This window comes from Sinohyriopsis cumingii, chromosome 19 (genome assembly GCF_028554795.1).
Source record: "Sinohyriopsis cumingii isolate HCF-2022 chromosome 19, ASM2855479v2, whole genome shotgun sequence".
Taxonomy (NCBI): domain Eukaryota; kingdom Metazoa; phylum Mollusca; class Bivalvia; order Unionida; family Unionidae; genus Sinohyriopsis; species Sinohyriopsis cumingii.
The window spans coordinates 20,388,880-20,533,058 of NC_142979.1; the positions used below are offsets into that span (position 1 = coordinate 20,388,880).

The 144,179-nt window shown below is 37.4% G+C and overlaps 2 protein-coding genes across 3 annotated transcripts in view; one reads left to right on the forward strand and one right to left on the reverse strand.

The window, feature by feature from the left end:
• Nucleotides 1–36,990: 36,990 nt before the first annotated feature.
• On the reverse strand, nt 36,991–107,858 carry LOC149775243 (uncharacterized). 2 transcript variants are annotated; one of them, XM_089943397.1, is made up of 8 exons: nt 107,713–107,858; nt 82,875–83,053; nt 80,385–82,227; nt 78,374–78,415; nt 56,016–56,069; nt 49,030–49,083; nt 48,355–48,393; nt 36,991–42,582 (listed from the first exon to the last, which is right to left on the reverse strand). In XM_089943397.1, the coding sequence occupies exons 3-8, from the start codon at nt 81,988–81,990 to the stop codon at nt 37,403–37,405; spliced, it is 6,975 nt and encodes a 2,324-aa protein (XP_089799523.1). In that variant the 5' UTR covers nt 81,991–82,227; nt 82,875–83,053; nt 107,713–107,858; the 3' UTR covers nt 36,991–37,402. The 2 variants fall into 2 exon arrangements, with proteins under 2 accessions (XP_089799523.1, XP_089799525.1); XM_089943399.1 differs by lacking the exon at nt 82,875–83,053.
• Nucleotides 107,859–137,703: 29,845 nt separating this feature from the next.
• The window catches only part of LOC149775244 (uncharacterized), an 8,393-nt gene continuing 1,917 nt past the window's right edge, over nt 137,704–144,179 (forward strand). The window contains exons 1-4 of the mRNA XM_089943599.1: nt 137,704–138,015; nt 141,109–141,136; nt 142,622–142,765; nt 143,637–143,885. Of these exons, the coding sequence (XP_089799725.1) occupies nt 138,013–138,015; nt 141,109–141,136; nt 142,622–142,765; nt 143,637–143,885 (424 nt within the window). The 5' untranslated portion in view covers nt 137,704–138,012. The remainder of the gene's footprint in view (nt 138,016–141,108; nt 141,137–142,621; nt 142,766–143,636; nt 143,886–144,179) is intronic.

The window sequence follows — 144,179 nt, forward strand, 5'->3', positions numbered from 1 at the left end:
AGAGCTTCGATACGATGGATCTCTTGAGTGGTTAATGGTGGACAAGAATGTTCACGCAAGTCTTTATACCACTGATGCAACACGACTTCGTCCGAGATGAGACTCCAAGCTTCGTCCAGATACTGGTCCAATTTTTCTTCTTGACTCAACATCAGGCATTTATCGTGTTGAATTTTACTGGGGTGATCGTTTTGACATCCATAGCAATCTTTTTTGATCAATTCCGTCATTCTTTCGACCAAGTGTTTGGCAAAACAGGAGACTAAATGGGCTTCTTGTTCTGGCCATCTTGACTTCATCATGACAACTTCTTCGTCTTTGTCTTGGGATACTTCTTCCACGATCTCCTCACATTCCATCTCCAAAGTTTCTCCACTTTGTAAAGAGGGATAACAGTCTTCCATGGCTTCTAATAATCTAGAATGACTTCTCTCAAACTGTTGATTTCTATGGTATTATCGAATTCTGCATACAGGATGACGTTCACCGTTTCATCAGGGTCTCGTTTTGCAAACTGAATTTCCACTCGAATCTGGCCGGATTTTATAGGGTGGAAATGTCCCTCGTCGCTGCCTTGGTCTGGAGTGAAATCAAAAGCCCACAAAGCATAGCCTCCTGCATAATCTTCGTACGATATGCCATGACTGGTGTTGGTTCCTAACTGGCCGGTAGCTTCGTACAAGGACAAGTACGACCTCAAGTAATTCTTCTTGTCAAAGTCGGGTTCGAAAGGTCGGGTACACAAGGTTTTGCCATCGCGACTGACTTCGATCGTGGACACGCCAAAGTGTTGAAAGTAGAAAGGATTTTTATCGGCAGCTCCGTTGAAGGCTGTATTCTCGACGATACCAACGATCAAACGTTTGGGTAACTGTCCTTGGAACAGATGATCTTCGATCATGGATCGCTGTCCCTTGGGAATGGTGAAGGTTTTCACTTCCACGCATCGTATGGGATACTTGGCGGTCGTTCTGCTCAACGTCTGACTGATGTCGTTTCCCACTTTAGGTAACACTTCCACACGGCTTACGTAGAGTCTGGCTTCTTGGATTTTGGTTTTGTAATCGTCAGCACCAGCCATTAAATGGAAAGCGCTACTGCTACGATTCAGTCTCAGGCGGACATCCACCCCGTTCAGCAAATACTTTTCTTGCAACCACATGTTCAAATGCAAACGATCCATCAGTTCTAAACTCTTTCCATCTTTGATTTTGTTTCTTCGTTCTACAAATCCCTCATTGGGGTCTTTCTTTGTATCAGTTTCCAATATTTCAAACTGGTCTGCATCGTCAGCTTCCCATACCACACAGGCATTGAGATGAGTGTTCTTGGCGTCTATTCCGTACGTCAAGAGATTTTCCAGGTAGGCACGATAAGGGTAAGTATCCATGCTGCTACTGACTAGTTTGTTATTCAAGTACAAGTCCACTCCACTAAACAAGGAATGCATGAAATTGTTGACGGGAGCTACTGCTTCAGTGTCTATATCACCTCCTGTCTTATCTAGAACTTTGACTTTCAGGTACAAGTAACTGCTATTCAGATCGATGTAATCTTCGGGCTGTCATTTGATTTCAAACTCGATGGGAGCGGAATCGGTCAATGAGGAGACGGGATGAAATTCCACCCATTGGGATTCTTGCATGGTCATCATGGTGGGTGGCATGGCGAACAGATCCAGTTCCGACTTGGAACAGGCGTAAGACTCTCGGTGCATCATTTTATTCTCTTTCTCAATAATCGAAAACGTCTACGTCTCGAACGGTTCTTCTTTTCTTTGTCTTTCTAGCTTTAGACGTGTGAAGTCTGTTGAAAGGGTGTTTTCTTCGTCGTCTCTTTCTGCCTTGTCCTTGCTGAATGCCTGACTCGGTAGCGTGCAGGGCATTTATAGGTGTTTCTCGTCGGCCTAAAATGTCTCTGCCCGTTTGCAGCAAGACATTTTTGCCTGCCCTCATGAAGGCTTCTTTAGGGTTTTGTTTGTCGATGATGACATTTTGGAGAAATTCTTTGCCTTGCGTCAATGCCGCATCTTTCAAGGCGTGCAATCCGCGTGTCACCATCGGTTTCAAGACGGGAGCCACCGAACGAAAGGCCGATTTTAGCATATCTCCTAAACCGTGTCCTCGCTGTCGAGCAACCCCTCGGTACACTGGATGCATGACTTACGAGTCGTGAGAGAACCGTTTTCGAAAATGGAGTTTCACCGTGACTTTTCGTTTGGTGAATGGAATATTTTGTCCCAGATCTCCTTTTATAGCAATGTTGACCGTGTCCAAATAAGACTTACTGACGGGCAAATAGTGAGGATTTACAAATTCGCGGTGGACGTGATGAGTGTTCCTACCTTCCTGGTCATTGGTCGTGGCAGAATCCACTGTGAAAGGAATGACACGCAGTAACGGCACGGAGGTGTGACCCACCACGTTATACTCCACCTCATCGGAATACACAAATATCAAATTCAGTCCTTGGTTCAGTTCTACAGGGAATCGAAAAAACTTGTAAAATTCCATATTGCTGTCGATCTTCGGTTTAAAATTTGGAGCCATGTTTGTGTCTCCACCTAAAATATCAAACAAGTCACGATTAAAACTGATGGACAACGTTTGGGTATCCTGAAATTTCATCAGTAAGCGACGAGTCACTTTATGGTACTCCAGGGTGACACTTTTTTTGATTCTGTTCAGGGCTTTGCCAAAGGCTACGTCGAACCTGGAAGCAATGGTATCCGCCAAATGTTGGCCACTAAAATAAAACCCTGCCGGAATTTTCAAGATGTAGATAGTGAAGAGTGGATTGTTGGCTGGTTTTACGTCACCTGAAAACCCGATTTCATTCATGGTTTCTTGCAATTGTTGGTTCAGGATTTCGACCTCAAAAGTGTTTTGCTTTTCAGTGATGTTTTGGATTTGTGTAGGGTGAATCATTTCTACCAAAGCCACTTCCCAATGGGCTTCGTGATCTAATGGGATGGCTTGAGGTAATTTGGCCGTGTAACAGCACAACGTGTTGTGGGGAAACACCTCCATGGAACTGTCACTGGGTAAGGTTAAGTAAAATTGGTTTTGGTGACTCATAATTCCAGAGTTCTGTGGCTGTCTGAGGGGTTACTGGACGTCAGAGGCGTGTCTCTGCCCAAAATGGGGTTCTGGTTGTGGTTGTTGCTGGAGTGGTGACTGGCACTGGTACTGGACACAAGGTTTCCGTGGTTCCCGTTCGAGGAGAATTTCAGGGAGGGATTGGGAAGCAGGTAACCGATGCAACTGCTCAATAAAATGGTCCACAATTGTTTGTCTCCTTGTTGCAAACTCAAATTGGCAATGGCTGCCCCGATGACACAATACACCACGAAGATTTGGCAGAAAAAGACGATTTGCGTTTTAGGCACACGTTCTCCACACCACACCCACAAAGGTTGTTTTTGTAAATCTTGCAGAGAAGAACTGGGTGAAGGAGTGGTCGACGTAGCTGCGTCTGTGTGAAAGGGCATGATGGTCACTTCTTTTTATAGTCAATGACTTGCGAAGCGTCGGTCCAAGAATCAAAACTGGGTGGATATCCTTTAAAACGTACTCTGACTTCTTTGACACGTTGTTTGCCCACTTTACGGGTTCTGCGTTCGAGAATGCTTTTGATGTCGTACACGTCGTCTTCTTTTTTGGTGACACGTTGTAACTCGGGCAAATAAAACGTTCCTTTGAGCACTTCTCCGTTCATGTCTTCCAATTTATAGACGGCAGGATGACGGCCATGCACTCGTCCAGTGACACGAAACAATTCGGTCGTCCAGTTAGGTAAGTAACCTTTGTCAAAAGTGCGTTTGGTTTTGCCAATGCGCACCCAATCTCCTACGGCCAGCACTCCACTTTTCTTGGGGACAGCCCTCGTCGGGGACGTACCAATCAGGCGCTCAAACACCAGCACTTCGTTGTCGGGAGTCACTTCTTGCGGGGCACGTCCAATGCTTCGATGGTAAGATTGGTTGTACGCTTGCACCAGGTGCGGTAAGATGTCGATGTACTTCAGAGTGTGGTGATACGTAAAATATTCCACATGCGTTCTTTCAAAGTGCGTTGAAAACGTTCCACGATGCTGGCTTTGGTGTCGGGATTCTCGGTGGTAAAAAAATGAATGTCACGTTTCTTTAATTCTTTTTGGAAAGCTTGGTTCAGAAATTCGGTACCTTTGTCCGTTTGCCATCGAAGAGGGTGACGACCGCTTTGTTTCAACACTCGTTGCAGGGCTCGCACTAACTCGTTGCTGGATTTGGAAGTCAAGGGCACGACCCAGGCAAATTTGGAAAAGACGTCGATGACACAAAACAAATATTTGTAGCCACGATTGTAGCTGGCCAAATGAGAGTCATCGGCTAAATCGGCTTGCCATTGATGATCGATGCCTTCCACTCGGGTGCGACTTCTGGAAAACTTGCGTCGAATGGGTTTGTGTAAAGTGTAGGTAGCTTGTTCTTGTAACCATCGTTGCACTTGAGGTAAACGGAGACTTTTCAGTCGAGTTTTGGCAGCACGATACAATTTTTGAACTCCTGCGTAACCTGCAGGATGGGAGGGATCGTAGTAAATGCTGGCTAAGACTTTTTCCATTTTTGTGTTTGTTTGTGTGTTAATAAGTCACCCACTCTTCGGTGATGCTACTTTGGGTGGGTCGAAAGGGTGGTTTAGAAACGGATTTACGTGTCCGATGGGCTACGGGAGTAGAAGTCGAAGGTAGTGGTGGTGGAGGTGGCAATGGAATGGCTTTGGTCTTCTTTTCTTTATTTACTTCTGGTTTCCCTTCTTTCTTTTTCACTTCTGTCGAAGGAGGAGAGGACATCATCTTTTTAACCCAAGCTTTCATTTCTTCTCGTTGGGGTGTGGGGGACGGGGTCAACACGGATGCTGCAATCTTACTTGAAATGGAAGCTGCTGACGGTGTTTGAAACACTTCTCGCATCTCTTCTTCCTCGGGTCTTCGTGGGGTAGCATCTCTGGTGACCCCTGGGGATGGTATTAGTGGTGGTGGTGGTGGTGGTGGTAGTGATGATGGTGCTGGACTTTTCATCAAGGTCTTAAAATCTTTCAAAGTGGGTAGAGCTGTTTCGTCTAAAGCTTTCTGGTGAAAGAGTTGCAGTCATTGCAAGAGTTGACCGTACTTTTGCGATTTTTCTGTTTCGGACAAATCTTGGCGATCCATCAAGGACTGCAATTCGTGTTGTAACTGGGACATCTCGCTTAAATTGGGATTGGGAGCTAAATGCGGGATGCGTTGTTCTTGCCAACGATGGTATTTCATCCATCGTTTGTAAGGCACTAAAGCTAGTTTTCGTGCTTCCATGGGGTTGTCAGGGGTCGATTCTGAGATCTTGGGACTTCAGAGGGCCTTTTTATCTTGCTCCCACCAGTCCTCCCAACATGGTTCCCAAGACCCCTTTCAGTAAGGGGCCTAACAAGAGGGGTAAAATGCCTCCACGTTGGACCAACATCTTCTTCTTTTGACGAATGGGAATTTTCTTTTGAACCATTTGGCGAAGAACGTGACGATGTTTGCCTAAGCATTGTTTTTGGTGTTTGGACAAAGGGAGCGTGCCTTTCAAGACCTTCAAACAGCATTCGCACACGGTATCGATGACCTCTTTGGAGGCTGATGGAATGAGTTTTTTTTTCGTAGAGGTGGAGAAGCTTTGGACAGGACAGATAACATGTTCCCATGTTTGACTAAACGAGGAGGCAGTCCTTTTCTTTTCTTTCCTTGGGGCTGTTTAGAAGAGGGATGTTTTCTGGAGGGTGACATCTTTGAGTCTTCAGCACCAGAAACACTGATACCCCGAGTTGGTCACAGGCCTTTTTTATGCTGGAACGCGTCGCCACTGGTTGTCTTTACGTCGTATCAACTTCAGGACAGGCATGACACGTCGTGCAAGGGTACTAAATCGAGCCAGTTCTTGCTTGGACAAATCCAGTAAACTTTGTAACATGCCCGATCTTTCTTGGACTTTGATTTTGGGAGAAGGTTTTTTGTGTGAAGCAGCCACTGCCACTAAATTGGAGGGTCCTGCCACTGGGGAAGTTCTTGGGGTCATCAACGGAGAAGTTCTTGGTGTGATCAACGTCTCCAAGTACTCATCAGTTCTTGGTGTCATCAACGGAGAAGTGGATGAACGTGAGGCTGCCGGAGACGCAGTCACCGCCTTTGCAGGTCGTGGTTTGCGTGTGTAAGGTTGCGTCCTGGCCGAAGTGCCTCTCTTGCGACTAGTTTTCTTCTGTGGACTTTTGTTTTTCTGGGGACTTTTTCTCTGTTTCTTTTTCTGGGGACTTCTTTTCTTTTTCCGGGGTGGTGTCTGGTAAGAGGAAGGTCCTGCCACTGGAGAAGTTCTCCTTGGGGACCTGGTCTTTTTCTTTTTCTTGGAGCTTCGTTTGACTTTTTTCTTGGGGAGAAGTTTGGGGGCATTAGGATCCCATCTTAAGAGAGAGCGAATGATGACCCCTCCTAGAGTACCGCTCCCTCCAGGTTTCAAAATGATTTGTTTTTTGGTTTGAGTGTCGATGCGGGGATCGGCCAGTTGGGTCAAAACGACTTTGTTTCGATCAAAAAAGCGTTTGGTTTGATGAGGAATCTGAATGATCCCTTGGAGTAATTGACGTGCCGTCACCGTGAACCATCGTAAGACTTCTTTGAGACTAGCTTCTAAGACACGAGCTCGTGTTTGTGGATTTTTTTCTCGACTGATGCCATACAAGGCACGAATCAATTTGACGGGAAGATGCGACTGAAGGGACGTCATGTTCAAAATGTGTGTGAGACAGACGAAAAGTGTCTGAGGTTTTTATAGATGTTTTATTTTTGTGGAATGAAGTTAAGTCGAGGACGGAGACGTGTACAGGACAGGCCCTCCGACTTGGCACCAGTGGTGAAACAAGTGGGTACGAAATCGCAAATCATCGGGGGTCGTAGGTTTCAAATCGACGAGTAAATAGGCGTGTGGCGTGTGAGTGGCATCGTCGTACGCCTGAGTCAGCCAAGGCGTTACTAACTGTTTGGCTAAGACTTGCACTTGCGATTTATCTCGAGGGCTTTTAAAGAAGACCACGTAATGCGCATTGAGACTGATGGTGCGATGGGCTTTACTTTGTTGAAACACATTTTGGGTGATGTAAACGACACTGGCATTACGGTGATGCCATTTGCGCGTGAACCACAGTTTAATTTCTTCTTCGTCTTCTCCTAACATGTCGTCAAAAATGACCAAATGGGTTTGACGGGAGTCAGAGACGATGCCGTCGTCTTCTTTAGGAATGCCTTCCACAAACACGATGGAATCGCCTTGACTTTCTCGCAAGAGGCTGTACGCCGATTGCCACTCTTTGTAACACCACACGATCCGCTGAGGTGGTCGATCGATCAAATGATGTTCATGTTCGATCAAACGTTTGACGAATTCGGTTTTGCCTGAACCGCTAGGTCCAGCAATGAGCATGTTAAAGGGATGGCGAAGATACAAAGCCTCCCAACTGGCACGATCTAAGTGTTCGTCGATGACTTTGAAAGTGGAGAAAGAGGGAGCAGAGACAGCAGAAGTAGCCAAAGTGTCAGGAATGTCACTTGTGACACGAAAACAAACAAGACGAGAGTTTATATACTTTTTCAGAACATGTTTATTGAATGTTTTAAACATGAATACGAAAGACAAAAATACATAAAAGCCAAAGGCTTAAGTACAACGATAAAAGGCACATGAAAATCATTAACGTGGAATAAACACAAGTGTCTGTACAACATGTTTTGGGTAAAGTTCTGACCAGTTCTATAGGGGATAAGGTCACACAAGTGTCCTCCCGAAAGGGTCTTTCAGGGATGTCCACGACAGTCCTGTCCTGGGTGACGGGTTCTTCTGGCACCGTCACTAACACAGGCTGAAAAGTAACTTTTTTCTTTGGACGTTGAAAGGAACGATCACAACTCTCGAGCATACTGGGCCACTTCTTGGGTCCAAACCTCAAAATCCCATTTTTTCCAGGCACGGAATCTGTCCAATGGGGGTGTAAGTCACAAGCTACACACACATCGTCATACACGTGTTGGGTAGCTAAAAGTTGACGAATCTTTTTTTCCCGTAGAGGTCGAGAAGTATCCAGATGAAAACGTAAGGCTTTGAGCAAAAGGAGTCTCTCGTGAACATTTAAAGGCACCACTTTCATGTTGAATGGGGTGGTAAATACTGTTCGTAAAGAGTCCACAAGGAATCGGCTGGTAAACGAAATCCCAGAAAACAAGTCACTAAGACACACACCACTTGTCGACCCAAATTGAATGGATACAGTTCTTGTAATAATCGATGGTAATGATCCACGGTTTGAATATGGTTATTGAGTTCCTTCCACGGAATCTGTTCAATTACATGCGACATAAGTCGTGGCATGGCAGCCTGTTTTTATAGTCTCTTTGTTTCGGAAACAATACACGTACTTTCTAACCAGAGATCTTCGTTCTCCAGTGGGGAATCTAAATCTTGCATACTGTAACCTAAACGTCAGAGTTTGTTTAGGAGTTTCCTCTTCCACTAAGTAGATTCCACGTAAAATATGTTGGTAATCCTTTAACTTGTCTTCCTCAATGCGTTGCACTAGGTGAATCTCGAAGTAACCAAAATGATCAACACGTAGATCATCGGGGCCCTGGAAGTATTGAACAAGGTCTGACCACTGAAACAATTTCTGACGAATCAGTTCTCTTTTACCATTCAGGTACCAGTGGTTCAAACACCGGTGACGTAACGGATGCAACTGTTCCTTACGTTTCACTTGTATTTTGACCAGCACTCGGAAATGCGTTCTCTCAACTCCACAGGCAAAGCACGAATGTTCTCTTGTAAAGTACCCATGAATAGGTCAGTCCGTACAATTCACAATCTTCTCCTAGAGCAAAAGTAATCCACATAGTGAGTAATTTCTGACCACTGCCATTCAGGGTAACGTCCAAGAATGTCACTGAACTCTTTTGATGTAAACGGTCTAGAGTAATACAATAGGACGAATGCACACTTGACCCAAAGAAATCTAACACACTGGTTGACTTTTTTCACTTTCCTCTTGTGAATTTCTCGGCACAAACGTTCTACAGTCACCCATTGAGATTTCACTCTGGCAAACCCCTGCCAAACTTCCTTGTAAATCTTCTCTTGCAGTTCTTTAGGTAATGATTCAATATCGTTTTTAAAATGAAGTTTGAATACTGGTCTCGGTGATGTCCAACATTTGACTCCTAGCCAAACTGGTATCTTCTTCGTCAACGACATGGTAAGTTACTTTAATGTCTCGGTCCCACTAAGGGTAAGTAATGACAATTCGGTGACCATGGAGCATGTTCTACGTAGGCCGAATCTTGCGGTTCCCAGTGGTGAAGTGACACACCGCAACTGAAGCACTTGACTTTATCTCCTTCGCCCAAAAATCCGGCTCTGGCTAATTCTTCGGGGGTCGGGCCTCCCAGATACTTAGGCCATTTTCCTTTGAACGATTGAAGACGATTTTCAAAGTCGCAGTATTCCGACAAACGCACAGAAAACGAATATTCGTCTTTCACAGGTTCGTTTCGATGAGGGTTGGTTGACATGGACAGGAGTTTGCTCAGAGCTGGATGACATCCGTAGGGGGGTAGACGTGAAGGTGAACATCCACCTTTAAAACGAAACCCAGTAAAATGTCCATGAGGACGAGCGGCATCGCTTTCGCATCCCTCAGGTTTGACAAGCACAGCATCACTTTCCTTGATAGGGGTAGTGAGAACAAAGTTCCCATGATGCTTTACGGCATCGCTAAGGTCACAACGTACAGCATCGTACCCATCGCAAGGCTCACAATCTCATTCCACTTCCGAAGCCCCACACTTGAATTGTGCCTTTCTAAATTTGTTTTGTTTTTCTCTGAAAGTATTCATCTTGTTCGCTTGGTCTTGGTAGTCACAATGAACTATCGATCTTGCCTAGGGTTCCTTTTTATATACAGATCAATACCGACGTGTCCATACGGTAAGGTGAAATGATTGGGAAGTCGCACTCGCTTCTGGTACACGATTTGATAGACTTTTTCCAAGGGTCGACTGACGATGTGGTGAGTGGGTAAACGTACAATCTTGTGGGGTTGATAGGTGGTCACTTTAAAGTGTTCATCCTCTCCAGATTGCAAGGCTTCTTTCAATACCCCAAAGTTGACCACACGACTGGTACGATAATTCAGAGTCAATCCTTTCACTTTACACGTCGTGTGCACTTCTCCTTGTGGGTCCCGGTATTTGTGGGACCGCCACTGACGAAACTTAGAATCTTGTCGTCGGGATGCTCGTCTGTCCAGGCTCCTAAACGGTCTCCTTCGATGTCAGGGTGCTGTTGACTCGGGTGATGGATGTAAATTCAACTGTCCGTGTCAAAGTACAGGACGCGTTCCCCTAACAGTTCTAAAGCTTCGTACAATTTTAAGCGAGCATGAGCTGTCACGTAAGCCGCAATGATGACATTTCCAAAAGGATCGTCTTGTACAAAGTCCAGATCTTCTTCGTAATTGACCAAGATCAAATCCTCGCGAACGACGTCCACGTGTTTCATGTATTTGGTTTTGTCGTGAATCATCTGGAAGTAGCGGGAAGGTTCTGTCAAATACTCCGTCTTGGATAAACACGGTCGTTGTGCCATTTTACCCCACAAGCAATTTAACATCACTTTGGCAAATGATCGCCTGCCTTCGTTTTTCTCGATGTGTTCTAAAGAGATGCCTTCTTATTCATAATATTTCTCTTTGAATGTCTTTTGGTCTTCGGGAGTGTGACACCAGGAAGGATAGCCGCTGGCTTCTTGTTTCAGTTTCAAAAAGGCATCCACGTAGTCGGCGAAAATGCCTTTCTGACTGGGGTCACCCTTGTGGTATTGTTCTGTGTTGGGAAAGTGACAAAGTGCGTACACTTCTAACAGAGCTTTGAACAATTCTGCGCTGACCCAGGTTCCCGTCAAAGCCCGTCCTTCCTGAGTGTTCTGACAAGGCTGATCTTGGTTGCACGTTTCGGCACAAGTACGGCACAAAGGAAACATCAGTTTGCCTTGGCAATGGTGAGGTAAGACGAGATGGTACAAGTCCGTGGGAGGCAAAACTTTACACTTGATCAAGCCTTCGTATTGTCGAATGTTTTTCAGGTCGATGTATTCCGTCAACAATTGTGGGTGCCCTACAGGAAAGCGACAATATTTGCACACGTAGGGAAACAGCGAACACACGTCCAAGTATTTGATTTCTTCTCCTTTCTCTTCGTCGGCTTGGTACGGCAAACAGGTGGCATTGGTTCATCCTCCGTACAAACTATCCCTCGGGTTCAGCGGGTCCATGAACTGGTAACTTTCCACGAGGCGTTTAAACTCAATCGGTTTTCAAACGGTGATCGTACTCGTGTTCCCACATTTCCAGCACTTGGTATCCTTCCTGTTCTAACTTTAGGCGTCGCTGACAAGTGGCCTGGTACAAGTCTTCCATGGTTCGTTGCAAAATCTGATTTTTAGTGCTACGATCAGGGTAGCAGACGGGACATCCGTGAAATAAGCAACCGTTAAACTCGTACACGATCTTGGGGTTTTCTAAGTCCCAACCATCGACCGAATGCGTTCCGATGGTCTTTTCACCTTCTCCGTTGCGGGCATGCTGAATCCATTTGTCTTCCTTGTCGCACAAGTAATGTAAACAGCGTAGGGCTTTGATCGAGTATTGACGTTTGACATAGTTGGTCGTTTGAGGACTGATGACAGCCACGGTGTTTTCAGGCATGAATCGTTGCCGGTACACTAAGGAACACGCTTTGGCAATGGTGCAAGCTTCTTTCAAAGGATCGACCCCTCCGTTTTCCATGAACAGTTCTCGAAATTTTCCACAGCATCGCCGTAAAATGTCCACGTCGGAACGACAATACTTTAACATTTCTTCCTGAAAGTCGAAAGGGTCGGAGGCGTGAGCCTGGTACCAAGCGTAGAAAGCTTCTCGTTGTTCGGTACGCATGTTGTCGGGGTCGTAATAGTGAGCCTCAGGTAAATGGGGTAGAACGGCGTGTTGATTGGCTTCCGTATTGAAAAAGTGTGGAAAGTACCCTTTAGCCATTTCTGTCATTCCAAACGTTTTAGGCATTCGACTCAAAGGCATGGCCAAGTAACTCATCGAATCTTTAAACTGTACTTGTCCCACTTGCATGAAAATGATTTTGGCTCCGTTCAAAGTGACTTTAGGACGTTCGGTGCCTTGTTCCGTATAGTATCTCAAAAGAAACTGTCCATCGTATCCGGAGAAATTGTGAGCCATCACTGTGGCATGACGATGACAATCTCCGTAACGTTCGATGTCCTCTTGGCTCCACGTCTTGTCGATGGGGTCTAAGACCCATCGGGCGAAATCGGATAGCGTGTTCGGCCCTCGAAAGATTTTTTCACGTCCTCCAGGAATCTTACTGCAGTGAGGGCAATGACTGAAGATAGGTTCTTGAATGCACTTCTCGCACGCTCGATGAGCCACGCAGAAATTAGGAATGTGAATACCGGTCTCTTGCATGCATTCGAAATCGGAAAAGATGAAATTGCCTTTCTTCTTCTTCTTGTAACCATCCTCTTTCTCTGGTGGGGGTTGGTATTTTTGCACGTAGCACTGGTGTTCCAAGTCCACGATGTGATGACAAATATGACATTTTTCTTTCCTCGACATACGTGTGCCTTGACAGTATTGGTACATATGCCTTGTCCACAGGTAGGGCACAATCTCAGGAGTTGACAAGCACATTTCTGCTGTGAACCTTGCGTCTTCAGATGTTGTTGGTAACAGGCAGGGCTGACAAACGTGCGCAGACAAGCAGGACAATGTACTCTTTCTTGTCCTTTGTTCAGACAGGGTGGAGAAACCAAACATCCTGAGCATTTCAATCCGCAATGTTTGTGTTGCTCTCGATTATTATAACCATGGTCACATTTCTCACAGTAATAACCGTATCCCAGGAATGCAGTGATACTGGCAATGGTATCGAAATGTTCATCGTGATAATGGACATGAATGTATTTTCCGTCCTTAAAGTCTTGGCCTCGAAACAACAGAGGCCCACGCACTTCTTGAGGGTGCACTTTCAAGGTGTATCGTGAGCTAGGACATCTTGCAATTTTTGCATTTCAGGAATGCCGCAGGGTGTGTCTTTGGATAGGTCAGCTTGTTGCAACAGGAGTTCTGCTTCGTTTCGTTGTTTGGCTCGGTCCGATTGTTGAATAGTTTTCCAGGCTCTTTTCCATTCTGTCGTGTCGTTCTTGTTGGCATAGGTTCGTCCCACCACGATGGCTCGGGCTAAACACATCTGGTCTTGAGAAATGTGAATTTGGACGAGACTCCTTTTGGTGCTGCGAAGGTCGTTCACCAGTAACACCTTACTGCGTTGTCCGGTCCCTTGAGGAGGAGAGACGTGGGTCATGTCCAGTGTGGCTTTTCCATCGGTGGTGTCAAACTGGTCATTAGATTGTTGCACGTGTTGAATCTTGTCCATGACTTTGGAAGCAGTTAGTTCTGCGGGTCTGCTAAACTCGATCCAAACAGGGGATTTCACATCGTCGTGTTGTATGGAAAGTCTCAAGCGATCGTCTTCTTTGGGTTGACATTGTCGCTTGAGTGCGGTGAGCAAAGAATCCCACACCCCAGTGATGAACCCTTCTGCTTTCTCTAACGGTACTTCAGCCTTGAAATCTTTAAACTTCACTGTGTATTTGTAAGCCGTGGTTCTAAATTTTCTCCTCTTTTCCGTCTCTCGAATGGAATAGTACTTTTCAGGGTTGACTAAGGGTGGTGAACTTTGTTTAGAGGGTTCGGATTCTGGTTCACTCATGTCCTCTTCAAAATCACTGGCATGAATTTGTACCGAGACTTCTTCATCCCTGGTACGAGGAGATAGATCACGTTTCTGCCTCTTACTTTCTTCTTCTTTCTTCTCGAATGAATAGGATCGTTTCATCTTGAGTGCAAAACGTTAAATGACTAAAGTTGAAACACCATGGGCTAATTTATAGTCATGGCAGACCAGCGTATATAAAAGGGTGTATGTCTTGTCCTTTCACTATTCATTTCACTCTCTAACCGAGCACAACGATGGAGGAGACTAGCCAAATCGAACGTTTCATCAGAGCTTTGCGAGGGGTCATTAGAAAATTCTCTTCAGACCAGCCGACGGACTACTCTCCTTCCTTTCGAGATAAAAGTCAAGATACTTGCTGTATCTGTCAGAAGAAAGGGCATTGGTCTTCAGAGTGTCCAGACCGTCAAAAAAGAAAAAAAGGGGCTAGAAAAGACAAAAGTCAAGACACCTTTTATTATTGTCAAGAAAAAGGACATTGGTCTCCAGATTGCCCAAAAAAGAAACAAGAGGAGTCAGAAGAAAAGAGGGATTCTTCAGAAGAAGAGAGGGATTCTTCAGAGGAAGAAAGCAGCCAGGTAAAGAAAAAGAAACAGGAGAAGAAAAGAAGAAGGGAAGAAAGTGAAGAGGAAGAGGAGGAAAAGAATGTGACGGTGAAGAGATTTAAAAAACAGAGAGACTAAACAATGAGACAGAAGGAGTGTAAGAACTTTTTAAAGAGCTCTGTTGTGAATTGTGAATTGGATTATAAATATTGATAAAAGAATAAATTAGGTATAAAAAGGTAAGTGTCTTTGGGTTTTGATTTTAAAATAAGAACCTACACTCACACACTCATACACAGACACGTACTATAAGGGTAAAATGGTTCTTTTTCTTTTTTTTTTTGAGTTATCGGCAATTGAAAGTCGATCTCTTTTCGAGAGACGTGGGTGGCCCTGAAAAGGGCCTTTTTGGTGTAGGGGTGAGTTTAAGCAATCAACTTTAACTGCCTTAAGCCTTTGCCACGGCCAATGCCTACTTCTGGACTGCGTAGTGTTGATGATGATGATTTGGTTGAAATCACTAAGGGTGGTACGGTAGGCTTAGTCACAGGGTTGACGTGTTTAGCTCGGGAAGGTCGTATTCTCTTCAGTCGTAATAAAGAAGTCTGATACATTTGTTTCAGACTCCTTAACTCCGCTAAAATGTCCAACAGTACCGTGACCGTTTGATTTTCACCCTCTTGTTTCTTTGCTGCTACTTCATGTTGTTGTTGTTTTTTTCTTACCTCTTCTTCTTGCTGCTGTTGCTGTAGGAGAAAAGCTTGTTCGGCTTCCTTTTGTCGTTGTATAAATTTCTCCAATTCTTCTTTCTGTCTCTGTCTAAAATTGTCCAATTGCGGTAATGAAGAAGGTGACGAAGGTTCCGGAACAAATTCTTGCGAGGTAAGAAAATCCACAAAATCCCAATTTACCTCTTCTGAAAGTAAGTCCGGGTTCCCTTGGGCGGTCTCCACTGCTGGTGCACCCCAATTGATCGTTTTCTGAGTTTCCGTCATGTTGAATCACTGTCGCATAGATTGACTGCACACAGGCGCTAGCGAATCTATATAGACCACGTGACGTCACAGACTGCTCTCTTCGGATTGGATGCGGGCTGACTGAATTTTGTAACGCGTGTTTGGATTGGTCAACAAACTCAATCCTTTTCAATCCTACCTCTACCTACAAATAAGTGCAGTTCACTGCATTGATTCACCTGTTCTCGGTGTCTCAAGATGTGGACCGATGTGCAATCTTCTACGCTTGTGTCTTCAATGATGTTCCAGACGGACATACCCATGTATATCCGATCCAAGTGGACAGTTGTCCACAGGACAGACACCAGTCTCTGGATTCGTAGGATCTACGTAGAAAGACAAGGATGCCTCAAAAGAGTCCTGATTTACGGTCCTACAGTGAGACGCAGCCTAAGGACAAGAAGAAGACCAATGCGGTGCCCTTTATGTTAATGGATACATTAACATAAACCCAAAGGCCCTTTTCATGGCCACTCATAGGTCTCGAAAAGAGATTGACTTTCAATTGCCTACCCTTTTTTATTTTTATTTTTTTATTTTTATTTTTTTTAAAAAATCCCATTTTAAATTTCCCTTGACGCTATACAGTCCCACCCTGTTTAAATTCCCTTGACGCTATACAGTCCCATATTCCCATGTTCAATTCCCCTTGACGCTCAACAGTCCCAAAATCTATTTCCCATGTTAATTTCCCTTGACGCTAAACAGTCCCAGGGGTTTTTGTCCATGTTAAATTTACATAGACGCTAAACAGTCCCAGGGTGGTTAATGTTAAATTTCCATTGACGCTAAACAGTCCCAGGGGGGTCTGTAATGCTAATTCCCATTGACGCTGAATCGTCCCTATTCACTACTGTTGCGTTAGAAATCGGGGTGGATTTAGAGTATGGTCAAAGCAAGCTCTGTTACAAACCGGGTAAGGAATTAAAGTATGATCAAAGCAAGTTGCGTTACAAATATTGACGGAATTAGAGTATAACAAAGGAAGCTGCGTTACAAAACTAATCGGGTAAGGAATTGGAGTACGATAAAAGAAAGCTGTGTTACAAACCGGGTAAGGAATTAGAGCATGATCAAAGAAAGCTGTGTTACAAAACGGGTAAGGAATTAGAGTATGATCAAAGAAAGCTGTGTTACAAAACGGGTAAGGAATTGGAGTACGATAAAAGAAAGCTGTGTCACAAACCGGATAAGGAATTAGAGCATGATCAAAGCAAGCTTGTTACAAACCGGGTAAGGAATTAGAGTATGATCAAAGAAAGCTGTGTTACAAAACGGGTAAGGAATTAGAGTATGATCAAAGCAAGCTGTGTTACAAACCGGGTAAGGAATCAGAGTGTGATCAAAGCAAGCTGTGTTACAAACCGGGTAAGGAATTATAGTATGATCAAAGAAAGCCCTGCTACAAATCGGGATGGAATTAGAGTATGATCCAAGCAAGCTGTGTTATAAACCGGGTAACTAATTATAGTATGATCAATACAAGCTGTGTTACAAACCGGGTAAGGAATTAGAGTACGATCAAAGCAAGCTGGGTTATAAATTGGGGTGGAATTAGAGCATAATCAAACAAAGCTGTGTCATAAATCAGGATGGAATTATAATATGTTCATAGCAAGCTGCGATATAGAAATCGGGTAAGAAATTAAAGTATAGTCAAAGCAAGTTGCGTTATAAATCGGGATAAAATTAATGAACAATGCAAGCTGTGTTGCAAATCGGGTAAGGAATTAAAGTATGATTAAAGCAAGCTGTGTTACAAATCGGGATGGAATTAGAGTACGATCAAAGAATGCTGTGTTACAAATCGAGATGGAATTAGAGTATGATCAAAGAAAGCTGTGTTACAAATCGAGATGGAAAAAGAGTATGATCACAGAAAACTGTTTTACAAATGGGGGTGGAATTATAATCAGAGCAAGTTGCGTTACAAATTGGGAAGGAATAACTGTATGACCAAAGGAAGGTGAGTTACAAATCGGGATGGAATCAGAGTATAAACAAAGGAATCTGTCTTACAAAACGAATCGTGTAAGGAATTAGGGTATGATCAAAGCAAGCTGTGTTACAAATCGGGATGGATTTAGAGTACTATCAAAGAAAGCTGTGTTATAAACCGGTTAAGGAATTAGAGTATCATCAAAGCAAGCTGTGTTACAAATCGGGATGAAATTAGAATATGATCAAAGCAAGTTGCGTTACAAACCGGGTAAGGAATTATAGTATGATCAAAGAAAGCTGCTTTAGAAATCAGGTATGGAATTAAAGTATGATCAAAGCAAGTTATGTTATAAAATTAATGATCGATGCAAGCTGTGTTGCAAATCGGGTAAGGAATTAAAGTATGATCAAAGCAAGCTGTGTTACAAATCGGGAAGGAATTAGAGAATGATCAAAGCATGCTGTGTTACAAATCGTGATGGAATTATAGAATGATCAAAGGAAGTTGCGTTATATATCGGTATAGAATTAGTGTATGATCAAAGAAAACTGTGTTACAAATAGGGATGGAATTATAATATGATGAAAGCAAGCTGCGTTACAAATCGGGAAGGAATAAGAGTATCACCAAAGTAATCGGTCCTACAAAACAAACCGGGTAAGGAATTAGGGTATGATGAAAGCAAGATGTGTTACAAATCGGTTAAGGAATTGAATTATGTTCAAATCAAGCTGTGTTACAAATTAAAGTAAGTATAATACAAATGTTTGATTGGTTGATTTGAAACATAACAATATCGTTATATTCTTTAGAGATGATGCTGATTGATGGATTATTTTTAATGATGGATGATGAATGCATTGAGGTAACATTATCAGCCATCATAACAAGCTGGTAAAAGTAGCGCAGAATAATTAAGGAATAAATTATGTATTTCATATGAGTAGATAGACAAATCTGTATTCGTCCGAATTGAAAATAAAGTGCGATAAATTGTTATTATTAAGATTTGTTAACTCTGGAGCCAACGGGCATTCTTTGAAATAGTCATGCCAGTGTAATAGGATTTTCGTTTTCTCCCTGATTCCTCCTCTTAAATATGAACAGTGGCATAATCATCAGAGAAATACGATAATCTTTTTTGCATTGTTCATCACTGACCATAATCACGCTTTTATCGGCATGAATTGACTTATTGACATGATTTGTGGCCTTAAGCATATAATGGACGACGTGAGCGTTAAATACTCATCATAACTTTGATCGGACAGTAGTATATGGGGACACCCTAGGGACAATGGGACTTACCATTAAAAAACACCTTGGGACACTCTGGGGACAATGGAAATATAACATGGGAGAAATTGCTGGGACACTCTAGGGACAAGGGGAATTAACATGGGAATCTATTTTGGGTCAGACTATGGACAAGGGAAATTTAACATGGAGTAAACCCCTGGGACTGTATAGGGACAAGGGGAATTAACATTAGGGAATAGTTCGTGGGACTGTTTAGGGACAAGGGGAATTGAACATGGGGAATAGAGTTTGGGTCTGTCTAGGGACAAGGGGAATTGAACATGGGGAATAGAGTTTGGGTCTGTCTAGGGACAAGGGGAATTTAACATGGGAATAAATCGTGGGACTGTCGAGCGTCAAGGGGAATTTAACATATGGAAATTGAACATGGTGGGTCTGTATAGCGTCAAAGGGAATTGAACATGGTGGGATTGTCTAGGGACAATGATGGTAGAGGGTCAAACACAACAGAGACAGAGACATACATACACTAGTACAAGCGTGAGATTTATATATAAAGCATTACCAAGACCTGAAATCTTGCTGGGGTGTTCAAAAATTTGCATAATTGTAATGATGCTATAAATAGCTATAATCAAGGAAATGCACAACGACAAAATGGATGTGACTAAAAGTAACGCTAAAATGACGAAATTGTCCCAGAATTTAAAGGAAAATAAACATATCCCCGAAAATTAAGTTACAATGGTTTAGACTAAAATGGATAAAATTAGTAACTACTTACAATATCAACTTGTGTGACGATCGTGGATAAACACCCATGTATCTATTTATAGCTATAATCAGCTAAAATTCCTATGAAATCCCACTATCTATATATACTACAACTTGTGGGTTATTCCTTTGGAAAACCCCACTTTCTTTTTATAGCCTCAGCTTGAGTGACGTTCCTGTTTATGAACTCTAGTAGATGTGTATAGCTACAACCTGTGGAAATCCCCAAGTCCATATTTATAGTATCAAAATTTCCAGCGTCAGTGACGTAACTGTACTGAACACTAGGGGATAAATGTCAACAGTGTTGCAACTGGCTGACCTGAATACACGCTACTGCAGGTAGGTAGGTAGAGTGTATCTGATAGGGATAAAGTGAGTTTTATAGGGACAAACAGAGACCAATACGCACACACACACACACAACGTACTCGCGCAGACATACGCGCGCGCGCGCGCGCACACACACACACACACACACACAGAGGGAAGAGGAAAAAACAAACCCCAAATATACTATCAACACAGAAGGAAGATGATACAAACCCCAAATAAACTATCCACACAAACGTACGCGAACGCATACAAACCCCAAATATACTATCCACACAAACGTACGCAAACGCATACAAACCCCAAAATATACTATCCATACAAATGTAGGCGAACGCATACAAACCCCAAATATACTATCCATACAAACGTACGCGAACGCGTACAAACCCCAAATATACTATCCACACAACGTCGCTAACGCATAAAAACCCCAAATATACTATCCACACTCGGGAGGAAGAAAAAAAACAACCAAATATACGATCTACACAACGTACGCGAACACACACACACACACACACACACACACACACACACACACACACACACAAACACACACACACACACACCACAGAGGGAAGAAGAAGAAAACCATTATACACTATCCACACGGAGTGAAGAAATAACCCTTTATATATGCTATCAACAGAGAGTGAAGAAAATAACCCATTATATTCCATCAACACAGAGTGAAGAAGAAAAGGTTTTTTGAAAGCACCTAAGCCCTCACCTGCAATGATCAACTCTGCCAAACACCTACACCCCCGCAACCCCCAACACTTCAAAACCCATTTAACCCGTTATCTTATGGCATCAGTGTGTGATTTAGGAAACATCAAGACACAAAATGATGGATGAATAGACTGACTATTGTTTACCGACTTGCATGCCTAAAGAGCGTGCGTGAAGGAAAACATCCTTCCATTTCAATTCTAACTAAAACATGATCCAGAGGGATAGAGAGAGGTGAAAGAGCACAATTTCATAAAGTGTGAGTAAAAACAAAACACGCCATCCTTATTATACAATGTCATGACCAAGAGATACTTACGTGTTCTTTCTGGTCTATTCTCTTTTAGAAGGTAGTATGAAATTTCACATTAGGTCCAACGCATCGGCTCACATTGTCAATTTTTCCATTTCCATGTTTTCACTGGCACAAGTTTTTCCTCATCTTCAATTTCTTCTTCTTCTGAATCCCTCTTCTCTTTTTCGTCTTGTTTCTGTTTCTTCTCTTTTCTCTTAGGGCACTCGGAATCCCAGTGTCCTTTCTCCTGACAACGATATTAGGTATCTTGACTTTTGTCTCTCTTTCTTAGACGAAGCAGGTATTCTGGAGACAAATACCCATTTACCTTTGCAGATATAGCAAACTTCATCAGCACTTACACACTTTCGTATGACTCTCATCAAATCAACGACCAAAAGAGTAAGTTTGTTTGCCACTTTCGCCTGTGAATTATGCTTTCGTATGACTTTTAGCATATATTTGACCAGCAGGTCGATCTGTGCTGACTCTTCCATCTTCTTGATCATTTGAGAGTGGAATGAACACTCTGACGCTAAGACACTCTCCTTATATACAGGGACCTGCTGCGTATGAAACCTAGTCAAATGTAATTTTGCAATAAGATGAAACGATTTCATTGAGAAAGTAAAAGGCAATGACGTGCCGTGTCGTCTCACACAAGACCTGAAGTGTTAGCTCAGATCCGTGTCAGCGATTTCGAAGACGACATAACTGAGCTTTAATCAATGCTCTCCAGTTATGCCAGAAAACCACGAGTCCTGATTCACGCCAAAAGAAATTTCGTTCGGTCCATAAAAAATAGTATCACATCTGAGAAACGCAAAAACGAACTTCCAGAAAACTGAGAACGACGGCTTACACCTACAACGTGAAATGTATGATAATAACTTGTGATACTTCACATTTTCTAAAATGGAAATCTTTACAAGCCGTACAAAATACAAAACTTATATAACTTTGGCTTTTGACACTTGCACAGACTCTTCACTTTATAAGTGTCACTAGAAAATTGTATATCCAGTTTTTACCATTTTCCAAAACACGCACACACTTGCAGCTTGACCAGAAATATGTACATCATGTTTTGTGGATAAGTCACAGACAAGTCCAAACATATATAGGTGATTATGAACATTAGGAATATCCCCTCATTTTTTTTTTCAGAAATATCAAAGCTTTTATGCGCATTTTCCCTTTTGCACTCTATATTAGTGCTTAGATTTGTTCCAAAAAAGAAAAAAGAAACGAAACAAATTTGAAAAAAACAACTGAATTTTGAATTTCGATTTCTCTCTGTTTATAATTTTTTTCAAGTTGATGGTGCATGACAGATTACATTCGCCTACCTTTCGAAAGTGAGAGACATTTCTTCACATGTCATTGCCTTTGTTAAATTCGGTTTCATTGGTTAGCTATCGTTAATCTTTAATTTTTTGATGCATTTCTTTTTGATAGAAGATTTAAGGCTTTCTAGTGTTGTAACGGTATTTATGTTGTTTAGTCTGTTGATGAAATTATCTGTAGCAAAGTGCTTAAGATTTTTCAGTTTTTTTTTTATTTAAAGCCCTACAAAAGGAGACCAAGTTTGTCTTGAAAGAGGATTGAAACTCTAAATTACACGGGCGTGAAGGAAAACATCGTTATGTTCATTCTAATCATGCTTGCCGTATCTCTTTGTGTTTTAGAGGTCATATTTCTTCTTAAGTAAATACACGCATCAATAGACAGACAGATTGGGTCATCATCCTTGAGGTTCACTGTACTTTCGGTTCTTTACTTCATACAAACCCCAAATTTATTAGTTTGAAGAAGAAAAAAAAAGATAACATGCCCCTCAATACTGTAACACGTCTGTTCTGACTCTACCGATGTGAATGTGAGTGTTTATGTGAAAATGTTTAAGTAAGATATAAAAAAATGGTCAGCTTGAAAACGCAAACCAATACTGTGACGCTCAGTATTTTGATGTGGTAAGAAGAAGCGGTACAATACACAAAGAGGGCTTGTAAGTTCACATTCCAGTCTGTCTGCACTGTAATGGTAACAACGCAAGAGCGTAGGGATTATTATGCCACACAGTCCTAGAACAAAACAATGCATCACCCGTTGTAAGCCATTTCATTGGCTATACTTATTTTCTTACCGCGTTCACTTCGAATTGACTTGAGTAGCTATTCACACAGTGACGAGAATGGCCATGCTTTACTGGCTCTATCCTATAGGCGATTTATATAAAAAAAATATTTACAAAAATTAAACTAATGCACGAACAATGGTATCATGGGCGATCCCATGGAAATTGTGTCCGTCTTATTGCAAAATACATCAACATTTAATTTAACCGTGCAGATCGCTAGAACAAACCTCTAATAATGCACATTTTGAAAAGTGTTGTGTGACACTGATCGCCATTGTCGCTTGGTGTCTGCTTTCTTCTTCAAAAAGAGATCGTTTCGTCTTGACTATAAAAATTTAATTTGACTAAGTTTTACGCACTACTTGAACTCATACATTTCACGTTGTAGGTGTAAGCCGTCGTTCTCAGTTTTTTGGAAGTTCGTTTTTGCGTTTCTCAGATGTAATACTATTTTTTATGGACCGAACGAAATTTCTTTTGGCGTGAATCAGGACTCGTGGTTTTCTGGCATAACTGGAGAGCATTGATTAAAGCTCAGTTATGTCGTCTTCGAAATCGCTGACACGGATCTGAGCTAACACTTCAGGTCTTGTGTGAGACGACACGGCACGTCATTGCCTTTTACTTTCTCAATGAAATCGTTTCATCTTATTGCAAAATTACATTTGACTAGGTTTCATACGCAGCAGGTCCCTGTATATAAGAAGAGTGTCTTAGCGTCAGAGTGTTCATTCCACTCTCAAACGATCAAGAAGATGGAAGAGTCAGCACAGATCGACCTGCTGGTCAAATATATGCTAAAAGTCATACGAAAGCATAATTCACAGGCGAAAGTGGCAAACAAACTTACTCTTTTGGTCGTTGATTTGATGAGAGTCATACGAAAGTGTGTAAGTGCTGATGAAGTTTGCTATATCTGCAAAGGTAAATGGGTATTTGTCTCCAGAATACCTGCTTCGTCTAAGAAAGAGTGACAAAAGTCAGGATACCTAATATCGTTGTCAGGAGAAAGGACACTGGGATTCCGAGTGCCCTAAGAGAAAAGAGAAGAAACAGAAACAAGACGAAAAAAAGAAGAGGGATTCAGAAGAAGAAGAAATTGAAGATGAGGAAAAACTTGTGCCAGTGAAGACATGGAAATGGAAAAATTGACAATGTGAGCCGATGCGTTGGACCTAATGTGAAATTTCATACTACCTTCTAAAAGAGAATAGACCAGAAAGAAAACGTAAGTATCTCTTGGTCTTGACATTGTATAATAAGGATGGCGTGTTTTGTTTTTACTCACACTTTATGAAATTGTGCTCTTTCACCTCTCTCTATCCCTCTGGATCATGTTTTAGTTAGAATTGAAATGGAAGGATGTTTTCCTTCACGCACGCTCTTTAGGCATGCAAGTCGGTAAACAATAGTCAGTCTATTCATCCATCATTTTGTGTCTTGATGTTTTCTAAATCACACACTGATGCCATAAGATAACGGGTTAAATGGGTTTTGAAGTGTTGGGGGTTGCGGGGGTGTAGGTGTTTGGCAGAGTTGATCATTGCAGGTGAGGGCTTAGGTGCTTTCAAAAAACCTTTTCTTCTTCACTCTGTGTTGATGGAATATAATGGGTTATTTTCTTCACTCTCTGTTGATAGCATATATAAAGGGTTATTTCTTCACTCCGTGTGGATAGTGTATAATGGTTTTCTTCTTCTTCCCTCTGTGGTGTGTGTGTGTGTGTGTGTTTGTGTGTGTGTGTGTTCGCGTACGTTGTGTAGATCGTATATTTGGTTGTTTTTTTTCTTCCTCCCGAGTGTGGATAGTATATTTGGGGTTTTTATGCGTTAGCGACGTTGTGTGGATAGTATATTTGGGGTTTTTATGCGTTAGCGACGTTGTGTGGATAGTATATTTGGGGTTTGTACGCGTTCGCGTACGTTTGTATGGATAGTATATTTGGGGTTTGTATGCGTTCGCCTACGTTTGTATGGATAGTATATTTTGGGGTTTGTATGCGTTCGCCTACGTTTGTATGGATAGTATATTAGGGGTTTGCATGCGTTCGCGTCCGTTTGTGTGAATGGTATATTTGGGGTTTGTACGTGTTAGCGATGTTGTGTGGATAGTATATTTGGGGTTTTTATGCGTTAGCGACGTTGTGTGGATAGTATATTTGGGGTTAGTACGCGTTCGCGTACGTTTGTATGGATAGTATATTTTGGGGTTTGTATGCGTTTGCGTACGTTTGTGTGGATAGTATATTTGGGGTTTGTATGCGTTCGCCTACGTTTGTATGGATAGTATATTTTGGGGTTTGTATGCGTTTGCGTACGTTTGTATGGATAGTATATTTGGGGTTTGTATGCGTTCGCGTCCGTTTGTGTGGATAGTATATTTGGGATTTGTACGCGGTAGCGACGTTGTGTGGATAGTATATTTGGGGTTTGTATGCGTTCGCGTACGTTTGTATGGATAGTATATTTTGGGGTTTGTATGCGTTTGCGTACGTTTGTGTGGATAGTATATTTGGGGTTTGTATGCGTTTGCGTACGTTTGTATGGATAGTATATTTGGGGTTGTATGCGTTTGCGTACGTTTGTGTGGATAGTATATTTGGGGTTTGTATGCGTTTGCGTACGTTTGTATGGATAGTATATTTTGGGGTTTGTATGCGTTTGCGTACGTTTGTGTGGATAGTATATTTGGGGTTTGCATGCGTTTGCGTACGTTTGTGTGGATAGTTTATTTGGGGTTTGTATTATCTCCCTTCTGTGTTGATAGTATATTTGGGGTTTGTTTTTTCCTCTTCCCTGTGTGTGTGTGTGTGTGTGTGTGTTAGTGTGTGCGTATGTCTGCGCGCGTACGTTGTGTGTGTGTGTGTGTGTATTTTTCTCTGTTTGTCCCTATAAAACTCACTTTATCCCTATCAGACACACTCTACCTACCTACCTGCAGTAGCGTGTATTCAGGTCAGCCAGTTGCAACACTGGTGACATTTATCCCCTAGTGTTCAGTACAGTTACGTCACTGACGCTGGAAATTTCGAGACTATAAATATGGACTTGGGGATTTCCACAGGTTGTAGCTATACATATTTACTAGAGTTCATAAGCAGGAACGTCACTCAAGCTGAGGCTATAAAAAGAAAGTGGGGTTTTCCAAAGGAATAACCCATAAGTTGTAGTATAAATAGATAGTGGGATTTCATAGGAATTTTAGCTGATTATAGCTATAAATAGATACATGGGTGTTTATCCACGATCGTCACACAAGTTGATATTGTAAGTAGTTACTAATTTTATCCATTTTAGTCTAAACCATTGTAACTTAATTTTCGGGGATATGTTTATTTTCCTTTAAATTCTGGGACAATTTCGTCATTTTAGCGTTACTTTTAGTCACATCCATTTTGTCGTTGAGCATTTCCTTGATTATAGCTATTTAGAGCATCATTACAATTATGCAAATTTTTGAACACCCCAGCAAGATTTCAGGTCTTGGTAATGCTTTATATATAAATCTCACGCTTGTACTAGTGTATGTATGTCTCTGTCTCTGTTGTGTTTGACCCTCTACCATCATTGTCCCTAGACAATCCCACCATGTTCAATTCCCTTTGACGCTATACAGACCCACCATGTTCAATTTCCATATGTTAAATTCCCCTTGACGCTCGACAGTCCCACGATTTATTCCCATGTTAAATTCCCCTTGTCCCTAGACAGACCCAGACTCTAATCCCCATGTTCAATTCCCCTTGTCCCTAAACAGTCCCACGAACTATTCCCTAATGTTCATTCCCCTTGTCCCTATACAGTCCCAGGGGTTTTCTCCATGTTAAATTTACATAGTCCCTATATCGTCCCAGGGGTGTCTGTAATGCTAATTCCCATTGTCCCTGAATCGTCCCACGTTTCTCGCATGTTAAATTTCCCTTGTCCCTAGACTGACCCAAAATAGATTCCTATGTTAATTCTCCTTGTCCCTAGGGTAAGTCCCATTGTCTCTAGGGTGTCCCCGTATACTACTTCTGACCATCTTTGTCCATTTGATGCTAGTCTTTACTACAGGGTAGCTAATGAGCACTCAATGATCAGAACCGTGTCATAGTTTTTAGTCATAGTATTTAGTCATAGTATTTAGTCATAGCATTTAGTCATAGTAGTTCGACACCCAAATTGGCATCATGTACTGGTTTGGGTGCACTATAAGCTGAACTGGGTCCAGTTTGTAGCTTTTCACAGACATGTCTAAAATCCTCAAACATGTCAGATAATGTCACACCCTTTGTTTACTTAAAAGTCCTTTAATTTGTTTGAAGGTTCAACATGATCATTTTTCATCAGCATCTTGATGAATAAATGACAGTTTATAAACGAGAAATTATGTATACTTTCAATATTTAAAACTTTAAATTTACCTTTCTCTCACAGCTATAACATATGCTTGTTGAATTCCAATGTTTCTTATCTTCCTCAGCGAACACCATGTATTTTGCATCTTACGGTCTTCATACAGCTTGTACTAATTTGCAGTCTTTCACAATGCATCTTAAAATACCTTAATACAATTTGTAACTCTGTAAACGATTGGGTTAATTTACAAGTGGGTTGATTTGGAGTACAAATAGAGCATTTGCGGAATGTATTTAGCACTTGTAATTACCCATAATTGTACAGGAGACCGTGTAAGTGCTTCGCACCTGTAGTACACAACACCTCTGCACAGAAATGGGTTACGCTGTTTACTAATTTTACATTCAAGGAACGAAATATGCTTTGAAATAACACAAAAACAGCAATCTTGTCATTGATATTAACATTTTACAACTGAACACACTGCAGGCATTATATCTCTCGAGTTACCAGCAAATGTTTTTGTCTTCAAATAATTATTCTGGTGTATTAAAATGGATATGTATTTTTTATGGAAAAGTATTTGTTTTTTTTATCGTATCTGTTCATCTGTGACGATGCTAGATTTAAAAAACTATTTTATTCCAACCTAATAGTACCATTCATCTTTGGATCCCTTAGGACTACACTACTGAAACATGTTTAATGTAGACATGTTTTTTTAAAATATCTATTTCACTTCCAATATTTCACACTCATGGGCGGATATAAAAAATGCATGTTCATTTTGTTAAAATCTCTCCAATTATTACCGTACATAGTTTGAATCAATGACTGTATCTATATAAATTTTATTTTGATGGTTTGTCTACTTGATCATCAGGTTTATATAATACAGATTCCACAGCATACATAAAACAACACCGCTCCTCATTTTGGCATTGCTGCATTCATTTTTAACCTATACAGAAAAAAAATCTATCCGTGTACTTCCTATTTAGCTATGTTCAATGTTAAATATTCATTCCTGTCAAATATAAATTTTGTACTTTCGTTTATTTTCTGTCCACGATTGGATTGAACTATATAAATAAGCATACAAAAATAGTGTAAATGTTATAAGTATTCATAATATATTTAGAAATCCTGGTGTTTCATAAACAGTTATGTACTCAGCTAGCTGTTCTCGCTGGTTTGGTCGTTTTCTAAGAGTGAACATTAAGTACAATTGACTTTAACAGAGTCAATTTGCCTTTTTTTTAAAACAATGTTTTCAAATTCAGTTTAATGGCATTGAAACACGAACACACACAAACATGCAAAAGCGCGACCGCGCCTGCGCTTTATTTTATGTACTACAGAACCAGCCTATGTGCGGAGGTATATTAAATACTGTGTTTAAGATAGTGTATGTATAAAATTACCAGAAAATTATTTTTCAAAAGAAACCTGCGGATAGGTAAGTTGTATGCAATAGTGGTTTTGAACCAACAACCATGTCTATTTTACTGATGTAGCCTCACGGGTTCTGCTGGATGTACACGGGCAGATCTCAGTGGGCTTCATTTTTATAATGGGTATCGACATGAGATTTATTTTGTTAAAAACAAGGCGATCCGTGTATCATTTTCATTCTTCATTGGTCATTCATAAGATGTAATCATGCTTTGCCGATCTTACCACAAAAGTATACTAATTTAGCCTACTGTTCTCTCTCTCTTTCTCTCTCTCTCTCTCTCTCTCTATGTATATATATATATATATATATATATATATATATATATATATATATATATATATATATATATATATATTATTTTCATAATATGGTTTTCTTAGTCATTTAGTTAATGACATTTTAATGTTGGTATTCTCACATAATATAATGCACTTTAAGGTGAGATTACCCCATGTATATAGTGCATACTATAAGTCAGTTTTAAGATTTAAAATTCGAATGTAGTAACATCATCAGGCGGTTCAATAAAGCCACGAGTGACGTGAATGGAGGTCACGCTTGTTTTCCAAAAAAAAAAAAGACTCTTGACCCATTTCTCTATTGGTAAGTTGGCGTCGGCTGACTTGTTAACAATTTAAAAATAAAACACATGATTAATTCTGGAAACTCCAATTAGTGTTTTTCGTCAGAGTATTTAGCGATTATATAGAGAGATAATTAGGTAGCGTTGTTCGTTCTTAAGGGCCGATATCAGTATCGTGAGAGGTACTTTGAGAAGCTTGATTTATTTATTCGTTGTTCGTTAGAATAACAGAGCTTGAAACATTTATTTTTAATAGACAATAATATATACTGGATTATTGTGAAATTATTCAAAGATTTGGATATCCTAATATCTTTGGATTTACTGTGAAACATTCAAGGACATTATTGGTTGTTAATATTCTTTAGATTTACCCTGAATGAAAGTAACGACGTTTGGATATTAAAACAGTGATTTTTGTGTGGTGTTAGCTCAAAATCACAGATAATTTTAATTCGAAATACCTCCAGGTTTTCTAGCAGATAGAACTGATAGAACATTTTAGGGATTTTTGGAATTCATGTAATAAAATTGTTTTTAATTCTGCCACTTTCTATTTTAGGAAATCATAGATTTTGCTCTTTCTTGTTATGTAGTCTTTGTTTCTAGAGATCGTAGAACTTAAGTTACGTTACGGTCTATCGAAATGTCTGTGTCAATATATGTGTTTAAACTTCATTATTTTATAAGCTGGTTAGAGATATAACTAAATGCTGTGTACTGTGACGTAGGAAGCTAGTAGAAATCATATTATTTTAATTAAAAGATTAGCATTACATTACTGTTTCTGTGTACTATGCCGTAAAAGGCATGCCGAAATCTTATGACATTTTGGATGAGTAAGACTGTTCTTGAAGAAAAGTATATTATTATCAATGAACTGTGACACAACAATAACACGCTGAATAATAGTAATTTGCACTATTGTCAGTCATATTCATGATCTATTTGCTTCTTATGACCAGGTGTGCCCCATAAACACGTGTCTGTTGTAAATAGGTGTTCCATCTAAACAGGTGCTAATTATGAACAAATGTCTTTTATTAGCAGGTGATCGGGTATTCATGTCTCTAGCTGCAATGACATAACGACCCCATAAATTAAAATTCATTAGATTTAGTTTGTGTTAATATTAAGCTTTCAATAATTCACTTCAAAACCTTGACTCTTTATTATACACGTTGGGGAGAGAATGTTCACCTTGAATAGGGGAGAAAACTCTAGTGAAAGGCATACAACTTAAGGCATTTCTGGCCAGGGAATTTCCACTTGATGTGTGTAGACAAAGCTGATGTCGTCAGCTATGTAGGAAATATATGCCCATGCATTTCATGTTGCTTCTTAACCCTTCATTTTGCACAAATAAACATAAAAATACAATGTACGTTTGCGTATACTGTAATAAACCTATGGTATGTACTATATGTATTTACTTATTTTTTTTAAAATGGTAATAGTTATTTTCTCATAGCTTCCTGTCTAGCTTGAGGACGATGTGTATTAATTTGTCGGACTTGGACTTGCTGAGTTGTAAATGTGACTATACTTCAACCTTCTGTCTTTATTTTAACATTATTAGACACTTTCATTACGTTATTTACACACATACAATTTACAGTCAAAAGAGAAAAAAATCCTATTGAATTGCATTTAATGTATTTCACTGTTTTTGCATCTTTTTAGGCTTTTTCCGCAAACTTCGAACATATCTCGGCACGTTCATACCATACCATATTGTGTGAAATTTTTAATTTTCACAGTTTTCAGTGGATTGAATATGCAAATAGTTTGCAAACTGGCCTGATAAAATATGAAGTTCTCTTGTGACTTTTCATGCAGATACCTCGTTACCACACCGAATCTGTATTTATCTTAAATCATCACCTAGCAACCATGCCAACTATGATCCTCACCTTTGTTACCAAGCTCAAAATAAATATTGATCTGAATCAGTACAGGTGTCTGGTTGGAGCTTAGGATATAATTGATACCAGACCTACTCGCAGAAGGATGATTAGATACGATTAACCAATTTGTATTTTACTAACATACTTTTAACATAGAATAGTGGTTCCGAACGTGTGGACCGCAAGGTTCTTCCAAGAGAGCCTAAAAGTACAAATATTATCATGTGGGGGGTACCCGAAGGGGTACATATACTAGAAGAGGTTGGGAACCACTCTCATAGAGGATAGCTGCTTTTCATATATGTTGCCAAATTTAACAAATATTTATGCTATGGGCAAACTTGTCTACAAAAGACAACGTAAGGTATCTGTAGAAACTTACCGTCATGATCATCAATATAGCTTTTCTGACTTGTGTACAAGCAAGAATTAAGGGGATTGTCACCTTTTGTTCGCATATTGTCCTTACTTGCTAATGATATTGAAACTCACCCGGGTCCATTCATGGACCCTAATTCGTACATAGTCTGGGACCAGATATAGAATATTTCATACTATATCTAGGTCTGTCAGAAGGTTAAATTATTCTCTTTGAAGTAACCACATTCGCCTTTGACTCCTTTTAATCTTCAGGTATCCAATCAATAAATTATTCTAGAATTTTAGATCTTTTACTGTCCTATTTCTTTTTAAAACCTAATTTTTTTTCTCTCTTTTCTCTCGTTTTGATTCTGGTCCGGAAATGTCAAAATATTTCTTTTATGGCATTTTTACGTGGGTTATTTCATAACAGGGACTCTTGTGTATTTCAGTAAGCCTACATGAATACACTTATTAAATATCCAGATCACTAGGTAATATTGGTCATAAACATCTGTGCATATTAGGCAATATAAGCTGATATAGTGATAACCTGTCTAAACTACCGGTAGTATTTATAAAACACAAAACAATTAAAGAACGTTCTCTGTAGATAAATCCCACCAATCTTTTCTACTAGTTACTTGCTACCTCTTTCGATCTATCGTGCAGTCTATTTCGATTGTTCTTCTAAAATACCATTTGAAAACATAGTATTCTACCAGTGGCACTTTTGTGTGTCTTAATTCTAGTGATGAATAATCTCTCTCTTTCTCGAATGAAAAACTCTAATAATGGAAAGATAGGTCAAGTTATCTAAAACTGCACATATCGTAAAATACTGCACGATTCTGACAATTTGAAATTAACGGGAAAATAAAATAAACATATAATAACACTATATATATCCTACGATCTCAGACTCAGATCTTTGACTTCAGGTTTTTCCGGTAAGAGGAATGTAATTAATTATAGCTAGAGTTGTTTTCTCTGTATCGAGCAGTAATATATATTTTCAAGTATAGTGTGTCTTGGAGTGTTTAAATTTATTTAGATTTTGTGTTTATTGAGAATATTAAGTTTGGTTTTTGTTGAAATGGTTTGCTACCAACTTCATGCTTCAAAATAATTTATGTAGAAAAAAATATCTTCGAAATTACAGGAAATACTATTCCAGTCTAGAATTAAGATTTAATAAAATACACAGATTAAAAATAATTTGGTATTAGTTTGTAATATTTTATTCTTGAGCATTTTTGCACTACTGGCAATTTATTTGGCTTTTAATTCTGAAATATGGAAATGATAGAACTGTGTGAAGTTGGTTAGCTCTAATTAAATGCAACATTTTTATTGTATTGTATTGCAAATGACTTGTTTAAATTCATCTACTATATCTAGTGTAGTTTGGTTTAATTTTAATAAAGAATTGCTGCCGTAGACTTAGATCCTTGACTTCCTGTTTTCCAGTTCGATCCCAGTACTTCTTCGCACATATTAGCGATGTAACCCTTAATATCGCTAGAGTGACACCGCCACCTAAATGAGGCCAGAATCACACCACCATCATCATCTCTCTCGATCTGAGAGTCGTTTCATCTTTAAATTGGGAAATGATGAACGGACTTATGTTCAGTAAACTGACCTTCACAAAATGGGTTAAATTACCTATTAACTATGGGGAAAAAGTATTAAAATATCCGTTATCGTGTAATAATGATATATTTGTTTTGAAAACGGTGTTTTGGGGAATATGTTCATTTCCTGATCTTTTTAACTGATACTTGATCGATTTTTTAAATTTCGACCTAAAGGGGGAACATCTCAAAATTTTTATGTAGAATATAATCGAGCACGGTGATCCTAAAATTTCGACCTAATAGCTTAAGTCTCCAAAATTTTAGAATAATTCAAGCTTGGTCGTCCGAAAAGTTCGACCTAACAGCTTAAATATCCAAAATTTTAGAATACATCAAGCTTGGTGGTCCTAAAATTTCGACCCTGTGACATTTCAAACACATGGATATCTCGTTATCACCAAATAATGTTCTTTATAGATCATGCAGGATATTGTTCATATTTACTATGTATGACGATACACACAGTGTATAGATATAAGAACGAGAAATGAGGTTTGGCTATATTTATTTGGTATTATCAAGAAATTTTCAAAAATGATAAAATGAATAAAATTTGACAAACATTAATCAGTATTGTATGCAATAAAAATCTGTTGTGAAATTGTAATAAATCCAATAATTCTATTGACATTTATACAAACAGGTATTTCTATATTTCTTATGATAATTCAATCAAATCATACATTAATTACCGACTTAACAGGCAATAATTTCTGAATCATTTAACAAAACGTATATTCCTTTCACATCTACATAAATATAGATTTCAAACACGATTTTATAGTAATTAAAATACAGTGTAAAATATAGTGTGAAAATAATTCTTCACAGTGCAACATATTTCACACCAGAGACGGGTATCAATAAATTCATTAGCAGATAGTGTATCTAGATGCATAGACTCAATATTTATATATGTAATCAAAGAATAACTGTACTAACACTATATGGACATACACAAAACTAATTGTCTGATATGATTCATATAAAACATGCCAAAGATACGAAAGAATACACACACACACACACACACACACATATATATATATATATATATATATATATATATATATATATATATATATATATATATATATATATATATATATATTATATACATAATTTTCATAACAATTATGATGATTTTATTACCGTTTGAGTCATTAGAACACATTTATTTCATTTATGAATTTTTGGACTTTCACATGCTGCATATGATCACATATTACACCCTCCTTCACCACTCCCCGTTACTATAGTATAATTTAGTAATATGAAATCACTGTCTTTGTGTAACCATCCAAAATAGTAAACTGTCCCATCCCGTGGCTCATGGTTTATATTTGCTCATAATAGGACTTGGCCAATTTCGATAACTAGATTTTGCTCGTTAATATATAGACAGCATTGTACCTATATGTTTGAAACGCTATATTACATGTTAAAAACAATGAACCATTTCCAGATGAATAAAAGCACACGCACGTATGTATATATATATATATATATATATATATATATATATATATATATATATATATATATATATATATATATATATATATATATATATATATATATATATATATATATATATATATATATATATATATATATATATATATACATATATACGAGTACATTAATTTAGAAAATATGCTGAAAGTTAAGTCCACTGTTACGCCAGCAGTGTGAAACAGACGTTACCAATGACACATGTTCATTCATATTGCGCCTTGCACCTACACACTCACCGTGAAAATCATGAAAATCACATTATTATGCAGGTATTTGGGTGATATATTTTACATCTGCATTTGTATCGTTGTAAATTTATATAAGATAAATCACAACATAGTTAAAATACAATTTATAAATATGATTTATACAAGGACTGAGGTAAAATACTTAGCTTTTGTAATGATAATATTTCAGGTGTTCAAGTCTAGATGAATTTAGAGGTTTTGTAAAATTTTTTTTTTTTTACAAATTTAAACAATAAAGCTAGAAATACATTTGTACATTTTAAAAAGCGATGCAATGATCATGAAGGTATTCATATAAACAATATCATTAAAGGGCAATACATATATGGCTCAAAATTAACGCTAATCCTCTATCCCGTGGTTGGTAATTTGCTGACAGATCACATAATCCCAGTTGTCACTAATACTCTGGACGAGTAAAACTACCACAGTTAAGAAGTTTCGTGAGTCGTTTGCCTTTCTTCCTTGTAATGTTATTTTTTATTTATAAACATGTACTTATTGTATGAACTGAGTACCTAGTAATGTTTTGCACGTGACGAAGTACATTAAATGCTCATGGCGGAAATGTAAATTACAGGGCTTACTGTCCAACCAGTTTTGAAGCACGCTGAATTAGCCTGGTGTACTGCCACCAAGCGTTGGCGGATATTATCCCATAACCCCCGCCTTTTTACGTGAAATGTTTGAGAATAGAATATCAGCCAATGTCATGTATGCAAAGGAATGAACTATGCTATCTGAAACGAATTCGCTTCAAAGAAATTACAAACTATGCAAATATATAGAAGTGCAAAAACAACCTTTCCTTTTAGAAAGTTAAATAGTAAAAGATGCAATTAGATATATATTTGTAAATAGTTTCTTCCTTTCCATTAATCAGGTTTATATGCAGTAAACATTCGTTGTGAAATTGTAATAAATCCAGTAATGTTACTGACATTTACACGAACATGTATTTCCAAATTTCTTATGTATAATTCAATCAAGTCATACATTAATACCCGACTTAACAGGCAACAATTTCTGGATTACTTAACGACACCTATATTCCTTTCACATCTACATAAATATAGATTTCAAACACGATTTTATAATAATTAAAATACAATGTAAAATATAGTTTGAAAATAATTCTTCACAGTGCAACATATTTCACACCAGAGACGGGTATCAATAAATTCATTAGCGGATAGTGTATCTAGATGCAACGACTCAAGATTTATATATGTAATCAAAGAATAATTGTAGTAACACTATATGGACATACGCAAAACTAATTGTCTGATATGATTCATATTAAAATATGCCAAAGATACGATAGAAAACACACATACACATTATATATATTACATACACAATTTTCATAAAACAGACAAGATGATTTTATTACCGTTTGAGTCATTAGAATTTTTTTTTATATTTCATTCATGGATTTGTAAGCTGTACTTTCACATGCTGCATATGATCACATACAACACCCACACCCCGCTTCACCACTCTCCGTCCCTATATTATTATTTAGTAATATGAAATCACTGTCTTTGAGTAAACCATCGTAAAATACTGAACTGTCCCATCCGGAATCTCATGGTGTATATTTACTCTTAGTAGAATTTGGATAATTTTGATTACTTGATTTTGCTCGTTAATATATAGACAGGATTGTTTCTATGTGTTTGAAACGCTATATATATATATATATATATATATATATATATATATATATATATATATATATATATATATATATATATATACACGACTTGGTATATGCCATGATATATCCCATCTGAACTGGTTTTGAAGGCAGACAGGCAGGTAGGTTATTAAGCATTATCTCGCTTACTTTTAAAAGTGTGCATACATAGGAGAAAGTAAACAATATATATATATATATATATATATATATATATATATATATATATATATATATATATATATATACATACAAGTACATTAATTTAGAAAATATGTTGAAAGTTAAGTCCACTGTTACGCCAGCAGTGTGAAACAGACGTTAACAATGATACTTGTTCGTTCAGATTGCGTCTAGTACCTATGGTCATGGAAAGGTTCACACTCACCGTGAAAATCATGAAAATCATTTATTATGCAGGTGTCTGGGTGATAAGTTTTACATCTGCATTTGTATCATTGTATCTTAAGATAAAAGAAATCACAACATAGTTAAAATACAATACATACATATGATTTATAAAAGGACTGAGGTAAAATACTTAGCGTTTCTAATGATAATATTTCAGGTGTTCACACTTAGATGAAAATGTAGAGGTTTTGTTAAAGAAATAATTTACAAAGTTAAACAATAAAGACAAAGACACATTTTTACATTTTCAGGAGTGAATGCAATGATCATGAAGGTAATCATATAAACAATATCATTAAAGGGGAACAAATATATGGTTCAAAATTAACGCTAATCCGTGTGATGCATTATTAGTTCTGGCTGTGAGTTTTAATCCTGCCTGTATCAGGGTCTCAAATACCAGGACACTACCACCAACAGCTGCATGATGTATTGCTGTCCATCCATTCATGTCAGTCTCTGGTATTAATATGGGATGGGTCTCGATCAAATATTTAACTATGTTTAGGTTATCATTCCCTGCTGCAATGTGTAGTACATTATAATCTTCTTTGGTTCTGTCTGTGATTTTTAATCCGGCCTGAATCAGGGTCTCAATTACTGGGACACTACCACCGGCAGCTGCATGATGTATTGCTGTCCATCGATTCATATCAGTCTCTGGTATTAACATGGGATGAGTTTCGATCAAATATTGAACTATTGTTAGGTTATCTTTCCCTGCTGCGATGTGTAGTACATTTGAATCTTCTTTGGCCCTGTCTGTGATTTTTATTCCTGCCTGTATCAGGGTTTCAATTATAGGCACACTACCAAAGGCAGCTGCATAATGTATTGCTGTCCCTCCATTCATATCGGTCTCTGGTATTAACATGGTATGGGTTTCGATCAAATATTTAACTATATTTAGGTTATCATTCCCTGCTGCGATGTGTAGTACATTCGAATCTTCTTTGCTTCTGTCTGTGATTTTTAATCCTGCCTGTATCAGGGTCTCAATTACCGGGACACTTCCACCGGCAGCTGCATAATGTATTGCTGTCCATACATTCATATCAGTCTCTGGTATTAACATGGGATGCGTTTCAATCAGATATTTAACAATTGTTAGGTTATCTTTCCCTGCTGCAGTGTGTAGTACATTCGAATTTTTGTTGGTTCTCTCTGTGATTTTTAATCCTGCCTGTATCAGGGTCTCAATTACCGGGACACTACCACCGGCAGCTGCATAATGTATTGCTGTCAATCCATTCATATCAGTCTGTGGCATTAATATGGGATGAGATTCGATGAAATAATTAACTATTGTTAGGTTATCATTCCTTGCTGCAATGTGTAGTACATTCGAATCTTCTTTGGCTCTGTCTGTGACTTTTAATCCTGCCTGTATCAGGGTCTCAATTACCGGGACACTACCACCGGTAGCTGCATAATGTATTGCTGTCCCTCCATTCATATCGGTCTCTGGTATTAACATGGGATGAGTTTCGATCAAATATTTAACTATTGTTAGATTATCTTTAGCTGCTGCGATGTGTAGTACATTCGAATCTTCGTTGGTTCTGTCTGTAATGTTTAATCCTGCCTGTATCAGGGTCTCAATTATCTGAACACTACCACTGGCAGCTGCATAATGTATTGCTGTCTCTCCATTCATATCAGTCTCTGGTATTAATATGGGATGAGATTCGATCAAATATTTAACTATTGTTAGGTTATCTTTAGCTGCTGCAATGTGTAGTACATGCGTATCTTTGGTGGTTCTGTCTGTGATTTTTAATCCTGCCTGTATCAGGGTCTCAATTACCGGGACACTTCCACCGGCAGCTGCATGATGTATTGCTGTCCATCCATTCATATCAGTCTCTGGTATTAACATGGGATTAGTTTCGATCAGATATTTAACTATTGGTAGGTTATCTTTCCAAGCTGCAATGTGTAGTACATGCGCATCTTTGTTGGTTCTGTCTGTAAGTTGTAATCCTGCCTGTATCAGGGTCTCAATTACCGGGACACTTCCACCGGCAGCTGCATGATGTATTGCTGTCCCTCCATTTATATCAATCTCTGGTATTAACATGGGATGGGTTTCGATCAGATATTTAACTATTATTAGGTTATCAGTCCCTGCTGCAATGTGTAGAACACTGAAATCGTCATTGGTTCTGTCTGTGATTTTCAATCCTGCCTGTATCAGGGTCTCAATTACCGGGACACTACCAAAGGCAGCTGCATAATGTATTGCTGTCCATCCATTCATATCAATCTTTGGTATTAACATGGGATGACTTTCGATCAAATATTTAACTATTGTAAGGTTATTTGTCCCTGCTGCAATGTGTAGCACATTCGAATCTTCGTTGGTTGTGTATCTGATTTGTAATCCTGCCTGTATCAGGGTCTCAATTACCGGGACACTACCACCGGCAGCTGCATGATATATTGCTGTCCTTCCAGTCATATCAGTCTCTGGTATTAATGCGGGAAGGGTTTCGATCAAATATTTAACTATTTTTAGGTTATCATTCAATGCTGCAATGTGTAGTACATTCGAATCTTGGGTGGTTCTGTCTATAATTTTTAATCCTGCCTGTATCAGGGTCTCTATTACCGGGACACTTCCACCGGCAGCTGCATGATGCATTGCTGTCCATCCATTCAGATCAGTCTCTGGTATTAACGTGGAATGGATTTCAGTTAGATATTTAACTAGTGTTAGGTTATCATTCCTTGCTGCAATGTGTAGTACATTCGAATCTTCGTTGGCCCTGTCTGTGATTTTTAATCCTGCCTGTATCAGGGTCTCAATTACCGGGACACTACCACCGGCAGCTGCATGATGTATTGCTGTCCTTCCAAACATATCAGTCTCTGGTATTAACATGGGCTGAGTTTCGATCAAATATGTAACTATTTTTAGGTTATCATTCCCTGCTGAAATGTGAAGTACATTCGAATCTTTGTTGGTTCTGTCTGTAATTTGTAATCCTGCCTGTATCAGGGTCTCAATTACCAGGACACTACCACCGGCAGCTGCATGATGTATTGCGGTCCATCCATTCATATCAGTCTCTGGTATTAACATGGGATGGGTTTCGATCAGATATTTAACTACTTTTAGGTTATCATTCCCTGCTGCAATGTGTAGTACATTCGAATCTTCTTTTGCTCTGTCTGTGAGTTTTAATCCTGCCTGTATCAGGGTCTCAATTACCTGGACAGTTCCACCGGCAGCTGCATGATGTATTGCTGTCCATTCATTCATATCAGTCTCTAGCATTAACATGGGGTGGGTTTCGATCAGATATTTAACTATTGTTAGGTTGTCGTTAGCTGCTGCAATGTCTAATACATGCGCATCTTTGTTGGTTCTGTCTGTGATTTTTAATCCGGCCTGTATCAGGGTCTCAATTACCAGGACACTACCACCGGCAGCTGCATAATGTATTGCTGTCCATCCATTCATATCAGTCTCTGGCATTAACATGGGCTGAGTTTCGATCAAATATTTTACTAATGTCAGGTTACCTTGTTTTGCTGCAATGTGTAGTACATTCATGCCTTTATTAGTTTTTGCCGTGATGTCGAATGCTTCTTGTATCCCGGCTTGCATTGCGCGGTCGCTATGTACTTCGCTATCGCAATGTTCTACTTGTTGTGCAGTAAGAAATTTCATAAGTTCTACATTTTCTGAAAGTGCTGCAAAATGAATTGGGGTGTGTCCTGAATTACTTACTCTCTGTACTAACTTTGGGTAGTTTGTCATGAGATATTGCACCATATCGGTTCTTCCACTACTACATGCAATATGAAATATGGTAATATTAATACTACTTGAGGAATCTTCTGGACATGATACGCAGTTTTTGATACGACTGAAAATATCAGTTTTCTTTTCAATATTCATTGTAGCATTTATATTTCCTCCTCGAAGTACAAGCATTTTTATGACTGAAACATTTCCCGTTGATGCGGCAGCAAGCATAGCAAAGTCGTCAACCTTTTTCCGAAATTGGATTATTGTGTTCAGCAGATCCCTCTCTTCTGAAAGGCATGCGTTTGTGGTTGCGAGTAGTAGTTGTCTAGCAACAAGTTCATCATCTTGTATATCGCAGTGGGCAATATTTCTAATAATTCTTTCGACAACTAATGTGTTTTTGGCATAAATGAAATGGATCAGTAGACTATGTCCATCGGAATCTGTTTTGGACAAAAGACTGTGCAAATCATTTGCGGACGTCATTTTATTTGAGAAATAACCCACAAAACGCAGGTTTTTCCAGACGAGTGCTTCTGAAATGTATTTAAATGACTCTTTTTCGCCTGATTCTAGGCCTTTGTTGATTCTTTCAAGCATGACTGCAAAATCATCATCATCTATCGTTAACTTGAAGTTTAGAAAGTCTTCGTCATCAAAGCAGCGAAATTTATTTGCTACGCAACACATTTTTGACAGCTGTTTGAAAGAACAATGTCTAAGGGTTACATCTGGGTAGTATTTCCCGAAAGAAATAAACACAGCTGTTTCGATGCAATCATGTTGAAAGCTGAATTTTTTTTCTTCTTTGCTGTATTCTACCAGTGTGCCACAAAGTGACTGACCGATATCTCTGATTTGACTAATATTCAAAGTCTTCTTGAGTTTACAGTAGTCAGATATAATTTTGATTTTATTATTCAGTTCCTCACTTTTAGTTTCAAAATGCAAAGATCCGCCAGATAACATGAGCAGCACAAGAAACGAATAGATTTCGAGATTTGTCCTTGAAATATCGAGGATCTCTTCAATAAGAAATACATTTCTTTCGAATACGTCTTTCAGATCTATTGCTTCATTTTGTCTGGATCTAAATATTTTGCAGTTCTGAGGGAAACCGATTAAGCTTTTCATTTCCAAGATATTTTCAATTGTAAATTTGTCGTTTTTATTCATATAATTTGGAGCATATTTCATCAACATTTGTGCCCTTTCTTCTTTTGTCAAACTGTATTTCGCATTACTAATATCTACGACATCGGAATTAAACAGCAATGAAAAGGCATTGTTTCTCGAAAGAGCTAATTTGATAGCCGATACAATTTGGCTCCTAATACAAACAATTAGGAAAATAGAACTGCAGCTGAGATTTGGGTGAATTAGTTCTGAAATCTTTTTCCACAGGTCAAGATCTAATTCAGAGATTCCGTATTTTCCAAGGACATCATCCAGAAAGACAACTAACGGTTGCCTTATATCAACCATTTCCTCCCACTCATTTGCATTATATATCTGTACAGGTTGTATTTCTTTGTTTGTTTGTATAAGATCTGAAATAAGAGACATAGCTAAATAAGTCTTTCCTTCTCCCGCTTTTCCCTGAACGACGAGATGTTTATATTCAAACAGATTGCGGCTGGCGTGGTCAAAAGCTCTGGTTCTGACGTGGACATCTGTATTGTCGCTTTTATGTCTTTCTATTCTTCCTCTCGTTATATCTGTGTGATTAATTAAAAGTATCATAGTGCAATTGTAAATAATAACAGTAATAATAATAATAATAATAATAATAATAATAATATTAATGATAAATGGTCATCTCTATTATAGTGGAGGAGGAGGGTGGGTCTAAGGCGCTCGCCTTTGCTGATCACCGACATCTCAACTTTGGTAATCATGGGGTTGAGTCTCGTGCTCAGCCAGCCTGGGTAACTGAGAAGCTTCTTGTAACTTTCTGTTGGTTAGTGGTTATTCCCATGATTTTTCAGGGGTTCTTGCTCACACAGATATACTGGCCGCCGTGTATACCCTATCATGTATTGAAAAAAATGGCGTTAAATCCACAACAACATCATTATCATAGTCACAGTCGTTACTGATGCTTTGAGCAATGTTTGTTATGTTAGTCTTACACTGAACAGGCAGAAAAAGGGGAGGTATAAAGACGTTACAGCATGCCAAACAAAAGAACCAGTCCGGTCAAGGTTATGTGTAAATAATTTAAATTTATTTAATAAATGTATTTTGAAAAATATTTACAATGATTTCCGCAACCTTTGTTATACTCTTTGTTCATTTCGCTTTATTTTCTGCATTTTTTCCAGTATGTTGGCATGTTACAGTATGCCAGCAACGTTTGCTTCCAATATATCCACGCATTCCATTATGTATGCAACATTTTGTTTCCGTAAGGCCGCACATTCCATCATATCTGCATTGTTTCGATTCAATACATCCTGAAGTTTAATTATGCCAGAAACTTTATTGTTTCAATTTATCGGCAACTTTGTTTTAAAGTTTTGATATTCTGTTTCATACTTCATAAATATGAGCAAAATATCGTGATATGCTAAAATTGTATCGCGATAATATGCAACAGATGCTTATCGCGATATATAGTTGCAGCCTTACAAAATGTATTGCTTTGCATGGGATTTCATTGTCCTGCCTACAAACATGAGGACGTTATGTTCTTGGGCTAGGGCAAATAATAAGAATCATCAACCGCATGGTATTACAAATGAAGCGTTAAACATGCAGCCAGCATATCTAACCCAACATATGTAAAGCGGCTGCGTGTCATCCACAGGATAAAGATAAATAAAATTGCATGTGAGAAAGAAACTCTCTACGAATGAACTACATTTGGACCCGTTAAGCTCTTGCATCCATTCTGAGTCCACTTTTCCAGCCACATATTATCTCAAACGATATTGTTGTAGCTAGTAAACCGGTTGCATTTCCATTTAGTCCCTTGTGTTCAAATGCTAAATCGGGTCCTACAATGTCGTCTTTGTGCACGCCCAGTTGGATCATATATTTATAACCTTATTAAAGATGTTTTCAGTGACACTGACAAAACGTTTAGTATTAAACATCATTTGTCCCGAATTTGTATTGAAGTTAGCTAGAAAATGTTATATCTCTGTCACATTATACTCTCAACTCCTTTATCAGCTGACTTTCATACATTCCAGCACACATGAACGTTGCCATACCTTTTGCATCCGAGTTTGAAACATTATTGTATTAACGTTTATCTTTGTAATCAAGAATGATCTTTGACTAAAAAACATCACGAAAAAGTGTCAGTAGGATAACAGATTATATTGACTATTGATAAACTGCATGGTTGAGCTTTTCTTAAAAGTAATAGTTCATTTCAGCATGATAATTTTAGTAATATGGACCTTGACATATCTGGAACTTTTGGATAACACAGAACGCTTGTTAAAATTATGAATAATGAATGGGAAAAATAGAACAGTACAATGTAATGAATTAAGAATTTTTATAACTGTAATTTTGCTTTTAGACAAATGTTATGAACACCTGCATGTTTATTACTGTTATGTATATTTAATTTAATTGTTTGTTTATTAATTTAATTGTTTAATTTCATTATATGCTATGTAATGTAACACTGTACGCTGGACTTGACATTGTCCATAACTGAGTTCATTTCTGCTTGACCTAACTGACGTTTTTTAGAATTTCATTTATGTAAACAACTAATAATAGCTTAATATTTCTCTATGTGTATAAGCTTATTATCAGGATTAAAATTTAGGTAAACAAGAAGTGGTAAATATGTTGATTTGGGTCAGGGTTGTGGAGATTCCTAAGTGAATTTTATAGGTTATTATGTTGTAAATAAGCAAGGCTCATTAGATCATTCTAGCAGGCTAATTTCCATTTGGTAATGGTTGTTTTTAGAAAAGGCTAATTGTGACCTTAGGTCAAGCAGATAACTGTATTATCTTGTGAATGTGAGGATTTTACCAGTCGTGCTTTAACATCTTGTACCTTCAAGTTGTATTATGTTGAACAGTTTGGGCTGAATTTTATTTTCTTCAAATTATTTAATTCAAGTGATTATTTTATCTGGAAATACAAAAGTCTCTGATAAAATTCTTGCATAAAACCAGTCATTTTAATTTATATATGAATTCAAACCTGATATAATATTTCTGCGATTCAACAAGAGAATGTTGACACATCAGCACTCTATGGGCTTTAACATACAATTCATCGCTTTCAGTTTTGGATCTCTTCTAGACTTTTACTGAATTTATTTCAGGACTTTAAATTACCAGGACTTGTGTCTTCAATTCTTTGATTATTTTGGGATTTAATTCGTAATACTGTAAGTTCTTTTTTCTCATTTTCACTTTGTGTTTTTGGGAAATGAATTATTTGTTAAATTTTACAACGTTTATTGTCTTTCACTCTTTTCTGTTACTTATTTTAAGAGCACTGACTCGTAAAATTTCAAATACTTGACCAAATCGCTTTTATGCAAATATACCCACACCAAGAAAGAATTGCATGTAAAAAAGAGCCAATGTGGATTAGACCCCTTGCCGGATTCCTCTATAGGTACTTAATATTAAGGCATTTACAACACCAAAGACTTACAAGCTCTCTAAAAAGAGGTCTTAAATGAGATAGCTAACCTAGATGACAGCTGCCTAAAAGCTGAATACACAAACACGTGACTAAGAAATCTGAGTCAGTATGATGATTTGTGTACAAAATTTGTCTCAGCGTACAGATGGGGACACACCACCCCTTATGTTGTCCAGTACCTTCCTGACTCCTTCAAAACCACTGACAGAGCTTCCGAGCCTGCCAAATTGGAGAGAAAGTTGAGATCTGGGCATGAATCAGCCCACTAAATGACCCTTCTTGAGCGTCTAAGAAAAAAGACCGCACTCCTTTCTCTTTGACACCACACCCTGACCGGCAACATCAGTTCTGCTATGAGGATAAAGCCTGGACATCCATGGCACCATTAATGGAAAGAACAGGTCTTTTCCCTGAAATTGGTACCCTGATATCCATCCCATAGTTTTACAAGATATCTCAGGGAAGGGAGATACACTGTTTATGCAGACTTCCTGTCCCATTTCTGCAAACGTTTTGACTGGCAGCATAGTAACAGGAGGAGTTATAAAGATCTCTGCTCTCCCTTTCAGGGTAGCCCAATCAGCTCATTGCCTTCAATGGGATAAGGGCTTGACAGGGTGCTGCTCCTCACTGAGCCAGGTCCGTTAGGGCCTTATAATGCTCCTAAGAGGATCAACCCATACACCCTTGATATCAGTGAGTTATGCTCTTAGTCCTACAGGAACTAGATAAGAATCGCATGCCATTCTGGGATTAAGGACTTCTCCTCTCTAGTGGAAAGGTCTTTTGTATTTGATCCGCTAAGGAGCCGGAGAAGAAAGAAATGAGAGAGAGAGAGAGAGAGAGAGAGAATCTCAATAGCAACAGGGTACTTTGTCTTTATTTCATTCTTAAGCTTTCTTTGATACGAGTTTTAAGATAAGTGTTTCAGTTGATTTGTCTTAAGTGATATATGAATTGTGTATGCTTAGAATTGATTATATTTAGGTTTGTGTGATAGTTTGTGCTGATGAACTGTTAGTTATCAATATGTAGTATAAGCTAATAAGTGAATTTTTAAAATCTATTTGTTTAACTATGATGTGACCATTTATCCTATGAATTGTTTTGATTAACATTTGAGCATTGTTGTGGGCTTCACTGTATTTCCTGATCAGCTGTATGTGTGCCTGTGTTAGACATTTAGTTCGAGATAGTGATTAATAGTTCATAATATAGGGTTTAATTGTCATTATGCCAGGACAGACTATGCTAGTCATCAATTGACAATGACAACTAACTCTATTGGATAGTAACAATACATTTTTAGTACAATATTGTTAATTGTCTCATTAAAAAGAGAAACACGAGTGCATGCAGACAAATACGGCATCTGTATTGAATGCAAGGTTCTGACCTGAAGCAAATTGTCAGTACAATGTCTCTTGTGAAAGTGAGAAAGGCCATTCTGATTGTACATGAGAGTGGAATGTATATTCAGTTCATGAATAAGTACTATACAAAGAATTAGGAACTCTTATATATATATATATATATATATATATATATATATATGTGTGTGTGTGTGTGTGTGTGTGTGTGTATATGTGTGTGTATATGTGTGTGTGTAATACTGATTTTTATGATATCATTGAATCCACATCTGAAGCTCATTCTTTGATGAATTATTATCCATAAATGAAAACAAAGTCATATGGACAGCGTTCTTTTGCATACCAGGGCCCAGCAACGTGGAATAAATAGCCCACTGAACTGAGACACAAAGACACAGTGATCCCTTTCAAGAGTGTTCTTAAAACTCACTTATTCCGACTGCAAGAACAAACTTAAACACCTAATAATGTTTCCTAACTTAAATATTCTCCGCATGTTTGTTATGTTTTCTAATTTCATGGTGTTTGTTTTTGTAATCATATCATTATATATGATTTTTATGTTATATGTGTTGTCTAATGTTGTAAAGCTCTTAGAGCTTCTAACGATTAGGCGCTATACCAAGTCCTCATTATTATTATTATTATTATTATTATTATATCTAAAACAAATTCCAACATTTGCTTTGTGAATGTGAAAAGTTTCATTATATATATAATCAAAGTACTTGATAAAAGTGGCAAAAATTGAACTATATTATTTATGAGTGTACAAGAAACTTTCTAAATTTTAGTAATGTTTGTCCAGTTCACGGATGACCTACACTCATAGAACGGTAGCATCCGTAGTTGATATGGCTTTACCTTGAATTTCTAAGATATCGGCATTTGAACGTAATCTAGGTTTGTGATAGCATTATTATTATTATTATTATTATATCTAAAACAAATTCCGAAATTTGCTTTGTGAATGTGAAAAGTTTCATTATATATAAAATCAAAGTACGTCATAAAAGTGGAAAAAAATTAGACTGTATTATTTATGAGTGTACAAGAAACTTTCTAAATTTTAGTAATGTTTGTCCAGTTCACGGATGACCTAGACTCATAGAACGGTAGCATCCATAATTGATATGGCTTTACCTTGAATTTCTAAGATATCGGCATTTGAACTTAATCTAAGTGTTTGATAGCATTATTTTGTTATCATTCTACTCCATGGTAAGCAAGCATTCTTGATACATAGACACAGTTACATTCTCACATTTTATCTTGATATAAAATGATACAATTATATAATGGGAGTTTTAAAAAAAATATTGTTTCTGTTGGTCAAGAAGGAAATTCTTATATGACGTTTTACAGGAAGAAAGGAAATATGAATTACATTCAGGTCAATAATTTTACAACTCGATGCAAAAGAAATGTTAAGTAACACCATCTATTTCCATAACAAATACACAATTTAAATCATGGTTTTGTACTTACCAATTCTTTTATCCAATTTAGTTCTATTCACATTCGGATCTGAAATTATGGGACAAATTCTGAAATGATATGTTTTCATATAAAAGTACGTTTGCTAAGTTAGGGTACACCAAAATGTCAAAATATTATTTGTCCTTCCACCAAAGATGCTTGGCTTACGAATTGATTCACAGATACTCAGTGGGTTTTGAGCAGTTAATAAGAAAAATATATTTAGTAATGGTGTTTTAATCGGCAATAAAGTTGTATTGCATTTAAAACACAAGATGAATATGCTCATCAAATAGAAGTCACCGTCACTCTCTGAGGCACAAGTCTGACGCAAAGAAAATCAGATTTCAGTGCAACATAAATCGTTCAACATAGTTATATGAAACCCTCTAAGATACCCATACCAATGTAAGCATTCAGGTAGATCTGAGTTTTTATCCGTCTTTACTTCTTTGTGAAAAAATGTGTTGTTTTGCTAAAGCCAGGACAGTTTCAAAACTATTCCTCCACTCAGCAATTCTTAAGACATGGTGAAAACGGCAATATATAAGGCAGTCATACTTTTATAATTCACGGACCATTGTTTTAAGCTCCAATGTTTCTATCAAGTTGTTCCTACATAAGAATGAATATAGGCCCTGGACAGATAGATTATTATAAATTTATGCAATGGTGCATACTTACGTGAGATAATTTTTTCAATGCAAATCATTCTTGTCTCCAGTTTTTTCATCCCTTCTGAAAGAAAATGGTGCAAAGATCTGCAATGACTACACAAGGCTGAATTATTAAGGATATTATATATGCTCCCTATACTGCTATGCTAATTAGAAGTAAGGATGACATGGAAGTACGCTATACTACTATGATAATTAGTAATAAGGATGACATGGAAGTACGCTATATTATAATGATAATTAGTAATAAGGATGACATGGAATTATGCTATATTACAATGACAATTAGTAATGAGGATGACATGGAAGTATGCCATATTACAATGATAATTAGTAATAAGGATGACATGGAATTATGCTATATTACAATGACAATTAGTAATAAGGATGACATGGAAGTATGCCATATTACAATGATAATTAGTAATAAGGATGACATGGAATTATGCTATATTACAATGACAATTAGTAATAAGGATGACATGGAAGTATGCCATATTACAATGATAATTAGTAATAAGGATGACATGGAATTATGCTATATTACAATGACAATTAGTAATAAGGATGACATGGAAGTATGCCATATTACAATGATAATTAGTAATAAGGATGACATGGAATTATGCTATATTACAATGACAATTAGTAATAAGGATGACATGGAAGTATGCCATATTACAATGATAATTAGTAATAAGGATGACATGGAATTATGCTATATTACAATGACAATTAGTAATAAGGATGACATGGAAGTATGCCATATTACAATGATAATTAGTAATAAGGATGACATGGAATTATGCTATATTACAATGACAATTAGTAATAAGGATGACATGGAAGTATGCTATATTACAATGATAATTAGTAATAAGGATGACATGGAAGCACAACATATTACAATGATAATTAGTAAAAAGGATGACATGGAATTATGCTATATTACAATGACAATTAGTAATAAGGATGACATGGAAGTATGCTATATTACAATGATAATTAGTAATAAGTTTGACATAGAAGCACAACATATTATAATGATAATTAGTAATAAGGTTGACATGGAAGCACACTATATTACAATAATGATTAGTAATAAGGCTGTCATGTAGGCACACAGTATTACAATGATAATTAGTAATAAGGCTGTCATGTATGCACACTATATTACAATGATAAATAGTAATAAGACTGTTATGTAGGCACACTATTAGGTAGGCACACTATTATTACAATGATAATTAATAGTGAGGCTGTCATGTAGGCACACACTATTACAATGATAATCAATAGTGAGACTGTCATGTAGGGACACTATATTACAATGTTAGTTATTACTAATGCTGTCATGTAGGCACACAATATTAGAATGATAATTAATAGTGAGGCTGTCATGGTAGTACACTGTATTGCAATGATAATTAATAGTGAAGATGTCACGTATGCACTCTATATCACAATGATAATTAAAAGCGAGGGTGTCGTGTAGGCACACTATATTGCAATGATAATTGAGAGTGAGGTACACTATATTACGGTACTAATTACTAGTGAGGATGTTATGCAGGCATGATATTTGAAAATGATAATTAATAGGGAGAATGTCACGTAGGCACACTAGATTACAATGGTAATTAATAGTGAGGGTGTCATGTAGGCAAGCTATATTACAATGATAATTAAGAATGAGGTACACTGTATTGCAGTGATGATTACTAGTGAGGACGTTATGCAGCCATGCTATATTAAAATTATAATTAATAGTGAGGCACAATATATTACAATGATAGTTAATAGTGAAAATATCATTTAGGCACACTACATTACAATGCTAATTAATAGTGAGGCTGTCATGTAGGTACAATATATTAGAATTATTATTAAAAGTGAGAATGTTATCTAAGCACACTATTTTACAATGATAATTAATAGTGAGGCTGCCATGTAGGCACATTATATTACAATGATAATTAATAGTTAGGCTGTCATGTAGGCACAATGTATTACACTGATAATAGTGAGGTACACTATATTGCAGTGATAATTGCTAGTGAGGATGTTATGCAGGCAATCTCTATTAAACTGATAAGCAACAGTGAGGTACACTATATTACAATGATAATTAATAATGAAGATGTCATATAGGCACACTATGTTACATCGACAATTATTATTGAGGATGTCATGTAGGTACACTATATTACAAGGATAATTTATAGCCAGGATGTCTTGTATGTACACTATATTACAAGGATAATTTACAGTCAGGATGTCTTGTGGGTACACTATATTACAATGATAATTTATAGTCAGGATGTCTTGTGGGTACACTATATTACAAGGATAATTGATAGTGATGATGTCTTGTATGTACACTATATTACAAGGATAATTTATAGTCAGGATGTCTTGTATGTACACTATATTACAAGGATAAATTTATAGTCAGGATGTCTTGTATGTACACTATATTACAAGGATAATTTATAGTCAGGATGTCTTGTATGTACACTATATTGCAAGGATAATTTATAGTCAGGATGTCTTGTATGTACACTATATTACAAGGATAATTTATAGTCAGAATGTCTTGTGGGTACACTATATTACAAGGATAATTTATAGTCAGGATGTCGTGTATGTACACTATATTACAAGGATAATTTATAGTCAGGATGTCTTGTATGTACACTATATTACATGGATAATTTATAGTGATGATGTCTTGTGGGTACACTATATTACAAGGATAAATTATTGTCAGGATGTCTTGTGGGTACACTATATTACAAGGATAATTTATAGTCAGGATGTCTTTTATGTACACTATATTACAAGGATAATTTATAGTGATGATGTCTTGTATGTACACTATATTAGAAGGATAATCTATAGTCAAGATGTCTTGTATGTACACAATATTACAAGGATAATTTATAGTCAGGATGTTTTATGGGTACGCTATATTACAAGGATAATATGCAGTGATGATGTTTGTAGGTACACTATATTACAAAGATAATTTATAGTGATGATGTCTTGTAGGTACACTGTATTACAAGGATAATTTATAGTGATGATGTCTTGTAGGTACACTGTATTACAAGGATAATTTATAGCGATGATGTCTTGTAGGTACACTATTTTACAATGATAATTTATAGTGATGATGTCTTGTACGTACACTATTTTACAAGGATAATTCATAGTGATGATGTCTTGTAGGTACGCTATTTTACAAAGATAATTTATAGTGATGATGTCTTGTGGTCTAAAGCGCTCTCCGTTACGGATCACTGCCATCTCACCTCTGTCTGCGTGGGTTCGAGTCTAGGATTCAGTCAATATGGGCATGTGAGAAAGCTTGCCAGTAGCTTCTCGTGGGTCGGTGGTTCTTCCCGGGGTTTTCCCGGGTTCTTCCTCCACCATTAATACTGGCCGCCATGCATAGCCTATCGTGTGCTGAAATATGGCGTTAAACCCAACAACAACAACAACAACAAAGATAATTTATAGTCAGGATGTCTTGTGTGTACACTATATTACAAGGATAATTTATAGTCAGGATGTCTTTTGGGTACACTATATTACAAGGATAATTTATAGCGATGATGTCTTGTAGGTACACTATATTACAAGGATCCTGTGTAGAGTATAAAGCAGTTTTCCACAGCAGAAGAACAAATCATGGACCAGCTAGAAAACATGCCTGATATGGTCTCCATGCAATCTAAATACTTCCGAGGAGATCAGGTTCCTTAAAACACATTGTACGAATGATCATTCTAATGGGGTTGTAACCATTTACACTTTAAATAGTTGACCATTGATCGTGTAAATAGTGCACACCATCTCAGTCTTTTTTTCATTATCATTGATACGACAGCGACACTGACAAACCACTGACGTCTATTATTTTCTATATAGATATGTAAATGCAAAGATCTACTTTGTTGTCTTACATTCATATTTAAATTCAAACAACAATGTGTTCACGGAATACGGTTATTAACATACGTTTATTATTTGCTAAGATTAAAGAATTTACTGGGTTCTTGAGTCTGTAATCATATTTATCGTACATCGTACATGATTTTATGCATTATGTGTTGCTCTATATAATATAGTGCTTCTGTTACGGACATATATATTATATATTATTTTATAACATAGTATTTATTTAAGCCATGTGGGTTAATGATATTTATTCTTTAATTCAGTGGCTTCCCTGTATTTAAAGAATATTATATGTATGTACGTTCTCCAATCTTTAATCAAGGTTATTGCCAAGCTCATATCAACACCTAATTCAGCCAAATAATGCCACAAATTATTTGAATGGATGTCATGTCAACATCACGTGCTGAGTAGAGTACATTTGTTCTGTAGAGATGTCATGCATGCTCTAGTTTTTGATTGGCTCAATAATACAATTTCAAACCATGGATGTTAAGACGTTTGACAAAACAGAATAGTTTCAATACCTGGAATCTATTATTTAAACATATTACAATATTATCCTGGTTTTTCATTAAACCAGTTTTCCAATTAATCAGTATTAAACTAATGATGTACTACCCTTCAGCAAGAAAACGTTTTTTTCGTTTGGCTCCGCTATTAAAACATCAACAGTATATTTAGTTACCGAGAAAGTTAAAATAAATTACAGAAGGAAGTCTTCTTGAAAGCAAGATTGGTATAATGAAAAATACAACGTATATTATTAAGTTGTTTGCCCCTATATTGCTAAATATGTAACTGTAAACATCGCTGTGCAAAGTTTAGAACGAATTAGCATATCTCCGTTTTGTACCATATATGTTTGATTCACTCTTTTTCTGAACTGAAAATCAAATGTCTAGTCCTTTTTATTCACATGTAAAACATTTGCGAAGATATATTAGTAAACTATTTTAGGCGATATTGTCATCAAGGAAAATTAAATCAAATATGTTAGACGATGTAAATAAAGTAAACCAAATGGTGTCAATCAATTCTCTAACCATTTTGAATGCATTTGTCAGATGAAGAGATGCATTTAAATGCATAGTTGTAGGTATCATTGTATTGCTTAGCTGCCTTGACTTTGACGTTGTCTTGATAAGAAACTGTGGCAGTCTTGAACTTCCTCAAGTAAGAATTGGTAAAAATTATTTCAAAACAGATCAGGCTTCTTGCCTGCTGGTTAATCTTGGTGACTAAAATCGTTGCAAATTTTCAGAACCTAAGGAGGACCTTTTAAGTTTGTATTTTTTTGCCTCACAATAGGAAATAATCTTTCACTGCCATTGTTGCTGACCTCCTACTGAAAAAGACACGTTATCAGGTTATATTCAACAAGAAAGCTCACAAACAATGCTTCAGGAGTGGTAGCATGCAGGATTTGAGTAGGTGGTTTAAAGTACTTCAAAACTGAAATCTGCTGGAGGTGCTATAGCAGTGTACTTTTTCACATCATTCTGCCACATGCCCACAGTGGCTAGTATTGTTGTATACAATTTATGTCATACATGTACTATATACTAATATTACTACATGATACATGTATGACAGGTAAACTGTAAGTAACAGTACCAGCCCTTGTGCTCATTACCAACTGTAAAATTCACGGCACACTACTGTGTGAAAAGCATAATATACACATCGAAGTTTGATGGCTGAACACTAGGCCAAATTATGGTGTACTCCAATTTATACTTCACGTTTTGTGGAATACAAATCTTTTTCCTTGGAGGTGAAAACAGCTATGCATAAGTGATGTTCGCTTCGAAATGGCCATCATTTTAAAGTATTTGCTGGGATTTCTATATTCGTTCAGTAAGTCTTTCAATAAGTTTTAACAAGCTTTATTTTCAGTTGAATGTATCGTAGATATATGCGTTTGATTTTGATGACTGACAGATAGTAAATATATAGATACCATCGAGAAAACATAAGTTACACGCTGTAATATAAAAGGTCTCAACCAAGCAGAGCTTCGAAACATGCTATTTGCGGAAAGGTCTTTTTGATATAGCAGTACTAACACGGTGAGAACAATTTTGGTATGTTATTACTTAAAATAGATGACTTAATATTCAAGTAGAGCTTTTAAAATAGAAGAAAGCTTGTCCATGGCAGTTTTTAATTATATTTCTGAGTGAAATTCTAAGTATACACACTTACACAAGTCCATATCTTTATCAGACAACAGCTTGATACAGTGTTAGTTCCATTGTAATATGTGTTAACATTCTCCAAGATATGGCCTGTCGGAAGTAGCTTAAGTCTAAATAAAACATGCAAGCGCACGGCGCTGAGTCTAGGAACGGTCTATTCTTGTAGTTTATTACAAAATGTGATTTATCACTTATAAATGTTAAGCGAACGGAAATGTAATTAGTATAACAAGAAAAAAGATAACCACTTTAAAGACAATACAGTGCTTGTTGCATGGCTTAGTGAAAATGTTGCTTATTTTATACAGAAATAAGATCCACATGGAATGGCAACAAACGGCTAGACGTTCTGGTGCTAAAGTGATATGTTAACCTCAAGCACAGACATATATATATATATATATATATATATATATATATATATATATATATATATATATATATATATATATATATATATATATATATATACAACATCTAAAACAGCACGCTTTACGTCGATTCCCACTGTTCCTATCTACTAACTAGTGAAACCAAATACAAGGCGGCCGGGTTGGCACAATTAGAATTGAAATAAGTCTGCAGAGTGAGACATGTTTATTTATGTCTTACTGACAACAATGGTGCAGTTCGCTTAAAGCTTAAGAGCTGAATACATCTTATCATGCCATCTCCTGCTTAGTACTTTAAGGCCAAAGCGACAATATTTAGCCCAGGCAAGGTTTTGTGTAATCTTTACTCTGCCCTAATGGCAAATTGCCTTATTCTATGGAAGACAAACTGTGCGAAAGTATAGCATTATCTCTTTTTTGTAAAGCTGTATAATTACCTATTACAGATTTTTCAAATATGTTTATCATTGATTCCATATTTCTCATCGTTCCTAAAAGAAAAGAAAGAACAAGATATAAAGGCGGTATTATTTTTTTTTTTTTTTTTTTTTATTTTTTTTTTTTTTTATTATATATGTCTATAGATAAATCGTATTTTCAAACTAAAGTATGGAATGATTGAAAAGGCTACCTACTAGTATTAGTTGTATTGTGTTTTTGATGGTGAATAGGTATTTCCAAACTGCTCGATTCCATTTTACCGTAATACGATGATTACCCGGGTAAATTTAGTCAAATATGTTGGAATATTTCCATTTACATCCCTAAAGCAACATATATTGAATTATGTCTATTCTTAGAAAATCCCCCACGAAACTAAATAACAATATTTATTAACGGTATTAGTCTATATGTGTATAGGCGATGATTTAATCTATGTGTAGTTACACAAACCTAAAAGCACTTTCAGTTGCTCATTCTGTCATACTGGACTTAAACGTCATTCGAAGGATTCGGATTAATCAGATACTGCTATGAAGTTTGGGAGATTTTAGCCAGGAGTTTTGTTTCTGCTGTGGGTATTTTTTATGTTCTTTTTTAATACTTGCAGTGGCGGAGAGTAACCGTATAGCTGGTTACAAGAAGTGGCATGACAGTTAGATTTACACAATTTCACATTTCTGAAGGATATCAATTATTTAAATCATATGGTTTGAGCTTTATATTTCTTGTTCACTGGACTAAAGAATGGTTTGATAGATTATTTTGCCTCAAGTAATTGTTATTGTATTGTGACTAGAGAAACAACATGAGTAGTTTACAGGTTATTTCAAAATAACATTTTTCTGAACCGTTATCTTTGTCCAAAGATATATATATATATATATATATATATATATATATATATATATATATATATATATATATATATATATATATATTTAACGTTTCCTGAGCAAAATAGAGCAATAAGATATAAAGTTCTGATTTCTGATCATCCTGCAGCATCTTGTGTAAGCAATATTCCTTCTATAATGTTGTTGCTACGTAATGTTGAAAAATGGACTGTATTGCATGCATGTGAAATCTATAATACGTTAAGCATATTCAATTTAAATTGATGGCTATTTTGTTAAATTTTTTATATTTTATTATATACTATTGTAATGTAATATTGTATTAATAGACTTGTCCGAAATCATATTTATTTTCTACTTGACCTGAAGTATTTATTTTTTCATTTTCACTTTATATTCTAGAGTAAGGCCCCGAGTGGCTGAGTGGGCTAACGTTACGGATCACTCCAATCTCACCTCTGTCTGCGTGGGTTCGTGTCTCGTATTCGGCCAATGAGGGTATGTGAGAAAGCTTGTCAGTAGCTTCTCGTGGGTCGGTGGTTAGTAGTGAATAGGGATACCCTACGGACAATGGGAATTAGCATTACAGAACCCCTTGGGACAATCTACGGACAATGGAAATTTAACATGGCGAAAAATCGTGGGACAATCTACGGACAAGGGGAATTTAACATGGGAATAAATCGTGGGACAATCTACGGACAAGGGGAATTTAACATGGGATTTTTTTTTTTTAAAATTTTTAAAAAAAAGGGGTAGGCAATTCAAAGACTATCTCTTTTCGAGAAATATGGCTGGCCCTGAAAAGGGCCTTTGGTTTATGTTAATATGCCCTTAACATAAAGGGCATTTGCGACATCTTCTTGTCCTCAAACTTCGTCTTACAGCAGGGCCATACATCAGAGTCCTCTTGAGGCAACCTTGTCTCTCTATATAGACTCTTCTTATCCACAGGCTGCTGTTGGTCCTGTGGACAACGGTCCACTTGGATCGGACATACATGAGCATGTCCGTCCTGAACATCATTGTTGACACAAGGGTTGAAGATTCAACGTCGGTCCACATGTTGAGGCTCCGAGAATAGGTGAATCAATGCAGTGAACGGCGCTTATTTATAGGGACAGAAAGGATTGAAACGGATTGAGTTCATTCACCAATCCGAACACGCGTTACAGAATTCAGTCAGCCCGCATCCAATCCGAAGAGAGCAGTCTGTGACGTCACGTAGTCAATATAGATTCGCTAGCGCTTGTGTGCAGTCAATCTATGCGACAGTGATTCAACATGACGGAAACTCAGAAAACGATCCAGTGGGGTGCACCAGCAGGGGAGACCGCCCAAGGGAACTCGGACTTACTTTCAGAAGAGGTGAATTGGGATTTTGTGGATTTTCTCTCCTCGCAAGAATTTGTTCCGGAACCTTCGTTACCTTCTTCATTACCGCAAGTGGAGAATTTTAGACAGAGACAGAAAGAAGAATTGGAGAAATTTATACAACGACAAAAGGAAGCCGAACAAGTTTTTCTCCTACAGCAACAGCAGCAAGAAGAAGAGGTAAGAAAAAAACAACAGCAGCAACAGCAAGAAGAAGTAGTAGCAGCAAAGAAACAAGAGGGTGAAAATCAAACGGTCACGGTACTGTTGGACATTTTAGCGGAGTTAAGAAGTCTGAAACAAATGTATCAGACTTCATTATCACGACCGAAGAGAATACGACCTTCCCGAGCTAAACACGTCAACCCTGTGACTAAGCCTACCGTACCACCCTTAGTGATTTCAACCCAATCATCATCAGCATTACGCAGTTCAGAAGTAGGCCTTGGCCGTGGCAAAGGCATAAGGCAGTTAAAATTGATTGGTTAAACTCACCCCTGCACCATAAAGAAAAAAGGCCCTTTTCAGGGCCACCCACATTTCTCGAAAAGAAATACAATTTCAATTTGCCAATAACTCAAAAAACCCCACCCATTTTACCCTTATAGTACGTGTCTGTGTATGAGTGCGTGAGTGTAGCTTCTTATTTTAAAATCATAACTCAAAGACTCTTACCTTATATCATTCATTTATTCTTTTCTCCATTTTTTACAATCCAATTCACAACACAACACTTTAATAAAAAGTTCATTGATTTCTTCTGTCTCCTTGTTTAGTCTCTCTGTTTTTTGAATTTCTTCACCGTCACACTCTTTTCCTCTTCTTCTTCCTCCTCGCTTTCTTCCCTTCTTCTTTTTTTCTCTTGTTTCTTTTTCTTCACCTGTCTTCTTTCTTCCTCAGAAGAATCCCTCTCTTCCTCTGAAGAATCCCTCTCTTCTTCTGAAGAATTCCTCTTTTCTTCTGACTCCTCTTGTTTCTTTTTTGGGCAATCTGGAGACCAATGTCCTTTTTCTTTACAATAATAACAGGTATCTTGACTTTTGTCTTTTTTATCCCCTGTTTTTTTTCTTTTTTGACGGTCTGGACACTCTGAAGACCAATGCCCTTTCTTCTGACAGATATAGCAAGTATCTTGACTTTTATCTCTAAAGGAAGGAGAGTAGTCCGTAGGCTGGTCTGAAGAGAATTTTCTAATGACCCCTCGCAAAGCTCTGACGAAACGTTCCATCTGGTCAGTCTCTTCCATCGTTGTGTTCGGCTTGAGAGTGAAATGAATAGTGAAAGGACAAGACACACACCCTTTTATATACGCTGGTCTGCTATGACTATAAAGTAGTTTATGGTGTTTGAACTTGAGTCATTTGACTTTTTGCTTTCAAGATGAAACGATCCCATTCATTCGAGAAGAGAGAAGAAGAAAGTAAGAGGCAGAAACGTGATCTATCGCCTCGTACCAGGGCTGAAATCTTGGCACAAATTCATGCCAGTGATTTTGAAGAGGACATGAGTGAACCAGAATCCGAACCCTCTAAACCAAGTTCACCACCCTTTGTCAACCCTGAAAAGTACTATTCCATTCGAGAGACGGAAAAGCGCTCCTCTAGAAAATTTAGAACCACGGCTTACAAATACACGGTGAAGTTTAAAGATTTCAAGGCTGAAGTGCCGTTAGAGAAAGCAGAAGTGTTCATCACCGAGGTGTGGGATTCTTTGCTCACTGCACTCAAGCAGCAATGTCAACCCAAAGAAGACGATCGCTTGAGACTTTCCATACAACACGACGGTTTGAAATCCCCTGTTTGGATCGAGTTTAGCACCCCTGCAGAATTGACTGCTTCCAAAGTCATGGACAAGATTCAACACGTGCAACAATCTAATGACCAGTTTGACATCACCGATGGAAAAGCCACACTGGACATGGCCCACGTCTCTCCTCCTCAAGGGACTGGACGCAAAAAGATGTTATTGGTAGACGACCTTCGCAACACCAAAACAAGTCTCGTCCGAATTAACAACCCTCAAGACCAGATGTGTTTAGCCCGTGCCATCGTGGTGGGACGAACCTATGCCAACAAGAACGACACGGTAGAATGGAAAAGAACCTGGGACACTATTCAACGTTCCGACCGAGCCAAACAACGAAACGAAGCAGAACTCTTGTTACAACAAGCCGGATTGCCCAAAGACACACCCTGCGGCATTCCTGAGATGCAAAAATTGCAAGATGTCCTAGCTCCACGATACACCTTGAAAGTGCACCCTCAAGAAATGCGCGGACCTCTATTGTTTCGAGGCCAAGATTTTAAGGACGGAAAATACATTCATGTTTATCATCACGATGACCATTTCGATACGATTACCAGTATCACCGGATTTCTGGGATACGGTTATTACTGTGAGAAATGTGACCATGGTTATAATAATCGAGAGCAACACAAGCATTGTGGATTGAAATGCTCAGGATGTTTGGCCTCTTCACCCTGTCTGAGCGAAGAACCAGTGCCTTGTTCCACTTGTCTGCGCACGTTTGTCAGCCCTACCTGTTACCAACAACATCTGAAAACGCAAGGTTCACAGAAGAAATGTGCTTGTCAACTCCTGAGATTGTGCCCTACGTGTGAACAAGTCATATGTACCAATGCTGCCAAGGCACACGTATGTCGAGGAAAGAAAAAATGTCACATTTGTCACCACATCGTGGACTTGGAACACCAATGCTACGTGCAAAAATACCAACCCCCACCAGAGAAAGAGGACGGTCACAAGAAGAAAGGCAATTTCATCTTTTTCGATTTCGAATGCATGCAAGAGACCGGCATTCACATTCCTAATTTCTGCGTGGCTCATCGAGCGTGCGAGAAGTGCATTCAAGAACCTATCTTCAGTCATTGCCCTCACTGCAGCAAGATACCCGGAGGGCGTGAAAAAATCTTTCGGGGACCAAACACGTTAGCCGATTTTGCCCAATGGGTCTTAGACCCCGTCGACAAGACGTGGAGCCAAGAGGACATCGAACGTTACGGAGATTGTCATCGTCATGCCACGGTGATGGCTCACAATTTCTCCGGATACGATGGACAGTTTCTTTTGAGGTACTATACGGAACAAGGCACCGAGCGTCCTAAAGTGACTTTGAACGGAGCCAAAATCATTTTCATGCAAGTGGGACAAGTACAGTTTAAAGATTCGATGAGCTATTTGGCCATGCCTTTGAGTCGAATGCCTAAAACGTTTGGAATGACAGAAATGGCTAAAGGGTACTTTCCACACTTTTTCAATACGGAAGCCAATCAACATGCTGTTCTACCCCATTTGCCTGAGGTTCACTATTACGACCCCGACAACATGCGTACCGAACAACGAGAAGCTTTCTACGCTTGGTACCAGATTCACGCCTCGGACCCTTTCGACTTTCAGGAAGAAATGCTAAAGTATTGTCGTTCCGACGTGGACATTTTACGGCGTTGCTGTGGAAAATTTCGAGAACTGTTCATGGAACACGGAGGGGTCGATCCTTTGAAAGAAGCTTGCACCATTGCCAAAGCGTGTTCCTTAGTGTACCGCCAACGATTCATGCCTGAAAACACCGTGGCTGTCATCAGTCCTCAAACGACCCACTATGTCAAGCGTCAATACTCGGTCAAAGCCCTACGTTGGTTACATTACTTGTGCGACAAGGAAGACAAATGGATTCAGCATGCCCGCAACGGAGGAGGCGAAAAGACCATTGGAACGTATTCGGTTGATGGCTGGGACTTAGAAAACCCCAAGATCGTGTACGAGTTTAACGGTTGCTTATTTCACGGATGTCCCGTCTGTTACCCTGACCGTGGCACTAAAAATCAGTTTTTGCAACGAACCATGGAAGACTTGTACCAGGACACTTGTCAGCGACGCCTAAAGTTAGAACAGCAAGGATACCAAGTGGTGGAAATGTGGGAACACGAGTACGATCACCGTATGAAAACCGATCCCGAGTTTAAACACCTCGTGGAAAGTTACCAGTTCATGGACCCGCTGAACCCGAGGGATAGTTTGTACGGAGGAAGGACCAATGCCACCTGTTTGCTGTACCAAGCCGACGAAAAGAAAGGAGAAGAAATCAAATACTTGGATGTGTGTTCGCTGTATCCCTACGTGTGTAAATATTGTCGCTTTCCTGTAGGGCACCCGCAATTGCTGACGGAACACATCGACCTGAAAAACATTCGACAATACGAAGGCTTGATCAAGTGCAAAGTTTTGCCTCCCACGAACCTCTACCATCCCGTCTTACCTCACCATTGTCAAGGCAAACTGATGTTTCCCTTGTGCCGTACTTGTGCCGAAACGTGCAACCAAGACCAGCCTTGTCATCACAGCCAGGAAGAACGGGCCTTGACGGGAACCTGGGTCAGCGTAGAATTGTTCAAAGCTCTGGACATGGGATACGAACTGTTTGAAGTATACGAGATTTGCCACTTTCCCAAGACACAACAGTACCGCAAGGGTGATCCCAGTCAGAAAGGCATTTTCGCCGACTACGTGGATGCCTTTTTGAAACTGAAGCAAGAAGCCAGCGGCTATCCTTCCTGGTGTCACACTCCCGAAGACCAAATACAATTCAAAGAGAAATATTACGAACAAGAAGGCATCACTTTAGACCACATCGAGAAAAACGAAGGCAGGCGATCGTTTGCCAAAGTGATGTTAAATTGCTTGTGGGGTAAAATGGCACAACGACCGTGTTTACCCAAGACGGAATATTTGACAGAACCTTCCCGCTACTTCCAGATGATTCACGACAAAACCAAATACATGAAACACGTGGACGTCGTTCGAGAGAATTTGATCTTGGTCAATTACGAAGAAGATCTGGACTTTGTACAAGACGATCCTTTTGGAAATGTCATCATTGCGGCTTACGTGACAGCCCATGCTCGCTTAAAATTGTACGAAGCTTTAGAACTGTTAGAAGAACGCGTCCTGTACTTTGACACGGACAGTTGCATTTACATCCATCACCCGATTCAACATCACCCTAACATCGAAGGAGACCGTTTAGGAGCCTGGACAGACGAGCATCCCGACGACAAGATTCTAAGTTTCGTCAGTGGCGGTCCCAAAAATTACGGCTACGAATACCGGGACAAACAAGGAGAAGTGCACACGACGTGCAAAGTGAAAGGACTGACTCTGAATTATCGTACCAGTCGTGTGGTCAACTTTGGGGTATTGAAAGAAGCCTTGCAATCGGGAGAGGATGGAAACTTTAAAGTGACCACTCACCAACCGAACAAGATTGTACGTTTACCCACTCACCACATCGTCAGTCGACCTTTGGAAAAAGTTTATCAAATCGTGTACCAGAAGCGAGTTCGACTTCCCAATCATTTCACCTTACCGTATGGACACGTTGGTATAAAACATTGGTTGTAAGAGGATAGCCACCCACCAGAAAGATGACTTCGCCACAGCAAGAATCGAGTGAGAAAACCGATGAGAACTCCAAGTTCAAACCCTACCATTTTCAAGTCTTCTTACCTGACTATTGTGATTGTGCCCGTCGATTGGACACGTTTCAGAAATGGCCTACGGATAGGGAAGGATTACCTTCTTCGCATGTTTTAGCTAGAACAGGATTTGTCTACTTGGGACCTGAGTCAGGATTGGGATACGAGGTACAGTGTTTCGCTTGCGGACTGAAGTTACGAATGGATCTATGTATCTATAAAGATTCAGCTATTCTGGAACATACTCGATGGTCTCCGCACTGCCCTTACCTTTCTATGACCTTTCCACCCATTACACTACGGTACAATGTTGACGGTACCTTAGAGACGGTACCTTCCGAAACAAGACATAAAAAACGTAAAAAAGGAAAGATGTACAAACTGGAGACTGCATTGCGACTAGTATAAAAAGGGGGCTATGGTCAAGATCGATAGTTCATTGTGACTACCAAGACCGAGCTAACAAGATGAATACTTTGAAAGAGACATCGTTCCAGTTTGGGGATTGTAAAAAAGCTGTATCTTTCTCTACTGGATGGATAAGACCCAGACATTGCGACGGAAAATGTCCGGAAGGAAACTGCGATTGTCCATGTGGTTACCATTGTAATTGCGTAACGGAGTTTGCAGACGAGTGCGATTGTGAGCCTTGCGATGGGACCGATGCTGTACCTTGTGACCTGAGCGATGCCGTAAAGCATCATGGGAACTTTAGTGCCCCTACCCCTGTCATGGAAAGTGATGCTGTGCGTGTCAAACCTGTGGGATGCGAAAGCGATGCTGCTCGTCCTCTTGGACATTTTACTGGGTTTCGTTTTAAAGGGGAATGTCGACCTTCACGTTTACCTCCCTACGGATGTCATCCAGCCCTGAGCAAACTCCTGCCCATTTCACTCAACCCTCATCGAAACGAACCTGTGAAAAACGAATATTCGTTTCCTGTGCGTTTGTCGGAATACTGCGACTTTGAAAATCGTCTTCAATCGTTCAAAGGAAAATGGCCAAAGTATCTGGGAGGACCGACCCCCGAAGAATTAGCCAGAGCCGGATTTTTCTACTTGGGCGAAGGAGATAAAGTCAAGTGCTTCAGTTGCGGTGTGTCACTTCACCACTGGGAACCGCAAGATTCGGCCTACGTAGAACATGCTCGATGGTCACCGAATTGTCATTACTTACCCTTAGTGGGACCGAGACATTGAAGTAACTTCTTACCATAATAATCTGTTCATGGATACTTTACAAGAGAACATTCGTGCTTTGCCTGTGGAGTTGAGAGAACGCATTTATCGAGAACTGGTCAAAATACAAGTGAAACGTAAAGAACAATTGCATCCGTTACGTCACCGGTGTTTGAACCACTGGTACCTGAAGGCTATACAAGGACTGATTGAGTTGAAAGTGTTCCATTGGACAGACATTGATCAACGACCTCCTGGTTATAAAAAGGATTGGTTTGGTATTGACGATTCTATCTACTACATTGTAAACGTACTGCATCGAATTCCAGAGGAAGAGTTAACGAATTACCAACATCTTGAACACAATGTCAACTTGGTGAAAGAGGAAACTTCTGAACGAATTGTAATGTGTAGATTAGTGACTCAACGATTTAAATTCGACACTGAAGTGAAACCATGTTTGTGCAAAGAGTACATTTCTTGTGTCAGACCAAAGAGGATTTAGTATGACCTATTCATGGATACTTTACAAGAGAACATTCGTGCTTTGCCTGTGGAGTTGAGAGAACGCATTTACCGAGAGCTGGTCAAAATACAAGTGAAACGTAAAGAACAATTGCATCCGATACGTCACCAGATCTTTAACCACTGGTACCTGAAGGGTATAAGAGAACTGATTCGTCAGAAATTCTTTCAATGGTCAGACATTGTTCAAAACTTTGAGGTCGCTAATGATCGACATGTTCATGATTATGGTTACTTCGAGATTCACCTAGTGCAATGCATTGAGGAAGACAAGTTAAAGGATTACCAACATATTTTACGTGGAATCTACTTAGAGGAAGAGGAAACACCTAAACGAACTCTAACGTTTCGGTTACAGTATGCAAGATTTAGATTCCCTACTGGAGAACGAAGATCTCTGGCTAGAAAGTACGTCTATTGCATCCGAAAAAAAGAGAATATAAAAACAGGCTGCCATGCCACGGTTTATGTCACATGTCATCCAACAGATTCCGTGGAAGGAACTCAATGACCATATTCAAACCGTGGATCATTACCATCAATTATTACAAGAACTGTATCCATTCAATTTTGGACGACAAGTGGTGTGTGTCTTAGTGACTTGTTTTCTGGGATTTCGTTTACCAGCCGATTCCTTGTGGACTCTTTACGATCAGTACTTACCACCTCCATGGCCTTAAATGGTCACGAAAAACTCCTTTTGTTCAAAGCCTTGCGTTTTCATCTGGATACTTCTCGACCTCAACAGGAAAAAAAGATTCGTCAACTTTTAGCGACCCAAGACGTGTATGACGATGTGTGTGTAGCTTGTGACTTACACCCTCATTGGACAGATGTTCGTGATTGGAAAAAGGGGGGTTTTGAGGTTTGGACCCAAGAAGTGGCCCAGTATGCACAAGAGTTGTTCAAGGAAAAAAGTTACTTTTCAACCTGTGTTAGTGACGGTGCCAGAAGAACCCGTCACCGAGAACAACCACTCGCTTCAGGACAGGACTGTCATGGACATACCTGAAAGGTCATTCCGGGAGGACACTTGTGTGACAATACCTCAAGTAGAGACTGTAAGAACATTACACACTGTCCCTAGGACATCTTCGTTACCCAAAACATGTTGTACAGACACTTGTTTATATTTCACTTTGATTGTTTTGCTGTGTTTTATATTCCTGTACATCACTATTTGGGTTGTATGTATTTTTGTCTTTCGTGTTCATATTTGAAACATTCAATAAACGTGTTCTGAAAAAGTATATAAACTCTTGTCTTGTTTGTTTTTAGTGTCACAAGTGACATTTCTCACACCATGGCTACCTCTGCTGTCTCTGCTCCCTCTTCCTCTACTGTCAAAGTCATTGACGAACACTTAGATCGTGCCAGTTGGGAGGCTTTGTATCTTCGCCATCCCTTTAACATGCTCATTGCTGGACCTAGCGGTTCAGGCAAAACCGAATTCGTCAAACGTTTGATCGAACATAAACATCATTTGATCGATCGACCCCCTCAACGGATCGTGTGGTGTTACAAAGAGTGGCAATCGGCGTACAGCTTCTTGCGAGAAAGTCAAGGCGATTCCATCGTGTTTGTGGAAGGCATTCCTAAAGAAGACGATGGCATCGTCTCTGACTCCCGTCTAACCCATTTGGTCATTTTCGACGACATGTTAGGAGAAGACGAAGAAGAAATTAAATTGTGGTTTACGCGCAAAGGGCATCACCGTAATGCTAGTGTCATTTACATCACCCAAAATTTGTTTCAACAAAGTAAAGCCCATCGCACCATCAGTCTCAATGCGCATTACGTGGTCTTGTTTAAAAGTCCTCGAGATAAATCGCAAGTGCAAGTCTTAGCCAAACAGTTAGGAACGACTTGGCTGACTCAGGCGTACGACGATGCCACTCAAACGCCACACGCCTATTTACTCGTCGATTTGAAACCTACGACCCCCGAGGATTTGCGATTTCGTACCCACTTGTTTCACCACTGGTGCCAAGACGGAGGGCCTGTCCTGTACACGTCTCCGTCCTCGACTTCATTTCACTCCCCATGAAAAAAATCTATAAAAACCTCAGACCCTTTTTCGTCTGTCTCACACAGTGTGAACATGACGTCCCTTCAGTCGCATCTTCCCGTCAAATTGATTCGTGCCTTGTATGGCATCAGTCGAGAAAAAGATCCACAAACACGAGCCCGTGTCTTAGAAGCTAGTCTCAAAGAAGTCTTACGATGGTTCACGGTGACGGCACGTCAATTACTCCAAGGAATCATTCAGATTCCTCATCAAACCAAACGCTTTTTCGATCGAAACAAAGTCGCTTTGGTCCAACTGGCCGATCCCCGCATCGACACTCAAACCAAAAAACAAATCATTTTGAAACCTGGAGGGAGCGGTACTCTAGGAGGGGTCATCATTCGCTCACTCTTAAGATGGGATCCTAATGCCCCCAAAGTTATCCCCAAGACAAAAGTTCAACGAAGCCCCAAGAAGAAAAAGAAAAAGACCAGGTCCCCAAGAAGAATAACTTCTCCAGTGGCAGGACCCTCCTCTTACCAGACACCACCCCGGAAAAAGAAAAGAAGCCCCCAGAAAAAGAAACAGAGAAAAAGTCCCCAGAAAAAGAAAAGTCCACAGAAGAAAACTAGTCGCAAGAGAGGCACTTCGGCCAGGACGCAACCTTACACTCGCAAACCACGACCTGCCACAGCAGTGACTGCGTCTCCGGCATCCTCACGTTCATCCACTTCTCCGTTGATGACACCCAGAACTGAAGAGTACTTGGAGACGTTGATCACACCAAGAACTTCTCCGTTGATGACCCCCAAAAGAACTTCCCCAGTGGCAGGACCCTCCAATTTAGTGGCAGTGGCTGCTGCTCACAAAGTACCTTCTCCCAAAATCAAAGTCCAAGAAAGATCGGGCATGTTACAAAGTTTACTGGATTTGTTCAAGCAAGAACTGGCTCGATTTAGTCCGTTGCGTACCCCTGCACGACGTGTCATGCCTGTCCTCAAACTGATAAAACGTAAAGACAATCAGTGGCGACGCGTTCCAGTATAAAAAGAGCCTGTGACCAAGTCGGGGTATCAGTGAACTTGTAAAAAAGATGTCACCTCCAAGAAGCCACAAAAGAAAGAGACAAAGGCAGACGCGTCATCCGACAAAGCGCTTAGCCAAGCATCGACATTACCCTAAGAAAAGACACAGTCGTTCCAAGAAAAAAAGGCGTCAACAAAGGGGAGGATTCCTTGGCGATTTTGGGAAAAACATTGTCACCTTTATGACAAAGCGATAGTCCCAAAAAAAGATAAAAGGGTGTGCGTTAAGTCATCGACGTTAGTGTCTGTTCGGTGAATGTCCCGGAACCCACAAGCAAAAATGTCACCCTCCAGAAAACCCCAAGGAAAGAAAAGGAAAGGACTGCCACCTCGTTTAGCTAAACATGGGGACCTGTTATCTGTCCTGTCCAAAGCTTCTTCGCCCCTACGAAAAAAACTCATTCAAACGGCCTCCAAAGAGGTCATCGATACCGTCTGCGAATGTTGTTTGAACGTTTTGAAAGGCACGATCCCTTTGTCCAAACACCAGAAACAATGCTTAGGCAAACATCGTCACGTTCTTCGCCAAATGGTTCAAAAGAAAATTCCCATTCGTCAAAAAAAGAAGATGTTGGTTCAACGTGGAGGCATTTTGCCTCTCTTGCTAGGCCCCATACTGAAAGGAGTCTTGGGAACCATGTTGGGAGGACTGATGGGAGCAAGATAAAAAGGCCTTCGAAAGTCCCAAGATCTCAGAATCGACCCCTGACAACCCCATGGAAGGACGAAAACTAGCTTTAGTGCCTTACAAACGATGGATGGAATACCATCGGTGGCAAGAACAACGCACCCCGCATTTACCTCCCAATCCCAATTTGAGCGAGATGTCCCAGTTACAACACGAATTGCAGTCCTTGATGGATCGCCAAGATTTGTCCGAAACAGAAAAATCGCAAAAGTACGGTCAACTCTTGCAACGACTGCAACTCTTTCACCAGAAAGCTTTAGACGAAACAGCTCTACCCACTCTGAAAGATTTTAAGACCTTGATGAAAAGTCCAACACCATCACCAGTACCAGTACCAGTACCAGTACCACCAGTACCCGTGACCAAGACAGAAAAAGGAGAAGAAGAAGAAGGGTTTCAAACTCCACCAGAAAAAGTACGCAAGTTAACAACACCACCTACCTCCAGAATTGGATGGATTAAAAAGATGATGGCCACCCCTTCTTCCTCACAAGAGAAAAAGAAAGTGAAGACAGAAGTGAAACAAGAACCGATATCCCCCGCTCAGACATCCTCCTCCTCTTCGACACCTATTGCCGGTCGCACACGCAAAGCCTTGCAATCCAAGAAAATACCCCAAGAGAAAAAGAGTAGCCTCTTCCAAGAGTGGGTGCCTTATTAACACACCAATCAACACAAAAAAATGGAAAAAGTCTTAGCCAGCATTTACTACGATCCCTCGCATCCTGCAGGTTACGCAGGAGTTCAAAAATTGTATCGTGCTGCCAAAACTCGACTGAAAAGTCTCCGTTTACCTCAAGTGCAACGATGGTTACAAGAACAAGCTACCTACACTTTACACAAACCCATTCGACGCAAGTTTGCCAGAAGTCGCACCCGAGTGGAAGGCATCGATCATCAATGGCAAGCCGATTTAGCCGATGTCTCTCATTTGGCCAGCTACAATCGTGGCTACAAATATTTGTTTTGTGTCATCGACGTCTTTTCCAAATTTGCCTGGGTCGTGCCCTTGACTTCCAAATCGAGCAGCGAGTTAGTGCGAGCCCTGCAACGGGTGTTGAAACAAAGCGGTCGTCACCCTCTTCGATGGCAAACGGACAAAGGCACCGAATTTCTGAACCAAGCTTTCCAAAAAGAATTAAAGAAACGTGACATTCATTTTTTTACCACCGAGAATCCCGAAACCAAAGCCAGCATCGTGGAACGTTTTCAACGTACTTTGAAAGAACGCATGTGGAAATATTTTACGCATCACCACACTCTGAAGTACATCGACATCTTACCGCACCTGGTGCAAGCGTACAACCAATCTTACCATCGAAGCATCGGACGTGCCCCGCAAGACGTGACTCCCGACAACGAAGTGCTGGTGTTCGAGCGCCTGTTCGGTACGTCCCTGACGAGGGCTGTCCCCAAGAAAAGTGGAGAGTTGGTCGTAGGAGATTGGGTGCGCATTGGCAAAACCAAACGCACTTTCGACAAAGGTTACTTACCTAACTGGACGACCGAATTGTTTCGCGTCACTGGACGAGTGCATGGCCGTCATCCTGCCGTCTATAAATTGGAAGACATGAACGGAGAAGTGCTCAAAGGAACGTTTTATTTGCCCGAGTTACAACGTGTCACCAAAAAAGAAGACGACGTGTACGACATCGAAAGCATTCTCGAACGCAGAACCCGTAAAGTGGGCAAACGACGTGTCAAAGAAGTCAAAGTACGTTGGAAAGGATATCCACCCAGTTTCGATTCTTGGATCGACGCTTCGCAAGTCATCGACTATAAAAAGAAGAAGTGACCATCATGCCCTTTCACACATCAGACGCAGCTACATCGACCACTCCTTCTTCCCCTAGTTCTTCTGTGCAAGATTTACAAAAACAACCCTTGTGGGTGTGGTGTGGAGAACGTGTGCCTAAAACGCAAATCGTCTTTTTCTGCCAAATCTTCGTGGTGTATTGTGTCATCGGGGCAGCCATCGCCAATTTGAGTTTGCAACAAGGAGACAAACAATTGTGGACCATTTTATTGAGCAGTTGCATCGGTTACCTGCTTCCCAATCCCTCCCTGAAATTCTCCTCGAACGGGAACGTTGTGTCCAGTGCCAGTGCCAGTCACCACTCCAACAACAACAACCACAACCAGAACCCCATTTTGGGCGGAGACACACCGCTGACGTCCAGTAATATCCCCTCGGACAGCCACAGAACTCTGGAATTATGAGTCACCAAAACCAATTTTACTTAACCTTACCCAGTGACAGTTCCATGGAGGTGTTTCCCCACAACACGTTGTGCTGTTACACGGCCAAATTACCTCAAGCCATCCCCTTAGATCACGAAGCCCATTGGGAAGTGGCTTTAGTAGAAATGATTCACCCGACCCAAGTCCTCAATGTCCTTCCCAATCAAAATTATTTTACGGTTCAAGTTCATGACGATCAAGTGCAAAAGTGGATGGATACCCATAGCAAATATAACATGAAAAACCCTAACAAAGAAAATCCAAAGTGGACCGACTATCACTTGTTCATTCCCCCAGGTTATTATTTTAGTGGTCAACATTTGGTCAACACCATAGCCACCAAGTTTAATGGCGTGTTTCTGAAGGCTTTGGTGGCTGCCCAAAAAAGTGTCACCCTGGAGTACCACAAAACAGCTCGTCGCTTCCTGATAAAATTTCCTGAGGGGGATAAAATCATGTCTTTCTTATTTTGTCCTGAATTGTTTGACATGTTGGGCGGTGACATGGAGCTGAGGAAGAGAGGAGAACAAAAAACAAAACCCGAATTATCAGTCATTTCTGACAACGATTCTTTTGCCAAGTATTTTCGTACCCCGGTAGAACTGAACCAAGGACTGAATTTGATGTTCGTGTATTCCGATGTGGTGGAATACAACGTGGTGGGACACACCTCCGTGCCGTTACTGCGTGTCATTCCTTTCAAAGTGGATTCTGCCGCAAATGCTGACGAGGAAGGTGGAAACACTTACCACGTCCACCGCGAATTTGTCCATCCTCACTATTTGCCGGTCAGCAAGTCGTATTTGGACACGGTCAACATTACTATAAAAGGAGATTTGGGACAAAATATTCCATTCACCAAAGGAAAAGTCACAGTGAAACTCCATTTTCGAAAACGGTTTTCTCACGACTCGTAAGTAAGTCATGTATCCAGTGTACCGAGGGGTTGCACGACAGCGAGGACACGGTTTAGGAGATATGTTAAAATCGGCCTTTCGTTCCGTGGCCCCGGTGTTGAAACCGATGGTGACACGCGGATTGCACGCCTTGAAAGATGCGGCACTGACGCAAGGCAAAGAATTTCTCCAAAATGTCATCATCGACAAACAAAACCCTAAAGAAGCCTTCATGAGGGCAGGCAAAAATGTCTTGCTGCAAACGGGCAAAGACATTTTAGGCCGACGAGACACACCTATAAATGCCCTGCACGCTACTGAGTCAGGCATTCAGCAAGGACAAGGCAGAAAGAGACGACGAAGAAAACACCCTTTCACTAGACTTCAAGCTAGAAAGGCCAAGAAAAGAAGAACCGTTCGAGACTTAGACGTTTTCGATTATTGAGACACAGAAAAAAATGATGCACCGAGAATCTTGCGCTTGTTCCAAGACGGAACTGGATCTGTTTGCCATGCCCCCTACCATGATGACGATGCAAGAATCTCAGTGGGTGGAATTTCATCCCGTCTCCTCTTTGACGGAATCAGCTCCCATCGAGTTTGAAATCAAAGGACAACCCGAAGATTACATCGATCTGAATAGCAGTTACCTGTATTTGAAAGTGAAAGTGAGCAAAACGGACAACACTAATCCTGCAGACGTTGCTAGAGTAGCTCCTGTCAACAATTTCATGCATTCCTTGTTCAGCGAAGTGGACTTGTACTTGAATAACAAACTGGTCAGCAGCAGCATGGATACTTACCCTTATCGCGCCTACCTGGAAAATCTCTTGACGTACGGAAAAGAAGCCAAGAACACTCATCTGGATGCTTGCGTGGTATGGAAACCTGACACAGCGGGTACAACCACGTTTACCGACCTAGCTATTGCACCAGAAGATGACAATCCTCACAATGCGGGATATATGGCTCGACGACAGAAAATTCTGCAAGGGCGAAGTTTAGAACTGATGGATCGTTTGCATTTGGACATGTGGTTGCAAGAAAAGTATTTGCTGAACGGGGTGGATATCCGTCTGAGACTGAATCGTAGCAGTGCCGCTTTCCATTTGATGGCCCATGCCAATGAATACAAAACTATCATTCAAGAAGCCCGACTTTACGTGCGTCGTGTGGAAGTGTTACCTAAAGTAGGTAACGACATCAGTCAGACGTTAAGCAGAACGACCGCCAAGTACCCGATACGACGTGTAGAAGTGAAAACGTTCACCATTCCCACTGGACAGCGATCTATGATCGAAGATCATCTATTCCAAGGACAGTTACCCAAACGTTTGATTGTTGGTATCGTCAGGAATTCAGCCTTCAATGGAGTTCACGATCAAAATCCTTTTGAGTTTCAACATTACAATGTATCCAAGATCGAAGTCAGTCGCGACGGCAAGACCTTGTGTACCCGACCTTTCGAGCCTAACTTTGGTGCCGCAAAGAATTATTTGAGATCGTACTTGTCCCTGTACGAAGCCACCGGCCAGTTAGGAACCAACACCAGTCACGGTATTACGTACGACGATTATGCAGGAGGTTATGCTTTGTGGGCTTTTGATTTCACTCCAGACCAAGGCAGCGATGAGGGACATTTCCACCCTATAAAATCTGGCCAGATTCGTGTGGAACTTCAGTTTTCGAGTGCTCTACCAGAGACGGTGAACGTCCTCCTGTATGCAGAATTCGATAATACGATAGAAATCAACAGTTTGAGAGAAGTCATTCTAGACTATTAGAAGCCATGGAAGACTGTTATCCCTCTTTACCTAGTGAAGAAACTTTGGACATGAAATGTGAGGAGACTGTGGAAGAAGAAGTGATCATGATGAAGTCAAGATGGCCAGAACAAGAAGCCCATTTAGTCTCCTGTTTTGCCAAACACTTGGTCGACAAAATAACAGAATTGATCAAGAAAAACTGCTATGGATGTCAAAACGATCATCCCAGTCAAATTCAACACGATAAATGCCTGATGTTAAGTCAAGAAGAAAAATTGGACGAGTATCTGGACGAAGCTTGGAGTCTCATCTCGAACAAAGACGTGTTGCACCAGTGGTATAAAGACTTGCGTGAACATTCTTGTCCACCATTAACCACTCAAGAGATCCATCGTATCGAAGCTCTCCTGAATCAGAGTGAGGAAACAGAACGAATAACCGTTTATTCGTCAGACATTTTTAAGCAAAAAGTCAGGATCGAATTGACGACTTATTATTACCTGTGAAGAAGAAAAAAACACAAAACAATGGATACCTGGGAACTTCATTACCTTTTGAACCACAGTTCGTATACGGCTTCTTGGAATCCTGTCGTCTGTGCTAAAGATGAACTCCCTCATCGCAAACCTAAAGACCATCAAGCTTACGTGATCAACACGGACGACAGTCATCTCCCAGGAACCCACTGGGTAGCCGTCTACTTTCCTCAAGAAGGATGTGTGGAATATTTCGATTCGTATGGATTGCCCCCTTTGGAAGACGATATCATCGACTTTATGAGAAGAAATGCTCAAACCACCCGATTCAATAATGTGAAATTACAAGGCACAGATTCCTTGGTGTGTGGACAGTACTGTGTGTATTTTCTGCATCATCGAAGCCTAGGCTATTCCTTAGAACATTTAGTGACTCATTTCGATCCTCGTTCTTCTGCTAGAAACGATGTGAAAGTAGATCGATGGTTTTGTGACCATTATGCTTATCTTTTGTCTCAAGCTAGGAAACGTAGTGTCCATCAATGGCCTAATGATTTCCAACAGTGGAAATCACAATTTCATTCACAACGTTGTCAGCCCTGTTTAAAGTAGATTGTCCATTGAGAAAAAAATGTTAGTGATTTGAAAAAAAATTGTTTGATGTTATAGTGTTGGATTATTGTTAAAAAATGTTAGAAATGTTGTTGTTTAGTGTTAAGTGATTTTTGAATAAAAAATGTTGTGTTTTGAAAAAAATGTCTTTGTCTTTTGTTTAGCTATAAGAATGTTGGATTGATGCTCTTTCATTTCTTACTATCCCTCTCATGACACTCACTGAACGTTGCGACTAGAAAACCGTGTGGGGGATGTTTTCCTTCACGTCCGCGCTTTGACTTTAAGAACCGGGGGTTGTTTCCAGTCTAACCATTCATTGTCGACTCATCCTCCTACGAAGATGTGCTCCAAACTAGCTAAGCTCAACGAAGCCTACGTGAATTTGCATAGGGTCAGACACAGTCTGATACCGAAGCCAGAAGAAATAGAGAATGTGAGAATGTTAAAAATCACTGAAGACCTAATAGAAGAGCTCTTCAGAGAAGAAGTGAACAGGGAAAAAGAAGAATGGACAGAGAAGTACAGACTTCAAAAACAGCAGCAACAGCAACAACAACAACAACAACAACAGCAGCAGCAGCAACCTGAACCTGACAGAGGCTTTGTCGATTGCCGTATCGACACCAAAGAGTTCTTCTTCTCTTTCCGAAGAAGCAGACCTATTGCCAGAAAGTCTATCCTCAGAGGACATCGCATTCTTAGAAACTAAAAAAGAATGCCATAGCAAAACAAAAAAACAGCCCTTTTCAGGGCTACCCAATACTCTAGAAAAGAAATAACCATCGATTTGCCAATGTGTGTAGGTAGAGTAGTGTGAAAATAAACACTAACTCTTTCTTAAAAAATGTGAGGGTATGTGTTTGTGTGATTGTGTGATTGTGTTAGTAAGTGATAAAGTAGGTTGGTGAGGATAGTAGATTAAAATGATGTAGGGGCTGTTTGAGGTGTATATTTGGGGTTAGATTGGATTGATTTGAGTATGTGGATAGTCTATTGAAGTGATTTATAAAAAATTTTAAATAGTAATGGGTAGCATAAAAAGTGAGTGAGTGTTTCTTTTAGGTCCGCGCATTGTTGTTTTTTTGGTCATGATCTAGGTAAGATGAATTTTATGTTATTAGGGGGATGTTTTCCTTCACGTCCGCGCTTTCAGTATAAATTGAAACTCGTTCGGCAGTCCAGCTACCCTTGTTGATTGATCAACACCAAAAAAATGAACACGAGACTTGAGAAACTGTTGGAGCTTCATGTGCATCTGGAATATGCCAGGCGCATATTAAATGAACTGGCCGCTGAAGCCATTGTCGAGGAGGGAAGGATAAGAGAGGAGGAAAGAAGAAACAAAGAAGAGGAGGAGAGAAGATATAAAGAAGAAGAAGAAAGAAGATATAAAGAGGAAAGAAGAAACAAAGAAGAGGAGGAGGAAAAGGAGAGAAGAAATTTCAAAATCCCAGAGAGCGAAAATTGGGATTCTGAAGCGAGATATCCTGCCTCTGCTCTCTCCCCCCAAAAGGTAAAAAGTAACTGGGGGATAAGATGTGTATGTGGCGCCAGGCCTGGAAGGTGCCACCATTAACCAGGTGTCCATGAAGTTCCAAACAAAACAGCCCTTTTCAGGGCTACCCAATACTCTAGAAAAGAAATAACGATCAATTTGCCAATGTGTGTAAGTAGAGTAGTGTGAAAATAAACACTAACTCTTTATTAATAGTGGAAGTGTATGTGTTTGTGTGTTTGTGTTTGTGTTTGTAACTAATAAAGTAAGTTAGTGTGAATAGTAGATTATGGGTTTATTTATTGTTTCTTAGCGTAAGTGGAGAGTATAGTTAGGGTTATATTATATGAAATGAGAAAAGTGGGGATGTTTTCCTTCACGTCCGCGCGTTGTTGGGTCATGATCTAGGTAAGATCAATTTTATGTTTTTAGGGGATGTTTTCCTTCACGTTCGCGCTTTGAGTATAAAACTAACAGTGTTGGCCATTGGAACCCATTCTACGGAATAAGCAAACAAGAAGATGCCAGCAGCTTCAGCTTTATACAACGATCTTATGGGAAGTTGGTATTGGATGGTAGATGGATTGAGTGTAGTAGAAAGGGTTGAACAGGAATGGAGGTATGCAGTGACAAAAGACTTCGTCTCAAAACAAGTAACCAGCCTCCACTTATCCGTAAATATTGTAAAAGAAATGATAGAGGATGAGGAGAAGAGAATCAGAGGTTTAATTAACCCACCGTATGTCAAAGTGGGTAAGTTAAAAGAAGCGATAGATCATGTGACGAGTGCAAGGTGCTTTCTAGAAGACATTGTAGAATGGACAGATTGGTGTTTCGCGAAGTGGGGGTTAGAAAAACTTAAGAAAGCTGAAGAACTAATGAGGAATGTGCTGACCGAAGAGGTCAAGAAGATCAAAGAAAAGTGGTCAAAGGAAAGAAAAAAAGAAGAAAATAAAAAAAAAAGGGATGAATTAGAAAAACTGAACACAAACTGGATGAAAATCCAAGAGAAGTTCCGGGCCATGGGCCACCCGGACTGGTTGCCGGAAACAGAAAAGAAAAAGAAGAAAGGAATGATGGACAAAATAAGAGGATGGTGGAAGAAGTTAAGAAGTTAAAAGAAGAAGAAGAAGAAAAAACCCAAAGGCCCTTTTCAGGGCCCCCATATTTCTCGAAAAGAGATAGTCTTTGAATTGCCTACCCCTTTTTTTAAAAATTTAAAAAAAAAAAAATCCCATGTTAAATTCCCCTTGTCCGTAGATTGTCCCACGATTTATTCCCATGTTAAATTCCCCTTGTCCGTAGATTGTCCCACGATTTTTCGCCATGTTAAATTTCCATTGTCCGTAGATTGTCCCAAAGGGTTCTGTAATGCTAATTCCCATTGTCCGTAGGGTATCCCTATTCACTACTGTGGTTCTTTCTGAGGTTTTCCCGAGTTCTTCCTCCACCATTAAAACTGGCCGCCATGTATAGCCTATCGTGTGCTGAAAAATGGCGTTAAAAAACAACAACAACAACAACAACATATATTTTAGAGATATAAAATATTTGTTGAATTTTACAAAGCCTGATGCTTTTCACTTTTTTATGTTACTGATTTTGAGAGCATAGCCTCGTAACAAGTGTTATTGAAATATATAACTTTGCATACTTACTTGATACATTTGTTGCATGGTTCGCCATCCTCCTCTTCACACCTTTTATCATTTTAAAAGAAAAGTAGCAAATAAGTGAGAGAATGAAACTAGCATTATTACAACTTTCATTTAGAAACACTAAAAACAAGAGACCTGTTTATATCCCGTGATCGAAATCTGTCAATAGCATCTTTGTAAAAACAATGATTACATAATACACGCAAACTACGAACACTTAAAATGATTCACAAAACTTTGCTTCTGCAGGAAACCATCCTTTTCAATTTATACCCCGTTAATTGCCAAATAAAATGTTTGTGTGTGTGTGTGTGTGTGATTTGGATTTTTAACGAGGCGTTAAACATTAGTCAGTCATATCGCTACGTGGTCTGCAGTGTGGTAGTTTATAATGATGTCTAGCACTGGGGCATCATGTCGCATACATGTAGCATGATGCCCCACCCAGTCACATTTTCCTGACACCAGGCCGACCAGTCCTAAGACTAACCTCTTAATGCTGAGCGCCAAGCGAGGCAGCTGTTAGTACAATTTTTTTAATATAAGTCTTTGGTATGGCTTGGACGGGAATCGAACCCACGATCTCCCGCATCCAAGGCGGATGCTCTTACCACTAGGCATCCGGAGTGGTGCTAAATACATTGTACTGACGGCAATATGTGTTCAAGATAGAGAGATGGATAAGTGGATAGATAGATGCTGCAATATTTTACACTCACATTTCTATTAATTCAGTACGTTTCATATCCACAATTATGCAGCTTGCCTTATTTTATATGGAAGTGTAGATTATAGATTTAAATAAACGGTTGATATTTAAAATCAGGTAATTTCGAACAACATTCCATGTAAAATATAGAGCATAAGGGATGATTGGACAACGATTATGTTTAATGATGTATAGATATCACGGATCTCAAGAGTGAATCCAGTAAACAGGCGACTTTCTTTATTATAGGCCCGAATTTATTATTATCACAACATATCTACTTTCTGACAGAATCAGTACATGACGACGTCTTAGTACACTATGTGAGTGAGAAGATAGCTTATTTTGTTGAAAGATCCAAGCCTGCGTGGTGCTGATAAATGCATCCATGATATAACGAAATTCCCGTTGAAACAACTGAAGGCATGACAATCGACTGATATGACTGATAATTCACTAGCAAATCATTTTCAGTAATTCCCTGGGTGAAAGTATGAGAAATCAAGGTAAATTAATTTTCAGTGTATTGGCCTCACATATAATATAAATTATTTAATACAATTTCATACATTCTTTGAAAATTAGACACATCTAATTAAATGGAAATTTACATTGCCAGAAAATGAATATATATAAATTAAAAATGTTTTATTCTAAAAAGGGAAATACAAGTTTATCGTTCGAGTCAAACATGATAAAGATAATTTTCACAGATATGAAGGTGATCATAATTGATGGTGGCATAATTAAAGATATACAACACATTTATTTTTCTTAACTTAATAGCTATTTTACACTCTTTCTGTTTTGTGGACAAAACAATTTTTCCTGTTAGAAAACAATACATACAATGATTCTAACTTTTCTTTCTTTTGCTGAACATGTAGTCTTGCATAGATTTTATTTTGATTTATTTTAGTTTTATTTGTTTATTATATTTGTTTAAGAAAACGTATGGTAATCATCCTTTTTGTGCAATGCAAGTTTTATATTAGTAGTTTTAATATTTTAAAATTTGTAATAATTGCAAGTTAAGCAATTTATTTGTCAATTAGTTATTAGATGGAAATCTGCATAGATACTGAAATAATTCAACATCGTCCTCTTACTTTAATAAACATTATAAATATCCAATTAAAATAATTATTTCTGACAAAAGCTGCATAACTCAACGTAATTGTTCAATAAACTTTTTCCAAATTAACAGAATTGAATCCTGCAATGGAGATAAACAATAGAAATTTGAAAAAGATTTAGAAAATTATATCTGGTACTCTCTGTACAAGTGAAACAAAATAATACCTTTCATCATAAGTTCCATCTGGGTTTTAAAATCTTGCGTCTCGGAAATGTCGATAGCGAGCTGTTGATGCAACTTTTGAACTCTCCCATCAAGTGTGAGGATATGGCCGATGCAGTTTTTGAGGTTGTCGTTTGTCGATCGTTCAAAGTCTAATATGTCAGCTTGGTACAAATTGATGAGCTCCAGTTGAAGTTTAATTTCCTCACGAATATCAAAGGCACAGGTTTTCAATTCAGCTGCTTTCTTGTTAACATTTTCTTGGAATTCATGCCCAAGAACTTTCGAAAGTCTGTTTAGGCTGGCCTCTAGCATCGTCCACAACTTTTCAAACTCAGAATTTGACAGAGTGGGATCAGGAATGTGACCGATGTGATCATTTCTGAATTTTTTCAATCTCATCAAGTCCGCTCCTGTTGAGTGGTCTGTTTCCAATATTTGACCATCCCACCCCAAATCTGGTGGACAAAGTGGAAAAACATTTCTGTGTAGAGTGGACAAAAGTGTTATATCAAAATTTTGCAGAACAATGCAACCATTAGTTGGATACAGCAATGACCATTGTGGGTCTGTAATAATTCGTTTTGTTTTAAGGTTCTGCAAATCTGGTGTCTTTGAGTCAAAGAATTCTTTTGTCTGTTGATCACGTGTAGTAGGGAAGGCATTAAGATCATCGTTCCATTTCTTTGCAAGAACCATTAGATCTGTGGTGGATGCATTGAATTGCTGGAATTGATTATCCCATTCAATTAACTTCTTTCGTAGATTAATGTGCCATTTACAGCAGATGTCTTGTAGCCCTGTATTACACTTTTGGTGAACCCTCGATAGACAGTTTTTAACATCAGTCACCAAAGTTTGCAAAGTCTGCTGATGTGGACTATTGGAAATGTGTGTAACCCATATATCGAGAAGTTTATCGATCTTTGGTTGCAACGATGTAAACAAATCGTGTAAGTCTGATTTCAATGCACACTCAGAATTGACTTCGCCTTGTTGAAATAGTTTTAAAATCGTATTTAGATCCCCTGGTCCCTGTTGAATGAAAGACTTTAGATTATTAAGAAAATCGGCTGACTGATTTTCTATTCTTTCATGATGTCGTTCTGTGATATGCATAAGATTCTGCTGATCCACTTGACAAAGGCTGATAAACTCCTCTGTCCAAGTTTTTACTAACGTCAATAAGGAAGTATTTAATGTGGCAAGACCTTGTAACTCACTTAACCATCTGTTCAATGTATCTTGCTGGGTTACATGGTTGCTCATAAAATCTTGTATGTCATCTTCCCAGTTTTTAAGAACTGAGAGTTGCTTTCTTATTTCCATATCATTGGGCCCGCGACTGCGTTTCCATTTGGAAAGAAGCGGTCGAAGATATTGCTGACTTGAAAAATCTAGTGTTCTATGATGATGGTTAAGTGAACTCCACAGCAACTTCACACCGTCCGACCTACTATGCAAGCTGACTTTCTCTAGCCATAGTTTATGATATTCACTGAAACTATCTGTCTGAATATTGAACTTGAGCCGTTCACGGAGCACCTCGGCTCCAACATCAACTAAGTATTTTGAAAATCTGAACCAGTTCAGGGACTCTACTTCCATGATGGTTAATAGATGAGTCAATACAGATAATTTAAGATATTACATTAATCCAATATCTCATTAAGAATTTATTTCAATCTATTCGCAGCTCAGACACTATACCTAAATGTCTGCCTGAATTGAACCATATAAACTGCCGTACACTTTATCATCGCTAAAGATATTATTCATTTTATGCTGACGGATTTGTTCGACATGGATGCTGACAGATGACAATATCAAACTCTCCTTTTGAATCTGAAAATGAAATTTCAAATAGTACAAACATTACATACATTATGTCAACTGCAGATGAAATAATTTATAACTACAGAGACAATAATTTCTGCAATCATTGTTTGCCAAGAGTGGGAACATACTGATCATCTATTTTTTTTGTATCTAAACAGCATGACGCCCACTTTAATCTACGTAGTACAAAATAGTCTTGAATTATCCTCACATTTTTAATGATGTTGATTCCAAGATTTGCGATCGCGTAGGCCAGTGTTATATTTCAAGAAAGTTTGAAATCTACTTAGGACAAGTAAGAAAAGCTGGAGGTATTATACTGAAGAAATAAATAACATCTAATGTAGTGATAGGATATAAAAGGTCAGATGACGTCCTAAACAACTTGTAATCCTACGGAGAAATTAGCCAAAATAAATGGACTCAATAATAATAGTAAGAGTCCCTTAAAGAGACTGACGCTTTCCAGTTAGAAACGAAAATCCGGGTATTCAGGATAAGACAATTTCGTCTTTTTAACGGTTGAGGCGTGAAAATATCATTAATATTCTCGAGGGATCAAGAGAAGCAGTGATAGCAAAATGTTCAAGCTGGTCATAGTGGAAGCAATAATTTGACGAGTTGGTCAAGATGTCAACAATGGAGGCAATTACTTGGTGTCGGATTGGCATCATTTTTATTCGGGAACAACTACACATCATAATAACGTCTCTGTTGATAACCCCATGCTGTCAATACTTTCTACTTGGAAGGAGTGACACTACGAATGTGTTCAAGATGACTGCTGTGGCGGCTACACTGGATGTCGGATTGGCTCAGTGTTCATTTAGATCTAAGCAGACATCATAATAAATGTCATTTTTGTGAAATTCTATGTTAATTTGACGTTCGATTCAGAAGGAATAACAAGATTTTCAATGCGGCTATATGGCGGCCGTCTTAGACCTCAGATGGGCACCATGTTTATTTGAGAGCAACTTGACAACTAAAAGAAGCATTTTAGTGAAAACGCCATGTTGGTAAGACCACCAATTCATAAGGAGTAGCGATAAGAATCACAATTATTATTTAGGATCAACTGTGATCAATGTGTGTGTAAACATCAATGGTAATCCGCTATGAAGTTAATGAGGCCAATAAACTTGTGCTAACAGACTGAGGACAGACTACATACGACAGACTGAGGACAGACTACATACAACAGAGGACAGACTACATACAACAGACAAAAGATATGAGACAGACCAAGGACAATATCACTTAAGGGTTTCTGGTCCATGAACGGTAGAACAAAAGACTATTTTGTCCTGTCGCACCTTTATCAGTTTTCGGACAAATTTTCTAGTCAATGACTCAATTGCTGCAATGGTGAATAATTGATATGAACTGAATTGTCTCTAAGGTTGTGTTTTGTTCCAATGATCCCATGTACTTGTTCATTAACCATGCCCTAATCGATGAACAATCCATGCAGTTTATCATAGATGTGCATTCGTACTTCTCGTGTGCTAATACATGCTCTAATTCATCAATAATTGCACTGCAGAAAAATGAAGCCATGTATGAAAATAGTTTTAATTGTATATCAATAAGTACAAAAAGAAAATTGTCAACATTTGGGTTAAACTATTACAACCTAAACCTGACATTAACTATAAAGATACAGAAAATAGGTCAACTTAGTTCTAAGGGCAACGATTAGTTGATTATCCTATATGTTTCATCAAATAACTTTATATAGTTCGAGAATTGCTCAGAATTATTTATATTTGTTCCATGGAATTGAATATTTTCTCCAATGTACCAGCTGCTTTTCATCTGAGTGACTACGTAAAGCTGTAAAATTTGAAGAGCAAATCAAACATAAAAATGGACAGAGAGATCATAAATATCAACTTTCAACTTAGATTTATATAAATTGGAACATATAAAGTATTATTACATACCTTCCGATGTCCTTCAATCTATTCATTGGATTGGCATCTTTAACAATGTACATTCATTTATACATTTGCATATGAATATACATTTCGTTCAAGAACAATGTTAGTTACCTAAATACGTGGACGATTTCTCATTCACTTGTTCGTTTACCTGGCGAATTCGGAAACAATTGATATTGAATTATCAAAATTGTGCCGGTCCATCTAGATATGAAATCGGTTGGGAAATGTATATCTTACATTATTCAAGTTTTTCACACTTGCACATATTCCTTTTTCACCCACACATTGCGTATTGTTTTAAAGCTGCATATAAAACGGAACATAAAGCACCAATCCATACCATCTAATCAAGTTTCTTAATTATATTTATTAAAGACATCGCCCATGGGAAATGTATCAAAAAGCTACATAATAAAGACAAGAAACTACATAATAAATGTGCAAGTAGTCACAAAAATACAGCTTTATTCCTAAGTTCGGATAAGTGTGAGAATTCGAAGAGCCCTCTTGAAGTACCTACCATTCATATATTATGTTCAGTGAGTTAGTTTGTTAAATAATCATATGTTCCAGTTGATTAATGTATCATTCGGATATTTTGTTTACATTATTATCACTTCTTTTTGTTTGTGATACACTCTGAACTGATAGCGATCTAATCTTAAAGGTTTTGATTATTGACCATATAGCCATACGCCATTTATCGACACCCTAAAGAATATATTATACATTTCAGGAAAAAGGGCATGGAATGTATGCTCCACAAAGCAAATAAAAAAGGAACAGGCATTATGCAATAACTCAGAATTGATGGTTCAGCCTTCTCAACCATTCGAGAGAAATTGTGACCCAATTTATGTCCCTGCAATGCTTGTTTGGTATTGTATGGCTCTTTATATATTTGATAATGCAAGTTAAGTAGTTTCTGGTTACATTTTGATGAGAGTTCTCATTTTATTTGCGATTTAAAGATGTGAAAATATGACTATGACCACCATTTTGAAACAGTATAAGTAGTCATGTTGGTGTCAATAATATTCCAAGACAAATTGAGCACTCTATGCATTATCAACATACATATGCTTAAGATAGTGCGAAAAATATAATTTTATAGTATATTAAGCTTCTCCGAGAATACTTACCCAATCACATTACATTATGAATATTAGCCTGCTACCTCGCAAATCCAGCCCTTACTAAAAGACGAAATCGTCTTATCCTGTCTATTGTTTCATAGATAAAGGCAGCAACTTTTGCCAATTACCTCCCTTTCGTACAACCAGTTGTCACCAGTTTTTAGCTGAGCGCGACACTAACGAAGATTCTCGCAAAGCGGGGTGGTTGGGAAGGTTTTCGATTAATGTGATTGGGTAACTTTTCTTTGAAAAACATAATGTACTTAAAATGTGCTGTCTCTTTCGAATACGTTCCCCAATCACATTTTATATTAGGAGACTAAGTAAGAGGAGGAGAGGATGCATCCGACCTCTATTTCTGGTATCCTTCTGAGGATGAGTGGCTCTTTTCGTTCTATGAAAGATGACCCATTATCTTAATGGCACAAGCAACACAACCCGATATCACGTGAGCTGGGACTCTTATATATAGTCAAGTTGATGAACTTAAAACCGTCTCACCTACAAACATTTTCACTGGCGAATGCAGCGCAGCTAACAGGATGTGAAGATTGATCAAGTTGGTTCTGGTCGCCATCGGCCCTACTAGATCGAAAGTTTGTCTCTGCGACAGTAAATCTCTGAGGTAAAAACTCGAGAAGGGTGACTCCGCATGGCAGCCAACAGCTTCTACATTATCTCGGATCGAAACGTTGCGTTCGAAAGCGAGGTTCGCAGAGATGGCTCTATTCTCATGAGCTGTAATTTCATGAAGCGACTCTGATCTTGTGAGATCGCAGAGTACTCAGAGCGTATAAGTCATTTCATCCACGAAGCAAGGGCTTGAGGGTGATGTCCCGTTTTCCGGCCTTCACCAGAAAGAAAGAGGCGTTTGCACGTGTTCAACTTGTCTCTTTCCTTATGAAGTAGTGCTTCAGGGCGCGGACAGGATCTTGCATGGCTGCTGATCTCGACTTGTCTATTGAAGAGAGGGCACGCACGACAGCTCGTTGGTTACTGACGGGCAAGAACCGGTTTTTGGCTATGAAGCCTGGTTGTGTTAGGAGGACTACCAAAATATCAGATCTGAACTGAAGGTAGTTCGCATTGACTGAAATGGCATGTAGTTCAACGACCGTGCATGCGCAAGCTAAAGTTATCAAAAAACATGCCTTGAATGATACAAACTTAAGCGAAGTGTGGATTAGGGGCTCGAACTTGCTTGAGTTGAGCCATGTTAGAACCCAGGACAAGGTACATTTGCCAAACAATGTTATCGATTTGGGTCGATGAAGATCATAAGTGGCTGAAAGATCTGAAGGTCTTTATCATTCCCAATGTCACATCTGCCATGATGTCGGAATGTGTCAGATATCAGATCTATAGCCTTTTATAGTGATCGCGGAAAACTGTCTCTCCTCAAAGAGCCAGAGAAAACAGTCGGCCAATTGAGAGACTACGGCACGCAAAGTGATAATGTAAAGTATCTGTCACCAGTCCCTAAACACACGCCACTTCCACTCATAAGCCTTCAGAGTGGAGGGCTTTCTTGTTTTTGAGATTATCTCCATAATCGAAGTTTTGAATTGTTGGTCCCAAAAGGCTGTCCTGATAAGAGCCAAGAGTGTAGAAGAAGATGGTCCTGTCAGGGGTGAATCTGTCTGACTGAATCTGTCTGACTTGCATGTTGATATGGAGATTGTCGTACCAACGTAGAAACTGCCACACAAGGAGACACAGGTCAGGTCATTTGGTGCCCACATTTGAGGAGATAGGTCACCACAACCAAGATTTCAGAGATGATGAGGACCGTTTTGCCTGAGTCTGTCTTCTCAGAAGTGAAGCGCGTTGATAACAGTGGACAAATTGGGAAAACATTTCTGTGTAGAGTGCACAAAAGCGTTATATCAAATGTTTGCAGAATAAGGCAAACACGAACGGGATATAGCAGTAAACATTGTGGGTCCGGAATAATTCGTTGTGTCTTCAGGTTTTGTAAATATCATGTCGTTGAATTAAACAATCTCTTCTCTAAATAATGTGTTAACAATGGTAACATATGAAAGAGAAAATAATGAAGTTGTTAATAATACCCCAAAAATCTTCAATAATCGATAAAGTTAAAGTAAATTGCAAATAATGACTGATCCAGACCAGACAATCAGTGCCAATACACCATTATATGTATAAATCGATGACACGCTACCATTCATTTGTACGAAAATGAGACAATATACCTATAGTAACGATCGTAACTACCAGTGATTATTATTGCTGTGTTATATAATCACTCCGGTTCACATCTTACCGACAAGGGGAATTAAATTCGCAATGTTTGCCTATAACGATTGCGTCGAAACCTGTCTGAAACAGAGTTTGGCTCCAAAACATCCAGCAGAACCCGCTACCGGGGATGCCATCGGGAGAGTTGAAATACCAGTACAAGTTTTCAAACCACATGAAAAATTCGCCAAAGTAAAAGTTAGTTTCAATTTGCTTAAGACAACACTGTACTATTTAAAAATATGCTTGCAAATATAATGCATATATATATTTTGTGTGTTTACATTTTAAAATTATTTGTGTGGGTACCTAAAGAAGCACATAATCAAGATATTCATCAGCAGTTGTTCAAATCTTCATACTTTCCATCAAAAGTCAATAATAATTTGTTCAAATATTCATAGGTTCCACCGGCTTGGAAAGAGGCTGATATTATTTCTATTAATCAAAAGGAGACAAAAATTATTGTGTCAATTTAAAGACATATTTCCAGACTAAGCCGTGTGGACAACACTTTTGAAGAATGTCTCTTCAAACACTTGCAAAGATGTCTTACAGCCAATATCTAATACGTTAACTTCAATCTGCTTTTACCACAAAAGATTATACTCCATAACAACTGCGTGATTCGTATAATACTCGTTGGAAAGCGGTCGTCAAAGGCAAGGAAATTAGAGTATTATTTTGCGATATTAGCAGTAGCTTCGAAAAAGTCTGGAACAAAGGTTTAATTCATAATCCAAGAAATAGCATGATGGACTGTTGTAAAAATTATCTCTCAAACAGGACGCAAGAGTATTTTTCTTAGAAAGTTGTACTTCAGATCAGGGTTGGTGTACTCCAGAATCTGTATTTGGATCACTGTTATTTTTAATTCGCATTAGCGATATCATCACTGATGTTCAGTCCAGTATAAGATTGTTTGCTCAATGGAGAAATATTATAGGATCGCATTATAGGAACAATGGTGCTAAACTATATAGTCGTATGCATGTTTAATATACATATATTGTGTGTTTCACATTTGTCCGTGATTGAGCTTGCAATTTTGACCTGCCGGACTAACGAAATGTTTTTCTACCTCATATTTGTTATTATTTTAAGAGGCACACAAGATGCTTCCTAAAGGTTGAGTTCAAGGCTTTACCTTGCTAACGAAATAGTGAAGTGTACCATTAGAAATGATCTACATCCAGTTCATTTTCTTGTGTCATAGATCAGGTGACTATATATAAAGGTGGTTTTATCAACAAAGTCTTCATTTGTATGTTAATATCAAGCTGTGGAATCACTTTTAGTTGGGTTCAGATATAGTTTGAGATGATTCATTTATTTAAATTATGTTTTGGAATTACAAAGTTATCATTGACCTTTTGGATTAAAACACTATTTTGGGATTATTGTGAATTCGTACAAAGACATTCTGAATTATATCATTGTGATACATTAAGAATGTTGGTTTATCAACCTATTCAAATTATTGCAGATAAGCACAGTTATTATTGGAATTCATTTGGAATATCCTATACCTTTGGACTTGCGATGCAATATTTATAATTATTTTGGGATTTAAATCACAATACTGTAAGTTCCGATTAAAGTTTCCCTTTGTAACTGAGCAACTTAAATTATGTGTTAATTGTGTTAAATTTCTCGGTTTTGCTTCGTTCTGTTACTTAGTTTAAGTCGACACAGTCGTAACAATTGGGAATCACGAACATGATCTAATATTATGGATATACAATAGGCACGATTTTAAACTATGTCAGTTATATGCACTGTACTTTGAGAATCTACCACCTTTCACCAAGGCAAGACACTACACGTGTCGTTATATAATTGCATAACTCTACCAAGATACTCTGAGATACCAGGGGCCCCGAGTGGCCGAGTGGTCTAAAGCGCTCTTCGTTACGGATCACTGCCATCTCACCTCTGTCTGGGGCCGTTCGAGTCTAAGATTCAGCCAATGTGGGCATGTGAGAAAGCTTGCCAGTAGCTTCTCGTGGGTCGGTGGTTCTTTGCGGGGTTTTCCGGGTTCTTCCTCCACCAGTAATACTGGCCGCCATGTATAGCCTATCGTGCTGAAAAATGGCGTTAAACCCCACAACAACAACAACAACAACTGAGATACCACCAAGACGTATTGTGTTTCAGACAAACATAAACTTATATCCAAATCAAATTCAAATCTCTAACAGTTATCAATTCTTTTGCTCAATTTTAAAAGGATGTTATCTTGTATCGTAACATAGATGGATTAAAGGAAACAACCAGTACCGACAATTATTCTTTTCACAAATGATGAGTTTACAAATATCTCCACACCCTGTGCACATGAAAAGTAGTCAACTGCGAAAATAGTCGGCAGATTATCACTTAGTAAGTACTAAAATGCAAAACTTTGGTAAAGGTCGAATTTTCTACAAATGTTACATTAGAAACATTGAGTTTGTCACAAGCAGCTCGTTTGATTTTTTGTATTTAATTAATACCTTAAACCTATTTATTGCATTGACAAATAATGATCATGAATGGTTTATTTTTGAATGTATGTTTGAAAATCATTTTGAATCAGGATGCTACATAAACACATAAATCACAAATATTTAGTTTTATTTAGGGCCTGTCTACAAAAGGTAGCGTGCCCAACGTTTCGTAAAGGAAAATAGCGATCCTTGAAGAAAGAATGTAATCATATCAATTTTAGAGTTTTACTTTATCCTGTTTTCTAATTATTATTTATTTATTTATTGTTTTAGTGCGTGGTCAGCCATTTAACAGCGCCATCATCACAGTGGAAGTTTGCCAGTGGACAGTTGTTCACAGTGTGTGTCATAGTCATTTGAGCTCGAAAGCAACAAGAAGAGTCAGTGGCCTGGCCCCATCGGACACGGTTGGTTGCACAACGACCTTGTCTTTGTCTGGAAGCGGTTCAGTGTGGTTCACAGTTGCCGTAAAAGGCTGAAGCCAGGAGGGCAGACAGAGGACTCCGCTATGAGGGAGTGGTTTACAACATCTGGTATAGACAACTGGACACTCCATGCCGAAATAGCTGTCATATCCTCGGCAACGAATCTAACCAGATTGGACGTTTCGAAGTCAAGCCGACTACTGGATGTGAGGTGATGTCCATGTACAGTGGAAGTTTCTCACTGGCATAGACCTTAGCCAACACTTTTGTGGTGGCTTCCTAGGAAAAGGAATGTTGCTGAGTACCGGCAGCCGTGGTAAAGGGGTAGGACATAGTGTTCCAGAGATTATGTGCATTGTCTCATTGAGTTGGACATCAGTTAACTTGGTGTGGGATTATCAAGCTCAGACAGGAACGCAATACTCGGCTTTCGAATAACAGAGGATCAGTGCTAATGTCTTAAGTGTTTAAACACTATCGCGCCATGTTAAGCTAGCCAGTTTGCGCAGTAGGTTGTTACGAGTACTAAATGTTGTTGAAGTTTTGTTGAGGTGGTTGTAGAATGTCGGTGATCTGTCCATAGTCCACGGAGGTATGTTGTGGCGGGTCATGTTTTATTTTCTGCCCATTGAGGAGGATGCAAAGCTCACGGTTCGCATTTGCGTCGTTAAGGTATAATACGCTGTAGACTGTCTTTGTTATGCTTCACTATAGACACCATTTCTTGAAAGAGTCCTTGTTCAATACCTCCTCAAGCTCAGTAAATGAGCGACTTTGCATCCCGAGTGCAAAGTCATATGCATACATGAACGTTCGCGACTGTGTTACAGTTAAGTTATTGATATAGACATTGAACATACTTGGCGAAAGAACAGACCCGTGTAGGTGTACATTAATCTGACGCATCTACGAGCTACATCTCTCTAGGATGTGCACTCTGAAGCGCCTGTCGAAAAGGAACCTTTTGATGGTCTGAACTATCCAGCGCGGCAATATTCTGGAAATTTTCAACAACAGCCCTGCATGCGAGACTGTGTCATGTGCCACTGTTTTTAACCAAGGAAAACAACTCCAGTTTTAAGGTTCCCCTGAAAACAGTTTTCAACAAACGTGGTCAGGGCAAAGACTAGATCGCAAGTGCTATAGCCATGCCTGCTCAACAAGTATGATATTATCCAAGTCTGGACCAATCCCTATTGTTAATTAGACGATACAGTACCTTAAAACAGACTGCAAATTAGGAGATCCGCCGACAACTAGGCTCATGGTGGGAATCTTTACCAGGATTTGGGATCGCAATAATTTTTGTCTGGAGCCACAAGGACGACATGCATCTTTTCCTAACAATCCGGGTGTAAAAAGCGGCGAGGCATTCCTTTGCCTTCGGGCAAGATGCTTCAGGAACTCAAGCAGGATGTTGTCATATCCTGCTACTTTGCCTGATTTAATGCTACATATCACCGTTTTAAGTTCTTTCGTTGCGAATGCCTATGGAATATGTTGGTCTAGTTCATTTGACTCTCGACGGCAGTATTATCGTCTCTCACTGCGTTCTTGACGTCGGTGCAGTTTCTCCACGAGTGCTTTTGCAACTTATTTGGAATAAACATAAGTATTACCTTATTTACATATTAGTATCTGTACATAAACGTAATTCAACATAAAGTTGGGTTCCTAGTCAATATTTGGTTAAGAATAGCAAATTGTCCTCCGATATTTGTTATTTATAAAATTAAAATATCTATAATTTATTTCAGTAGCTTCACCTGTCAATGTTCACATGCTACTTGTACGTTTATGTTAAATAGGTATAATAAATCTATATTTGGAAAACTATTAAATTAAATAAAGCAACTGCCTGAACTGTCAACGTGTATAAATCTCCTAAAATAAATAGACCACTAATATTTTAATATTAAAATACCCCCACGTCCATTGAGTGTAGTATACATTTGTGCTATCTTACAAATTGATATACTGGACCAGTCATATTTTTGTCGATAATGATATCGTGTAGGAAAAACAAAATCGGTTGAACAGTATATATCTTGCTGTTCTTCAGGACTGGCCCTGTTGCCTGCTAGGATTTTACATGTTCTTCCTTTTATTTAGAATCTTGGGTCCAGGAGAGATTATTAGGTCACAGGCCCGCTAAGATGATATCACTCACAAAATTATTGATTGCATAGGACTTCAGCTAATATTTGTACATTCTATATTAGCTAAAGTTCTACTGCACAATCAAGAATAATAAACATTATTGCGTCACATGATTTGTAATCTTGCAACTGCAATAAATTTAGGTGTAAACAATCAGGGGTACTGCTTGATAAAAAATGTACACAAATATGTAGTTTGTGTATAAAAAAGAGGCAGAGTACAATTTCACAACGTCATTTAGTGGTAAATGTATCAGATTACTTATCTGAACGTCTGCGTTTCAAGTTTTGTTCAAAGCTGATTATGTTTCTATATCAACTGAGACTCACATCGCTGTACCTAGGTCGGCCACACTACAAAAGCGGATAAAATATAATCCTCAATCGAAAGCAGCTCTGCTATTATGGAAAAAAGCAAATGTAAAATAAAACAAAAACGCAACATGTGACAATTTTAAATTATACGGCAAAGGTACAGTAGCATGACAGTCAGGTGAAAGTAAAAATACTTACTAAGAAGTCACTTGTAAAATAAAATTACATGCAGATAATGAGAACATTAAATGTGTATTTAGCAAACAAACGCGTGATAAAGTCCTATGTGTACGCAAGATACAGAGAATTCCGAACTCATGAGAGCAGAGAAGAAGGACAAAATGCAATCGTTGAGCGAAGATTAAAATCAATGCATGTTCTCGTTTCGTCACCCTACATGGTGGACGACATAGTCAATTCCTGTAGTTTCGATTTAACTGCCTCCTTTTGGTATTACGAATAACTACAATAATGCCTTCTTTGCAAAACTGTGGTACGATGGGTTTAAGATAGCACAATTTTATAATATCTTATTTTATGTTTAGGAATGATATATTGAAATTAATTTAAATTATTTTGATAGATACATTTATTAATTAAGCAATGTTTTTGTATTTATATTTTTGTCAGTTTTCTACAAATAATAAAATAAATTTCAGAAAGTTCAATTACAGTGTTATCAAATAGGGAAATGTGGTATTTGTTGTTTTTCAGAATGTATATGCCTAGTACATATTATTTGTAGATGCAAATATGACAAAAAATTGTATGAAAACAACAAACAAATTCAGTTGAATTGTATAACTTACCGTCGAGAAGGACAACTGCCCCATAACAATTTAGTGAGAATAATTTAATGAGGGTTAACCCAACCAAATCGTTTATTACCATTTATTAAGGATACGTTTCTAACACGGAAAGATGAAATAGAATTGAACAAATCCAAAAACGCGTCAATCAAGCTTATATGTAATATTAGACTTTAAACATACTGCATAGAAATTATCCAGAACGCACGTTCCATTTCCAAATTAACGGTATCACTTGCTTTATATGTAAATCTTTCAAATTATGGAAACCGCCATAAAAGTACATGGAAACATGAGATTAGAAAGATTAAAACGCTGGACCTATAAAGTAATTTATGTCAAATCTATGTTTGTCAATGCGTTTGGATACATCCGGACGGGTTATCAACAAAAAAAAACCCATACGATACTGCAAAGTTGATACAATAAGGCATCTTGACTGTTTCATTCCTAGAACAACTACTGAAATAAACGTTTTCATTAATGAAAGAACAGTGCAAACATCCGGGTCTATTATACTGAGTCGATACACCATGACCTTTATACAGTTAATAACCTTCGCATTTAAATAAATTAAATATTGCAAAATTGTAAAACGCTGATGTCAGAACAAACATGCCCTGCCCTTCCAGATATGTTTGCGAGCCTAATATACATGTTTATATTTATTTCGCTCTAGCCTCCTATTATTATTTATGCTTATGTACATATGATGACTTTTTCCAATCAGGTTTATTTCCTTACTGTGTTCCTTATACATTATATATATATATATATATATATATATATATATATATATATATATATATATATATATATATATATATATATATATATATATGCAACGCAAGTAACAGGTTTCTATCCCTTCTATAACTATATTTTTCCTTTTACCTTTCCATCTCTTATGCTCTAATTTATGCCATTACAAAACGTTCTCGTATGTGCCTCCAAATTTAAGATTTTTCTATACTACAGGAAACATTGACATCACTTTATAGACCAAATAACGTGTTCAATAATACCCTTCGAAACAAACTTTTAAAGAAAATATCTTATACAATAAACAAAATAAATTCCTTTTTGTCACACATGTTGTCCATATTAACCCCAGTTGCAGCTTTGCATTTCCTCTTGCCCCCCAACTTGTTTCGTTTCTCAAGTACCAATATCGTATTGATTTACCTCTAAATTGTTGACAGATCTTAACGAACTTGTACGTATCTCATTTACTATATGTTGCCGCCGTTAGTAGTTGAAATTTTCGGCTATTTTGGACAGGCATGGGCCAGTCAGGTTCATAAAATGGTACAAAGTGAATGTACCACATTCATTTCAAAGTCATATATGTCATAGTCATCTGATTTCCGTAGATAACAATGACGGACAAACCTAGCTGCCGATATTGTACTAGATTAAATTTCGACCAGACGAGCAGTTCACCAACCTTTCCATGACTATGCTTGGATTGCAATTTAGTGGTTATGAACCTGAGATGATACATGATGGGGTCCTTCTATAATTATATCTATCCTTTTACCTTTGCTTCTATCATACTCTAATGGGTCATTCATGTGAGATAATAAATATAACGCCACCTATTAATATACCGAATGACTTGCAAACGGTACCAAAAACGGGCGATTAACATAACTATGATCCGGCCAATGTCATAAAGAAAACCAATTAGCCAAGATTCGCGACAAAGAAAATATATATTCTGAAAAGGGTACAGAAGGAATTATTTGATCACTACATATAGATGAACTATCGTTAGAGTAAAATGTCTTGACTCAAAAGAGCAGGCGCTTACTATAAAGAATTTGCCAGTTGAATATTCTATGACTATTCGTAGTAACATGTGAAAACCATAACAGTCTAGCAAACGTGCCAGACACAAGGTCAGTATGGATAGAAGGACAAAGGTGACAAGCGAATATGACCACTATATCGACGAATGTTACCAAAATCAAGAAAGGAAGTCCCATTGATTCGTATGCTTGCCTATCCTTTCTACCAATAAAATATTTAATTTGCACTGTGAAGCTTTCACTGAGAGTTTAGAAAACTAAACTTTTAATTGCTCTCGCTCACTAGCATCCCACGCCCCCTGTCACAAGACAAAGAGAAACATCAGCAGACATGACTGAAAGATCAATAACTTACACAATGTACAAAACCGGTCAGGAAGTTATCACCTGTCAGTACGGTACACTGTGTCTCTAGCAATCTACTTTAGTTAAACGTCAAGAGTCAAGAATTGTGCACATATGAGTTGTGCTAATGCAGTTCAATCCATACCCACACACCCACACCCTACACACCCACACACAGATATATATATATATATATATATATATATATATATATATATATATATATATATATATATATATATATATATATGTGTGTGTGTGTGTGTGTGTGTGTCACTTGATCAGGACAGTTATTATTCTAATTTCCTGTATAAATATTCTCTCTTCTACGGTCACCTATATTTAGTGAACAACAGTCAGCTGTTTCCTAACCAAACAATGATTTCACCCTAATTTAAGCGGTCAATGGAGCGTTTCCGCAATGACCGCTTCATGTATGCAAATTAAACACATGTTTTGTTTAATGTTCAAGGTATTGGATAGATTAAGGTGTATTTTGTGAATTCAAAGGTGTAAAAATGTCGAGTTCGAAATCATCGCGGTGTTTATCCTTAAAGGAGAGGATTGACGCAAATAGTTTGCAGGATGTGGAAAAAGGATACGTTAAGTTGCAACAGAGATAGGATTCGGTCGAGCTCACGCCTAGTACCCTGGACACCCATGATGCTCCATAAGTCCAGGCATACACAACTGAATGGCAGATACCAGTTGCGGAAGTAATACTAAAATACGTTGGCAATAAATAAATAAATAAAATATCTGTTATTTCCAGCTGTGTTGTAAATGGCTTTCTATTGCATCGGTAATAATTATGTCAATTGAAGAATAAATGAGTCCTTCTTTAAAGTGTCACGATACAGTCCTGTCATTTTCAGCCATTATGTATGATTGGGGGTGGGAGAGTTGGTGAGGTTGTGAGAGATTGTGTACTTGTATGATGGTGATTTAATTGTGTCAGAGATGATTTGTTTTAAAAGAAATTAGATCGACTGTATTTTACAAATGTTTAACATTAAGCTTAAAGATTTGCGAATATACTGTCCTTCCTGTCATAAAACATGCATCTTTTTCAAAATGCATTAATGAAAAAGATAATAGGGTAGGGGTGGTGTTGGGATTAAGTTAGTCATATTATAGATACCTATTTATACAGTGCAGTTTTGTAAGCCCTAAATATTTGCCATTTCGATCTTGCTTAGATACAATATTTTGCTAGTTACGATGTAATGGCCACGACTGGATGTCTTGATACTTCAAGTATTAACATCAGTCTACGTGAAATCTATGCTAAGAAAATACAGCTATATTTTAAATCACCTATTGGCTTTGAAAGGTTTAGATTTATACAGAGATATGTTGTTATTAAATGAACAATGTTTACATAAAAATGATGCTGTCGGCTGTAAATTAGATGCTAGGTTTCCTTGTTCATCGTCAACACTGATGACCTTAAGTGTTTTTTTTTAAAACATAACCCATCTCGGAACTTAGTAATATTTTCAGTTTTAATGAAGTCAGCCATTGATGATAGTTTGACTCACTGTAAAGCAGTATTAACTATTTCATGCAATTTTGTTAACTTAAAGTCTTGTTTGTTGCAGACAGACGACAAATATACAAATTGTACCAATACATTTACAATAGTAGGAAACAATTTTAAATATAATGATGCAGCTTGTAGTGCAAATTTATAAACTGCTAACAAATAAGTTACAACACAAATTTATCTAATGAAGTAATGCAGCATGTACAGACTTAAATCCCAATGTTTAATCAAGTGTCGTGATTTTAACAATTGCTTAGTTATTACAATTACCCGTAAACAACAGGTTGTCGTTGAAACCGTGGAAAAAAATCAACGACTATTTGCCACAAGCTAGCAGGATTCTCAATTTGATCTTGTGCAGCGACGGTTAAGTGCAGTCCTGCGCTACGAGCATGTGGTGGTTACGGGACAGGTACGGCAGCTGCGTCCTCTAACGAATTTTGAGATGTGTGCTTGCCAGCAAACGCTTTGCGCTGAAGTAGACCAAGAGGACTAGCGTCATCGTGTATCGGCCCGCTGTTCTTGGTGGTGTTAATTCGTACACTATTGTGGTATGACGGTAGACCTTACTGGATCTACAATGATGAGGATGGCCATCACTGCTGATTTAGCGCAAGCACACACAGGCAATTACAACACCGGCCTCGCTGTTCGACACGCTCTGACCGATGCACATCGTGATATATGCATGCTGCACCCGCTGAGTTCGATTTTTTAATGTGTTTAGGGTATTCATTACCATCTTTACAGGTGCTAAGCACACAATAGTGCTCGAGCGCGATTCTCCTGCGCAGTACATACATAAATCCGTGGAAGATGGAGACTGTCAATTTATTCGGAGTTGGTTATCGCTGTGAATGCATGAAAGTATCGCCTCAGTTGATTTGATGCTGCATAGCACCGTTTAAATTTTTTTTGTTGTGAATGCCTATGGAGTAGTTTGGTCTAGTTCATCTGACTTCCGACGATAGGCTTATCGCCACTAATCTTGCGCTTGACGTCATTGCATTTTCTCCAGGGGTTCTTTTGCAACTTGTTTCGAATAAACATAAGTATTACTGATTTTAGTTATTAGTATATATACATAAACATTATTCAGACAGAAAGGTGGGTTCCTTGCCAAATTCTGGTTAAGAATAGCACATTATTCTCTGATATTTGTAATTTATAAAATCAAAATATCTATAATTTATTGCATTAGGTTCTCTGTCCACCCTATAAATGTTCACATGCTACTTGTACGTTTATGTTAAATAGGTAATATATAAATAGATTTGGAAAATTATTAAATTAAATAAAACAACTGCCTGAACTGTCCACGTGCATAATTCTCCAAGAATCACTAGACTACTAGTATTTTAATATTAAAATACCCCCAGGTCCATTGACTGTAGTATATATTTGTGCTATCTTATAAATCGATATACTGGACCAGTCATATTTTTGTCGATTATGACATCGTGTAGGAAAAACACAAATCTGTTGAACATTATACACCTTGCTGTTCTTCAGGACTGGCCGTTTTGCCTGCTAGGATTTTACATGTTCTTCCTTATATTTAGAGTTTTGAGTCCTGGCGAGACTGTCATGTCACAGGCCCGCTAAGATGATATCATTCACAAAATTATTGTTTGCATAGGGCTTCAGCAAATATTAGTATATTCTCTATTAGCTGAAGTCCCACTGCACAACCAAGAATAATAAACGTTATTGTGTCACATGATTTGTAAACTTGCAACTGCAATAAATTTAGGTATACTACTGGATTAAAATATAAAAAATATGTGGTTTGTGTAAAGCAAAAGGGCAGAATAGAATTTCACAATGCTAGTAGACGAAGTATGTCATTTAGTGGCAAATTTATCAGAGTACGGAACTGAACGTCTGCGTTTCAAGTTTTGTTCAAAGCTAATTATGTTTCTATATAAATTGAGACCCACATCACTGTACCTAGGTCGGCCACAATATAAAATCGGATAAAATATAATCCTCGATCGAAATCAGCTCTGCTATTATGGAAAAAGAAAATGTAGAATAAAACAAAAACGCAACATCTGACAATTATAAATTATACGGCAAGCGTACAGTAGTATGACACAGTCTCTGGTGGACGCAAAACACTAACTAGGAAGTCACTTGTAAAATAAAATTACATGCAGAAAATGAGAACATGAAACGTGTATCTGGCACACAAACGCGTGATAAAGTCCTATGTGTACGCAAGATACAGAGGATTCCGAAGTCATGAGAGCAGAGCAGAAGTACAAAGTGCGATCGTTGAGCGAAGGCTAAAGTCAATGCATGTTCCCATTTCGTCACTCTACAAGATGGGGGGGGGGGAGAGATTAGTGTAGTTTCGATTTAACTGCCTCCTTTTGCTATTACTGAATAACCGCAATAATGCCTTCTTTGCAGAACTATAGCACGAAGGTTTTATTTATAGCACAGTTTTATAATATCTTACTTGAAATTTAGAAATTATATATTGAAGTTAATTTTTATTGTTTTAATAGATACATTTATTGATTAAGCAATACGTTTGTATTTACATTTTTGTCAGATTTCTACAAATAATAAAATAATTTCAAAAAGTTCAATTCCAGTGTTATGAGATAGTGAAATGTGGTATTTGTTGTTTTTCATAATGTATATACCATGCTCTTATTATTTGTAGACACATTTTTCTCTCTGTTGTCATGTAAAAATATGACAATAAAATTGTATGAAAACAACGAACAAATTCAGTTGAGTTGTATAACTTTCCGTCGAGAAGGACAACTACTCCATAACGATTTAGTCATATTAATTTAACGTGGGTTAAACCCAACAAAATCGTTTATTACCATCTATTAAGGATACGTTTCTAACACGGAACTATGAGATGGAAATGACCAATCGGAAAAACGCGTCAATCAAGTCTATATGTAATATATACTTTAAACGCAATGCATAGAGATTATCGAGAAGGTGAACCCAGCATGTTTGTTTTAGGCACGTTCCATTTCCAAATTAACAGTATCACTTGCGGTATATGTAAATCTTGAAAATTATGGAAACCGCCATAAAAGTGCATGGAAAGATGAGATTAGAAAGATTAAAATGATGGATAGATCAAGTAATTTATATCAAATCTATATTTGTTCATGAGATTTGATACATCCGGAAGGGTTTGTCTTTACAAGTTATCAGCACAAAAAAATAGCATTCGATATTGCAAAGTTGTCATACTAAGGCATCTTAAATGTTACATTCCTAGAACAAATACTAAAAAAAGTATTTTCATTAATGAAAGAAGAGTGCAAACATCTGGGTCTACTATACTGAGTCGATGAACCATGACTTTCATATAGTTAATAACTTTAAGTCCTTTAGTATTTAAATATATTTAATATGCAAACCAGACATATATTTCCGTACGTAATATACATATTTATATTTATTTGATTTTAGCCTCCTATTATCATTTATGCTTATGTCCATATATTGACTTTTTCCAATCAGCTTTATTTCCTCACTGTGTTCCTTATACAATATATATATATATATATATATATATATATATATATATATATATATATATATATATATATATATATATATATATATATATATACAATGCAACGCAAGTAACGTGTGTCTATGTGTCTATCTTTTTTATAAATGTATTTTTCCTTTTACCTTTCCATCTCTTATACTCTAATTTATGTCATTATAAAATGTTCTCGTATGTGCTACCAAATGTAAGAATTTTCTGTAATATAGGAACATTGCCATCACTTTATATACCAAATTACGTGTTCAATAATACCCTTCGAAAGATACTTTTCAACAAAATATTTATACAATAAACAAAATAAATCTCTTTTTGTCACACATGTTGTGCATATTAACCCAGGTACAGCTTTCCATTTCCTCTTGCCCCCCATCTTGTTTCGTTTCTCAAGTACCAATATCGTATTGATTTACCTCTAAATTGTTGAAAGATCTTAATCAACGTATATGTATCTCATTTACTGTATGTTGCTGCCCTTAGTAGTTGAAATTATCGGCTATTTTGGACAGGCATGGGCCAGTCAGGTTCATAAAATGGTACAAAGTGAATGTACCACATTCATTTCAAAGTCATATATGTCATATATGATTTCCGTAGATAACAATGATGGATTAACCTAGCTGACAATATTGTATTTGATTAAATTTCAAGCAGACGACCTTAAAGATTTGCAAATATACTGTCTTTCCTGTCATAAAACATGCCTCTATTTAAAAATGCATTAATGAATAAGATAATAGGGTTGGGGTGGTGTTGGGATTAAGTTGGTGATGTTATAGATACCTATTTATACAGTGCAGTTTTGGGGACCCTAAATATTTGCCATTTCGATCTTGCTTAGATACAATATTTTGCTAGTTACGATGTAATGGCCACGACTGGATGTCTTGATACTTCAAATATTAACATCAGTCTACGTGAAATCTATGCTAAGAAAATACAGCTATATTTTAAATCACCTATTGGCTTTGAAACGTTCAGATATATATAGAGATATGTTGTTATTAAATGAACAATGTTTACATAAAAATGATGCGGTCTGCTGTAAATTAGATGTTAGGTTTCCTTGGCTGCGGTAAACACTGATGACCTTATGCGTTTTTTTGAAACGTAACTCATCTTGAAACTTAATAATATTTTCAATTTTAATGAAGTCAGCCACTGATGATAGTTTGACTCACTGTAAATCAATATTAACTATTTCATGCAATTTTGTTAACTTAAAGTATTGGTTTTTTATAAACAGGCGACAAATATACAAATTGTACCAATACATTTACAATAGTCGGAAACAATTTTAAATATAATGATGCAGCTTGCAGTGCAAATTTATAAACTGCTAACAAATAAGTTACAACATAAATTTATCAAATGAAGTAATGCAGTATATATAGACTTAAATTCCAATGTTTAATCAAGTGTCGTGATTTTAACAAGTGCTTAGTTATTACCACTACCTGTAAGATATAGCTAAGTGAACATGTTGGAATGTCAATGTTGTATATGGCCTGTCAGAATTACTGATAAAAGTGTGACAATACGAGAGTATATGACAATACTAATCATACAAATGACAATTTTCAAAAACGGGCAACTAGTGTATAACCTTCTGTTTGGTGGATTGGATATTGTCTCTTGTTAATAAATGTATCTCTTCTTTATGGTACTACTGTGAAATGTATCTATAAAACGACAAGAATCCTATTGCTATCATTAGTTCATTCCAACCGAATTGAGTATATTATCAATATAGTGAAATTTACATTTAAAATTCATGGTTATAAAGGTCAAATTAATGAATGAATTGAACAATTTTGCAGGTGAGACAATTTACGTATATAAACGCAGATTTCATACAAAAAGTATAAACGACGATACCCATACAATACTAAAATATATATATGTAAATTGCCTGTCCTAGGAGGTGAATAAAAAAGGTAAAAAGATATTCGAAGGAGAGAACTTAACAGAAAGTTTGAACATAAAAATATAAAAAGGGAAGAAAAAGTTGAAATGCCACATCGGGTTTTGAAATCGCGACCTCTTGTTTGGCAGCCGGGAGGCAAAATTAACTTGGGTATTCATATAAAAGATAAACATTGTTACTACTAAGTGTATATGTAAGGTTTCTGAATTTGTTCGATGACCTTTTCTCTTCGGAGTATGTTAACTAGAAAAAAATGTTTTTGAAACAAAACAGGTGTTGATTTTGTTAAGGCATTATTATTCGGTGTTTCTTATGTATACTTATTAATTGTTGCCAGCAAATATTCTGACCAAGCATTCGCCTCACACAAAATGAGGTGCCACTGAGATGGACTCCACAGGGGAAAAGGAACCGTGGCAGACCCAAAGAGACCTGGCGCCGAATCGTGGAGCGAGAACTCAAGACCAGAGGCCTCACCCTGCAGACCGCCCCCATAACAGCAGCCGACAGACCAAAATAGTGCTCCCTTGCTGTCGCCTCAAGCACCAGACGGCGCAGAGAGGATTGACTGAATGATTGATAAAAAATAAACATTGTTACTACCAAGTGTATATGTAAGGTTTCTGAATTTGTTCAATGACCTTTTCTCTTCGGAGTATGTTAACTAGGAAAAAATGTTTTTGAAACAAAACAGGTTTTGATTTTGTTAAGGCATTATTATTCGGTGCTTCTTATGTATACTTATTAATTCTAGCCAGCAAAGATTCTGACCAAGCATTCGTCTCCACAAAATGCATTGCATAAAGAGGTATATGTTGTATTGCCAACCTAATTATACACACCCGGCCAACCTAATTATACACACACCCGACCAACCTAATTATACACACCCGGCCAACCTAATTATACATACACCCGACCAACCTAATTATACACACCCGGCCAACCTAATTATACACACCCGACCACGTTGTCCATTCCATTAATGCATTTTAAATGCATGTATCCTCAATGGAACGAAAATTGTTTTATCCTAAAATCTTGAAACTTAATGAATAATATCCATACAACACAATACATTAAACTTTCATCTAAATAAAGCTCATCCATGCTATTTCCCAATTTCTCACTATAATCCCTCTCCCACAGTGCACACACTGACTGAGATTAACAGTACTGCACAGTGACAATTTCAACTAACACTCAAGACTTCTTATATTTACATCATTATGAGCAATACAACGAAAAATCCGGTGACGACTGAGCTGGAAATAACTGATTTACTGATATTTCTTTACTGTAAAACGCATTTTTGCATTACTTCCGCCATTTTGAATTTCTCCAATGGTCCCTACCATTCAACGGCGTGTGCCTGGTCTCGTGTGCGAAGCATCATGGGAGGATAGGGTACAAGGCTAGGAGGAATCTTCAGCTTTTTTTTTTCTCTATTAATTGGATGAATTTTTGAATGGTTATTTTAATTTTAGCTTTGGGCACCTTTTGTCCTCAAGCTATGTAAAGCTATCGGACTTGCATTTTTCACACTTATGCATCCGAAAGTGTATAAAGGCTTTGATGTGTTTTTGCGTCCCTTACCTTATTGTGTGCTTGTCCTTCAGTAACAATCAAGCTGAATTTGGATTCAAAAATTTAGTTAGGTATTTTAGTTTCAGGGGTTCCTTTATACATATATTTAAACTGGGTCGTACTTGTAGGGGCTACATTTAGAGCATACTCCACTAGTTTCCTCCCCTTTAATAGCTTTTGATGATATGTACGTCCCTCCTCCGACGAGCATTCTTTGGATCGTTTCTATGTCATATTCCCTACGTCTGTGATCTGGGCAAAATATGATCCTGTTATCCTGTGTTATACGTGTATGATACAATGTGGGTATGTTTCTCCCCTGTGTTTGTTTTAGGATGGCGTTTGCTTTGCCAAATTCATTTTATTTGTTAATTTGATGTTTATATCACTAAAACTAGTCTTCAGATATAACAATTTATGTCTGGTTGCACTCTAGCTTACTTTCTCATAATGCTTCTCTGTGTTTGATGAGACCGGTGCTGCTTATATATATATATCATCATCATCATCATCTTCATCATCATCATCATCATCATCATCATCAGTCCTGTAGTCTGGAAGAGCGTTGGGGCACCGCACAAGACCTAACAACCAGCCTCCTCTATTCCTCTCGATTTTCCGTCTTTCTCAGTTAGTCGCTCAGTTTCAAGCCTGTCCACTCTCGAATGTTATTTTACTACCTCTTTCTTTGCCTGCCTTTCTTTCTTATTCCTTGTACAGTGCCTAGTAGGATTGTCTTGGCAAGTCCTGATGATAGTGAGACATGCCCATACAACTGCAGTTTATGTTTTTACACTATGATCAGTTAGTCATCGTGAGGCCCAATGGCTTGTCTAATCCTTTGCCGTATTTCGTAGTTGGTGATATGGTTTTTGTATGTGACGCCGAAGATCTTTCGGAAACATCTCATCTCTGTAGCCTGTATCCTTTTCTCCAAGTCCTCTGTTATGGTCCATGATTCGCAGGCATATAGAATTATGGACATCACCAGTGAGTGCATCAGTCTGACTTTTAAGCTGGGTGCGATGTTCTTGTTCTTCCAGATGGGCTTTAGTTTTGTCAGTGCTGTTGTTACCTGTGCAATCCTGGAGAGTATTTCAGGCTTCGATCCTTCATCTGTTACAGTTGCCCCCAAATACTTGTAGCTGTGGACTGTTTCTAGCTTTGTACCTTGGACCCTGATGTCAGTACTGATGCCCTTGATGTTGTTGGTCATCATGTTGGTCTTCTCTGCACTGATGTCCATGCCAAAGGCTTCAAAGGTTTTGTCAAGGCTCTCTACTAAGCTAGATAATTCTTGCTCATTTCCTGCTAGTCCATCAATGTCATCAGCAAAAAGTTGGTTATTATTCTGTCTCCGATGCGGACTAATATATAATTTGTAACCGGTTTAAATTTGAATTTCGTACTGATAATTTATGTAATATTAATTTTAAATAGGAACGCATTTGCGATGTGTTCAACATTTAAAAACTAGCTTGTACAAATAAAATATAGTATCGTATATCGTATGTATATAGTGCATCTGTATTACAATTATATCGCTTGTTATTCGCCTAAAGAATAAGTCGAAAAATAAAGAATCAGCCTAAGACAATAAGAAAAAAGGGATAGGTAGAGATTAATAATCCTTATTGCAGGTACATCGAATAGAGGGAAAATAAGAATATGTTAATAGTGCCCAAGTACTGCAATTGTGTGTGTCCGTGTTCATGTTGCTAGTTTTCGTTGGTTCCCCGGAGGCCTGTCTACCTCGCTTAGAGTGTCATAGCATAATCCTGCGGGATCTCCTTCCCATCAAAACATTGAACCCTTCTAAAAGCTGGTATCCTTTTGAATGATGTGCTATAAACACTTTTCTCTTTCCTAGTTCTGGGTCTTTGGTACGTAAATAGAATTGTAGTATGGACATTAATGGCATTTTTTCCTCTTTTGTCAGGTGGCTAAGCAAGTACAATTGTCAAAATATTAGAAACTATGCAAGCTTAGCAAAGCAAGTAAAATAAATATGCGTCAGCTGAAATTTGCGTATGAGCCTAAAAACAGAGCACGTATGCAAAATCCAAAAGAATAAACAAAACGATTCAAAACTTAAGATGTCTGGAGATTTGAGTATTAGGAACAAAAAGCAGTCAAAGTTGTAAAATTAAACAAAATTTTTAATCTCTTGGCACTGTGTCACAAGACAAAACAAGGGCCAATGTCATTCAAAATTCAAAACTAAGCAAAGGTACAATTATGTGAAATAAGCTATTAAAGCAAAAGGATCATTCAAATTTCAAATCTCAAGGCACTTTGTGTCCCCGAGGCAAACCCCTGACAGAAACATTGATGAAATAAACCAGAAGGGCAAAAGGGTCATTCCCCAATTGGGTATCAAGGCACTCGGTGTCTCAAGACAAAGCAAAAACGGTAAATATATATGAAATAAACGAATAAAGTATAAATTCAAGACTCAAGGCACAACAGGCCTGAAGAAAGTGTAAGCAGGTTAAATAAATTTAAAGGTAATGTCTGAAGTATACTCACTCTTTGTGCACTTATGGTAAGTAGAACTCATATGGCAAAATGCAAGCACAGCAACATGGCGACAAAGGAAAATGAAAGTGAAAAAAATAAACAAGAAAAAAGACGAAGAGGAAAAGGAAAACAGGAAAATGTTTGCATTCGTAATGTAGGAAAAACATCAAACATTTTAAAGCAATTGCAGTTGCCACTTGGTAGCAAGTTTCCTAGTGGGAGACTTTGTAATAGCCTTCTTTGCACTGATGCTCACACTCTCTTGTTTTTGCGGCATTGTACTGTACTGTTACTTTAAGATATTTTATAGATATGTGGAGAATGGTGCTAGTTTTAGTTCAATTGTTTCGAATTTTATTGATATGCTAGGTAGTGTGATTGACAATAAAGTAAAATGCACTATAGAAAATTACACATTTCCATTTGAATCGAAAATGAAATGTCTGAAGTACAAGAATTAACTAAAAAATGATCATTGTATTTGTTCACAATCCCGTCTTCCTAAGCAGGACATGCACATATATGTGCGCTTGATCTAAATCAACGTGATTTGTAGGACAGCTTAACAGAACTATAATCAGAAGTTACATTCAAAAAAGAATTATGAAACCTGTATGTATGAACGCACTAAGTCACCGTTTCGTGTGACTGTCACACTTACCTTTACGTACAGCGAATGTGGTATCTTCGTGTTAGCTATAAAATCTCGATGCACGTAATAGTGTATACACTACTTTTGTACACGATAATGCAGAATTTCTATGAGATTTGAGTTGGCCATTCCTGCACCCCCGAGTTTATCGCATGACTACCATCATCTGAATGACGGTCGAACAAATAGCGCAGATTCTGGTGTGTGATAATTGAGTCAATAAGAAAGATTAGATGGAGACATCACCAGTCGGTCTAACCACAACTAGCCGATAGCTTATCACGACTAAACAGGTGAGAGAAATAAGATGTCAAATGGACGGGCAACCAGTGTACATTTACTCGCGTGATATAGCCTTGTACCCTGGTCTCCCATGAAGCTCCGCGCCAGAACGTACATGTTAATGACTCATACGGGAGGAGAAATACAAGATGGCGAAGGAACACAAAAGTTCGTTAGCAATAAAGAAATGATATTAAATCTGTTATTTCCAGTTGTGTCGTCGCCAATTTTGTGGTTGTATTAGTCAAATATATATTCGTTAAAGAGGTACTGAGTGTTTGTTGAAAGTGACATTATGCGCTGCTTCATTTTCAGCCGAACTTGTAAACTGGGGAGGAGGGGTGGGTAAGTTGGGAAGTTTGCCAGTAGTATGGCTATGCACTAATTCTTGCTAGCCTATCTGTCAGAATGTGACTGCCATAAGGGTGGAAGTCTTCTAATTTAAGTCATCAAGTTGAGTGAGTTATGTTACACGTTATTTGAAGTTGGTGGACTTGTGTTCAGTTTCGTAGTATGCAGCAATGCTGCAATGTAGCTTTGCGCTAGTGTTTTATTCTCAACAATTGCTTCTGTAGTTGCAACGTGCTTCCTTGAATATGGTTTGTTTATGTAGCGTGGTCATGGATAATATGATATGCATGGTTCTGTTAGTCATACATATGGATATACACACCTACGCAATGCCCCTGGATATAGTTTAGTTTGTTGTGATGTTAGCTAGTAATTAAGTGGATGCTGTTATATGTATTAAATTTTGATTTAGCATGTTTTATGCTTCATCAACAGTACATCTATGAACAGTACCGTTCATGCACTGTCGGAATTCTCACGTATGGAAGTGCTGTAGTACTTATCAGTTAATGCTCTTGGGTATGTAACTTAAAACGCATCTGCACTGACTAATTTAGGAAGTGGTCATGAGATAGAGATTATTTGCCATGTATTATGTTTGGCTAACTAGGTGGGACTAGGAGTACACAAGCTGAGAAGCAATGAGGAGCTCCAGAGGGTGCTCAAGAGTGAAGGGATATGCAATAAACTTGGCGATGTCACTACGTGGTATTAGATCTGAGTAATTTGTTACCAGTTTTACCATACAGCTGTTCGGCAGGCGTACTTTTCGTACTTTTGTACGAGAGGCATCCGCCACCAGTTGGACCCTAGCAGTGGACCATTATGATGAGGGAAACATCAGAATAATGTAGTACTCAAAATAGCCGATAGTCTGACTACCGGGGCCCATCTGATTTTAAATCGGATCGGTCCTATATTCTGAGAGTTGCCGGTCGGGACTATCGCAAAACAAAGTAATAAAAGTTGCCAGAAAAAAAAAAATTTGATCGAGCTGATATATTGCGGAAATGTATTTTCAAGATGTCACATACCTGTTATAACACGGCATAATGTGATTAAAATCAAATCACCACTGCCCTACGTGAAGTGGGTATCTGATTTTAATCAAACTGTAACACTGTACTCCCAAAGCCCCTGACACAATTTAGAGTAATTTTCGACAATTAAATAAACCCCACTACTTTCAGTATATGCCCTTTACATGTAGGATGTATAAGTAAACAGTCATGATTTGAGCTGATGTAAAACTATCCTTCGGGCAGTTTAATAGTGAAAAGTAAAAGGCAAATAAGTCAGGTTTAAACCATCATTTCACATTAGTTAATTGGCTGACATATACAGCTAATGAGCTGTATTTGAAGACCAGCAGTGGATGAACCCATTGCGCTAATTTGCACAGGTACGATCAGGACTTGGAACAACCCAATATAAGTAATCAAAGAGATGCTAGATGCGTATATGAGAACTAAAATTATCATGGCTTGTCACAGCGGCAACGTTTCTTTGATGTCGAAAGTTACTGCATCAATGAAATGCAAATCTTGATCATTTAAGCTGTCAGAGTGATGTTCAAATATGATTCATTTTTTATGCCAATTTAAGAAGCAATTAGGGGGACAATTACTTCTTTGCGCATACTGCAAACAACATATTGACATACGACAATTTGGTTCTGACTAGGTTTTGCTTTATAGATTCCAGAAGATACATTTGAACACAGGACCATCTAATCCCTAGCGAGTTTAGTGATGAACACTAATGAAACTTTTATTACCGTCAAACCATATTGAATTTATATTTGAATGATGGCAATTGCAACTTTGTGGGAAAATATTAAAAAAAGGAAACATTTGGGTCATATGGAAATTGGAGTCCGTGCTTGTGGAATTTTAGTCAGGGCCTGGGCCCGTCGTTAAACTATGACTTTTATGTGATTAATAGTTTTATGGAAAGTTTAGCACATTAGTATTTGACTACATAAGTATAGCACAGTATTGTTTGTCTACTTAAGTTTAACACAACAGTGTTTTGACTACTTAAGTTTAACACCATAGTGTTTGACCACGAATTTAGTACAGTAATATTTGACCAAATAAGTTTATCACGGTAGAATATGACTACTAAAATAAATCACATTAACATTTGACTACTAAAACAAGTCACAGTTGTACTAAAATAAATCACGGTATTATTTGACTACTAAAAACGACACTAATGTATGATTACTGAAGTTATTCATTGTAGTATCACAATGTATCACATTGAATATTTCACTGCTATACTCATATTAGTCATTGTCATTGGTGCGAGAGAATATACATATACACTTTAATACATTTTATATCATTGAATGTACATGTTTTGTGTTTTTCTTTGAACCCATTTCGGTCTGCAAGGCTGATAGCTCGGTTACACTAAAGCAGGTTTGCATTATCTTTGGCATCTTGAATTTTTCCACCGGTATCGGCCATTCAACGGTAAGTGGCCTCGTGCACAGATCATCAGTGTAGGCCAAGGTACCAGAAAACGTGTGATAAATTAACTCATACTTCTGTACCAATTTTTAAAATGATCTTCATCGGTGTGTGAATGTAAAATTTTGCACCCAAAGGTTTGTAAAAGTTAGAAACTAAAGGCTTACTCGTATAAGATTAGATATAATCTATGAAATGAGTGATGTTCTTTCATGCAAGACAGACGGCTAGTCTGTGCAGACAAATCAAGGTCATTGTTACTGGCCAGGAACTATCAAGGGTCATTTGGAAAACACCATTTTGATAGCAGCTTTGCAACAAAATTTGTGTATTTCTGCGTTTCTGAAATGAATATTATGGCGTGTGAAACATTTTATAAAAAACAACCAATACCATATCGCAGCAAATTAGGCGTCAAACAGGTTTGCACAGTAAGTATTAATTATACACGTACTTAAAAATTGTTTACTTCCCGTTTTAAAATAAATGACCACTTCTCTACTTGATGGTCAATGCTCAGATTATGTCTGCTTTATTTAAATTATCCGTGACTTATATAAAATAGAACGTCGGCTACGAAAGTAAATGGTGCATTTGAGCATGTCAGAATTATGTTAGAAATAAACATTCGTTGGAAAATATGCGACTTCTTAATGAAGAATATGCAATGTTTATAAACATATTTCTAGTATAATCGAAACAATATTAGCAGCAAGGAGGGTGAACAGACCATTTTATAGAAGGGTCCATTTGCGATAATAAAGCTTGCTACCAAATGAAAAATACAAGATCAATAACGCCAAACCGAAGCCTCGATCTAACCGAGATTTTCTCTAATTGGGCTAGCTCATTTTATTACTTTATCTTTGTTGCTCGTGTTTTCAAATTTGTATGTGTGTTCGTTTACCCAGCCGGACACATATTGTTGATCGTCACCCTCTCTGCTGCTGTAGTGTGTTAGTAATTAAATCATTATTATATCAATGATGGAATCTCACACAGTTAATTAGCTCGAGAGAAACTAGAGGCAATTAAGGAATATCTTCCAGCCCTTGATTCTGTCAAGCAGTAACTACAAGAGCGTCAGGAGACTCAGGTGGAATTTGCAGAAAGTGCCGAATAAGTGTTTATTAATAAACCGGTTACGATGGATTCCGAAGGAGTTACAGAGGCTACCAAAAGTCTTCTTCCCACGTTGGAGCAGACCGCTAAAGCAACTGGAAAAATAGCAGAAAGAACTTTATATAAAAAACGAATTCAACAGAACTGCCAGGTGAAATAGCTGGTGCTACGTATCAACCAAAAACACAAGAAATACTTGAGGATATTGACCAGCATCGTTTTGAAGTGGCTGATACAAAGGATCTTATACCAGAATCAGAACCAGAACCAGAATCAGAATCAGAACCAGAACCAGAACCAGAATGAGAACCAGAACCAGAACCAGAATCAGAATCAGAACCAGAATCAGAACCAGAACCAGAACCAGAATCAGAATCAGAACCAGAACCAGAACCAGAACCAGAATCAGAACCAGAACCAGAACCAGAATCAGAACCAGAATCATAACCAGAACCAGAACCAGAATCAGAATCAGAACCAGAACCAGAATCAGAATCAGAACCAGAATCAGAACCAGAACCAGAACCAGAAGCAGAATCAGAATCAGAACCAGAATCAGAACCAGAATCAGAATCAGAACCAGAATCAGAACCAGAACCAGAACCAGAATCAGAACCAGAACCAGAACCAGAAGCAGAATCAGAATCAGAATCAGAACCAGAACCAGAAACAGAATCAGAACCAGAAACAGAATCAGAACCAGAACCAGAACCAGAATCAGAACCAGAATCAGAATCAGAATCAGAACCAGAACCAGAACCAGAAACAGAACCAGAAACAGAATCAGAACCAGAACCAGAGCCAGAATCAGAACCAGAATCAGAAACAGAAACAAAATCAGAACCAGAACCAGAACCAGAATCAGAACCAGAACCAGAAATAGAACCAGAACCAGAACCAGAGTCAAAACTAGAACAAGCAAGAGTAAGAATTGAATTTAATGATAAATTTACCGAAGAAAGTATTGCCTTCATAAACAAATTGGCAGCGTGGAATATTTATCTGTGTTTGCCGTGCATAGTTTGTATCAAAGAGGAAGAGTTTTAAAACCCGAATACGGAGTTGATCAGGCCAGGAGTAATAATACAAGAGTTATTGCATTTGATAAGGGAATAAATAAATTTCACACCCATGCGACAGAGAAACCTGCTTGTTTTGCTAACCTTACTTTTCCTGTCTCAGTCTAGTCATCTCAGACCAATCGTCTCAGTCAAGGTGTCCAAGCGCCACGGACTACTTTATCAAGGTACGTAACTATAGTTGTCTTATGCTTGGTCTGATGGAGTTATTTTCGGATCAAACAAACGCTAACACTAAGGGACATTTAACAAAATAACTTTTGGGAGTAGAGAGAAAAAATAAATTACATAAAGAAGATCTAGAAAGAAAACGATAAATATAAGACAAAAAGAAAATGGACTACAAGCTAGGAAACATGTTGACTCTTAAATGTAGGAGAGCACCAAAAATAAAAAACCACCCAATGGGTACCTATTCCATGTATACAGTACGCTGAACTAGCAATTTCAGAAAATTCACCACTGCATGAGTCAGATGATTTTTCATTTCTTTTTGATGACTGGGAAACAAATGAAATAAACGTGTCTCTGAAACCGAACCAACTTTCGTCGGAGAAAATAACACAATCAGGAGTGAAAATTAAAAAGACTGAAACGGTCAAAGAGAGTAGATTTACAGAAGTGGACGAACAATTTTTCACAAATTTTGTTTTAGAGCAAGAAAATACGAATACCAAACGCAAGACATTGGGACAAAAACTACCAGCAGATTATCATAGAAAAACAACGAGACGCGCCTTATACATCAAGTGCCGGCACCTGCCCTGAACATTATTCTCTCAAGATGTTTCCTTTCAATTCGTCAGAATGATGGAAGTGAATAAGAGCCGACAACATTGAGAGGTAAAGAAAGGGCATACATACTGACTGTTAACACACAATTGAATTTGAAGAATAATGTATGAGCAAATAAAATGATGCATAGCGCAACTGATATAAATTCAATTTGTTTGAAACATAAATGCATTTTTAAATGAGTGAAAGAATGAATAAGTAATTACCCGAAAAAATATTATGCAATGAACAAGAATTACATTCATAGTTTTAAAAGGTAAATTACCTTATAAATTAAAGAACTTGACTCATAAATTAATTTAAACCCTCGCCAACATGGATGACAAATGAGTTTAGAAAAACAGAGAGAGAGAGATTTGTTACCCTATATACATGGTTTTTTATAATTAATTATTATTTATTATTAGGTATGATGGGAAGTTTTGAACGATATCTGAGACGAAACAGATACAATTGCAGCTTGGTTTATGGCCCTGAATTTTACCAAGCAAGAGAGGCCATAAAAAGTAAACAGAAAGATTTGAAGAAGAAAAGAAAAGGAAACAAACCCAAAACTGTTGATGCCGTAACTGATGATGACATAAAAAAACTGTATGAATACTCGCTTTTGGGCCCCAGCACACCGTCCAGTTTACTGAACACTTTATGGTTTAATAATACGTTGCACGTTGGGGTAAGGGGAGGGGGAGAAGAACACAGGAACATAAAGTGGGAAGACATATCATTAAAGCAAGATTGCGAACTTAACCTGGAATATTTAGAGTTTAATGAGAGAGAGACGAAGACGAAGACAGGAGAGGACATAAAAAACACAAGAAATGAAAAGCCAAGAATGTACGCTAGCCCTCTATTTTCAGATAGATGTCCGGTAACTATCTACAAATGTTTAATTGATTTTGGTAACCTGACCATCCATTTTACCTTGCCTCTGTAACTTACGTGCATGCACCTCGGCGAAATGAGCAATGGTTTTTACGTGCACCAGTTGGTGCCCGAAAGCTTAACTCGCTAATGAAAAAATGGCTTTGAAAGTAAACTTGCCCGATTTGGCTTCTAAACGCATTACAAACTCTAGCGTGAGAAACTATCTATGTCAGAAACTAATAGAAAACAATGTTCCGTACACTCAAGCTATACATGTCACTGGTCACAAAAATCCCAACTCTCTCAACAACTACAGAAATCTTAGTAATAGACAGAAATGTGTTATGTGAAGCATACGTTCTTCTAATTTTGTTGAACATCCCCATTGTGCCCCTGTTGAATCAAACATGTGCATGCAATCTTTGAGGACAAATAATGCACTTGCCAGCGATGGGGGAATGAGTTATCCTTCCACACGTTATTCCAACAAAACAAATTTCTCTGAGGGAAAATTCTTCCACTATTAGTAAAAGCACTTGCCATATTTCCAAGACAGAGAATATAAATTTTCCAAGAAAACTTGAACTTGAAACTTCATCACATGGTTATCAGCTAGGGTCTGTATTTGGAGGGTCTTTGATACAGGGTGGTAATTTTACAATCAATATTAATTACAACACAAGTAAACCACAAACAGTTTCACCACCTCCAAAATGAAGGAGAGTTATATTCGATAGTGACTCTGATCTCTAATTATCCGTGAATAACCCAAGCACGGACACTCATGCTACATGTAACTTTTCGTTATAACAATAGAGGTGTGGGCCCAGTGTCGTTTCATTCTTTACAATATAATTTTCTAAATTGGAGCTGATGAAAATGAAACATTATCTTGTACTAAATATTAACTATTTTTTGTCAATTTCATATAACATCCATATATTAAATGTGATAATACCTCAATGCTATACAACGTTTTATGTTGTTATTTTTTTGACTCGCGCATAGAAACGATGTACTTCGGATTACACGATCACGCCACAGTCCGTGTTAACATATTTGTATTAATGCACCGCATGTAAACATTTGTGAGTGAACTGCATTGCACAATTGAGAAGTTAATTTTTAATTTAAAGGAAATTATTGGGTGAGAAAAATAATATATGTTGGGGTTTGGGCCGAGACAAGGAAATCTCAGTCGCAGGTTTATATTATATATAAACCCCAACATAGATTTTATATATATATATATATATATATATATATATATATATATATATATATATATATATATATATATATATATATATATATATATATATATATATATATATATATATATATATATATATATATATCACTGTTACAACAATCACAGTCAGTATTACAGCAACCAGGCTAGAAATCCGGAAAAGATCTTGCCATTGGCAGTGTAAACACAATAATCCCTTCCGTTGCCATATAAATTCCCCAGAAATCACCAATGAAGCAGCTGCTTTTTGTCAGATTATTTACAGGCGGTATCATGGACATTAATGTTTATCGGTCTCTCATCGATGAAATCGTTGATGATTACCATAGTGATCGAGGGTATGTAATTAGACCAGTGACAATAAAATAAAATGATCGTACATAATGCTCAACGTGGACCTGTAATGGTCAGGGTGATAAATTCGCGATTACAAACATATAACGCGATCTACGGCGATGGACTCGGTAATGTTGTTCAGGGTCTATTTAGAAGAATATCTCCAAAAGCAATACAGATTGCAAAACAGCTGGGAATGAATTGATGTCGTTCGTGATAAAGGTATTAGTGCTGTTGGTGATGTTGCTAGTAAAGCATTCTCGGTAATCAAGGACAAATTAGTACGATTAATACGACGGAAACCGCAATCAGTAAAATTACCCGGCACTGAAGTTATGCATTCAAATTTTAGTAAAATAGTACATCAAGCTGCAAATAAAAATCGAGCAGAGTTGGTTAGTGTACCCATGTCAGAAAAAATATAACTTCAAGTTTGATAGCAGGAAGTGGTCTTCGTGTTAGAAGATAACAATTATAACACAATGTTCAAAAGTATATCTGATCCAGCATTTGCCAGGGACGTACCAGTTCTCAAAAATGAATCGATACGTAATTATCAATATTATTCTTACGACGAACGACAGCCAAATCAGCGTGGGTGAAATGAGCTGCAAGTTCAGGATACAATCATATATTTCTTACCTGCTGAAGCATTTATTGAAGTAGAAGGTGAAATTCTGAAAACAGATAATACTGAATATTGAGCTGATATTAATGTTGGTTTTGTTAACAATGGTATTATGGCATTGTTCGACAGTACTACGTGTATGATCAACGGAAGAAATATTGAATCAATTCAGAGAAACGTCGACGTTGCCACGATGATTCTTGGCCTTGCAAGATACTCCGATGATTACTCGATAACAGCTGGTCTGTCAATGATGTTTATGATGAATACTACTAACCATCCTAACAACATACAGTATATCATAAGAGGACCACGAAACAATGCCGACAACGCTGACGCTGATGTGTGGCCGGTGTTTTTTTTGGTGTTAATCCAGATTCAACTTAGGATTCGCAGCACGTCAATCAATGTTAAAGGATGGAAACATAATATTTTCTTGCGCAATTCCACTGTCACATATCTTTGGATCTTGCAGAAATGTCAGAAAAGTTCTTTTCGGAGCCAAGCATTCAGTGGTACTTGTGCGAAAGAATGATGACAATGATGCAATCTGACGACCTGCTGCTGTTGTTGATGCTGGTAAAGTAATACTAACAAAACTTTAATTGTGGATACCAGTATTGTCTCCATCAATAACTGAAGAAAGTCAATTACTTTCTTTTTTTAGTCAAGATGGTAAATCAGTATTAGCATGGTTGACGATGACCACAGATAGTGTTCAAAGTATCACTAATGATTTATTCACATGTCAGATAGCATCAAAGCAAGGTGTCTGTGCATCGCGGCATATATTCGTTGCTTTCCAAGATGCTGCACGAGTAAACGCGCAAACACACAGCATAATACTATTAGACAAACTAGGTTTTTCTTAAGTTTCACTGAGAATAAATAGACATCAAGAACCAGCTGAAGATATATTATTGAATTTTGATCAAAATCATGTTGCACGTGCATATCATTGTTTGATGACCTTCATGGGATGTGATCAAAATATTGATTCCTGTCTGCAAATATCACAACTATATTTTACAATGCTGTATCTGATCAATTACTTTTGGCTGGAACACCATAATTTATTTAGACAATCAGTCGTTGATATAAATTTTTGAGCTCGTGTGACAAGGGGATCTATTGCTGAGCATAGAGTAATCGCTATTATACTCTCAGACAAAACAGTACTACTTGAAGGTGTTGGTGGACGAATGAAAATTATTGATGCCCCAGTAGAAAACATGTAACTAAATCGCTCATGACAGTATAATGTCATATCATCATGTTAGTGTTACTCTGACTCCTGGTGAGATTAAAAAACTTCAATCGAAATCAGCAAAGAAATGTGGAACAAAAATAGCACTTAAACAAGAATAGATCGCAGGTGATCCAAATAAACTATGACTGACTGAACGTCGACTCAGGCACTTCAATGACTCCAAATGATCAAAGACCGGTGTTAGACTTGATCTTTCTTCGGATGCCATTAAAGACGCACTCAAGACGGGTGGAATATTTCCACTTCTTGCAGCTATACCAGCGTTAATAGCCGCTGATGACCCATCTTGGTGCTGTTGGAGCTGCTGCTGGGATGGCACTAAAGAAATCAACAGGTCACGGAATTAAAACTTCCAAAAAAGGGAAAGATTCTAAGACTACCAGGAACTCCCCATTCGTGGTATGGAAAAGGTCTGAGATTTCCCGGAACACTTCGTTAGACGCAAAGCGTCTCCTTTCTATGTAAAATTTGGATTGACTTAATGCTGCCAAGCGATTAGATATAAAAATGTCAGAGGTGTTTTTCTGTGTGATCAATTACCAAAACAACTAATCCGTGTTGAAACCCTTATCATTAATCTCGATGGTCGTTCTGGTCCAGGTACTCATTGGGTTGCATACGCCATTGATCCACGTGAAATTGTTTATTTCGATTCGTATGGGTTGTCGCCACCAAAAGAATTTTTAAAATATGAATGCAGAGTGCAATGCATTACTGTCTGTTATTCAACATTACCAACACAGACAATAACAGATCTGCCAATATGTGGCCGTGAAGTAATTGCTGTACTCGACGCTGTATCATCCTCAACAACACCACCTCATAAAGTCATGCACGAATATACATTGCCGTCCAGCGTTTTAGACAGATCTTAAAGTATAATTGTAGATATTTACGAAAGATCTTCTCGCCTGAGTAAAACCCAGTAAGGCGTGTTATCTAAATATGTAACCCGTGACGAGGTAAAAGATGAACTCGCTAATCTTTTAGTCTCGCAAATGTGGATCAAAATTAAGTCGTTTCTCAGGATAAACAAGGACGATTAAAGACGAGCAATATCCCGTTGACAGATATTATTCTGCGGGTTCCAGATGCGACCGAAGATAACTTAGTGGTGTTTAATAAAAATGGTAAAATTAAATTCTCGGAGGAATCGATTTTAACACTCATGGGAGAGATTACTCGACGCATCGGAAGAATTGGAGACATTATGTATGGCGATCTCAACATGAGTAAAAATAAGGTTATTAATATGAGAGAACCAAAATCAGACGATGATGTGGTAACAAAAAGATACATAGACAGTAACAACAACACGATCAGAACTGAAATCGATGATCGTTGACTCACCGCGGGTGATACAATGACTGGTTATCTCAATATGACTAATAATAAAATTACTGGTCCTGGAGAACCAGAATCAAGCGATGACGCTGCAACGAAGAAATGTGTCGCTGATAGCAACATTCCAATGTTGAACTCGTTAATGACAATCAATGATGGAATGACCACATTTAGATCTGAATATTCTAATCATGTACAAACTTTTATAAATTTCACCAAAAAAATAAATAAATGGAATCGTTGACGATTTCTTTGGAAATTCAATATTTATCGGTATTAATCTATCCGTAATCAAACAAATTACTGATGGTGTAGTATATACAGTAGCGTCTGGACCAGCATTATGGACACCACTCAATAAATCCATCAAACATCGCTCTGAGGTTACCGGTATATACACTTTTTCAGTACTCGGTACTGCAACATTTACAATATCAGCCACAATTTCACCGTGTTATCCACTAACTGGATCATCTGGATCTATGTTTGTGATGTTGGAGCAAAACGACGAGGAAACATTTGTTGTGGAACCCGAATATGTTTTTATAGGTTTGTCAACTATTGGTGTCTTGAATTGGTCGCTAAACTACCACCTGCCTATAATATAATGAGCTCCCCAATCAACGTTCAAAATTACAGGTACAATCAAGTATGTGAGTGGCAAAGCAAACTGAAAAATATAGTTGACGAATATAAAATAAAAGTATAAAAAAATGTGTAGTTTTCGTTGACATAATTGTGTATTCGACGTCCGCTGTTATCGCTGCAACCCGCGTATTGCTATCAACAATAACAATGCGATCGCTAGCAGTTGTAACAATTTGTGTTTCAGCTGCAGCAATAATTGCTGATATTTTTAATATCATCGCAAAACAAATTTACATGTACAAATACGAAATTGCATGAGTATACAATAAAGTTGCATACAGCGACGCTAGCATACTACAAATTATCTTCGTTGATACCATCAGGCCTTAGCGATGGAATAATATCAGGTACTAATTTTACAGAAATGATTAAGATTTTCAACGAAGGAATGGCTGTGTCAGATTTTACGTCCGATTTAGAAAATCGGGATTTAAAATCCTGATTTAAAAGCAGGTGTTTATCAAATAAGAAATGTCGTCATCACAAGAATTACTGCAACAGATCGCCGCTAAAACAACTACGTCAAAAATCACGATGATATCAGCAAGCTCAACCAATCCTGAATTTAGCCTCAACTTTCCAACTGCAATTCAAGCGAAAGAAATATCACTAGCACAATAACGGGTATATCATAGTTGGCCAAGTATTAGATAAAATTCATTTGGTCTCTTGCAACCAAATAATCATCTGGTATTTTCGTACAAAAAATAAATCCGATGAAACCTCACTCTGAAATGTTGTGAGTATTAATTCTGCGCTAAAATTCATCGTTGATTTGTTCGATTTCATAACTGCCATACTGAGAAGAAAAAAATTGCATAATAATAATTTCACAAAATAAAAGAAATATTTCTGAATAAAAATAATTATTATAAGAATAAAAATAAATGTGAAACAGAATAATATTATTATCAGAATAAAAATGAGTATCGTAATCTGAATAAATATATTTTTTTTACTATACTCAGAAATAAATTATCCTGTTAAGTTGTTGCCACAGTTGTCAGTGACATCACTTTCTCTTTCACAATCACTAGTGACGTTGTTACTGTTTTCATTTTCACTTTTACAATGGATCGTTTCAAGATCTGACATAAACTTTCTCAACTATCTTAAGCGCTTACTCACAATCTTTTTTGCTTCGTATTCATGATATAATTATGATCTAATTCTTTCAATTGCGGGTGTGAGAGAAACGGTTTTTCAACTGCTGTATCTTTGACTGTCGCCAAGGATTGTAACATAGATTGTTGAATCAGTTTAATGAATCAGTATTCTGCTGGTATTGTATTTCTATCTTTAAATTTTCGTTGTTGTAATAATTCAAAATCATAACTATTTTTTTAAAATATTAAATTGATCAGAAATGTTTATACTGTCATTATGTAATATTTTAATTGCAGAAATAATAGGATTAATTTTTTTGAAATTCATTGTACAATAAATATTTTTTTAAATAAAAAATATTATTTGTACAACACTGATTTAATTCTATAGACAACACAACCTCCATGTGAAACCTTAGATTACCAAACGATATTCTAGCACGTTTAAATTTGTTGCCAGCTGCATATGTCGATACGAAATATTTACATTTTATATAATCTTATATCTAAGGACGAAACAGGATATATAAAGCAATGTATAGTATTATGTACAATCTTAATTCGAAGCACGGAACCGTACATAGTAGCATATTTACAGCATTATATCAAGCTATTTACAGCATTATATACAGTCTTAGTTCTATGGACGGCACAATATACAAACGGGGCCTTCTCTACGTTCAGCCGAATTCTGCAACCCCCATAATCAACCCCGAGAAACGCTCAAGAGCACCCACCACGTGGTGACATGGTGGGAGGGTGTACCTTTTTCCCGTTAAACTTCGAACAATGGGGCGAACTCCAATGATAATACGGGTCCTATGCTATATAAGCTAACTTATACTTAGAAATCCAAAAGTAGCTCACGCAACGGGTGTGGCTTGTTCGCTGTTTGCTGACAAAACCTAGAGGAAGCAAGAAACCTCACAGATTCAGAAAAAATAAGGATAATGTTCCTTAAAGAACCAACCAAAAAAAAAAACAACAACATTGTTCATCAGTAAGTAAAAATTGTTTGTAAGATACAGGCTCTATCTTTATCTGATAGAGTTATATCCCTTGACGTAGTCCAATGACAAAGTTATTGGCGCCGAATTTCTCTGTCTTACAATAGAGTTATACTTCAGAATCAAAAAATCCTTTGTTAGTATTTCTTTACAGATTTGGTTATATTATTTGCGACATGATGGGAAAATATTAACAAACAAAACGGTTATTTATAAGCGAATAATATTGTAAAACACAGGCAAAATAACTTTTTAATTCCTCTAGCTTTAACCTCACATAGTTATCTCTATTTATCAGGAGTGTTTATATCAAACACAATCGGAAGATACTGATTTTTTTTAAAGATATTTCTTCGAAATGCTGATTTGGTTATATTTTTGCTACAAAGTGTATCGAACAGCTGCAAATATGAAAATATCTGACAGCTGCATATGTCGATGAAAATATTATTTATTCGCCTGTCTCTACATTTGTAGATACAACTGCTTAGGCGCTCTTATCATTACAGCAAGTATTTCCAAATTTGCAATTTCGTCTTTGTTTAACAGATCGTAAATAATTTAAAGAGTCATTTATCAGATCTGAATCAATATGATCGATCACAAAAACATCTTTGATTAGTCCATGCAAGCAGTCATATATAAATTTTTGACAAAGAACCATTTTATTCCCAGTACGGAATCTGTGATAACCAGTTTATTGATAGTACCAACTGTTTTTGTTGTTGACAGTCCCTGATGATACCATCACGAGATGCTTCATAACCCTTGATGATGGCATATTTTGCAAACTCATTTTATTCCATTTTTTATATAAAATATTATTTGTCTAAATAATTATTTTATTACTAAAGTGAACGTCTGGCGAGATAAGTCTTCAGTGTTTTTGTTATATAATCTTGTCATTATTGCCGGTGTTATTGTTTAACATAATATCGTTTCAGCCCTCTGTATCTTTTTACCACCAAATTGCACACACAACTGCGTTTTTCCTCTAACCCAACACCACACTTCAAGCACGATGTTGGTATTAAACTCCCTCTTAGCACGCTTTGCATGTGAAATCCACATAATTAATTTACGCAAGCTTTGTTACAAGTCACTGTAGAACCGATCATTAGCCATTTAGATTTATTCCTTGTTTGAATCATTATATATATATATATATATATATATATATATATATATATATATATATATATATATATATATATATATATATATATATATATATATATATATATATATATATATATATATATATATATATATATATATATATATATATATATTTCAATTTAAATCTGATAAGGAAGAGTTTGGAAGATTATCTACAGTCGAATGTTCTAAAGCTAGATTCGATCTAGACAGAAGAACCTCTGATGTGCTAAGGCGAGCTCTGGTTGATCCGACGAAAATTCTGATTAAAAATGTTCATGACGCCAAGAAAGAATTTTGCGAAGATGGTGCAGCTTATGTGTGGTCAACATTCAAAGTCATGCGCAATACCGAAGGTGTTATCGATGCTACAGTGAATGATCAACGATCTGCGACGATTATTAATTATCTCGACAATCAAAGATTTTTAGAGTAAAATTTATTGTAGCGGTAGATACAGCAGAAGTAAACAATACTCGGATTATCCATCAGTAACGTGACCGTGTCCGTCTTCACACTGGAAATATTGTTACGTTAAGTAAAAATTCCAACCCAGGAATGTTAACTGGTATTGACAAACCGTATTATGACCGAGCGTATCCTGTGACTGCAGTTATTGATGCAATATATCCACTGATTGATAAACCTAGCGTTGATAAACTCAAACCAATGAAATTTTTGCGGTTGAATTGTGTAGCCGAGCTAGTTACAGAACACTTCACAAAGGCAATACGTGGAAATGGTTTAACGGCTCTAAGACGTAAATAAAATAAATGAGTGGATGGAAACAGTTAAAGACAACGGAAGGTCTATCAAAGACGTCGATGAACTGGGAAAGAAACTAAAATTTCCAATAATGTTATAAACAATAACCGGATAGATTTTGTACGAATCGAAATATAAATCGAAATATTATTGATCATGATGCGCATGCGTGGACTTCGGCTATAAAAATATTTCCACGAAATCAAACTGTTAAGTTCTATCTCGGTGATATGTTCGATCTTATCAGAAAGATCATTCAAAACGATCTTTTATCCGTGTGGCTGTTTCAAAGTTCCGACGACGGAAACTATGATCAATTTGTACGACCTAATGAAGATATTTATCGTACACAATCTCCCCACGAAGAAATGAAAAATCTTGCCTCGAAATATACCCCTGACGATTCTGAGCAATTACTGAGTAATTGTTTTACTGTTTCGTCAGTTGCGGCTCATTTTGCTCAGAAGGAAAATTCATGGAAACCAGCACATTCGAAATTTCTTCAAGAAATGCAACGCATGTGTTTCGAATACGGACAAGGCGGATTGTGGAATACCAGATAAGAGTATAAGTATGTTATCAAGGTTGATATGGTTGCATGTTATCCCTGAAGTTTTCTTGGAATGGGATAGTGTTCTGTATATTTATAAGATTTGTACATCCATCCCACGAGATGACGAGAGTTGCGATAAACGGACCCTTACCAGATTTCGAACTGACTGGTATCGCTTGTATCGAGTCATTCAAATTTGCACCGAGAAACCTTCATCCGAGTGTCGCTGCATGGGTTTGGAAAACATTTTAACGAACGAGCTGGGCTCCAATAGTTTTAACACGATATATGCTTGATGTAAAAATATTGATATCGTTGAATAAAATCGCAAAAGATCTTGGCAGAAAATAAGTGGCAAATTTACCCAAGGATGATTATATGATCCTAAATGACGTTGTACAAGATTAATTAAAGACCAAGCTGAACTCGATTTTATAATTGCTGATTCAACGAAGAGAAGCACATTTATAAGTCAAAGTAATGTTAATTTATCAGACGGAACTAAATTAGGTACAATTGTGAATTACACTGATGGTAAGTCACTGCAGTGTACTCATTTAAGATCTTCGATGGTTGCGTACCTTTCGATAAATTTATTATCGATGATAAACAGATCTTCTGATGTTGCTATTAAAGTTACCACATATTCATTTTATCTCAATACAGGAAATACAGGATTGCTAGAACAACTACATATCGACGCTGATGCATCATGGGGCGAATGGAAAATAAAACAAGAAAAGATACTTAGTTATTCTGAATCTGCCCACATTGAAATTAAGAATATTTATTAAAAAAAATAATCGAATATCAAATTGTCATCAGCGTCATCGGTATATGAACCTGTTACCAGACATACGACTGTTTATCTTCAAGGACCTGGAGATTCTGGTAAAACAACACGTGCGATTTAATTATTGCGTGGACTTTATATAATTGTGTTAAACCCATAGACTCGCCAGAGAAATGAAAGAACAAGGAGTTAAATCTCATAATTATCACAGCTTTTTCAGATGGAAGGGAGATACATGGACTTCTGAACGAATGGGTAAACAAACATATATTCCAAAGATTATTATCCGGGATGAAAAACGTACAGTGTCGCTGGAGACATTACAAATATTTCTTGATTGGTTGTTGACAAAAAATACTGCTGTTGTATTGTCTCCGCCTGAATGGTTAAAAATGTGTTGATCATTATGAAGAAATAAATGTTGATCGTAGATCGATTGATCCAGAACTAAGAGAGCTTTAGAAATTAATCAGACTACAACCAAATAAAATTCAGAGTCAATTAATGCGTGAGATAATTTCAGAAACTCCTATAAATGATGTTTGGAATCTGTGGAGACCAGATGATTTGACAGTTGCAAGTAGATAGTTTGTGATACACTTCAACAACAAATATTTCTGTCACATAAAGTAAAAAGTGTCAAATCTATCCGAACCATTGTGTTATTGCCCAGAAGATAATCGACGGCAAAATATCGACGTTGAAATTCCAGGTTGTGGTACTAAACACAATCTTGAGTTAAAGGATATTGTTTAAATTTCTGTGAGTGTTGCTGAGAGCAAGTTAACGATGGACAAAACTCCGTGGATATGCTATAACGATTCATTCGTAATAGGAAAAACTATTTCTGATACAAATATTTGGATTGTTGATGATCGTATTGAATGGATAAATTTAGTTTATCTAGCAGTGCCTCGAGTCAAAAGAATATCTCAGCTGCGGTGGGTTATCGTGGACTTCACAGAAAATAATAATCAAACTCAGGAAATTAACGATGATGTATTAATTTTTTTTTAGTTATAAACAGTGTGAGAAAAAAAAGTGATACTTTGATCTTGACGCTATAACACAGTAATGTTGTGGCAATATTCAAATAATAATCCAAGTCTGTTTACCGAAGATAGACTTAATAGTAGTCTTTGCCACATACAAGAAAATGTGATGCTGACTTATCTTGAATGTAATCGACGTCGGGGCGCCAGTTCACAAAAGTGGACGCGGTGGTAATTGTGTGTATTCAGGAATTACTTGTAACTGTTCACGTACAAATTCACGCTGAGGATCAGTTGAATCTAGTCTGTATATTGCAGGTCTACCCGTGGATCTTATCACACTGGAAATTGCATGTGTCGTCACACTCCAAATAGGATCAGTTGCTCTTATTTAAGCCCATTAAAGTTGACCAGGTTCATATGAATATCTTACAGTCACATTACCCAGTACTGGTTGTTTTGAGAAGGAGTCATGTCGTTGTATGGGTATGTTTTTTGTGATCACAATAATGGGTTTTCATAGAAATTGCACGATTAATTTCATTATGTAATGCAACTATTACACATGGTAGTCTTGCAAACCATTCACGAGATCTCATATCTTTCTGAACTTTGATCAGAGATATTTCCTGCGCATACTGATAACCGTTCAGCAAGTGTTCGATTAAATCGCAAAACGATTGCTTCATCACGATGAATTGCGGTATGTCCTCGTCTGATTTTGACGTTATGTTTTTTAATCAGAGATGATACTGCACAAAGAAATGTCTTGCCATCATCAACCTGTAGCAACTGTGGCCATCGTAGACTGCTACGCTGAATAATTCGTTCAAACGCAGATGCAACTTCAGTTGTTGTTTTAGTTGATAATGATTCTGCTTCATTATACCTACATGCAACGTCAACGATAGTCAACGCGTATTTGAATGTGCACAATTGACGTCTACCAATTTTAATGGTATCATGCGGTAAAAAAATATATATCTGCTTGATGAACCTCATTGTAAGTTTTGACATCAAAATGTGCGTATTGAATTTGTTTAGGTGGTGGTAGCTAAATTTGCCATATTGCCTGTCGTGCTAACCAATTTTCAGCAACATAACGTGTGACATTTGCTGCATCAACGAGTTTACTAACCGCTGTTATACCACTTCAATATCCTACTGGGCTATAATAAATCGATTCCATTATAATAATAATAATCGGCTGATCAATTACCGGCTCCTAATACTAGTTTACCTTTCATCGCGGATTTTACTAGGAAGCTAGCACGTTTTTCTCCGAAAGATTTACTTTTTATGGAATATAACGAGTGAAACGACTTGACATCTGTAATGTGTCGATGTTGTAAATCCTTATTTTTATACGCTACATCATGAACGTGACATGCTTGATCAAACGCATGTATTGGATATTCGCCAGGTCTTGGTTGATCTCGCTCGTCAAGTCGGATATCAGGTCGGGTTCCAGGACCACAATAACTATATCCAGGAACATGTTTTTCTCTTTGGTATTTAGCCCATGGAGCTCCTGGTAATTTTCCCAGTGAATCAGTGATATCACCTCCTGTCTTCATACGAGACGAAATAAATATATATTTTTACGTACCACATATAACACACTTGCCTGTAAGTGGATGTCTTCAATTTTTGGCATGGTTGTTGCTGGTGGGAGTGAATTATCTGCATCGAACACAATATAAATTCATATAATTATTATATTTCTACAACATGGATATCATTGATTTCTAAGCGACACGAAAGCACGAGCCAGTCGAATATCATACATCGCTACCAAATTATATCAGACCAATTATCAAAGGTCCATCTGGGTCTGGGTCTGGTAAGACGCAATTGTTGTTTAATTTGATAATGAGATGACTCAAGTGGGATAAGTTATATTTAGTGGCACCATGTGTAGATGATCAAAGATGCTACTTACAGATACTTACTAAATGAAACATTTATATTAAAATGCATGTTTTAATTCGAGATATGGGATTATAGCCATAGTAAGTGAGACCATGATAACCCAACCTGCTACTCAATCAATATATCATAAAGAATATATTAGGTGGGCCACGTTTCACATTATAGGACGAATCACTTTAAATCTTATAGTCTAAATATACTGATGACCGCGTCGGATGCGGGAGGTCGAGGATTCTAACCCCGGCCGAGCCATACCAAAAACTTATAAGAATGGTAGTAGCAGCTGCCTCGCTTTGCGCTTAGCATTCAGAGGTTAGTGTTCGGACTGGTCAGCCTGGTGTCACTATAATGTGACTGGATGGACACAATGCTAAATGTTTGCAGTATGACGCCCCAGTGCTAGACATCGCTATAAACTGCCACACATGACTGACAATATTTTTAAAGCTACTTTACAAATCTAAATCACACACACACACACACACACACACACACACACACACACACTTTTTTGTTACGGGATAATTTTTTTGTTCAGGGAGGAAAACAAACACACACACACACACACAAACATTTTTATTTAGGGATAACTTTTTTGTTAAGGGAATGTAGGAAGCATGCATACACACATACAAACGTGCGCAAACGCAACAGACGCATACAAACACACACACATACAATCACTTTCTTGTTAAGGGATAAGTTTTTGTTTAAAGAAGAAAACACACACACATACAAACATTTTTGCGTGATGCTCTCAGAGCGGATGTTCATTTAGAAATGCACAGAGTATGGAAAGTTTTGGCTACATTTCGTAGTAAACAGATGGTTTTTCAAAATATAAAAAATTCGATTTTTGTGTATAATCGCCGAAGTTCTTTTTCTATGTTTTCTCTGCTGAAGTGTGAACTATTAAATAGAGATGAATTTGTCACGAATTATCTGAGAATGTGTTAATTGCTTTATACGACGCGCTCTGAACCACTTAGGGATCACTGTGATCCTTGAGGTGGAGGAAACCAAAGAAATGTTGACAAAATCCTAGACGATCACCATTCCAATATCTTGACACGTTTTTAAAACACAACAAAACGTCTAGCCAATTATTAAAGGAAAACCTGTTCCATTTGAGAGTTACAGTTTCATCCCGATTTATCTCGAAAACAGGAAAGCATGAACTATTTTTAACACGGTCCATTCTACTGCATTGAGTGCACCAACAGCATATGGGCCTTCAATGATTATGTTCGTTTTATACTTTTTATATTTTTCTTAAATATGTAATGTCTGAAGTAATTATACCAATTATATTTAAAACAATTAATTAATCAAGGTACATGCTTGCTCTTCATTTCCTTTCCATCATTTAAGATGACTTTAATTGTTTCAATTGTGCCTTTTTGTGACAATCATACGTTCTCCCTGTTAACTAAAATAACAGAGACAGGCCAACGTGTATCCATGACATCAACGACATAGACAATTCACTGTGAAAGATTGCACAGAAGTCAACTGTTTCGAGCCCTTCTCTTTTCTCAATCACATAGTAATCACAAGAGTATTACCAATAAGAGAAATACAAGAGATTAAACCGCTTTCTGTTAACCAGAATCACTTTTGTTTTCAAAATGGCCATGTTTTGATTGTGAGATTATGTTCTAGAGTGAGCGTCTCCTTTGCCAGTTAAATTAAAAAAAGCAGCAAGAAATAACACTTGAACGACTGATTCAATCATTCTATATAAAAGAGGGAAATATCAAACTTTTACATAATAAATAAATAAATAAATAAATAAATATATATATATATATATATATATATATATATATATATATATATATATATATATATATATATATATATATATATATATATATATATATATATATATATATATATATATATACATACATACATACATACATACATACATACATACGTCTTGGTCTGAGACCCTGGATGAATTTCATATGAAAAATATTAATAATTACACTATTTTATTTAGGAGATTAGGGTTTCCATTGTTGTTTGCTGTTGGAATGATCTCAGAAAAGAAATATAATATTTCATTTCTAACTTTGTTCATATAACGAATTTTCACGTTTAAAGATGTTATATCATGTATCTTTACTTGCATTGTTACAAAGTATCTGACTGGCAATATATTGATAACACATTGCACATTGAAACATTTGACATATTTAAGACAAGGGTACGCACAAAGGATATTCTGGTTGGATAACCTAGCCTTTGTACAATACGACCGGCTTACGAGCTGGTAATGATCTTGCATGATTTCTAACGCGTTTGCCTAAAGTAACGCGTCAAAATGGAGTATTAACGCTACACAATCTAATGTACTAGAACGCGGTTAAAAGCTAGTTCTGACGGATTAAAATGATGATTTAATGTATTGGTTAAATTTATTTCTAATTAGTAACATCAACACTACTTTGGCATGGAAAGTCTTCCATACACATCCCGCTCAAGTCACTCTAACCAATATAATACAGCCTTTTCATCACTTCCCCCACCCGCCGCCCGTTTTGCCAAGGACACAATTTGCTAAGCTCACTATATACCAAAACCCACCTACCGATATACACACATCAGCTTCTATCCAAAAAGTACAGTGTGCAAATCCTTCTTCTTTGCTCCACAAGCTAAGAATAAGATTGGTTCTTTAGAAAAGAACATCAAAAGAGAGGACACAGGGGTAATTTAGGTCAATATGCATGAACTATATAAAAAGAGTGTTTCTTTTCTTTAGTATTTTCATACATAGGATGTTTTGTTGCATGCTTTGTTTTGAAGAGGGTGTTTTTGAACACATTATTTTATATATGAAGTAATGACGCTGTTTGCTATAGGACATAAACGTAGTAAATTCAGTAACACATATTTAAACGATTTAATGAGAGTGACCGGAGTATGATAGAATCAGAAATAAAAAGAAAAAATGCAATTACAGAAGAGACCATTGACTATTAACCACGTTGCCTTTTAAGAGTAAATATTTATTTCATGAGGAGTACAGTGATGAAATAAAACGCAATTGAAGAACTTAAGATGTGCGCAAAATCATACATAATAATAATTATACACAATAAAAATCATACATTATAAAAAAGTACATACTAATAATCATACATAATAAAAATCATGCATAATAATAATAAAACATAATACAATCATACATAATAATCATACATAATAATAATCATACATAATTAAAATCATGCATAATAATAATCACACATAAAAATAATCATGCATAATAAAAATCATACATAATAATAATTAAACATAATACAATCATACATGATAATCATACATAATAATAACCATATATAAAATAAAATCATGCATAATAATAATCAAACATAATAAAAATTATACATAATAATCATACATAATAATAATCATACATAATAAAATCATACATAATAATAATCATACATAATAATAATCGTACATAATACAAATCATACATAATAATCATACATAATTAAAAAATCATACACAATAATAATTAAGCAATAAAAATCATACATAATAATCACACATAATAATAATCATACTTAATAAAAAATCATAAATGATAATGATCATACATAAGAAAAATCAGACATAATAATAATCATACATAATAAAAAAATCATACATAATGATAATAAAACAATACAATCATACATAATAATCATACATAATAATAATCAATGATAATGAAAATCATACGTAATAATAATCATATATAATAATAATCATGCATAATAATAATAAAACATAATACAATCATACATAATAATCATACATAATAATAATCATACATAATTAAAATCATGCATAATAATAATCACACATAACAATAATCATGCATAATAAAAATCATACATAATAATAATTAAACATAATACAATCATACATGATAATCATACATAATAATAACCATATATAAAATAAAATCATGCATAATAATAATCAAACATAATAAAAATTATACATAATAATCATACATAATAATAATCATACATAATAAAATCATACATAATAATAATCATACATAATAATAATCGTACATAATACAAATCATACATAATAATCATACATAATTAAAAAATCATACACAATAATAATTAAACAATAAAAATCATACATAATAATCACACATAATAATAATCATACTTAATAAACAAATCATACATGATAATGATCATACATAAGAAAAATCAGACATAATAATAATCATACATAATAAAAATCATACATAATGATAATAAAACATTACAATCATACATAATAATCATACATAATAATAATCAATGATAATGAAAATCATGCGTAATAATAATCATATATGATAATAATCATGCATAATAAAAATCATACATAATAATAATCAATGATAATAAAAATAATGCATAATAATAATCATATATAATAATAATCATAATAAAAATCATACATAATCATAATCATACATAATACAAATCATGCATATCAATAATCATATATAATAAAAACTCATTCACAATAATAATCAAACAACAAAAATCGTATATAATAATCATACATAATAATAATCATGCATAATAAAAATCATACATAATAAATATCACACATAATAATAATAAATAATAACAATCATATACAATAATAATAATGCATAATAATAGGACTAGAAGAAGAACTATAGCTATGGTAAGTATGAACAATATAACTGGAGAGTATGCATGTTTGTTCTGACATCTGATTTTACAATTTTAGCATATTTCAAAATAAAATGAGTTAAGGCTGTGAAGTATTTCAAAATCGTTTTTCATCAACTAAATATAATAGACCCAGATGTTCTCATTGTTCTTTCATTAATGAAAATACTTATTTCAATACAAAATATTTTTTTAGAGGCGTTATGATACTAACTGTACAATAGTAATGTTATTCATTTAATAACGCGTCAAAAGAAATATGTAGGACAAAACATTCACCAAGTATCTAAACGCATGAAGAAAAAAACATGCATTTGACATACATAACTGTATAAATCCGTCTTTCTAATTGCATGTCTTCACATACTTTAATGACTGCTTCCATAATTTGCAAGATATTTCAATGAAATGAACTGACTCTGTTCCTTTTTAAATTGAACATGCATTAAAAAAACAATGGGGTCATCGTTGGGACTGTATCTATATAATAGGTTAAAATTAGAAGATTGTTACAACATAATTACTATTTTTAAAATATTTAAATAATCAACTTATGTACAAATAGGCAAAACGAAGAAAGATAGATAATGAAGAAAAATGAAGATAGAAAATTACTACGAAACGCAATTTTTGTTCCTGGTTAGTAAGTTTATTTCGTAATTGCTTATGCCTCAAAAGTATAGAAAATGGCTATTATTCCCCACAAACTTTGCTTTTGTGACCAAGACAGTTATTTTGAAATGTACCTATTTCCAACGAGAAAAAGGACGCATTTGTGTCTTTTCGTTCACATAAAGTAAAAAAAAAAACCAACAGATGAATCAACATTAACATATATTTATACTAAAGTAATACAAAAATGACCACAAAAGATTTAGAAGTGAGTAGTATTTCGAGATTTACGATTATACTGAAACCACTTTCACGAATCGGCCCCCAAATGTAATCTCCCATCATGTTCTCGTTATACTATCCCTGGTAGCGGCGTTCAAAGTCCAGCATACCTTGGTGGAAGTATTAACATTGCTTCTCCGAGTACACTCCCATGTTCTCCTTGAATTTATCAACATAAGCATCAAGGATATTGACACTGAGGGAAAGTGCCGTAGTTCTTCACCAGTGCCTTAACCAGCTCCATACACAGGAATCTCCGGACCACTGCGACAAAGCTGTTCCAAGCCGCTTTCTCCATACTAATGAGCTTCTTGGGGAATTCATTGCACTCCAGGATCTTCTTTATTGTGGTTCGACGAAGACATCGGCTTTGACTTTTTCCTCAGACAACTTAGAGAAGAAGTCTTGTAGGTATTTGAAGGCTGCCGACTCCTTATCTAGAGCTCTGAAAAATTGTTTCATAAGGCCCAATTTGATGTGCATGGTGGCATCAGTACCTTCCGGGAGTCCACCAGTAGCTCTCACTTGACGTTGTTCCTCCCCACAGAGATCTCGGTCCGCTGTGATCAGTCCCGCTTGTGGTAGTGCGCCTTGGTGTCCCTGCTGTCCCAAGGGCAAATATAGCACGGAAACTTGGTACAAACGCCTTGGAGACGCATCAAGAATACCACTATTTTGAAGTCTCCGATGACCTCCCAGCCGTAATCATCATACTTCAATGCGTCCAGCAAGGTCTTGATGCTGTTGCAATCCTCTCTGAGGTGCACAGAGTGAGTTAGGGGAAGAGACGGGTATTTGTTCCCATTATGGAGCAGCACCGCTTTGAGGCTCCTGGATGAGCTGTCAATGAAGAGGCGCAACTCATTCTGGTTGCAGACGGTTCCGATTGCCTCGAACATACTGGTCACATTATCGTAGAAGCAGAGCCCATATCGACAGGTGAAGAAGCTGAAAAAAACTTGGTAACGCATCCTCTGATCTGCGACTTGCACACTTTCATCCAACAGATACCACTGCTTGAGCCTAGACATCAAAATCTCGGCATTAGCCTTCATAAAAGCAAGATCTCTGATTAAGTCGTTGATGTCTTTTGGGTTGGGGTAGTATGGGTTTCTCTCCTCATCTCCACCTCTGAAATTGTCATCTGGATCTACAATGTCTTTGTCACCCTCTGACTTGCTGATCTCTTCTAAAGACGAATGCTTCCTCTCCGGATAAATGTGTACGGTGAGCTCAGGACAGTGTGGCACCGGAGCGATAGATGAAGGAAGGTCCGCATACGTGATAGCAGGTACATTCTTGCCAGTCCGACGTTTGGAAGGGTCCAGCATGCGCAAGTAGCATTTGCTTGAGTGGTCAGTGGGTTCACGCCAAATTCTTGGGATAGCAAACTTCATTGCTCTCTTTTCCTCTCTGTACCATCCTAAAACAATGCATTTATTTCACCCATGATTACTGTGTAAGAGATTCCCGCAGCATTTTTCATATATGATATATTTTTTCAATAACATTGAAAAGTGTAAAATATTTTAAAATTAAAAACTCTCACATCTTTAAAATTTTTAACAAATTTTGTTGCATAATGTTCCGAGCAACAATTGTCCATCTTACCTTCCAGAGCTTTTTAGCAGTACTCGCAGGTGAAATGAGGTGCCCAGGGCATGTCCTGATCCCAGACAGGCATGCCGAAATATGCCGAACACATCTTAGCAGGTGCCTCCACGGAGTAATGTTTCGCTCTTGTGTTGATAAATTGGCCGCAGACATAGCAAAATGCGTCTGGCGGATGCTTTCAGCCTCTTGATGCCATCTCAGAAAAATGCAGATATGTATCCACTTAGACAGCTGGAACTAAACTGAACTGGTGGGCTTAAGGCCGCTGTATTTATAGTGCTATTTATATTACTGGAAAGTTCTAGAAAGTTTTAGAAGTACTTACAAGTTTACTCATATTTATATGACTGGAAAGTTCTAGAAAGTTCTAGAAGTTACTACAAGTTTACTCAGCACTGAATCTATCTGAAATGTTCTGGAAAATAGGTAAATTTCCAAATATCACCGTCCTGGTCACAAAAGTAAAAGTTTGTGGGGTATAATAGTCATTTTCTATACTTTTGAGGCATAAGCGATTAGAAAATAACACTTACTACCCAGGAACAAAACTAATTTGTTACAAGGTGTAATGAAGAAAAATGAAGCAAATACACTTTCCCAATACAAATCTTGTTTTATTTATATAGGATTTTAAAAAAACAACAACTTGTAAGTGTCTAAAATATGTGCCATTGTTTATATTATCAAATTTTATGCTGCTTATAATAGTATTAATATTGTTTAATGTTATGTGAAATTTGTATTTTATGGCAACTAACAATTTCATTCCGATGGTACTGAATGAAGTAGGCGTTACCGTTGTGTGTCGTTGCGCAAGGTACTTTTCTTCATTTGCCTTAGCACTAAATAACCTTTCTGTCTCGTTGTGCCATAAAATACCAGAGCAAATCAAATGCTTATTCACAGCTTTCCCATAACATTTAACACTAACTGATTGGTTTCATTATCAGAAAAACACGTAGATGATCCTAGTAGTGCCAATAAGAACATGAAAAGGCGGAATAACCATTATAGCGGCGAACTGATCTCGCTGGATTTAATTCCCTTGTTTAGGCGGGGTTTCCAAGTTCATATTCACACAAGGACGGACACTCGGCATATATAATCGATGCTAACTTTTAAAATTATTCATTTGATGATAGTGTAAATCGGTTAAGTACTTCACAGCTTTTGTAAGATAGGATCTTGGAGAGGACGTATTATGTGACGTATTATTCAACACATGTTTTAAGGCAGGAGCGAAATCGACCGCGCTATTGATCGTTTACACTCCCCTAGCGCAAGAATAAAAACAAGTCTGAAGTAGTTTTCGTTTTGAATGCAAGGTAGGTAAATGGTCTCTAGTAGCAACTGAAGGAACACAAGAAAGAGTTAACCTGGGTATTTATTTACTTACTTGATGACCTCTTTATGATAAGAACATTACCTTTATAACACTTTTCCGCGGTGACAGCACGTGTATTCAATTTTAAACTAATGCCTCTGATTAACGTATTTAAAAGGTAATATCTACCATACTTTGAAATAACAGCAAAATAAAGACAGGAAACTAAGCTGAAAGAAAATTTTTGTTACCTTAAACAACTTAGCACTTCCTCAGTACAAACAATACAAAATAAATTAACACAACGGCAGAAGCAGCAGAACACGTCAACAAATACAAACCATGAACATAAGAAAGTAACGCGTGCAGTCACACACATGCGTGCGCGCACAGACTTGTAACTTTTCCAAGCGGTCATAACTGAAATAATTTATTACACACAAAAGAGATAAACTGATGGGAAGTGCCCTTACGAATTCATAAACTGACATGTAAAGAGACGGATATTTTAGCAAGAGGTTTCATCTCTACTTGTACGATGCGTACGCATTTTCGTTTCTTTATGTGGCAAAAATATTATGCATACACATTTTATCCTGGAATGTAAATGCTCATGTTATCAACGTGGGAAGACATCATATTTTGTACATAGGTCTGTAAATTGATTGAATATCTATCAGGTATGTACTATTCTAACAAACGCTCGCGATAAACACGTTTGTATAGGCACGTTTTGAATAGACTATAGTACTCCTTTTCAAACCTGTATAAAGTCAACGTTATGTTTGGGTAGTAACATAATAGCCTTGCGTTGCCAATATACGCTACGTGTAAATTGATTAGAACCGGGTAATACATGGTCATCTATAATTGAATTCACAGATCAGTGTAACTGTGCCAACAGGCAGTTTGTTTGTTGACTTGGGAGATCGAACGTTTTATTTTGAAGTTCTGCGGATAGAGCAACAAACCAGGAAATACACATCAAAATACGAACAAACATCTAGAAAAACAATGGTAAGTGCAGACATTTCTAGTATTAAAACAGATTTTTGTACAATGTTACTGTTTGAAATAACAAAAGTTAATCGAAGCATTTCTACTGTCTACATGAATTTAGCGACTGAGTCGATCATTTTCACATGCTGTGAGACAGTTATAGCTGATGAACATGTATGTATGTATGTGTGTGTGTGTGTGTGTGTGTGTGTATAGGCATGTATGTACATATTATGCTTATCTGGCTACCTGGTTGGTTTCTCTGTGGAGACATACATACATACATACATGCACACACACACACACACACACACACACACACACACACACATCCATACATACAAACAGAGGTCAAATCGCTTATCAGTATATTCACCCCTTTTGTCCGACTGGCCATTTATGCACGCTATTCACTTGTACACTTTTACCTTTAATTTGTAACCTTTTGTGTACACATTCCTAGTCTAGTGATGACACAAATGATAGCAAGACTTATAGTTGCTATATCGCACCTAAAATATATCATCCTTTTCCCGTCTTATTAAAGTTGCTCATAACATTTCTAGAAACAAATTATGTGGCAGATTGTTTTTATTCTTTTGCAACGCACTTTGTTCTTAACTTTATTACATACTTAATTTGCTTTATACTCTTGGTTTTATTTTATAATTCCTTATTTTCGCGTAAAATAGTCCAAACTGACCTTGATGTAAAATATACGCATGCATAGACTAGCACAGATATCATGTAAGTTTATTTATTCACTCTTTGAATATGATGTTTGACATTTGAAAATGGAAGGAAATCAGATTGGAGATATTGCAAATATTATGAAAATCAAGGATATATTATCTGTCAATTATGTACCTTGAATGTTGGCAACCATTGGTTGAAGCCCTGTTGTAACAAGAGCAAGTGTATAATTTCCTTAAACTCCCTTCACCTATGCACACATCTTTTTTCGACATCTCAGTCATATAAAGCAAGTTCAGCATAAAGTATGTTTGAATATATAAATGGATATAAATTGAATATTTACTATGACAACAACAAATGAAGGTGGAAATCACGATGAAATGGAGTGGCTTATGAGGTGAAGTGGGCACCATGGCAACCAGAAAAATTGATAATCTCAAAGAGACTCTGAGAAATGCCAGAAGGTTGCAGTTCTCACCCATCCATGCATTTTAGCCCCAGCTATACACCTGCATTGTATAAACTTCTTAGAAAAGTAGTTCTTTGTTTTACAGTACTTTTTGCCTACTTATTTCGCTTTTCACGAGTTTATATGGTAAATAAATGCTCAGTTACTGCTATTGTCACATAAGCACCTTTGTGTACCTTTCTTTTATACTTTATTTCGTTAAAGACAAAATAATTATTTATGTTAAAAAATGAGATGTATAAAGATAAGTGAAATTCACGAAGTTCGTTTTCAGATATAATTAAGAGTCGTTTGTGTGTGTGTTTGTGTGCGTGTGTGTGTGTGTTTACAAAGTTCGTTTTCAGACATAATTAAGATTCGTATGTGTGTGTGTGTGTGTTTGTGTGTGTGTGTGTGCATGTGTGTGTGTGTTTACAAAGTTCGTTTTCAGATATAATTAAGAGTCGTGTGTGTGTGTGTGTGTGTGTGTGTGTGTGTGTGTGTTTACAACGAAAGTATTCTGCCCATTTACGTTCATTTTATAATTTTGGTATGAAGCGGTGATGCATATGATACTGAAAAAAAAATCTTAAGCTCAGTTATGCAAGAACGTCACTCTAATAATGTATTCACCGATTACTAAAATAACGTATCCGTCGTCAGATGTTCTTCCATGAACAGCTACTGTTTTTGAAATGTCTAAAAGAATGCAAACTTTGAAGAATAGTTTTTGTATGACATTTTCCTTAAAACTATTGTTTTTTATTCGTTTCCTCGCGGTAACAGCTGTCTAATTACCGTAGCAACCAACTTTCTATTTTTTTTTACACAATCTGCCACACCAACACCCACTATACTAATTTTGATTAAATAATGTAAAAAATGTCGTGGGAAACAAGGTGTCTAATAGCATCTCACTGCCGTGAAATACAAGCCAGTGCCAACTGAAGGATTCTAAAACACGTTAATGTCACAAATAATTTTTTCTCTAATCAACCAACAACCGCACATTCATGGTACCTTAATTTCATTCTTGAGTGGGGGTGTCTTTCTACACATTCGTCTGATTCGCCTGATTTGTCTGTACCTTATCTGAACGGTACGACTGGTAATGCCACGTACTAAAAATAATATAAATAATTAATAAAAACGCATATGGTTCCACGTTGCAAAACTAATCCATGCTACCAAAAAGTCTTGAGAATACTGTTCATAATGACGTAGGCACTACACCTGAGAATAAACTCTCAGAAAGTTTAAATTTTGGAATCTTCTCTAGCATTTGTGTGGCATTCCGAGCAACCGGATGGAAATTTTTATATTTCACGCATCCTGTTAAAAGAGCATAGTGTTCTCTTAGTCCGGTTTTATTAAACTTTGTTGAAATGTTTCGTTGAACATGTTCAAAACAAAAATTATATTTTTTGTTGTCAATTTGGTGGTTTTAGCAACCAGTAGACAGAGTTCGTTTTTTTTAAGATCTAGTACTTAAACTAGTCTGGTGCTCGGTTTTCTTAAGATCATTTCTTAGTGCCTAAACTAGTCTGGTTTCTTAAGATCATTTCATAGTGCCTAAACTAGTCTGGTGCTTGTTTTTTTTTTTTTTTAAGATCTAGTGCCTAAACTAGTCCGGTGCTCGTTTACCTAAACCATTTAGGCCGATATTCTCAAACGGTCCCTGCGGCCACTAGCATCCGCCTTCCTCTGCCCCCCCCCCCCCATTAATAGGTAGATATCCCTGTGGTCCCTGTTACATTTTCACTAAATTCCCTCTTCCCTACCCCATCCCCACCCACGACAAATTCTTTTCTGGTTCTGATGATCCAAACGTGCTTCCATTGTGCGGGTATCCAAAACATAACTACTTTTAAGTCTAGCCGGGGGTTCCTATCTGCCGAGTTTTCTAGCTGCCATTTTTAAAAACTATTTTTGTATCAGAAATTTAACAAATATTTCTTTCTTTCCAGGATGAGTTGCCAAAGGAAACTATTGCAGGTAATATTTAGCTGTAGTCCTAATCTATGTGATCCACAAATATTACAGGTAATTTTGCCATAATTCTCATCAAAGTGATTCGCAGGTGTAGCTTTCACATCGATCACAACGCCATGTGTCTGTCCAGACTTTGCCTCCTGCAAAATGGTTGGAGATCTGCTCTATTTTTCTTTTCCCTTGCGTTTTGCTTTCAATGAGTGTTTGACGAATTTCACCTGGTACCATATGCCGGGTCCAACTGCAAAAAAGACCCCAGACCCTGATCTGCCTTCGCATAATGCGCCGAAAGATCAGGGTTTATGTTGTTTGTTTTGCTGAATGATCTGACATAATGCATAGACCCAGGTCTGCCGGTGCATTATGGACGGCAGATATGGGTCTATAGAGTTTGTAATATATATTTAATTACACTACTTATATAAAAGAAAATTCTGTAACTGTTAGGTGAACCGACCCAAGGTTGCAAAATGCCAGGTAGTAATGTTGTAAGAACGCATCTTAGCTGAAAGTTTAAATCCCATCCTTCTCCACCCTCACCCCCCACCGTTTTTCTTTTTGGAAAGGTCAAGTTGCCATTCATTCAGTCATTCTCTTTACTTGTGTTACCGAAAAGGCGGATAAAAGGACTCTTCATTATTTTGTCGCGGACATAGAGGGATGAGAAAATTATGGAGCAAGTAGTTCTTCACTTACTGTGTCAATTTTAAGTACTCAGAACCAAACTGAATGTGTCAAAAAATTTATTTAATTTAACTCTTGCTATGGTGGATAAACGAAGGTCTTGTGGAGAAAACGTTTGGTTTACAATGTTCCTTGGGCTAATCTTCTGGTATAAACCTCAGATGCTATAATCAAGAATTGTATGTAAATGTCGAAAAACATGTTAGGATTTAAGGTATACACTAACTCCATGCTATATACGTTCTCTCTACAACGAAAATGGCACTGTGCAAATACGGTATCTATAACTAAGGTCTTGTGGAGAAAACGTTTGGTTTACAATGTTCCTTGGGCTAATCTTCTGGTTTAAACCTCAGATGCTATAATCAAGAATTTTATGTAAATGTCGAAAAAGTGTTAGGATTTAAGGTATACACTAACTCCATGCTATATACGTTCTTTCTACAACGAAAATGGCACTGTGCAAATACGGTATCTATAACTAAATTTGAAGACTGTGTCTTTGTCACACCCTGTTTGTTTCACTCTAAGTGTCTCTGTATGCTTCTGTCTTTGACTCTGCTCTGTTCCCCACTTCTCTCTGTCTCTGTCTGCCTGACAGGCACTTGTGTACTCAACCGGTCATTTCTCCATGATGACATTATGTTATTACTATGTATTCCTCTAAATGAGGCTAATTCATTTGGCGTGAGAGGTACTGTAATTTTGTTGGTTGCAAAGTCTTGTAAAAGAATCGTTTTAAAGCAGCGCAACATTTGACATTTTGGATGGACATGTAATTTCCGTTTTTACACGACATTTCAGAGTACAAGGAGATGTTCGAGCAATTCGACATAAACGGCGATAACCGGATTTCCTCCGAGGAACTCGGCACCGTCATGCGATGCCTCAATCAGAACCCTACAGAAGCTGAATTACAGGAAATGATTGCAGAGCTTGACTCAAACGGTTTGTACTAGCATCCATAGCAAACAGTGCAAGCTAAATATTGGCAACTCTATTTTAAATCAGCGAACTGCTTTTATTTAAATATAACAGTTATCTTGAACTAAACCATAGAGGAATCTATTTACAGTGAAACTGCATAGTTTAATATGTTTGCTGTAAAACTATTGGAAATTTGCAACAAGAAAGTAAAACTTTAATAATCAAATTTTTTCCGCAAATGCTTCAGCTGAAGTTAAAGCCTCACATATCTTATATAATCGTTTTAATTATATAACCAATCACCCGGATGAGTAATTTAAAAAGGACAACTCCCCGTAAATCCATTCTGGATGAATATTCTTGTAATGGTAATTATTGGCTTGTGTAAATCTCAGATATTTACAAATATATTATTTTAGGCTATGCAAGTAAATGTTTCGTCTTCAAAATTTATTTTAAGATTTTTGTCAACAGAATTTTTTGTATGAATGTAATTCATATTTTGCCATGTTGGAACTACCTCAATCCCATGAATAAAGCATGTCGTCCTTAACAATGGGGATCGGTGGCATTAGTTTGTGGCAATGGTCTGTGGTACTACGAATATGGTTAGCTGAGTGAACATATCAATACGGCCCAGATATTTTGAATTGGTGTTGTTTCCATCTTTGCTCAGGTACATCTACAGCTGGCCGGGTACAACATGTAAAAAGTCTCTTCATTTTATTATCTCCCAATACATTATTTTTCTTATTTAGATGAAATATTAAAAAACCTATTCAAGATATTTTATCTCATGTAAGTTACAATTTATCTGTCTCTTTTTTCCCGTGTCCGTGTAGAATATAAGAGTGAATACTGAGTTATTTTCAAAGAATATTTTGCATTTCAGGAAATGGAACAATAGAATTTAACGAGTTCGTCAAAATGATGAGCGTGAAAGCGAAATCAACAGAGGAAGAAGCAGAAGAGTTAAGAGCCGCATTTAGCAAATTTGACAAAGATGGCAATGGGAAAATCAATGTAAAGGAACTGCAGGCCGCCATGACAGAAATTGGGGATAACCCATTTTCGAAAGACGAGGCTAAAGCCATGATCAAAGAGGCAGATATAGACGGGGATGGCTGTATTAATTACAACGGTAAAACCTTGCAAAATATCATAATTGATTCATCGGACAGTAAATGGAGAAGTTGTCTCCCCTATTGTCGATTTTATATGGATCCAGTTACTATATATATATATATATATATATATATATATATATATATATATATATATACACACACACACAGAGTTAAATCGACAGCGTTGCTAATACGAGTACTAGGGAAATAAAGCAGATAACTGTATTCGATATGCAATGGGTCCTTTAGATTTTCTAAAGTCGGGCACACATACAATACTCATAATAGTATGACAATTCCTACTCTTA

Coding starts and splice junctions, on each gene's coding strand:
- LOC149775243 (XM_089943399.1), bottom strand. CDS start 81,990: ATGGAAGTAGAGTCCCTGAACTGGTTCAGATTTTCAAAATACTTAGTT. Junction 78,416..80,384: donor GATGGAACTTATGATGAAAG/GTATTATTTTGT, acceptor AAATGATAAAAG/GTGTGAAGAGGAGGATGGCG. Junction 48,394..49,029: donor CATTGAAAAAATTATCTCAC/GTAAGTATGCAC, acceptor CCATAATTTCAG/ATCCGAATGTGAATAGAACT.